This window comes from Cheilinus undulatus, linkage group 22, assembly GCF_018320785.1.
Source record: "Cheilinus undulatus linkage group 22, ASM1832078v1, whole genome shotgun sequence".
NCBI classification, from domain to species: Eukaryota; Metazoa; Chordata; class Actinopteri; order Labriformes; family Labridae; genus Cheilinus; species Cheilinus undulatus.
Genome location: NC_054886.1, coordinates 2748494 through 2892672, shown reverse-complemented (window position 1 = coordinate 2892672; position 144179 = coordinate 2748494). Strand labels below are relative to the sequence as shown.

General features: G+C 39.4%; 7 protein-coding genes and 1 long non-coding RNA gene across 14 annotated transcripts in view; 4 read left to right on the top strand and 4 right to left on the bottom strand.

Annotated features, from left to right (window-relative positions):
* The window catches only part of LOC121504443, an 8563-nt gene extending 6878 nt beyond the window's left edge, over positions 1-1685 (bottom strand). Inside the window, exons 1-2 of the long non-coding RNA XR_005991460.1 lie at positions 1549-1685; positions 909-1078 (exon numbers count right to left, since the gene is read on the bottom strand). This is a non-coding gene — a long non-coding RNA (uncharacterized LOC121504443). The remainder of the gene's footprint in view (positions 1-908; positions 1079-1548) is intronic.
* Positions 1686-14947: 13262 nt separating this feature from the next.
* Positions 14948-20186, bottom strand: LOC121504439 (zinc finger protein 678-like). The gene is made up of 3 exons (XM_041779193.1): positions 20085-20186; positions 17570-17683; positions 14948-17401 (listed from the first exon to the last, which is right to left on the bottom strand). Exons 1-3 carry the CDS (start codon positions 20100-20102, stop codon positions 16868-16870), a joined length of 666 nt encoding a protein of 221 aa, XP_041635127.1. The 5' UTR covers positions 20103-20186; the 3' UTR covers positions 14948-16867.
* A 12182-nt stretch (positions 20187-32368) lies between these two features.
* On the top strand, positions 32369-46339 carry LOC121504434 (zinc finger protein 525-like). Of its 4 annotated transcripts, XM_041779185.1 has the most exons (4): positions 32369-32512; positions 35155-35283; positions 41622-41723; positions 42213-46339. In XM_041779185.1, exons 3-4 carry the CDS (start codon positions 41706-41708, stop codon positions 43155-43157), a joined length of 963 nt encoding a protein of 320 aa, XP_041635119.1. In that variant the 5' UTR covers positions 32369-32512; positions 35155-35283; positions 41622-41705; the 3' UTR covers positions 43158-46339. The 4 variants fall into 4 exon arrangements, with proteins under 4 accessions (XP_041635119.1, XP_041635122.1, XP_041635123.1 ...); XM_041779188.1 differs by lacking the exon at positions 35155-35283; XM_041779189.1 differs by lacking the exon at positions 35155-35283 and having other exon boundaries at positions 32405-32429.
* A 3059-nt stretch (positions 46340-49398) lies between these two features.
* On the bottom strand, positions 49399-59572 carry LOC121504428 (zinc finger protein 226-like). Of its 4 annotated transcripts, none has more exons than XM_041779170.1 (4): positions 59532-59572; positions 59123-59292; positions 53681-53782; positions 49399-51657 (listed from the first exon to the last, which is right to left on the bottom strand). In XM_041779170.1, exons 3-4 carry the CDS (start codon positions 53696-53698, stop codon positions 50209-50211), a joined length of 1467 nt encoding a protein of 488 aa, XP_041635104.1. In that variant the 5' UTR covers positions 53699-53782; positions 59123-59292; positions 59532-59572; the 3' UTR covers positions 49399-50208. The 4 variants fall into 4 exon arrangements, with proteins under 4 accessions (XP_041635104.1, XP_041635106.1, XP_041635105.1 ...); XM_041779172.1 differs by having other exon boundaries at positions 59186-59292; XM_041779171.1 differs by having other exon boundaries at positions 59123-59251.
* A 4727-nt stretch (positions 59573-64299) lies between these two features.
* LOC121504435 (ovarian cancer G-protein coupled receptor 1-like) lies at positions 64300-69175 on the bottom strand. Its single transcript, XM_041779190.1, has 4 exons — positions 69057-69175; positions 66556-66747; positions 65480-65667; positions 64300-65391 (listed from the first exon to the last, which is right to left on the bottom strand). The coding sequence occupies exons 2-4, from the start codon at positions 66730-66732 to the stop codon at positions 64824-64826; spliced, it is 933 nt and encodes a 310-aa protein (XP_041635124.1). The 5' UTR covers positions 66733-66747; positions 69057-69175; the 3' UTR covers positions 64300-64823.
* Positions 69176-75907: 6732 nt separating this feature from the next.
* LOC121504431 (zinc finger protein 239-like) lies at positions 75908-86743 on the top strand. The gene is made up of 3 exons (XM_041779180.1): positions 75908-75950; positions 82262-82363; positions 84700-86743. Exons 2-3 carry the CDS (start codon positions 82346-82348, stop codon positions 85792-85794), a joined length of 1113 nt encoding a protein of 370 aa, XP_041635114.1. The 5' UTR covers positions 75908-75950; positions 82262-82345; the 3' UTR covers positions 85795-86743.
* A 7118-nt stretch (positions 86744-93861) lies between these two features.
* LOC121504933 (zinc finger protein 501-like) lies at positions 93862-101085 on the top strand. The gene is made up of 4 exons (XM_041780044.1): positions 93862-93952; positions 97540-97641; positions 100114-100424; positions 100515-101085. The coding sequence occupies exons 2-4, from the start codon at positions 97624-97626 to the stop codon at positions 101083-101085; spliced, it is 900 nt and encodes a 299-aa protein (XP_041635978.1). The 5' UTR covers positions 93862-93952; positions 97540-97623.
* A 16105-nt stretch (positions 101086-117190) lies between these two features.
* Positions 117191-130037, top strand: LOC121504429 (zinc finger protein 135-like). Its single transcript, XM_041779175.1, has 3 exons — positions 117191-117363; positions 122753-122854; positions 125301-130037. Exons 2-3 carry the CDS (start codon positions 122837-122839, stop codon positions 126579-126581), a joined length of 1299 nt encoding a protein of 432 aa, XP_041635109.1. The 5' UTR covers positions 117191-117363; positions 122753-122836; the 3' UTR covers positions 126582-130037.
* Positions 130038-144179: the final 14142 nt, after the last annotated feature.

Genomic DNA, 144179 nt, shown 5'->3' with positions numbered 1-144179 from the left:
GCCTAGATTTACAGGCAAAACAAGCCTATATTTACAGCCAAAACAAGCCTATATTTACAACCAAAACAAGCCTATATTTACAGCTAAAACAAGCCTATATTTACATCCAAAACAGGCCTATATTTACAGCTAAAACAGGCCTATATTTACAGCTAAAACCGGTTTATATTTTTAGCCAAAACAGGCCTTTATTTACAGCTGAAACAAGCCTTAATTACAGCCCAAACAGGCCTATATTTACAGCCCAAACAGGCCTATAAAACTAGGCCTACACTAGTCTAGTTTTAGTCGATGAAAACTCAAAACATTTTAGTCTAGTTTTAGTCCAGAAAAAGTCCTCACATTTTAGTCTTTACTTTTAGTCCAAGCATTTATTCTCTTGCCTAAATCTGGTACCAAATCATGGTAGTGTGTTCTCTGCCAAACCTGGGGTCCCTGCTTTCTACAGCTGAGAGGCAGAATAGATACAGATGCATTGTTCTTAGATAGATTTACCCACAGTGGAGAAATATCACAGATTTACAATGTCTGACCAAAACTACATTACATTTTAGTCTAGTTTTAGTCATCTTGATGAAAACTAAACTTAGTTTTTGGCAGTTTTAGTCATCACAGATCTATTTTTGTTAGTTTTAGTCTAGTTTTAGTGGATGAAATGAACACTGATTTAACAGACAAACACCGGACTGATGCTCAGAGAGAGAGAGCAATGGACAATATGCTGCGTTACGTTCAGGTGCGACTCCAAAAGGAGGACAAATAAGAGTCCGGCGCCGGACAAGGCATTTAAAATCCGGCCTGTCCGGACACATGTCCACCCTAATCACTACTAAACATAGAAGATGAACAAACAAACAACTGTGACACAGTCAAACCACTAACTTTAGTTTAGCACAGATCAGGTTTACCTTCTTCTTCTTCTTCTCTGGACTTCTTTGGCGGTTAGCAGACCAGCTGAAAATCACTCTAACCTTCAGAGGAGACGAGGGGCCGTGTGGACTCACTCAGCGCTGACCGGAAGTAGGTCAATGGCGGGACTGTTGCAGAATTGTCCGGATGCATTTAATTGTAATGGACGCTGTAGGAGAGAGGAAAAACGTCATGAGAGACAAAAAGTTAGTAAAAAGAGCCTCAGTATGTGTAGAACTACAAATGAACTTTCTTCTTCTGGACAAAAATCAGAGACACTCTGGCAGAGTTACTTCAAATTGGATTCATTGATGTTTTTGACTTTATTATTCTAGTTTTCATCAGTTTGGTTTTCATGAGTTTGGTGTAGTTTTAAACCGTATGATCCACTTAAGAGCCTCCAACAAATCACAGTGAAACATGAAGATTTTCAAGCAGAACTATCACTCCCTCCAGGAAATATACCACACCAAAGTTCTTCTGGAACTGATGGATTTATTCTTTCAGCACATCATCTTCATCTAATCCACCGTCCAACTGTTTGAAATACACTACACTGCATTACAAAGCAGCATGCATTCATATTACACAAGTTGGAGAATAAAGTGTGAAACATCAAAATAAAGATGAAATAAATACCTCGCTGTCTGCACACAACCGAGAGGGAATGAGTCCGGAAGAGAGATGAATCCTCCAACAATAAAACTGGAGAAAATACTCACTTAAAAACCTTCTTCACCTTCTCTCTACTTGTTGCATGCGCTCCTCCAATTCTGTGCGTCAACTAAAGTTTCCCCTGCACAACAAGTAGCAGCTAAATTGTTCCTATCTTACATGAGACATGTCAAATCAGACACTTCAACAAAAATAAACTACCAATCTGCCCATTTTTTATACAGTTTCCAACTTTTGACCCATTTTTGCCTCTTACAACTTTTTTGCCTCGTTTTGTCATATCCTTTTTTTTGTACTAATTTCTACATGATCAATTTGCAACTTTTTTCTACTTCTTCAGCTGCCATTTGCTACTTTTAGACTATTTTCCCCTCTGTTGCTGTCTTTGCCTATTTTTGCCAGTATTTGTCAACTTTTTAGCCACTTATTCACATTCAAGAATAGTCATGTGCAGACATGAGGAGGATGAGGGGAGAGCTTTCTGGGACCCAGCCAAACTGGGGGCCAGCAAAATCCTGGTCCATTGTAAAGTTAAGCTGTGGTATTTTATATTTAACCTGAATAATAACTACTCTTATCAAAGAAACACATTTTAATTCATTTTTGTAGTAAGTAGCCCTCTTTAGAGCTATCATTCTGTTAAAATCAGAATTACGATAAGTTAAAATGAGCTAAAATTGGTTCATAATGGCAAAAAATGGTGGGACAGATGGTGAAATTAAATTGTAAAAGTAGCAGCAAGGGGTTAGAAAAAATAGCAAAAAGAAAAAGACAAAAGATGGTTTAAAGTGTCAAAATGGGCAAAATGGGCATATTAAGTAGTAAAATGGATTCAGAAGTGACTGAAATGGCGTTAAAGTGGCAAAAAATAGGTGGAAATTTGGTGAAATGGGATAAAAATTGGCAACAAAGAGTTAGCTGAGGCAGAAACTGGAAAAAATGGCATATCAAATTGTGACATGTGGCTTATAAAGTGGTAAAAGGGGTTAATAGTGGCAATAATGTGTCAACAGAGCCAATAATACGCTGAGATTTGAGAGATTTGGTTTAAAATGGCAAAAACAGGCAGAAAAAAGTGTTGGAAAGGGTTTAAAATGAACAGAAAATGGGTTTCATGTTGAAAAAATGTGATAAAATTGGTAAAATTGGTGGGAAAAAGTGATGAAAACAGTTTAAAATTGGGGGAAATGGTGAAGGTGGCAACAGTGTCATTCAAAAATGTTCTTAGTTTTTTTTTTTAAGGCATCTGGAGACCCCCTCTCAGTGTCTCACGACCCCCAATGGGGTCCCAGCCCCAAGGTTGAGAACCCCTGCTCTACCTGAACTTCAGAAGACAAAGGCAGTGATTTATTACTGACTTGTGGGGTTTTTAAAGTTCATTTACTGTTTGACATTCAGTTGAATCTCCCTCTGAAGTCCAAGAAGCAGCATTTGCATAGCCATTCCTTATGGTAATGGAGATTAAGAGATGAACTTCATCAGGTGATAACTATGACTCAGCTACCACTCAGGAAAGTCTATCAGGACTAAATATTTACTACAGACATGGACCTTTTCAAAAAGGATTTCAAACCTTTGCCACCTTGAGTGGTACTGATATCTGAAATGTTGGGGTCTGGCCCATGGACTATATGACATCATTTAACTGCACAATATTTACACAGTGGCCATTTTGATTCTTGTAAAATGACAGATTTGGTGGGAGTGAACAGTAACTTATTTAAGTATGTTTTTTAATTGTATAATGCTTCCTGCTAATATGCTAATGATAACTGATGGTTCTGGGCTGGAAACACTTGTAAAAAGAATAATTCGGCTCTAAAATACAGGAAAAGAGCTTCATTTGGTCAGATTCTCTTCCACACATTTTGGTTTTTCCCCTTATAAATCCTCTTTATTTCTCATAACCCAATTATTCAGATTTATTTTTGAGATTGTTTTATTTTCTGTGTCGTGCACTCACATGCGCGTGCGTCACTCACACGCGTCACTCGTTGCCATGGTAACATCCGTGACGTTTGATTCGAAGATGACAGCCAAAGAACTTTTTTGAATTTATCGTTCCATTCAGACTTTACACCCGTTGGCCTGACTGTTGAAACTGTTTGGAGAGCGAAAACTTTGGAGAAAACTTTCTCTACAGCCGGAAATCAAACACCTGGACAAGTGAAATCTTCAACAAATAATCTTAATAAATAATCCAAATCAAAATCATCTAGAAATACCTGGTGAAAATAAAGCTCTACCACCGTGATGGACCGCCTGCTGGCCTGGGTCAGACGATGGCTAACCAGCCTTGCTAGTAAGACATCCTCATATTTTCACCAATAAATGTATTTTTAAAACAATCTTTATTTCTGTCTTCATGTCTTTAGATGTGTTTTATTCCAAATATGCTGTAAAATTAGATGAATTATCTCATGTAAAGATCGACAGCTAATCTAAATGTAATTCACCTGTTAGCAAAACACAAAATGTTCGATTAAGGCTAGTCAAAGTTTTGCTGATTTACAGTGATTATTTTATGCTGAGATGTGCTTATTTATCGTTGCTCAACTCTTCAAATATATTTGTTCAAATAAAAGTGTATTAAAATCGTCTTTAAAATCGTGTATTTCTGGTTAATAGTCTCAGTAAATATCAGCAGCTCGGCTAACAGAAGTGTCATTGACCTGTTAGCAAACACAGACTGTTGGATATATGCTGTTTTCTTGATTTAAAAGGTTAAATAATAATCAATTGTAATTATTTATGACTTCATTATTTAAAAGGATGTAAATAAAATTAGTATATTTCTAACACTAGTATTAGAATTACTATCTTGAGAACATGAATTAGTATTTTGTGGTCATGAATTAGTATTTTGTGGTCATGAATTAGTATTTTGTCTGCACGTTATAGGTATATTGTTGCCACAATACATTATTTTTTTTGACCCTGTCATTTCTGGGGCTCTGTAGTCATTAGAAAACAGATGTGTTCTGTTTGAAAAACACTTTTATTTTGGTTTGATGGCATCAGATTCTACTAAATTAGGTGTTGAGATCTGGCCTTAATGATGGATTCAGATTTTTTCTCAGATCTTATTCTTTTTGTTTGTTTGCCTGTTCACACTGCAGTTGAACTCCAAAGATCAGATACATATCTGAGTTAGAACCACATATGAAAGTGGCCTGAATCTGGTTGGAAAAGGTCAGATTCAGTGTGACTTGTGCTGTTCACACTGTCAGAAAAAATCAGATATAAGTCACATATGAGCAAAAAACTTCATATTCAGGTGACTTTGAACTTTAGTGTGAACGCAGCCTTTGAGAACAAAAAGCATTTTTGGACTTCAGACATATGAAAATAATTTAGGAAGGTTGGTGGCAAATACAAGGATGTTAATGAGCATGTGTATTTAATAGAGCTTGTTCCACTGAGGAGAAGGTTTATTTTTTTAACATGGTTGTTGAAGTTTAGTCAGATATATTGATCCTTTCTTTCATCGATGTTTTCAGAGATGTGTCAGGAATATTTTGGCCTTGTTCATGTATTTTAATATGAAAAGAGGGATCAGGGTTTTTATGATTCCCGACTCCTCAACGTGTTTGATTTACGTGTGATAAATAAATAAAAAATATAAGATCATTTGTGTTTTTAGCTCGTATTTATTGAGCTAGATTTAATAAAGACATTCATGTTCTGGCATGTAATCACTCAAATATGAATATTTCCTTTTTTTATCACAGCTATTTGTTTTATTATTGGGAATATATTCATTATAAATAAAATATGCTTTTATAAGTGAAAACAAGATAGAGATAATTTAAAAAAGTGCCAGTGAAAGTGATTTTTAATCTCCCAAATTCAGTTATTTATAGTCACTGTATTATTATTAAAAAATAACTGTTGAATCTACTTAAGGAGTAGTTTTCAGGATGTATAGCCATTAAAAACAACTGCTGTATCATAGTAAACCTTCTAATTATGTCAATTTACTATCAACTGGACCAAAATATCTCCCCTGGTTGTAATGGTATTTTATTTATCAGGTTGTGATTGTGGATGTTTCTTCTTACATGGACTCAGTTTCATAGCACACTTGTTTGTCCATTAGCAGAGCTGGGTGCCTGTCTGTTAATTGTTACATATCATCATAAAGGTTTTATTTACATTTTATCATAGATTTGAAACTGAAATATGATTAATGAAACCACTGACTTTTGTGAAATTCAGTTTCTTTTAACTTCATTTTCTAACAAATGCGTCCTGGGTTTGCCCCCATTATGTCTGAAATAGAAGAAGGATCCAAACCCTGATCTGACATACAGAGCTGCTGATATGCAAACTGAGTAAAGAGCATTAATGCGCCATAAAATCAGTGATGGATATGACCATAGAGTGCAGTTATTGTAGATAATATAATGTTTAAGTTTTATCATCAAAAAGGTTAATTATGTCTGACAGCCTCTTGTTTCAGTCTATTTTATGGACGTACAAATCTTAACTTTTTAGATATTGTGTCTCCTCTAGGTGGTGCCGTTCATCATGGTGATCCTGCTGCTTCTCCTGCAGCCCACCCTGGACCTGCTGCTCCTCCTGCAGCCCATCCTGGACCTGCTGCTCCTCCCTCTGCTTCATTTGCTCCTGTAGATCCTCCTGCAGCTCCTGCCTATCCTGCATTTCTTCCTGACGCTCCTCTTGCTGCTAATCTTCATGATCCTGCTGCTCCTTCTCCTGCTGAGCCTGCTGCTTTTCCTGTCCATCCTATTGCTCCTGTTGCTGTTCATCCTTTCCCTGGAGCTCATCCTCATGCTGCTCCTGCTTACCCTTTTGTGTATCCGTACTCTTATTCTCCTGCTTATCCTTTGGCATATCCTCCTGCTTATGCTCCTTCTCTGTATGCTTATCCCTATGCTTACTCTCCTGCCTATCCTTATTCTTATTCTTACCCTAATGCTTATCCTTATGCTTTCTCTCACGCTGATCTTCCTTTCCCCCATGTCGGTCCTGAGGTTCATCTTCCTTTTGTTGACCCTTTACCTCCTTTCCAACATGAGGACCCTGAACCTGAGGCTGACCCTATTGCTGCTGCAGTTGATCAGTTTCTTGCTGACCAACGGCAGCAAGTGGACTTGATGCAGCAAGAAGATGATCATCTAGAGGATGATTATGAAGAGCATGATCATCTAGAGGATGATTATGAAGAGCATGATCATCTAGAGGATGATTATGAAGAGCATAATTATCCAGAGGAGTATGATCCAGAGCGTGATGTTTTATGGGAAGAGTCAGAGTCAGAGTCTGGCAGCGAGCATCCTGAGGCAGACCAGGATGGGGATATGATCCATCTCCCGTCCATTGCTGTCGAGAACATCGGACCAGGTGATTCTGACAGCTCTATGCCAGAGGATGAGGACAGCTACGATAACAACCCTGTTCCATCAACATCTGGACTCAGCTCCTCAGGGAGACGACGAGCGAGGGAGGACAGCGATGATGATGAGGAGGGTCCTGCTGCCAAGAGGCTGAGGGGGGCTGATGACAGCGACTCAGACTGATTCTGTAGTCGTCCATCAGAACTCTTTGGCTGGATTGGTGCAGCACCATCCTTCACATCACAGGACCATAGATTCTGGAGGACTCCTTCACCCTGGTTGGATTTTTGACACCCTGAGTGGAATCTTACACCAGGATTTATAATTACCAGGACAGGCAAAACGCCTAAGAACAAGCCTTTGCATCTGGCTGGGCTCAAGACAACGGACCCATTCTCAGGCCATTTATTTCTTAAATTGTAGGGACAATGGACCCTTTCAAATCTTGCCTTTGCGTCTGGCAGGGCTTCTTGTTTTTTTTTTGTTTTGTTTTTTTTTGTAGTGCAGGGATAATGGACCCTTTAAACTCTTAACAAGCCTTTGCGTCTGGCGGGGCTTCTTGTTTTTTTTGTAGTGCAGGGATAACGGACCCTTTAAATTCTTAACAAGCCCTTGCGACTGGCGGGGCTTCTCATTCACAGGGTAGGGATAACGGACCCTTTAGACCCTTAGAACAAGCCTTTGCGACTGGCGGGGCTTGACAACCCGAGTAGCGTCTTGCACCGGGACATTTCCTTTTTTACTTGCACTAGGGAAAACGGACCCTTTTTGACATCTTGCCTTTGCGTCTGGCTGGGCAAGATAGTCCTCAAGGAGCCTCTGCATCCTGCAGGGCTTCAAAGATCCCAGGTAGTGTCTTGCACCGGGATTTTAACAGCCTACCTCTTTTTCTTGAAGCACGAGGAAGTATCGACTTGTCTTGCAACTCGAGGGATCCTGAGGCATCGCTGTCCTTTGCAGGAACAGCAATGCCTCAGGTCACTCTTGCGTCTGGCAGGGCTGTCAACACCTCGTGTATTTAACAGGACAGGAACATAGGAAAGAAGATGGACCAGAAAGCTGCACCATGGGAAACTCCCTAAAGGCTGTTGGACCACAGCTCACACCAGGATCTGGAAGGTACCAGATGTTCTAAAACTTGGGGATGTCTGGACCACATGGACCTGGATCAGTCTGGAGTTTAGTGGAGTTCATGCAGCGAGAAGAACTCGAGGAACAACCCACCAACCTGGATTTAACAGAGGACGTCTAAGGCAAGCTCCTCCCATTCAGGTAACACAAACAACAAAGGTAAGTATGGAGCTCTGGATCAGCTCAGATGGTGGAGCAGGAGCCTCGTAGCCCTATCCATCAATTTCTCAAGACATGGTGCAAATTTCAGGGTAGCTGAAACTCTAGGGCGTAGTTACACAAGACTAAAAAGCAAGAAAAAAAAAATACCAACAAGAAAGAATATCAGAGAAAATGTTTCCTCAAAATCCAATTTTATAGATATGCTAGCAGTAGTTTTCAAAATATATGTTAAAGTAGAGAATAAGTTAAAGTTGTCTGAAATTAAAGACCTAAAAATCCTAAAGTTTTAGATGTAGAATAAGAATTAAAAATAATAATACAAATAATAATAAGAAATGAATTAAAGACGAAAGAGGGAAAATAAGCAGATTTACCATGATACAAACATTGAGCAGAATTCAGTTTATATTTTGGAGTTTTTAGATAAAATTAAAAAAAAAAAGTTTTGGCATCTAATTAAGTGATTTTTTTCAGTAAAGTTGATTTATATGTCGTTGAATGGGGATAGTGGGTTTAAATTCTTACAATAAAGTCATAAAGAAAAAACAGTCATTAGAAGTAAAGTTATTTGTCCTCTGTTGAGGGCTGGTGGTGGCGGGTTTAGAATATTTTGAATATTAATTGTCTAGTTAATTAATTTTCAAATATAATAAAAATATTTTTAAAATATAAGAAAATTAAAATATTGTATTAATTTGGCATAGAATAAAGTTATTTGTCCTCCGCTGAGGGGGGGTGGTGGCGGGTTTAGAATATTTTGAATATTAATTGTCTAGTTAATTAATTTTCAAATATAATAAAAATATTTTTAAAATATAAGAAAATTAAAATATTGTATTAATTTGGCATAGAATAAAGTTATTTGTCCTCCGCTGAGGGGGGGAGGGGGGTTAGAATATTATGAATATTGTCTAGTTAATTAAATTTCAAATATAATACAAATATTTTTAAAATTTAAGAAAAGTAAAATATTGTATTTATTTTGCATAGAATAAAGTTATTTGTCCTCCGCTGAGGGGGGGTGGTGGCGGGTTCAGCATATAAAAGATATAAAAAGTCAAATTAATTATTTTAAAATAGAATAAAAGTAGTCCTAGAATTTAACAAGGTCAATCTGCTCTTTCATTTTCCTGGGAATAAAGTTATTTGTCCTCCGCTGAGGGGTGGTGGTGGTGGGTTTAGCATATAAAAGACATGAATTGTCAAATGTAATCATTTTAAAATAAAATTAAAATAGTTCTAGGATTTAACAAAGTAAAAAGTCATTTATTTGAATAGAATAAAGTTATTTGTCCTCTGCTGAAGGGGGGGTAACTCCGTTACTGTTGAGTGGTCATCAGAGTAACTGTAAGTAGGTGTAAGTAAATGAAAGTGTTCAACCACCTTCAGGAACAGTGGGGGTCCCTGGCCCCTGCACCTTTATTTTGGGGGTCGTGGGCTGAAAAGCTTGAGAACCACTGAGGTAGAGGAAGAACAAGTCCACTAGGTGGCGGTGTTGTGTTGAAAACTAAACCAGCACCTTGTGTCTGCTCTGACTGTTTGCCAGAGTTACACTGCAGGTAAATGAAGAAAAGAAATGTCATTTCTGTGTTGCGTTCTTTATGTCAGTGCTCCACTGGAGACAACAGTTGAGAATAGTCTAGATAAGACTCATTCTCCCACTGAGACAACAGAGGAGAATAGTCTAGATAAGACTCATTCTACCACTGAGACAGAGGAGAATAGTCTAGATAAGACTCATTCTACCACTGGAAACAGCAGAGAATAGTCTAGATAAGACTCATTCTACCACTGAGACAGAGGAGAATAGTCTAGATAAGACTCATTCTACCACTGGAGACAACAGAGGAGAATAGTCTAGATAAGACTCATTCTACCACTGAGACAGAGGAGAATAGTCTAGATAAGACTCATTCTACCACTGGAGACAACAGAGGAGAATAGTCTAGATAAGACTCATTCTACCACTGAGACAACAGAGGAGAATAGTCTAGATAAGACTCATTCTACCACTGGAGACAGCAGAGGAGAATAGTCTAGTTTAGTGCATAGTGTTCCCTAAAGAGCTCTTTAGCTTTCTCTTGAAAGTAGAGAGGAACTCTGCAGATTGAATGGAGTTGGGTAATTCATGCCACCACTTAGGGACAACAGAGGAGAAGATTGGACTTAGTGACTTAGGAGCCTGATGTGCTGGAAGTACCAGGCGCCTTTCGCTGGCTGAGTGTAGTGGGCGAGAAGTAGTGTAGACCTGGATGAGGGACTCCAGGTCAACAGGAGCAGTTTTGGTTACTGCTTTGTAAACAATGATTAGAGTTTTGAATTTAATGCGAGCTGCAACTGGAAGCCAGTGTAGAGAGATTAAAAGAGGAATGACAAGCTCTCTTGGGTTGGTTGAAGACCAGACGTGCTGCAGGGTTCTGGATCATCTGCAGAGGTTTAACTGTGCATGCAGGGAGACCTGCCAGTAATGAGTTGCAGTAGTCAATGCCTGACATTACAAGAGCTGGTACCAGGAGCTGTGTTGTCAGGTAGGGTCTGATCCTCCTGATGTTATAGAGGGAAATTCAGCAGGACTGAGCAATCGAGGCCACATGAACCTTGAAGGTTAGCTGGTCATCAATCATGACACCAAGATTTCAGGCAGACTTAGTGGGCATGAGATATTTGATCCAAGTTGGATACTGATCTGTGGTTCCACAGTGGGACTGGCCGGAATGATAATAAGCTCAGTCTTGGACAGGTCAAAATGGCAGGGTCACTTCATGTGAGGAAGACCGAAGGATTTCACCATTTCATGACCTCCATTGAGAGGTGTCATTCTCCACTGCCTCTTCCTCCTCCTCTTCATTTTCCCCTGTCAAGTTGCAGGGTTCCTCTCTGTCTGGAAGGTACTCCTCCCCTGAATCTTTCTGGCTCCAAGGTGAGTTCACTGCTCATATCCTCCTCAGAAACATGCGCCTCACTCCCCTCAGACAGCTGCACACATGCAGCAACTGCCTGCTCCAAGTTCAGATGGTTTTCCTCTAGAGAAATGACCTGCCAAGTTGTGTTTGAAGATCAGTTTTTTTCTGGATCAAAAGGAAACCTCATTGGATGTGTGGAATGGCATGTTTTTGCAGATATGTAAACATACACTGTTTTTGGGTGTGTGTGTGTGTGTGTGTGTGTGTGTTGCTGCAGTCTTGCAGTCCTCTGAGGAGAATGAGGAGCATGTTTCTGAGGTGGAATCTTACCAGCAGTGAGGATCAGGGCTTGACATTAAGTTTTTTGCTCACCAGCCACAGTGGCTAGTGGTTTTGCAAATTTACTAGCCACTCGGTATTTCCACTAGCAACAATTTTGATGTTGGAAACTATGAGCTATAAGTCAAATTTGGTACAAAGGGTATGATACAGTATGACATGCGTGCTCTACCTCTCCTGTCCTCTGCTCTATTCTTCTCTAAACTTTATGGTGGAAATGTCTTCATATGTGTGTCTAAAATGAATTAAAATATCTGTTTAAATAATAGATGACTTAAATTTGGAACATGAAGCTCACATTTGAAGAACATTAAACAATTGTACTGTCTGTTGTTTAATAATAGAAGCAAAAAAATCACTGTTTAGTTTAATTTTCTTTGACTCCAAAGTGAATGTTTACAGATTTTTATCCTTCTGCCTCAGTTTCTGACTGCCTCAATGAACTGATTTAAAGTTTCAGAGTTTCTCTCATCTTTTATATGGGTGAATGATCGATATATGGCAAATCATTATACAAATGTATCAAAGGTATTAATGACGTTTAAATTATGCGCGCATTTGCGCAGGTTTTATCATTTAGAATGCCCTCAACAAAGAATATAGATGGAGTATTACTCAAATAATATTCAGGCTCACTGCACACCTTGGTTCACAAGAGTGAGAGAGACACAGCTGGAGCGCACACACACACACACACAAACACACAGCGCTGACGCGCTGATCCTCCAGAGGCACTTTAAACAGAAGAACTTTTTCCTTAAACAGAAAGAAACCTTCAGTCTAAATTACCAACACATCAGTATATGTGTGTGAGTGTTGTGTTTATGTGTGTCAAAGCCCTTGGCGCTGTGTAAAAATGCACAAATGGATGAAGAGACCAGACAGTTTCCAGTTATTTTGGGGGAAATTTGAGGCTTGTATGTGCTAATAACGTCTCTCTGTAACAAGCCTAAATAATCATGGCTAACAGACAAGCACTTTCAGAGTGAGGCATAAGTTGTGACACTGATAAATTCAACCCCCCATCGTGGCTAGTTAGAATCACGCTGCTAACCGCCACGGCTGAAATCCACCCACATTTGGCTAGTTGGTGGGTGTTAATGTCAAGCCCCGGTGAGGATTCATCTGAGAGTCAGTCAGAGTCATGTTTGTGTGTGACAATTGAAAAATCCCAGGTCAAATGGGCTCTGTTCATGTTTTTTTTCATACTCACACCACTATTTTATATCAGTGCTAATATACCAAGACCATTTTATGGTCTTCAGATGTTTTATTGCTATGCATTTTGCAAGGTAAGAAATCCAGGCCTTCACTGAAGTTTCCCTGAAACTTTATGTGATGGCCTCTGGTAGTTAAAGGGGGCCATTACACCTAAAACACCTTTTCCCTATATTTTGGAGGGAAAGGCTTAGATTTATTAGGAATTAATGGATAAAGCACTATAATATGTCAGGATTATCGCATATGAAAAATATGTGGTTATAATAGGAGTCAATGTGGCAAATTTGGTCACGAGGTGGAAGAGTGTCGGTGTGATGCAAATCTCCTATTTTATACACTTCTAGTAGACAGGATTTTGGAATTAGGAAATAGAAATGAAAAAAATAAATAAATAGTGGCAAAATTTCATACAGTTAGCCTTTAAACTGACAGGTATACTGAGAGCCAAACAAAAAAAAACAGCCAAAATGTCACTTTTGGTCCCCAAGATGCTACGAGGGTTAAAAATGGAGAAAATTGAAAAAATGAAGAAAACATGATAAAATCTGCTATGCAAACATGAAAAATGGGAACATTTGCCATTGAATACATCTATTGGTCAGGTTCTTTGAAAGAAATCAGATGATAAATCAGGTTATAACTGGCTGTACTGGATGCTGCTAAAATCTGTGATGTGCATCATTTATTTTTGTATAAAAGACTAAATTTATAATAGAAATGTACTAAAAAAGTGCTCATGTTCAGTGCAGCGAATTACATCTTAAATGTTGTATTTCTTTGGATATATAAAGCTTTACTATTTGAGTTTAAAAGTAGAAATGATGGCTTCAGGAGCTCAGTATCCTGTCAAATCTGGTTAGAGAATCAAGTCTCTTAGTAACCATAACTGCCTTTCTCTGGTCTGATATCACCTTCTCTGGTATAATTCCAGCGTTCTTCACATTTTTACCACACAGCACTGAGAAAACTGAATCTGAGCCACAGCAAATGTAGCTGATTTCAATCTGTGATAACAATAAAAACAATCAAATAAGCTTCATAAATACGCCTCATTTTGAAGTCTGTTTATTTTGTTCAGACGTTGTGAAAAGTTGACCTGAACAGAATCATTGATGTAATGTCAGCTGATGTTTCTGAGTTCATCCACACAACTAAACTTCATTTTACTGGCTTCCATTCTTTATTTCAAAACACAAATACTACACTACCCATCAGCCATCAGCACTCCCTGTGGTGCATTGTGGGTATTTCAGTATTAGGGATAAAGAGCTTTGTGAATTTACAGCTGATCTGTTGATTGAGAGAGCTCTTCCTCACTCATCATCTCTGCTATGGAGGAATAAAAGCAGAGTCAAACAGCAGTCAGGGGGATTTATACCAGCCTGCTGGAAGAGGCTTCTAGAAATGAAGTGTGGAAAAACACACAAACTAATGGCTACAAATCTGTGCTCTGATCAATCAACACCATAAAACTGAGTTTGTTTTCAAGCCGGCTTTACTTCAAACTACATTTATTTCAAGAAGAAATACCAAACTAAGCAAAGGCTAGCTTTGTTCAACCTACTAACAGAGTGAGAGAAAGTTACAGAGATTGTTGGTTCTTCAACTAAAATAAATGAGTGGTTTATGTAAAGATTCATCTGACTGGGTACTTTTTTTTTTTTTTAGTGTATGATAAAAACCTCCAGCCAGCTCTACTTAGAAATCTGATTTTTTTAATGTAGATTAAACAAATTCATCTTTTTACACTGAGAAAAATCAATCTGGGCAAAAGTAAATGTAACTTCATTTAATCTGTGATTTCAACAATAAAAATCCAAGTTTCTAGCTTGACAGAAATCATTTTGTAGTCAGTTTCTTTTGTTAAAAATACAAGACACTGTGATTTTTTGTGTGAAGAATAGCTGTCCCCCTGGCCTTATCATTAAAATCTGAATGGAAAATTTATCCAATCCACTTACACCTCAACCTCCCTGACAAGCAATCTTCAAATGTGTCTCTTGTAAGAATCTGATGTCCACATGGAGTGATTTAAGGTGAGTCAGTATTTTGCTTCGTTTCAGCGGATTATTCAATCCTTTAACATTCCTGCTAACAAAGGATATTGCACCTTTTTGATTATTTTCTATTTCAGAAACCATTTGTAGACTGGGGTTGTAATGAAAAGACTTGATATAAATACACACACTGGCTGTGTACTGTATCAGAATAAGTCCTAATGAAACTACAATACTGCATCAGAAAAGAAAAAGAAAACATACCAGATAAAGAAACAAACCTCCTCTTGCCATCCTGGAACCCTGGGCTGGTCTTCCCTGAACATGAGACTGCCCTACAAATAGTCCCCCTACCTTCTAGCATATAACAGGTTAAATCCACTCTTAACTCTCAACAGAACCCTACATGGGTCAACTAGCAATAAATGGGGCCATTTTTGAATTGTTCTTCAAATAGCTACACCTTGATGAGACCATTAAATAGAACCAACATTTAACCATCATTCAGAGTCCACAGCTGCAGACAGCATCACAAAATAAGTGGGTGAGCCCTGAAATAAAATATATTTATATACGCCTTTTTAAGTTAAAATAGAATAAAAGTTCTGGTGGACACAGAAGAGCTCAAAATGAAATAAAATAAAATATCAGGAGGACTAATTCACCAAGGACTGTCATATAACTTAATATTATCAGTGGTCATTAAAAAATAAACACAAAATGTGTCCCCCTCCCTGTTACCATGTTTTAAATCAGATAGCCACCTATTTGAACAGGAATGGCAAATCAGCGTACCTGTAAAGATTCGGCGCAATTAAGTCTTTGGTCCTTGCATCATAATGCATGCTCTGTGTGGGCCTCTGAGAAGCCTCCGCTGCTGATCTCCGGACCTCCGTAAAAGTTGCCCTCTTCTTCCTGACTGCTGCCCAGTAGTCGTGGTAGATGTAGAAGAACTTCCTGTTGTGGAGCATGGGCCCTGCGCCCACAGCCTTGCGAAGAACATCAGCTTTTTCTTGAAAATAGTCAAATTGGATGATTAAAGCCCTCGGGGGATTTCCACCATTTGGTCTAGGCTGCAGGCTCAGGTGCACTCAGTCCAGCGTGGGTGTGTAGGTCAGGTCCAGGGTATCTTTCAGCAGATTAGCCACCGCCGCCTCCGGTCACATGTCTCCAAAACTTTCCTCCACACCGATTATTCTGGAGTTGTCTCTCTGTTGGCGACATTCTAGGTCGTCGGTTTTAGCCGTCAACTGAGTGACTTCTGATGTGAGAGACGTAACTTTATTTTCAAACTACACAACCCTGTTAGCATAGCGGTTAGCTCCTTCCTCCAGGCTATCGATCCGTGTAGCATATGCTTTCATCTCTCCTTGGACTTTGGTAATTTCCGTTCTCATGTCCCTCGAGAGATGGTTTATTTTCTTGTGTAGTTCACCTGATAATGCGGCGATAGACGTAATGATCTTAGCTACCACACTTTGTTCCATTCTCTGCAGCGCCATCATTATCGTGTCCATGTCTGACAAGCTCTCGGGGGTATCGGGGATTCAGGGTCGGAAGAGTCCAAGGCCTCTGGGCCTGCTTTGGCCTTCGAATGTTTTGGCATTTCAAGGCAATTTAACTGACCAGACAGTTAAGGAGACATCTATTTTTGAATTATACGACTACAAACACGTTGTAGTATGTCCTTTTTAACATTTTGACTGAGAGCGAAAAACAATATTTAAATTTTAATCCATGCAGAGCTCGTAAACCCATGTCTTTACATGTCGCTGCTCACGAGCACCCCCTAGTTCTCTTTTTTGACACATTTGTGTGTTTTCAGCCCAGAGCTCCTTGTGAAGCTTTTCTCACAACCAACACACCAGTACGGCCTGTGTCCGGTGTGGATACGCAGATGCTCCTCAAGACTCTGAGCTGAAACAAACCTTTTGTCACAGCGCTCACACTGGTACTCTCTGACTCCAACATGGGTGAGTTTATGTCTGCCAAGTGAAGATGAACTCCCAAAACTCTTCCCACACTCCCCACAGACGTATGGTTTCAGACCGGTGTGGACGCGTTCATGTGTGATGCATTCCTGTTGACTTCTGAAGGCTTTCTCACAGTGTCTACATTTGTGTGGTTTCTCTCCAGTGTGGATCTGCTGGTGGAATGTTAAGTTGATTTTTTACCTGAAGGTTTTCCCACATTGGTCACAGCTGAAGGGTTTCTCTCCAGTGTGGATCTGCTGGTGGAATGTTAAGTGGATTTTTTGCCTGAAGGTTTTCCCACATTGCTCACAGCTGTACGGTTTCTCTCCAGTATGAATGCGGCGGTGTAACCTGAGGTTCCCTAACTTTGAGAAAGCTTTCCCACACTGATCACAACTGAACGGCTTTTCTCCCGTGTGGCAACGCCGATGGATCCCTAGATGACTTACTTGAGAGAAGGCCAAACCACATTGCTCACAGCTGTACGGTTTCTCTCCAGTGTGAATACGCTCATGACGTTTTAAAGCACCTTGATGAGTAAAGACTTTACCACAGTCCTGACAAGGGTAGAGTAATTCTCTGGTGTGGCTGTTTCTGTGAGTCTTGAAGTGACTTGCCTGACTGAAACTGTTACCACAGTCCTCACATTTGTATGGTTTCTCTCCAGTGTGAGTGCGTATATGACGCTTCCATGCAGATGACTGTGTGAAAGCTTTCCCACAGATCTCACAGCTGTACGGTTTCTCTCCAGTGTGAATTCGTTGGTGGATCTTTAACTCCATTTTTTGAGCAAAATTTTTCCCACACTGGTCACAGCTGTATGGTTTCTCTCCAGTGTGGATACGCTGATGGATCCTTTGAGTACTTACTCGAGAGAAGGCCATACCACATTGCTCACAACTGTATGGTTTCTCTCCAGTGTGAACTCGCACATGTGTCTTTAAATCTGATGAAGAAGAGAACTCTTTACCACACTGCTGACAGTCATGACTACGAGGCGTGCCCCTCCGTTTCTAGAACAACAAGAAGCAGAAAAGAAAACAGTCATGGTGGAGATCTTCAGCTGACAGCTTTGCATTACTGTGGAGGAGAGTTGTCACAATAGCAGTGTTTTCAATGTCAAACTGATACACTTTTCAATACCACTGCAACAAAAATGGCCTCCTGGTAGGAGTCAGTGATATGGATAAAAAACTGATTCACAATTTTTTTCCTTCATGACCAAAACATCCACAGATTTCATTTTCCTGAGGTCAGTTGGCATAGTAACATGAAAATGTTTGTTTTTTGGAATTAAAACAACTGTAGAAGACTGGACTACTAGACTACTACAAGACAGGAGCTCAGTTACAGTTAGAGGAAACTACACCAAATAACTATGTCTAACCTTCCAGGACATCCAAACCTTTCTCACTGGAGGCAGAAAATCAGCTGCTCAACTCCATCACATTGTCAGAAAGGAAAAAGTCAAACTTTAAATGTGCTGGGTGTAAATTCATTCCTACAAGAAAAAGAGGTGTCAGCACTCAAAAAAATGTCCTTTTAGGTAGTTTTATTCAAGGCACAATGTGGCACAACAGACACGTTCCGACTCAGTCTTCTTCAGCTTTGTGAAACACTACATGGAAGAGCACTTTAGGTACAGGAAATATAACCTGTTATATACTCCTGATCAAAATCTTAAGACCAGTAGAAAAATTGCAAGAATTTACATTTTGCTCTGTTGGATCTTAATAAGTTTCTTAGTAGAGCTTCATAATGCAAGAAGAAGAAATGGGAGTGAGACAAAAAAATTTGAGTAAGCAATTTATTGAAAACAACAATTAAAGTGAAATAGGCTGTTCATCAGCTGATCAAAAGTTTAAGACCACAGCCTTTTAAAGCCAAAATCTGCACAAAAATGTGGATTCAATGTGATTTTCTGTCAGGTATTCACACTGTCATGACCTCCTGATGGCAAAGGCTATAAAGCTTTCTGTCTTTGAACGTGGTCAGATTGTTGAGGAGCATAAGCAAGGCCTTTAGCAACACGCCATCACTGCTGAGGTTGGACGCAGTAAGACAGTCATTTTGAATTTCTTCAAAGATCCTGAGGGTTATGGAACAAAAAAGTCAAGTGGTAGACCCAAAAAATTTTCACCGGTGCTGAGCCAGAGGATCCGATTGTCTGTCCGTCAAGACAATCCTTGACCCAAATTAAAGCCGTTACTGGTGCCGACTGCAGCCCAATAACCATCAGATGGTGTCTGTGAGGGAAGGGCTTAAAAAACTAAAAACATCTTCAAAGGCCTCGTCTCCTTCAACACCACTAAATTGCCTGTTTGGACTTTGCAAAGGAGCACCAAACATGGGACAATGAAAGGTGGAAGAAAGTTTTATTCTCTGTTGAGGAAAAATATAACCTTGACTGTCCTGATGGCTTCAACGTTACTGGCATGACAAGGAGATCCCGCTGGAGATGTTTTCTACGCGGCACAGTGGAGGGGGCGCGGTCATGATCTGGGCTGCTTTTTCCTTCAATGGAATAATGGACCTTCAGGTTGTACAGGGGCGTCAAACAGCAGCTGGCTATGTAGAGATGTTGAAGCGGGCATCCCTTATGACTGAGGGCCCTCGTCTGTGTGGTAAAGACTGGGTTTTTCAACAGGACAACACTGCAGTTCACAATGCCCGCCTGACAAAGGACTTCTTCCAGGAGAATAACCTCACTCTTTTGGACCATCCTGCTGATCTAAATCCAATTGAGAACATTTGAGGATGGATGGCAAGGGAAGTTTACAAAAATGGACATCAGTTCCAGACAGTGGATGCCCTTCATGAAGCCATCTTCACCACTTGGAGCAACATCCCCACTAGCCTCCAGGAAACACTTGCATCAAGCATGCTTAAACAAAATTTTTGAAGTGATCAACAAGAACGGTGGAGATACTCATTACTGAGTCCTTTTTTCAAACTTTTATTTCTGTTTTGAGGGTGTTTTCAGTTTTTTTGAGGCATGGTCTTAAACTTTTGATCAGCTGATGAACAGCCTATTTCACTTTAATTGTTGTTTTCAATAAATTGCTTACTCAAAATCTTTTTGTCTCACTCCCATTCCTTCTTCTTGCATTTTGAAGCTCTACTAAGAACCTTCTTAAGATCCAACAGAGCAAAATGTAAATTCTTGCAATTTCCAACTGATCTCTAATTTTGATCAGGAGTGTATAACAGGTATAACAGGTTATACTTCCTGTACTTAAGGTGCTCTTCCACGTAGTGTTTCACAACGCTGAAGACGTTGGAACGTTGTGCCTTGAAAAAAACTACGTGAAAGGACATTTTTTGAGTGTTGACACCTCTTTTTCTTTTAAGTCTTTGTTGTCATGCACCTTTAGGAGTGCTCCTTGTTCGCTTTCTCTGTAAATTCATTCCTACCTTGAGAGGGGGAGTCATCTTTCTTCCTCAGACAGCTGCCCTGAAGTCAGATTCAATGATGGACGGCGTTCCTCTCCACAAGTGTCTGGTCTCAGCACTGAGCTGAGGACAAACAGAGACACATTATCAGACAGCAGCTCCTCAAGTGTCCACGGTCTGCAGAAGCCCGCTGCCTCATTCTTACAAACTTCTAGAAAGGCGTCATAGTGGCGGCTCCATTCAGAAAGAAAGGAACAGTAGTTTTTATCTCAGAGAGGAGGTGGGCTCAAAAATAACACCTGGCATGACTCATGCAAACAAGCCTATATTTACAGCCAAAACAAGCCTATATTTACAGCCACAACAGGCCTATATTTACAGCCAAAACAAACCTATATTTTCAGCCACAACAAGCCTATATTGACAGCCCCAACAAGCCAATATTTGCAGCCAAAACAAGCTTATATTTACAGCCACAGCAAGCCTATATTTACAGCCAAAACGTTTGTACACTTGTGCTCCTTCATTTGCTTCGTGCCGTGCCTTGTCCTTTCATGCCGGGGCAGTGAAGCATGCTGTCCCCAAGCATGGAACAAATGCACTCTCAATGCTGGATGTTAGTTCTTCCTGGTCCTAAATTTTGGGTAGCCAGCAGCTTTTTTGTCCCTACTCAGCTCCCATTGTCATCTTGTTCTCCTTCTTTTTGTTTTTGTTTTGTTGGTGGGGGGCAACCAGCATAAAGGTGTATTGCTGCCACCTACTGTGTTGGAGTGTGGACCAGAATTCAACCAATAATAAAACAAAACAATAATCAAATAATTTAAAAATAAATAGAAAATAAATAAATAGAACAAAAACAGTCCTAAATTCTTTGCATTAAACCTGTCTCAATAAGGTTCTTGAACAGACATTTTTTGTCCCACAGTTCAAAGATGTTTAAGTGTCATCTCAACTCCCAGTTTCCTGAGCTCTCTCCTCAATATTTCTTGCTTATCTTCAAATTTCTGACAATGAAATAAAACATGTTCAACTGATTCCACACAGTTCACATAGTCCTGTTCACATAGTCCTGTCAGATGCTTTTTTATCAAGTCAGGTGTCTTGTTTAAACCTGGATGTCCTACTCTTAATCTTCTTCATAGATTTTCTTCATGTGTTCTTCTACTCCTCCTCCTCGCTGTACCCACTTCTTGCTGTATTGCATAAAGGTGCCTTCCAGTATATCCATTATCCCAACTTTGTTGCCATACTTTCATGATGTGACTTTTAACTAATGCTTTAGCCTCATTTTTACTGATAGGGATATTCATTTTATCATCAAGTTTCAGAGACACTTTTAGACTCAATCAGACATTTCATTGTCTTTAATCCTCCTATGAGCTGCTATCCACATAAACATTACAACAATATTCTTAAATCTCTATAAACTTTCATACATTTCATTAACAATGTCTTGTCTCCTCTTTGATTGAAATGACTTTAATGCTAATAAAGCTGAAGCCCAGTCAGTACAAAGAATCACATTTTTAATATGACATTCTTCTATTTTCTGCAGCGCTGTTAGAATTGCTAGAATCTCAACTGTAAACTCTGACAAATGAGGACACTGCACCACTTCATTGATCACGGATAGCATTGATCTCCAAAAACAGATATCTTCAGGGTTCATTTACTAATGTGACGGCCAGGTAAAGTTGTTTATACATTACCTGGATCAGATTTAACACAGTCTTCATTTTGGCAGCTAGTTTTCATTTTAGTCTTAGTTTGACTCTTTAAATATGCATTTTACTTTTGCTCACATTTTAGTCATTTCAACCCTTTTTAGTTTTAGTCCAGAAAAAGTCCTCACATTTTAGTCTTTACTTTTAGTCCAAGCATTTATTCTCTTGTCTAAACGTTCAGGTGCGACTGCAAAAGGAGGACAAATAAATTTAAATTCTGGCCTGTCTGGACCAAGGTTAGAATAGTTTGGGATTTTTCAATAGTTTTTGTTCTTATTTCGTTTTCACGTTCTTCTTTCAATTTCAGTTTAAATTTTATTAGTTTTTACTGCTGGTTTGTTGGTTTAGTTTAGTTTTTACTTTTGCAAAAATGCAAAAACGTGCATTGACGTACATTGCCCAAGCCTACGCTGGGGCGTGCAGCGTGTTAGATAATGTTAAAAGAAAGGCAATATTTATGTTCTGTAGAAGAAGAAAAGCAGATATAATTTTCTTACAAGAAACTCATTCAACTAATAAGGAGGAAAAGTTTTGGAAATCTCAATGGGGGAATCATTGTTTTTTCAGTCAAGTAATACAGCAGGGGTCGCTACTCTGTTAAATTTCAAGGAGTGGTCAAAAAGCATTTTATTTTGGAAGAAGGAAGATGGATAATATTAAATACTGAGGTGGATAAAAAACTTTTTTTATTTGCAATATCTATAACTTTAATAGTGTAACTTTGGCTAAAGCAGTGACAACAGAAATTGTGACCAAACTATCAGAGGAGAGAAACAAAATTCAAGGCACTTATATAATCATAGGAGGAGATTTTAACGATGCGCCAAATGACTCAATTGATAGAATACCACCTAAAACACTGTTGGCCTCCAAATTTAAAAGTACAGGATGGATAACAGAGCAACTTAATCTGATTGATGTATGGCGTTTCCTGAACCCCGACATCAAAGAATATACTTGGTGTAATTCCAGTAGATCCTTGTGTTCAAGAATCGATTTTTGGCTAATATCCCCAGAATGCAATTAATTCGTCAAAGACGTTTTTCACAATCATGCCCCATTCTCGGACCATCAATTAATTTCAATCCATTTTTCTGGTGCAAAAGATAACAACAATAAGATTCGAGGTCACTGGAAATTAAATACCAGTTTACTAAAGGATGACGGTTTTTGTAACAATGTTGAAAACCTATCTCAGCCTATCTCCAAGATGAATGACCTTAGTCATATCCAAAAATGGGAATTTTTCAAGTTTAAGATGCCGGAAATGGCAATTAAACGAAGTAAAGAAATTAAAACAAATAGGATTGCTAAGGAAAACAAAATTATGGATGATCTAAATACTTTGTTGTTGAAACCACAACCCAATGAAGAGGATGAAATAGAAATTAAATGATTAAAAGGAGAGATAGATAAAACCTAGGTAGAAATGGCTAAAAGTGCCTTTGTGAGATCTCAGTGTAAATGGTTAGAACATGGAGAAAAAAACTCAAGTTACGTCTTTGCACTAGAAAAAAGGAACCAAAGAAGAAACAATATCACTGAGATAAAAGTAAATGATAGAGTGTTATCTGAATTTGAAGACATCTCTAAACATGTTGAATCCTTTTATTGCAATATTTATAAGTCAGCTTGTCAACCTGATGTTTGTAATTTATTCATTGATTCAGTAAAACAGTGCATTCCAAAGATTTCTGCAGACTTTAGGTCAGAATGTGAACAACTGATCACAAAAAAAGAACTACAGGATGCAGCTAAATCCTTAAAAAAAAGGTAAATCCCCTGGGTGTGATGGGCTCCCAGTAGATTTTTACCTTAAGTTTTGGGACAGGATTGAAAACCTACTGTTCAACGCACTAAATGAATGTTTAATGATGGAAGAAATGTCATCCTCAATGAAACAAGGCTTAATATGCCTGATTCCTAAACCCGAAAAGGATCCCTTGATCATTGAAAACTGGCGCCCAATCACACTTTTAAACACAGATTATAAAATAATAGCCTCTGTTTTTGCCAAACACCTTAAATTTGGTCTCCCTGATATCGTAAGTGGGTCACAAACAGGTTTCATGAAAAATCGCCATATACAGTTGAAACCAGAAGTTTACATACACTATATAAAAAGGCACAAAAACTTTTTTTTCTCACTGTCTAACATTAAATCAGATTAAACTTTTCCCGTTTTTGGTCAATTAGGATTACCAAAATTATTTTTATTTGCTAAATGCCAGAATAATGAGAGAGATCATTTTATAGACAATTTTTTATTATTTTCTTGAGAGTCAGAAGTTTACATACATTTCATTAGTATTTGGTAGCATTGCCTTTAAACTGTATGACTTGGGGCAAATGTTTTGGATATACTTCCACAAGTTTCTCACAATAGTTTGCAGGAATTTTGGCCCATTCCTCCTGGCAGAACTGGTGTAACTGAGCCAAGTTTGTAGGCCGCCTTGCTCACACATGCCTTTTCAGCTCTGCCCATAAATTTTCAATGGGATTGAGATCAGGGCTTTGTGATGGCCACTCCAAAACATTGACTTTGTTATCCTTAAGCCACTTTGTAACCAGTTTGGCAGTATGCTTAGGGTCATCGTCCATTTGGAAAACCCATTTGCGCCCAAGCTTTAACTTCCTGGCTGATGTCTTGAGATGTTGCTTCAGTATTTCCACATAATGTTCTTTCCTCATGATGCCATCTATTTTGTGAAGTGCACCAGTCCCTCCTGCAGCAAAACAACCCCACAACATGATGCTGCCACCCCCATGTTTCACAGTTGGGATGGTGTTCTCAGGCTTGCAAGCTTCCCCCTTTTTTCTCCAAATGCAACGATGGTCATTATGGCCAAAAAATTCAATTTTAGTTTCCTCAGACCACAGAACATGTCTCCAAAAATTAAGGTCTTTGTCCCTGTGTGCATTTGCAAACTGTAATCTGGCTTTTTGATGTTTCTTTTGGAGTAATGGCTTCTTCCTGGGAGAGTGGCCTTTCAGCCCATGTGGGTACAGGACTCGTTTGACTGTTGATAATGACACACTCTTACCAGCTTCAGCCAGCATCTTCACAAGGTCTTTTGCTTTTGTTCTTGGGTTGAGATGCACTTTTCGGACCAAAGCACATTCATCTCTGGGACACAGAACCCGTCTCCTTCCTGAGCGGTATGATGGCTGGACATTCCCATGGTGTTTATACTTGCATATAATTGTTTGAACAGATGAACGTGGCACCTTCAGGCATCTGGAAATTGCACCCAAGGATGAACCAGACTTGTGCAAGTCCACAATTCTCTTCCTGATATCTTGGCTGATTTCTTTTGATTTTCTCATGATGTTACACAAAGAAGCAGTGTGTTTCAGGTGTGCCTTAAAATACATCCACAGGTGTGCCTCTAATTAACTCAAATGTTGTCAATAAACCTATCAGAGGCTTCCAAAGACATGACATCATCATCTGGGCTTTCCCAAATTGTTTAAAGGCATAGTAATCTTAGTGTATGTAAACTTCTGACTTTGAAGAAAATAATAAAAATTGTCTAAAAAAAATCCTTTTCTCATTATTCTGGCATTTAGCAAATAGAAATAATTTTGGTAATCCTAATTGACCAAAAACAGGAAAAGTTTAATCTGATTTAATGTTAGACAGTGAGAAAAAAACGTTTATGTGCCTTTTTATATAGTGTATGTAAACTTCTGGTTTCAACTGTAAGCTGCAATATAAGATTAATCTTGAATTTAATTGATTATTCCGACAAAATTAACTCCGAAGCCTTAATTTTGTTTTTGGATTTCTATAAGGCATTCGATACCATTGAGCATGACTTTCTGTTTAAATCGCTAAAGATGTTTGATTTTGGGAAAAACTTCATTTCAGCAGTTAAAATGTTGTACAAAGATATTAATAGTTGTGTTATGCTTTACCCTTACACCACTCCTAGGTTCCAGGTCACGCTCTGTGTGGCAAGGCTGTCCCTTTTCACCATTTTTATTTTTGTTAGCCGTGGAAATTTTATCTAGGTACATAAAAATGACAACAATATTCAAGGTATAAACATCTTTCAAAAGGAAATCCGAATAACACAGCTGGCTGATGATACTGCTCTTTTTCTTAGTGACAAACATCAGGTTGAGAAAGCAATCTCTCTTATTGGCAAACTTTCGGCTGCATCCGGTCTAAAATTAAAAACATCTAAATGTGAAATTTTGTGTTTGTACAATTGCCATGACAGCAGCATTTGTGATATTGATGTTAAAGAAAAGGTCAAATACCTGGGGATTCATATTACTAAGGACCGAAAGGAAAGAGAAAAACTAAACTTTGCTTCAAAGCTAAAAAAGACTAAATCAATCTTTAATTTATGGTTACAAAGAGACATTTCCATGTGGGGAAGAACCATCCTGACCAAGGCAGAAGGTGTCTCCATGTTTGTTTACCCTGCCTTGTCACTAGAGGTCAGCAGCGCTACAGTAAAAGACATCAACAAACTCTTCACAGACTTTGTCTGGAAAAACCGTCGCAATCACATCAGAAAAGGATTATTAACTAAACCCAAGGAGGCTGGAGGACTGGAGCTGTCGGACTCTGAAGACCTAAACAACACTTTCAAGATAAAATGGATTCAAGAATGCTAAAGGAGACCGGACTCACTGTGGTACGTTATTCCTACCAACATTTTTAATGAGGTAAGAGGGTTACAATTTGTTTTACAATGTCATTACATTGCCTTCAAACTTCCTGTCAAACTGTCCACCCTCTACCAACAGGCCTTGCTAGCATGGAAATTCTGCCATACTCACAACTTCTCACCCCACAAAACAATAATCTGGAATAATGAATCTATCACCAAACACAACACGTCATTATACCTGAAAAAATGGATGGACAAAAGTGTTATGTATGTACAAGATTTGTTTGAGGAAGGAGAGGAAGTTGTGAACTACGAGCTTTTTATTAACAAATTTAATTTTCCCATAACCTCTCAAGAATTTAACTATGTAATTAAAAGTATTCCAAAAGGTATCAAAGAACTAATGAAAGGTCTAAAAAAAATTACCAAGTTATACATCTGAATATATCTTAATTAGTGGAATGACCTCCTCCACCCACTGCAAGCCAACGATGACTGCCACCACCTCTGCCGTGTATACTGACAACTGATCTGAAAGTCTCTTGGAGATACATATTTCAGACTCAGGAATAAAAACACCAATACCCACACATTCTTGTTCATTTTTAGATCCATCAGTGAATATTTTTAGATAGCTGTAATATTTTTGTCTCAGATATACATTTGTTTTAACTCCAGTTTCAGTCAGGTGCCATTCTCTTCTCTTTTCTGGAATACTGTGTCTACTTTTGGTTCTGGGAACAGCCATGGGGGAACATTACTCAGTGGATCAGTTTTGTGAACTCCAACTTCTCCATGTTGTACTCTTTCACCTTCTCTTCAATCTGCCACCCAAAGCCTCTCCTCTGAAACCTAGAGTACTCCCAACACTTCTGTAATATCTTAGCTGAGGGGTTCTCATCGCCATTTCCTTTAAGTTTAAGCCAGTATGTTAATGAGAGTCTATCTCTCCTAATCCCTAATGGTGTTTCTCCAGCCTCTATTAGGACTGCATTAATCGGTGTTGTCCTAATGAGTCCTGTGCATATTCTTAAAGCCTTGTATTGTAATCTGTCTATTTTTTGTAGCGTGGTCTTTGCTGCTGCTCTATACACTATGCAGCCATAGTCTATTGCTGACCTCATGAGTGCTTTATAGATATCTATTAGAGCTTGTTTATCAGCCCCCCAGTTGCATCCAGCAACAGCACGGAGAAGATTTATGGCTTTTTTACATTTTGTTTCCAAGTGTTTGATATGGCTTTTCCATGTGTATTTATGGTCCAACCATAGACCAAGATATTTGAATTCAGACACTTTCTGCAGAGGTTGACCGTATAATGTCAGATTTTCATTATTAACCTTGGTTTTGTTTGTTATCATCATGTAGCATGATTTACTGACTGATAGTTTGAAACCCCATTCATATGACTATCTCTCCACTTCTTGTATTGCTTTTGTAATATTTCTGATAACATGATTCACATTTCTGCTTCTCATCCATATAGTCCCATCGTCTGCATACAGAGCAGAGTTAATACCTCCATTCAGTTTTGAAAAAATATAATTAATCATAAGATTAAACAAAAGTGGACTGATGGCACTTCCCTGGGGAGTACCATTCTCAACCTCTAACTCTTGAGAGCTCTTGAGACTCTGATTAAGGTTTTAAATGACAGTTTGAGTATTATCTACAGATGACAACAGTGCATGTATTTCATCTGCTTTTAGATCTTTCATTTCAAGGAACTTTCCTGCTGCCTCCACAATAGTTTTGATTTTATCACTTTTCCTCGTCATTTGAGTTGCTACATTAATAGTATGACAGATAAAGGCCACAAAATTCACTTTGTTCACAACTATTGTGTTTTCACCTGTCTTGCATTTGTGTGTGCAGACATTCTGTACAGGGTTCTGCCCCTGATTTTCTTGTGCATGGCTTTTCCCTTGCGGAGCTTTTCTTTGAGCCTGTTCACTTACACTAACTCTGTGTGTTTCCTCCACTCTGACTTTTTTAAGTGCTTCTGCATTCGATACCTTTTCTGTGATCTTTATTCTCTGAGCTTCTCTGGCTTCTTTTTGCACACGCAGCCTTCATATGCTGCACTATGATCACCACCACAATTACAACATTTAATCTTTGCATCTTTTTCACATTTTCCATATTCATGCTGTCCTCCACATCTCGCACATCTGAGTTTACTGTGACATTGTTTGGCAATGTGCCCTATTCTCTGACAAGCATAGCACCTCAGGGGTTTTGGGATATATTCCCTCACATTAAAGTTCATGTAACCTACTTGTACTGCTGTAGAATCACAGACATGGTTTCTTTTAGCACCCATCTCTTTTGCTTTTGATTCTAGTGGCCTCAACAACTTTATCTCCTTCAATGTCATTTTTGATGTCATCCATAGTCATGGTTAATGGTACTCCTGAAATGACACCACCTCATTCTCTCTCCAAGCAAGGTAGACATGCGGAGAATTTTCTCTTGCTGCTGCTTATTGTTTGCTTACTCGTTTATTTATTATAAACTTGGAAAATCTCATTTTCCCAATCTCTTCTTCGATCGCTTTAGTAAGCTTTATCAGGTGGTAATGCCCCCCGTCTTGATTGAACTCAACCACGACCTTCCACTCATTTATTTGATCTTGCTCATGCTGAACCTGCTTCTGTGGACTGTGCCTTACTAACCTCACTGCCATCCGACCAGCTTAACTCCCTTTCTCTCCTGCTTCTCTCTCTCACACTCCTCTTCTGCCTTGCAGATCTGGATATCATCCATTCCATTTCATTCTCACTTAAACCATCTGAGGTAGTAGACACGATGATGCAGTCTAAGTACAGTTTATGCAACCCGCCAAACAACTGCGATCCTACCGCACTCAAACATACTCTCCCCCCCTTCCGCCCCAGCCGGGGGTCAGCCAGGAAAGCACCGAAGTGTGAAACATCAAAATAAAGATGAAATAAATACCTCGCTGTCTGCACACAACCGAGAGGGAATGAGTCCGGAAGAGAAATTAATGTGCGTCAACTAAAGTTTCCCCTGGACAACAAGTAGCAGCTAAATAGTTCCTACCTTACATTAGACATGTCAAATCAGATACTTCAACTCATGGTTTTGAATTTATATCTCATATTTTGACCTTTTAAACTCATGATATTTTGAATTTTAACTCGTATTTTGCCTTTTAACAACATTATTTTGACTTTTAATTTAGTTTTGAACTAATATCACAGTATGAAACTGGACCTTTTGAACTTACAAGTTTGACCTTTTTATCTCAGATTTTTACTCTTTAAACTTTTCATTTTGACTTTTTTAGTCTCAAGCTCAATTATCATCAGTGCTGAGGTTTTTATTGTTCCCATAATTCATTGCTGGTGAAAATGAGGTTGACAGTTTAGGGTTAAATGTTGACCCTCTTAGGCTCTCAGGTTAGAACTAAATTCAGAATCCAGCCCCTGCTGTGATTGAGTTTGACAGCCCTGCTTTATAGAAACAGAGTTTAAGTTAACCCTGACTTCAATCCAGATTTACAGCAAGATAAAAGCTTTAATATCATATATGGTGACCTCTAGTGGAATAAAATTACATCTGCAGGACACAGTCACTAATTTCAGCTTGAAATACCAGCACATTTTTGAGCACACAGAAATGAATTTTGTCACTGATTTCAAATGTGTACCCAAAGGTCAAAGTTCAAGGGCTCGCATCAGGTGGTTGACAGTAGACGTGATGGACAAGACCATATAATAACCAAATAGTAGATGATAAGAAGATTTTCCTTCTTCCATAACCAACAGACTGTGGAACCTAGCCAGCAATCAGGACCAGCCTCTCCTGAGATGAAAACACAGAGACCCTACATTCAGGATCTTCTGATGATGTTGGCACTCGTACTTGTCAGTCAAGAGGATTGCAGGAATATGAAGATGACTGCTGAATTCTTGAGCTGAATCAAGATGCAGACCCATTCTATGATGGGCCAGATTCCTCTGTCTCCCATGCCATCCAGGCATCTGTTGAAGACTCACAAGTTGACTTTGGGCCTGCATCTGTTGGTGATGCTGATCAAGACTCCACTCTTCCCTGGAACCCACCTGAGCTCAATTCTCTGCAGGTATGATGTCAATCTAATGTCATTATAATAGTGCTGTCAAAATAATACTGTCCATCAATCAGTAGAAGATTCAATGATATTTTTAGCTTTCAACATGTCAAAAAGGAGAGAAATGCCATCACATTCCCACAGCCATGCTGAGATGTTTTAGACGACTTTATTTATCCAAGAAAGAGCCCAAAAGCTAAAGACATTTGGTTCATTGTGACATGAAATGAAGAAGTGCAAACCCAGGAGCATTTATCAGGATGAATAACTACAGTTCAATGATTTTTGAAGTTATTTTGTGTCTAAACTAGTATTTACAGAGGAAACAATCTGCCTTTATTAATGCCATGTCAAAGAAGCTCTTTCTTTACAGTCAAAGTTTGTAAGCAGTCATTATTTCAAGTTACCAATTCAGGTATTACAACTGGTAAAGCTTTTCTTTAAAGGTGCAGTCTGTAATATTTAGCCTCGAGCAAACTTGGTCAAAGTTGAAGAGAATATTTATAAGTAGACCTCAGCAAGTAAATCTATAAAATGACTTCATCTTTATTTACTCAGAATAAACATTTGATTCATACACAGGGAGGCTCTCCTCCGTGGACTCCACCATCTTGGATTTTTGCATCTTGCATGTTTCTGCAGTACCAAATAATGATCAAACAATTATATCTATATTCTGGTGATTACACACTCATTTGAGTCGGCCTGCTAATAAAAAAAAAGGGTTAGGACCATTTCCCCAAATGTCCATCTGTTTTCGTCACTTTGATGCCATTTCTGAGTCATTTCATGGTGAGAGGGTTTTGCCATTCTTCAGATCACAGGAGAGCCATTAACCTCAGACTGTTGAAGTTTTCTCTCTAAAGTGGAATCACAGTCTAATGATGTTTATTAGCCTAGATGTTGATTCTTCACAGAGCTCACTCAGCCACTGCTTGGTGCTCCTCATGCTCATGATGTACCTGTCACACACCTGCCTCTCCTCCTCCACATGTAGCTGCAGCAGCATCAGACTTTCTACTGCATGGACTGAAGAGTCTTCACAAGTTTTCAGCTTCTCAACACTTTTTTCTTCTAATTTGACAATTATTTCTGTATCCAGTCATAATCCAACTGTTTTCAGGATTAGTTTGGTTTTCCTCCAGACACTTTAGTTTCACTTTCTAAGCTGGAGCAGAGTGGGGAGGGGAGGGCCTTAAATGGACCTTTAGGACACGTGATTGGTCCAGTAAACTGTCATTATAAAGTCAACAGCCAATGGGCCACTGCCCCTGCTCTATGGGCTCTAATGTTTTCAGATTTGATCTCATATTTTGACCTTTCAAACGTATGAATCTAACTTTCTCCTCATATATTTGCTCTTTAAAACATTATTTTTCTATTTTTAATATCATCTTCTGATCTTTTGAACTAATAAATTGGAATTTTATCTCAGATTTGAGCCTTTAAACTTATCATTTTTACTTTTTTGAATTTCCAAATGATTCATCATCAGTGCTTTCTTTTGTCATATTTTATTACTGAAAATGAGGTTGACAGTTCTGGTTAAATGTTGACCCTGTTAGGATCTCAGCTTAGACCTAAATCCAGAATCCGGCCCCTGCTGGGACTGAGTTTGACACCCTTGATTTAGATTGTTAATGTAGGTTGCACACACACACACACACACACACACACACACACACACACACATACATTTTATTTTAACTGCCACAATAGCATGTCAATTGAGTGATTTATTTGCACATTTAATTTAGTAGTTTATTTTTGTTGAAGTATCTGATTTGACATGTCTAATGTAAGGTAGGAACTATTTAGCTGCTACTTGTTGTCCAGGGGAAACTTTCGTTGACGCACAGAGTTGGAGGACAGCGTGCAGCAAGTAGAGACAATACTGAGAGAAGGTGAAGAAGGTTTTTAAGTGAGTATTTTCTCCAGTTTTATTGTTGGAGGATTCATCTCTCTTCCGGACTCATTCCCTCTCGGTTGTGTGCAGACAGCGAGGTATTTATTTCATCTTTATTTTGATGTTTCACACTTTATTCTCCAACTTGTGTAATATGAATGCATGCTGCTTTGTAATGCAGTGTAGTGTATTTCAAACAGTTGGACGGTGGATTAGATGAAGATGATGTGCTGAAAGAATAAATCCATCAGTTCCAGAAGAACTTTGGTGTGGTATATTTCCTGGAGGGACCGAGCAAACAAGAGGACGTCTTTTTCGGCCGTCTTCAGGACGTCTATATAAGGTGCAAACACAGTTCAAAAATGGTCCGTTTGGACGTTGTTTCAACGTCTTCCATGGACTAATTTTAGACAAAGTTTATGTCCATAATATAGCCTTATTTACGGCTTTATTACAATGCAGTCCTGACTATATATTAAAATACCAAACTTATTCTGACTGCAGTAGCCTGGTGTCATTAAACAAAGGCCATCTCAAACATTTAGTGTAAATGTAGTCCCATACAGCATTCAAAATACATTTTTATTGCAAATAAAAACTTGAAGGAATTTTCTACATTCAGAGTATTTAATATTTAGATTTAGTAAAAAGACTAGTATAAATGCTCTGTCCCAGTTCAGATGTAAAATAGACTCCCTAAAACAGACAGGAAATAAAAAGAAGTAAAGACAAAAACAAACAAACAAGAAAACAGGAAGTGGACATTCAAAAACAAATCAATACTACAACAGGGTATATACAGGAAGTCTGACATTAGATTTGCTTCTTTTAAGACCCTCTTCATGCATTTTTATACCCATCACATCTCTAACTTGTAATCAGTTACTTTAAAAACAGTTACTTGTGTTTAGTGCTGAGAGGAAGGCGAAAATTTGCTGCGCAGTAATGTGATTGTGATTACAGTATAAAACAAATAGTGTCATGAATCTACTTGACAGATTATGAAGGAATAGAAGTGTGTATTTCTCAATTAAAAAAAAAAAAAATCAAGTAGTTAGTAGCATAAAAACCACACATAACAAGTTTACAGTACTACTTTGAAAATAACCTATTTTCCCCCAAATTAGGGTGCTTCCTTCGTTGAAAATATAGGTAGTGGCAATCCTTTGATCAAATATGTAAGTAGACAGCCTGATATTTAAATTGCAGTTAGATTAATTGTGCAGCACTAATTAAAGGGAAAAAAAAATCTAATGAAAGGTATAAATGCCCATTTCAAAATACTTCCGATCACAAACTCTGATTTTAGAGCAGTGATGTGTCAACCATCACCTTACTGTTGCAGCTGATCAGCCATGGCTCACCATTACTGAGTTTAATTTATTTCAGTAGTTTATATTCATAACCATGGGAAGGATTTAAGTTAGATGTGGTGGAGTTTCAAAAAATCTTGTGTGTGATTAAATATAAATATAAAAAGCAGACAAAACAACCTCTTTGCCATAAAAAATAAAAACACATGTTTATATCAATAAAGAAATCTACAAAATTTAAGAAACTTTTAGAGCCTTAATCTTAGCTGAATGGATTTATCATTTTTTTAATACTTTTTAAGACACTGCAGACGGCATTTAAAAACATGACAATGCTGAAGCAGACAGCATGTAAAAACATGACAATGCTGAAGGAGACAGCATGTAAAAACATGACAATGCTGAAGCAGACAGCATGTAAAAACATGACAATGCTGAAGCAGACAGCATGTAAAAACATGACAATGCTGAAGGAGACAGCGTGTAAAAACATGACAATGCTGAAGGAGACAGCGTGTAAAAACATGACAATGCTGAAGCAGACAGCGTGTAAAAACATGACAATGCTGAAGCAGACAGCGTGTAAAAACATGACAATGCTGAAGGAGACAGCGTGTAAAAACATGACAATGCTGAAGGAGACAGCGTGTAAAAACATGACAATGCTGAAGCCGACAGTGTGTAAAAGCATGACAATGCTGAAGCAGCAACATAAATGCTGGGACAGATATGCTGAAGCAGACAGCATGCAATACAATGCTGAAGGAGACAGTGGGTACAATGCTGAAGGAGACAGCGAGTAAGAACACATGAAGAAAATCTATGAAGAAGATTAAGAGTAGGACATCCAGGTTTGTTCAGCTGCATGTGTTCAGGCAGCATCTTCTTTTCCCTCCAAGTGAATTCAGTTCAGCATCTGTAAAAGTTGGAAGACAAAAAGTTTTAGCCACGCAAAGGCAATCTGTAAGCCATGCACTTGTATACACTGTCTGCACTGCATATAGCTATGCTGTTGGAGGTCAGAATGACATGCAGATTGGGTCCTGGACCGACTGACTTGTTTTAGACCAGATCTGCATGTCCTGTGGACATCCAATATTTAGTGGGGAGTGATAGTTATGGCTGAAAATGTTCATGTTTCACTGTGATTTGTTGGAGGCTCTTAAGTGGATCATATGGTTTAAAACTACACCAAACTCATGAAAAACAAACTTATAAAAAAATAGAATAATAAAGTAAAAACCATCAATGAGTACGATTTGAAGTAACTCTGCCAGAGTGTCTCTGATTTTCGTCCAGAAGAAGAAAGTTCATTTGTAGTTCTACACATACTGAGGCTCTTTTTACTAACTTTTTGTCTCATGACGTTTTTCCTCTCTCCTACAGTGTCCATTACAATTAAATGCATCCAGACAGTTCTGCAACAGTCCCGCCATTGACCTACTTCCGGTCAGCGCTGAGTGAGTCCACACGGCCCCTCGTCTCCTCTGAGGGTTAGAGTGATTTTCAGCTGGTCTGCTAACCGCCAAAGAAGTCCAGAGAAGAAGAAGAAGAAGGTAAACCTGATCTGTGCTAAACTAAAGTTAGTGGTTTGACTGTGTCACAGTTGTTTGTTTGTTCATCTTCTATGTTTAGTAGTGATTAGGGTGGACATGTGTCCGGACAGGCCGGAATTTAAATGCCTTGTTCAGCGCTGGACTCTTATTTGTCCTCCTTTTGGAGTCGCACCATTGCTCTCTGTCTCTGAGCATCAGTCCGGTGTTTGTCTGTTAAATCAGTGTTCATTTCATCCACTAAAACTATTAGTCGACAGCCTTTTTCATGACAAAAACTAGACTAAAACTAACAAAAATAGATCTGTGATGACTAAAACCGACAAAAACTAAGTTTAGTTTTCATCAAGATGACTAAAACTAGACCAAAATGTAATGTAGTTTTGGTCAGACATTGTAAATCTGTGATATTTCTCCACTGTGGGTAAATCTATCTAAGAACAATGCATCTGTATCTATTCTGCCTCTCAGCTGTAGAAAGCAGGGACCCCAGGTTTGGCAGAGAACACACTACCATGATTTGGTGCCATATTAACGCCCTGTTTATATGATAACGTTTTGCTTCGTTTTCTGTTTTCATTTCCAAGAAGTTCCACATTCAGATGGCAATGTTTTCAATACGATCTCTGTTCACATGGGACTGTGGGAAACACCAAAAATTTCCTGTTTACACAGAGACGGGGCCGTACGCTGGTCCTCTCTCCAGTAGAGTAGGTGGCGGTAATGCACCTTTACACTGGTTGCCACCCACCAATAAAACAAAAAGATAAAGAAGAATAAGACGACTACGGGAGCTGAGTAGGGTCAAAAAGGCTGCCGGCTACACAAGGTTTAGGGCCAGGAAGAACCAACATCCAGCAGTTAGGGAGGACTTTCTGGAGAGTGATGGTATCAGAGTAATGGAGCAGTTACTGTGCACTCACACTAGTAAGTAAGTAAGTAAAATTTATTTGATACAGCACCTTTCACAGAGGAAGTCAAAAAGTGCTTTACAAAACAAAATAATAAAACAGCAAAATACATACAATGAGCAAGAATAAAAGACAGAATTAGTGCAAGTAAACAAAAATTACAACCAATAATCAAAAGCCAGTTGAAAAAGATGCATTAATAGCTGCTTTTTAAAAATCTTGATTGAAGCAGCAGAGTGTAAGTTAAAAGGGAGAGTTCCAAAGGGTCAGGGCCACAACCTCAAAGGCTCGATCACCTTTGGTTTAAGACTGGCCTGGGGGACAACAAGAAGACCCTGATCTGAGGACCTTAAGGGGTTCTGCTGGGGATGTAGGGATGGAGCAGGTCAGCTATATATTCAGGTGCTTGATTATGGAGGGCTTTATAAACAAAAACAAGGGTCTTAAAGTGAATTCTGAATTTCACTGGAAGCCAGTGTAAAGAATATAAAACAGGTGTCATGTGAGTTGATCTGCTGGACCTGGTAAAAAATCTAGCAGCAGCATTCTGTATCAACTGTAGACTGTCAAGAGAGGATTTATTGAGGCAGGTAAAGAGGGAATTACAGTAATCTAGACATGTAGAGACAAAAGCATGAATTAACATTTCTAACTTGGTGTGTGAGACAACGGATTTTAGTTTAGCTATGTTTCTTAAATGAAAAAAACAAGAACGGGACAGTGATCTGATATGATGATCAAAAAACATTGACTGGTCAAAAATCACACCAAGATTTTTCAGATTTGCTTTGACTGAGGAAGAAAGGGGCCCAGTACACTGATGCAATGGTGTCTGCAGCAGTGATAAAGATCTCTGTTTTTTCTGTGTCGATCTGAAGGAAATTATTATCCATCCAGTCCTTAATAGCAGTTGAGCAGTTCATTAACCTTACACATGTCATCAGGCTTAAAAGAAATTTGCAACTGAATATCATCAGCATAAAGATGATAATATATTCCCTGAAATTTGCTAATTACATGACCTAATGGTAGCATGTACACAGAAAATAAAATGGGGCCCAGGACAGAACCTTGAGGCACACCACAGGACAGACTACAAGATTCAGAAGGGTAGGGGCCAACTGAAAAAGACCTCTCTGAAAGGTAACTGGAGAACCAGTCAAGTGTACATCCATTCACACCTACCCACTGTCTCAGTCTGTCAGTCAGGATGCTGTGATCCACAGTGTCCACAGTGCAGAGCTCAGGTCGAGAAGCACTAAGATGGAACATTCTCCTGCATCAGAGGCCATCATAATGTCATTAGTGACTCTGACCAGAGCTGACTCTGTTGAGTGTTTTCTGATGAAAACCAAAGATGTTGTGTGCACTTTAAAAGGAAGTGATCTGATTAGCAACAGCTTTTTTTTTTTAATTTTAGAAATAAAAGGCAATTTAGAAATCGGGTAGTAGTTTTGAGTGACAGTGCAGGTTAGCTTTCTTAGGGGCTTTACAATGGCAGATTTAAAATACAGTGGCACATAACCAGATTCCAGAGAGCTATTCACAATGGCAACTAGACAAGGACCTATAGGCATTTAAAACATTTTTGAGCAGTGAGGTTGGCAGGATATCCACTGAGCAAGAAGTATTCAGACCGTTCACTATGTCAGATAAGTCTTGTAGGGAGATAGGAGAAAAACTGTCAAGTGATGACGGCTGACATGGAGAATCAGTAAGCGGAGTGAGTGGAGTTGAAGAGGGGGTAATGCTGGCTCTTATATCTCTGATCTTATTCACAAAAAACAAGAAATTATTGCAGTCTTTGTTGGAAAATATGGGTACATCTGGAGAAGCAGGAGTTGTAATTTTGCTGATAGTGTCAAATAGGAGCTTCGGGTTACGTTTACACTTAGCTATCAAATTTGCAAAGTAAGATGTTCTTGCATCTTTTACCATCATGTTGTATTTGGCTATGAGGTCTTTATAGTGGAAACGATGAACATTACATTTGGTAGACTTCTATCGCCTCTCCACTCTCTGACTGGTGTGTCAGAAACATCGAACATTATCATTCATCCAAGGAGATGTTTGTATAGAGGGGCCTAGTCTTGCTCTCATTGGGGCCACTTCATCTAAAATAGAGGCGCAATGTGAGTTAAAATATTTTAAAAGATTTTCAACATCTGTATGAGAGGACAAAACTATATTTGTGTTGAAAGCTGCAGAATTTTTTTTCTGCTGAGAGCAGATTGCAGACACGAGAGCATCTTGAATGTTTAGAGACCAGTGGATCTACCTTAAAGGACAGGTTAAAAAGGACAGAAACATGGTAAGAAACATGCAGCTCCTCTGAGCAAACAGAATCAATATTTAGACCAAATGTAAAAATGAGATCCAAGGTGTGACCTTTTATGTGTGTGTGGGGGCCAGTTACATGTTGGAAAAAGTTAAATGATTCTGTAATATTGATAAAATCAGCAGCAAAGCTGCTAGAATTGTCATCGACATGAATATTAAAATCACCCATCATAATGACCTTATCAAAACCAATAATAGAGGATAAGAAATCACTAAATTCAGGAATGAAACAGGACCCAGAAGGCCAAACCAGGCCTTCTGGGTCATGTCTGGGTTCTTTTGAGCCTAAAGTCCAGAACATTTGACCATTGAGAGTGCATTTGTTCCATGGGGGGGGGGGGGGGGGACATAAATGTAAACATAGGCTTGTTTTGGCTGTAAATATCAGCTCATGTTGTCTGGGGCAGCCTACTGTTCCAGGGGGGCAACTTAGTCAAAGTGGACGGCATCATGAAAAAAGAGCAGGATCTCAAGATTCACAAAGAAAACATCAAGCCGTCAGCTCAGAGTCTGGACCAGGGGGAGAGTTGGACTTATCAACAAGACAACGACCCAAAACATACGGCCAAAGTTTCCAGGAAATGCTTTTTTTTTTTCTTTTTTTGGAACTTTCTTTTTATTTTGCATTTGTATAAATACAACACTGGAGATGCTTTCAAACATACACTTATCAGTCCTTCCATCCTTACATGACATTACTCTTTGAATTAGTTTTTTACACAGGTTCCACTGAGTTGTCCTTAAATCAGTCCTAGGTAGAGGTCAAAATACCTCAACACCTGCTACATATACATAGACCTAAACTTAATTACAACTACTACAACCAGCTATATGGTTGCGAGGACTTAGATAACTCAAGTCTATTCAGTTACTACCAAAACAGTATTTTTCCAAAAATGAAAAAATATTTTAATACATTCCCATCTGTACTGAAAAATAAAAGTTGTTTTGAACTGAACAAGCGTATTCAAATAAAGTACAAATTAGTACACAATGAAAGAGAAAAAAAAAAAAAAAAGGATGAATAAAAATAAAAATATATAAATAAAAACAGAGGCGACTAGAGTCCAGGCATTGCCTGAATTACTGGAGACCATTTTTCAACAAATCTCTCTAATTTCAACTGTAGCCTTGCTGTAATTTTTTCCATAATCAGAACATTCCTTAGCCTTTCTCTCCATTCCGTTATGCTAGGAGGCTGTGGTTTCAGCCAGGATGCTGTTATTGTTTTCTTTGCGATTAAAAGCAAAATTCTCAACAAATAGATCAGATCTTTATTGATAGAGTCTTCTGGAACTATACCCAGCATGACAAGCGAAGGATCCATTGTAAAAGTAATACCCAGAATCTGTCCAATTTCATTTTGAATATTTTTCCAAAAACCTAAAATTCTGGGACAGTCCCAGAATATGTGTGTAAAATCCCCGACCTGACCACAGCCTCTCCAGCACAGATCAGATGTACTGCTGTATCTTGAAGTAATGAATGGAGTATTAAAGTAACGCATTTTTATTTTCCAGTCAAACTCCCTCCACAATGGACTGCCGGTTAATTTATGTCCCTCTCTAAAAGAGTCTTCCCACCTTTCATCCGTTATGATAATGTTTGCCTCTAATTCCCATTTCTCTTTGACCCTTAAGTTATTATCTTCAGATTCATTTTGTAATGCTTTATAAATCCTTGAAATAACACCTTTTTTTGTTTCAGTTTCTGTAAATGCCATAAACACTTCTTCTAGTTTAGATGGTGTTTTACAAATATTACCCCATTCTTCATGTTTCTGAAGATAACTTCTTAGTTGTAAAAATTTGTAAAAATCTTGTGTTGGTAAATTAAATTCCCTTCTGAGCTGTTCAAATGACTTCATGGTTTGTCCCGTGAATACCTGCGCAATATATATTAATCCCCTTTCTGCCCACTTATTGTATCCCACATCCATTGTGGAGGGTATAAAATCCGGATTTACTGCTATTTTAGTAATTCTACATATGGAGTTTGATAGTCTTAATTTCTTCCGAACTATGGACCAAATCTTCTTAGTATTCCTGATGCATTCGTTTGTAATCTTCATTCCCTTTTGTATTTTTTCATTTAAGAATGGAATAGTTTCCAGAGGTATCTTTGGACAAGACTTTTTCTCTATTTCTACCCATATAGACTCAGTTTCATTAGTTATCCACATTACTACTGCTCTGAGTTGAGCGGCCCAGTAGTAGTTTTTTAAGTTGGGTAGATTCAACCAGGAAATGCTTTTAAACCAATGATGTGAAAGTTTTGGAATGGCCTTGTCAAAGTCCTGATCTCAACCCCATTGAGAACTTCTGGGGGAACTTAAGAAAAAGGTAGCAGCAAGGAAGAAGATCAACTTCAAGGATCTTGAAGCTTTTGACAAGGAAGAGTGGTTCAAACTTCCCAAGGACTTTTGTAACAAACTTGTGAGCAATTCCAGGAATCACTTGGAGGCTGTTACTAAAAATAGAGGCTTTGCAGTTGATCACTAAAACAGGGTATGAATCATTTTGACACAGTGATTTTTTTGTGTTGTTAAAAATATGTGTTAGGGTTGTAGTTCCAAAATCAAATGTGTATGGCTGAAGGCTTTCCAACATTTTCTGTCCATGTTTTTTTGAGGGTGAAGAGTCACTGTTTAAATGAGAAAAATCAAAAGTTCTTCAAAGTGACAGGGGTACGAATGATTTCAGGCTTGACTGTATGTTATTTCCTGATGGCTGCTGTTTGTTTAATGGGCTGGTCCTAAGGACTGAAGTTTTAGGTCTGCTCCACATTCTTACAAGGAATAAGCTAAACCTAATTAGTAAATGTCTGATATAAACACAAATCTAATCACGTTCATCCCTATTATTCACAGTTTACATCAACCAATCACAGCCTGTGAAAGCGTGAGTCACGCCAGGTGTTATTTTTGAGCCCACCTCCTCTCTGAGATAAAAACTACTGTTCCTTTCTTTCTGAATGGAGCCGCCACTATGACGCCTTTCTAGAAGTTTGTAAGAATGAGGCAGCGGGCTTCTGCAGACCGTGGACACTTGAGGAGCTGCTGTCTGATAATGTGTCTCTGTTTGTCCTCAGCTCAGTGCTGAGACCAGACACTTGTGGAGAGGAACGCCGTCCATCATTGAATCTGACTTCAGGGCAGCTGTCTGAGGAAGAAAGATGACTCCCCCTCTCAAGGTAGGAATGAATTTACACTCAACACATTTAAAGTTTGACTTTTTCCTTTCTGACAATGTGATGGAGTTGAGCAGCTGATTTTCTGCCTCCAGTGAGAAAGGTTTGGATGTCCTGGAAGGTTAGACATAGTTATTTGGTGTAGTTTCCTCTAACTGTAACTGAGCTCCTGTCTTGTAGTAGTCTAGTAGTCCAGTCTTCTACAGTTGTTTTAATTCCAAAAAACAAACATTTTCATGTTACTATGCCAACTGACCTCAGGAAAATGAAATCTGTGGATGTTTTGGTCATGAAGGGAAAAATGTGAATCAGTTTTTTAGTCAATCACTGACTCCTACCAGGAGGCCATTTTTGTTGCAGTGGTATTGAAAAGTGTATCAGTTTGACATTGAAAACACTGCTATTGTGACAACTCTCCTCCGCAGTAATGCAAAGCTGTCAGCTGAAGATCTCCACCATGACTGTTTTCTTTTCTGCTTCTTGTTGTTCTAGAAACGGAGGGGCACGCCTCGTAGTCATGACTGTCAGCAGTGTGGTAAAGAGTTCTCTTCTTCATCAGGTTTAAAGAAGCATATGCGAGTTCACACTGGAGAGAAACCATACAGCTGTGATCAGTGTGGTATGGCCTTCTCTCGAGTAGATACTCTAAGGATCCATCAGCGTATCCACACTGGAGAGAAACCGTACAGCTGTGAGCAATGTGGTTTGGCCTTCTCTCAAGCAAGTACTCTAAGGATCCATCAGCGTATCCACACTGGAGAGAAACCGTACAGCTGTGAGATCTGTGGGAAAGCTTTCACACGTTCATATGCATTGAAGAATCATAAACGCACTCACACTGGAGAGAAACCATACAAATGTGAGGACTGTGGTAAAAGTTTCAGGCGGTTGGATACCCTCAAGGCTCATAGAAACATCCACACCAGAGAATTACTCTTCCCTTGTCAGGATTGTGGTAAAGTCTTTACCGATCAAAAATCTTTAAAGAGTCATGAGCGTATTCACACTGGAGAGAAACCCTTCAGCTGTGACCAATGTGGGAAAACCTTCAGGCATAAAAGGACCTTAACAGTCCACCAGCAGATCCACAGTGGAGGGAAACCACACAAATGTAGACACTGTGAGAAAGCCTTCACAAGTAAATGGGAATGCAACACACATGAACGCATCCACACCGGTCTGAAACCATACGTCTGTGGGGAGTGTGGGAAGAGTTTTGATTGGTCATCTTCACTTCGTCATCATGAACTCAGCCATGTTGGAGTCAGAGAGTACCAGTGTGAGTGCTGTGACAAAAAGTTTGTTTCAACTCACAATCTTGAGAAGCATCTGCGTATCCACACCGGACACAGGCCGTACTGGTGTGTTGGTTGTGAGAAAAGCTTCACATGGAGCTCTTGGCTGAAAAAACACAAATGTGTAAAAAAAGAGAACTAGGGGGCGCTCGTGAGCAGCGTCATGTTAAGACGTGGGTTAATGAGCTCTGCATGGATTAAAATTTAAATATTGTTTTTCGCTCTCACTCAGTCTAAAAGTCAAAAAAGGACATACTACAACGTGTTTGTAGTCGTATAATTCAAAAAATAGACGTCTCCTGAACCATCCAGTGAGTTAAATTGCCCTGAAATGCCAAAACATTCAAAGGCCAAAGCAGGCCTAGAGGCCTTGGACTCTCCCGACCCTGAATTCCTGAAACCCCCCAGAGCTTGTCAGACGTGGACGCGATAATGATGGCACTGCAGAGAATGGAACAAAGTGTGGTAGCTAAGATCGATACGTCCATCGCTGCATTATCAGGTGAACTACACAAGAAAATAAACCATCTCTCAAGGGACATGAGAATGGAAAATACCAGAGTCCAAGGAGAGATGAAAGCATACGCTACACGGATCGATAGCCTGGAGGAAGGAGCTAACAGCTATGCTAACAGGGTCGTGGAGTTGGAAAATAAAGTTACGTCTCTCACATTGGAAGTCACTCGGCTGACGGCTAAAACTGACGACCTAGAATGTCGTCAGTGGAGAGACAACTGCAGAATAATCGGCGTGGAGGAAGGTTCTGGCTTCTCAGAGGCTCACACAGAGCATGCTTTATGATGTAAAGACCAAAGACTTACTTGAGCCAAATCTTTACAGGTACGCTGATTTGCCATTTCTGTTCAAATAGGTGGCTATCTGATTTAAAATATGGTAACAGGGAGGGGGATACATTTTGTGTTTATTTTTTAATGAGTGGTGATAATATTAAGGTTTTTGACAATCCTTGGTGAATAAGTCCTCCCGATATTTTATTTTATTTCATTTTGAGCTCTTCTGTGTCCACCAGAATTTTCCTTCTATTTTAGCTTAAAAAGGCGTATATAAATATATTTTATTTCAGGGCTCACCCACTTATTTTGTGATTCTGTCTGCAGCTGTGGATTCTGAATGATGGTTAAATTTTGTTTCTATTTAATGGACTCATCAAGGTGTAGCCATTTGAAGAACAGTTCAAAAATCGACTTGACTTGATGAATTAAGCCACAATATTGCTGATTTAGAGAAAAGATATGCTGTCTCACCTACACCTGATTTATATGAGGAAAAGCTATTACTTCAGTCTGAATACAACAAGCTTTCAAACCTGGCAGATAGAAAAGGCTTTAGAGAAATCTAAACTAGTTCATTCTGAGCACAGTGATAGAGCAGGCAGGTTGCTTTCACTTCAGCTCAAACAACATTCAGAGGAACGCACTATACCAGGAATGAATTTAGATCCTAACACAAGCTCTCATAATCCCCAGACCATGAATGATCAGTTTAAACATTTCTATTCTAATCTCTACCAATCTGAGTCAGAAAATGAGCTGACTGAAATATATTTTCACATTGGATATCCCAAAAATAAACCCTGAAGCCCAGGCCTCCCTAGAAACCTCCATAACGGCTGAGGAAATATTGTCTGCTATTAAAGCAACTCAGAGTGGGAAAGCACCGGGTGAGCACTTGGGTGAGACTACAAAATAATCATCAAAAATGATTAGAACGTACTAAAACCCACTTGGATAGATGGTGGAAGCTCCCCATTTCACTGGCTGGCCAGATTAATTCAGTGAAGATGACAATAATGTCTAAGTTTCTTTATTTATTTCAGATGATACCCATTTTCCTCCCTAAGTCCTTTTTCCTTCAACTAGATGCTCTTGTTTCTTCATTTATATGGAATAAATCCACAGCAAGAGTGAAAAAATCTCATTTAGAGAGAGCTAAATCAGAGGGAGGTCTGGGCTTACCCAGTTTTTGACACTACTATTGGGCTGCTAACATTGCCAAACTCAATTATTGGACCACAGTGTTGGCTGGCAAAGAAGGAGCCCTTTGGGTAGACATGGAGTTAAAGTCAACTCTCCCAGTCTCTCCAGTTTCATTTCTGACAGCACCACTGAGTACTAAAAACACTAACCAGAATTTGAATGTTCATTTGGTTGTCAGAAACTCTGTTCAAATATGGGACCAGTTCAGGAGACATTTTGGCCTTAAAGGTATAAATAGACTTTGCCCTATTATGTTTAACCATCTCTTCAGGCCATCTCAACTAGACTCAGCATTTTCATTGTGGCGTACAAACGCTCTTGTTTTCTTTAAGGATTTGTTTCATGAGGAGGGCTTCCTACCATTTATTTCACTTTGCCAGCTTTACAATTTGCCAAACTCCCCAGAAGATATATCATATTTAGTCCTCAACATTGACCCATCCAAGAGAGGTTTGATTTCTAAATGATACAACTTGATCCAAAAAGAGCTCTTCCATAAATGGGAAAAATCTAAAAGTGCCTGGGAGGCTGATATTGGGGAACCCATTCTGGATGAAACTTGGGAAAACATGATCTCTAAAATGCATACTTGGTCCTTCTGTGTTGGTCATGGAGTCATCCAGTTTAAAGTGGTGCACCGTCTTCACTACTCTAATGATAAACTGGCAAAGATTTATCCCAGTGTTGACCCGGCATGCCCTCGGTGTCAGTACTCCCCTGTTTCCCTTTGTCACATGTTTTGGTCTTGTCAATCTCTCTCCAATTTCTGGACCCTGGTTTTTCCTTCTCTTTCAGCAATAGGGAATGAGACTATTAATCCCAACCCTCTGACAGCAGTTTATGGAGTAATAGAAGAAGGTATAAAGCTCCCCCTTTCCTGTAAAAATGCTCTAGCTTTTGCATCTCTGAAATCAGGTATTCTGTACGTGGATCTGCAGAGAAATACAGTAAGACTTGGTCCTTATTTGTAACACATGTCAAAACTTGAACACTGCTTTGAGATATGAGGTCTTCTTGTTACTTGGTCACTGTAGATATGAGATTTCAGTTGTGGGAAATTGTGAGACATGGTGTGTCATTTATTATCTGCTAATACTGAGCAGATAGTACAAATCTGAGCATCAGTTTGTTTTATTTTTTCTTATTTTTATTTTCCTTTAACTTGTTCTATTATTTAAAATGAGTAATGTATTATTATTTTCTTCTTTTCTATTTAGTTTTTGATTTCCAATGTACATACTCATTTATTCAATCATTGTATGTATCTGTGTGTTTTGGTGGACTACATTTTACTCTCATTTTGAGTGTATAACCTGTTATTTGCCTCCTGAAGGGTGAGGGTGGGGGGTGGGGGCGGGGAATCTATGTGTCATGATCTTCATTTCATCAACATGTTTTGTATTTGTTAAAAACAACAATAAATAAAGTTAAAATAAAAAAGAAACAGAATGAAACTGAGTAAAGGTAACAAAGTCAGGCTTAGTTATGTGGATAAACTCTGGAAGATTGGCTTACATGACCTCAATTATTCTTGTTTAGGAGAAAAATCACAGTGTCTTGTATTTTTAACAAAAGAAACTGACAACAAAATGATTTATGTCAAGATAGAAACTTGGATTTTTATTGTTGACTCTGCTTTTATTCCTCCATAGCAGAGATGATGAGTGAGGAAGAGCTCTCTTTAACAACACTAATCTCTCACAAACAGGATCAGAGGAATCTCAGCAGTCATCTCTCCACACATTTCATCAAATCTACATTTACACTCTGCCCCAGGGCATCATGGGAAAATTCTGCCCACATTTGAAATCCCCCCTCAATCAACAGTTCAGCTGTTAATTCACAAAGCTCTTTATCCCTAATACTGATAATACTGGCTGTTATTAGAGCTACACTTACAGCTTGTTCTTCATCACAACACATCATTTTGTTCTAATATCTTCTTTTTCTAAGGTTTGACTAATTTTTGCCAAACAATGAGGAGCCATAAATCACATGTTCAATTGTAAATTGACCTTTGACCTTCATCAGAATGTTCTAGTCAGTAGAAATAGGACAGTCTGCTTGTCTGAAATGAGCTAATATGTGACCGGAGCCAGATAAAGTTCCTGCAAGTCGGCATTCCGGTGGTTGAGAAAAATGAGTACAAAGTCGCTTTCTTCAAAATGATCATTTTTCGTTTTTTCTCATTTTATGCAAGTCCGACATTTAAACTATTCATTTGATGAAAAAAGTAACACAAATGTGATATTTAAGAGCGCTAATTTTGTGTTTAAAAATGCCCTATTCTCGCAGTTGCTGCAAGGATATTGAGGGGAGGGGAAAGCGAAACTGCGGGGTGATAATTGGCCACTCAGTCTGCCAGTGTTCCCAGTTTCGCCCATTGAGATGGACAATAACAAACACTGCATGGCTCAAACGCCACCCCCATCGGCACGTATACAGCTGTTTCTAGTTATCACCTTTAACAACAAGCCTCAAGATGCACCCTGCAGCAAAGAAAAGTAGAAGAGATGATGAGGAAGCAGCAAGAATTATCAACAGACTTCGGACAACTTCAGGATCACTTGACAGTGAAAGTTTGATGAAGGCAGATTTCCTATGGGAATATTTTGATGAGCGTCACCAGTCCGATTCAGAAGCTTGGTTTGGGTGGACTTTATGTAAATGTGGCCCTGTTGTTCACGCCCATCACCCGGCCTGCCTGAGGTTAGGAGAAGTCCTGAAACTTTGAGCCTGGTTTTCTCAGAACAAACAGGAACTAGAAGTTAACATTCAAATGAGCATATCTTTGTAAAATATGCTCAGATTAAGGTGTATGATACACCAGTAGAAAGCTTGGAATCTACGCTTTCATAATGTGTAAAAAACTCAAAAATGACCTCGGACGACTTGCAGGACTTTTTACCAGCTTTGGTCACATATGTACTCGGCATTTCATTACATGATATAAACCTGATAAGATGTGATCAAATGTAAAACACAAGTTTAACTGTGCAGAATGTTCTTTTCATTTCAGAGAAATGTCCAAAAAACAGTATCTGCTATCTAAATGACACTGCTCCTGAAAAGATGAGGAAATGAGTCAGAGATGGAAAATAGAGGTTTCTATGAAATCAAAAGGCTGTGTAAGCAAAGACTGGCAATCCACCAAAGGAAGAAGAATGAAGAAATCTTAACAGCTTAGAGAAAACACAGGATGAGACAGATATGCACCTGTTATACAAGTATTTCTATGTTTTAGCTGCTAAGAATCCATCCACATTTTAAACTAGTTTTCAAGCAAACAGACGACTTATCTACTCTAGTGTTGAAGCTGGAATTGGAATTTTTTGAATATCTGGTAATGTCCTACTGTTTCTCTGTTTTCTTTTTTCTCCAAAAAATGATTTAAAAAAAAAAGAAACTACTGACTGAGATCCAGAGCTCCTGCATTTAAGTATTTGAAGATTTTTTGGGGGGAATAATGTTTCCATGAGGCTGCAAAGCACTGATAACTATGGTGGCCCTGAAGGCCAACAGTATGCAAATAAAGAAAGATAATTGAAAAATATGCTGAAAAATAACAACAATTCTTGTATTATGAGTCAGAAATGTTGAAAACTAGTTAAAATGCTTGAATATTTCTGGTCCTAGCTAGTAGTGTGATCGTCGGTCTGTAAATAGACTTTCAAACATAAGTGTATGCATTCAAGATTAAACTGTTCACTACAATTCTTTAGTTTGGATGAAAACATTTACAACATCAACACTCTCAAGACTCAGCACACGTGTTTTAAAAGTCTCTGTGTTTCATCTTCTTCTATCCTTTTTCTAAAGCTGATTCATTCTTCTATTTATGAACAGTTAGTGTAAAACAATTACACATCTAAAAGTTAGTCAAACAGAGTTCCTACAGTTTGAGGCAAGTTAAATTCAAGACTTTTAAAGACTTTTTAATGCCATTTGAAATTGAATTGAAGACCAAGCCTGGCCAGGCCTGTGTCTTTCAGCAAAACTAACTTTAACCTGAAAAAAGGTCCCAGAAATTGCTTTTCTCATTGCTTTCAATGATCATATTCCTTTTTGCAATAATAAAGACAACATTTTAATGTCTGACTTTTTCAATAGTCATCTTCATCCTAACATTAATCCCACATTTTTAGCTCTGTTTTATTGGGGTTTTCCCCTCAGAATTAAACTAGCATAAACCAGTGATCTTGCTCCCCTCAAACACACCCCTGCACCTTCCCTCACAGACAGCAGCTCATCCGTTTTGCTTCTCTATCTTCCTCACTATGTTTCTGTGTCATTATCAATAGGCTTTATTTTATAAAATCACCTTAAAATATACGTTGTCTTTATCTGTTTTCACTGATTTTAAAACAGCTGATCAGCACGAAGAAATTCTACGATGTCAATTAAAGAGTTTTACCATAAATTCACAAACAAAAGGAGAGTAGGAGCTGACTTTTGACAACAGAGGTTGCAGAATAACAGGTGGATGTACAGGCCATTAGAGTCTCTGATTAGAGTCTCTGTGCTGCAAGAGTCAGAAGAGAGAGAGAGGGAGAGCGAGCAAACACTGCACACACCTCATTGATCACGTATGGCACTGATCTCCAAAAATAGATATTTTGAGGATTGACTTACTACCGTAACGACCAGGTAAAGTTTCTGTTTGGTCAACATTGTATATACATTACCTCGATCATATTAATCATACAAACACCGAAATGACATGCAGAGAGAGAGAAGAAGATGCTCAAAGTGAGCCCCCCACGATGTTGAGGCTATACGCGCTATGTCCAGTTTGCGTCTAGGCAGGGGCGTGCATGCTGGTACCGCTTTCAGCTTTCTTTCCCACGTTGTCCAAAGCTGCTACATGAACGACGTGCATCTGCTCTAACACGCCTGGCTGCAACCACATCACTGTTTTGTTGGTTCTGCTATCGTGATTGCGCAATGTTACCATGAGAGTCATTCGGTAAATTATTTTAAGAAATAAATGTTACCATTTATTGTGAGATTGGAAACTATTTAGAATCATAAAATCCTACTTTTTATGTGTTAACATTTTTTAAGACTTTTGAAAGACTGATTTAAGACATTTTAATGCCAATTAAGGCCTTATTTTTGGATTCATGAATTCAATGCCTTTTAAGACTTTTTAAGGATCTGTGGGAACCCTGAAACAGTTGAAGACTACAAAGAATTTTAGCTCTCTGTTGTGACACATTTGTGTCTTCTCAGCCCAGAGCTCCATGTGAAGCTTTTCTCACAACCAACACACCAGTACGGCCTGTGTCTGGTGTGGATACGCAGATGCTCCTCAAGCTTATGAGCTGAAACAAACCATTTGTCACAGTGCTCACACTGGTACTCTCTGACTCCAGCATGGGTGAGTTCATGTCTGCCAAGTGAAGATGAACTCCCAAAACTCTTCCCACACTCCCCACAGACGTATGGTTTCAGACCAGTGTGGACGCGTTCATGTGTGATGCATTCCCCTTGACTTCTGAAGGCTTTCTCACAGTGTCTACATTTGTGTGGTTTCTCTCCAGTGTGGATCTGCTGGTGGACTGCTAAGTTGATTTTTTGCCTGAAGGTTTTCCCACATTGCTCACAGCTGAAGGGTTTCTCTCCAGTGTGGATCTGCTGGTGGCTTGTTAAGTGGTGTTTTTCCCTGAAGATCTGCCCACACTGGTCACAGCTGTACGGTTTCTCTCCAGTATGAATGCGGCGGTGTAACCTGAGAGTCCCTAAGACTGAGAAAGCTTTCCCACACTGATCACAACTGAACGGCTTTTCTCCAGTGTGGCGACGCTGATGGATCCTTAGATTACTAACTCGAGTGAAGGTCATACCACATTGCTCACAGCTGTATGGTTTCTCTCCAGTGTGAATACGCTCATGACGCTTTAAAGCACCTTGCTGAGCAAAGACTTTACCACAATCCAGACAAGGGTAGAGTAATTCTCTGGTGTGGATGTTTCTGTGAACCTTGAAGTGACCCAACTGACTGAAACTTTTACCACAGTCCTCACATTTATATGGTCTCTCTCCGGTGTGAGTGCGTGTATGACGCTTCAATGCAGATAAATGTGTGAAAGCTTTCCAACAGATCTCACAACTGTACGTTTTCCCTCCTGTGTGTATCTGCTGGTGGAATGTTAAGTTGTATTTTCTCCTGAAGGTTTTCCCACACTGATCACAACTGTACGGTTTCTCTCCAGTATGAATGCGGCAGTGTAAGGTGAGGGTCCCTAAGACTGAGAAAGCTTTCCCACACTGATCACAACTGAACGGCTTTTCTCCAGTGTGGCGACGCTGATGGATCCTTAGAGTACTTACTCGAGAGAAGGTCATACCACACTGATCACAGCTGAAGGGTTTCTCTCCACTGTGAGTGCGTATATGACGCTTCAATGTAGATGACTGTTTGAAAGCTTTCCCACAGATCTCACAGCTGTATGGTTTCTCTCCAGTGTGGAGACGCTGATGCATCCGTAGAGTACTTGCTTGAGAGAAGGCCAAACCACATTGCTCACAGCTGTATGGTTTCTCTCCAGTGTGAACTCGCATATGCGTCTTTAAATCAGATGAAGAAGAGAACTCTTTACCACACTGCTGACAGTCATGACTATGAGGCGTGCCCCTTCGTTTCTAGAAGAACAAAAAGCAGAAAAGAAAACAGTCATAGTGGAGATCTTCAACTGACAGCTTTGCATTACTGCGAAGGAGAGTTGTCACAATAGCAGTGTTTTCAATGTCAAACTGATACACTTTTCAATACTACTGCAACAATAATGGCCTCCTGGTAGGAGTCAGTGATATGGCTGAAAAACTGATTCACATTTTTTTTGCCGTCATGACCAAAACATCCACAGATTTAATTTTCCTGAGGTCAGTTGGCATAGTAACATGAAAATGTTTGTATTTTGGAATTAAAGGTGCAGTGTATAATATTTAGCCTAGTAGCATTTACTAAAACAAACAAACATGGTTAAATGAAACATGATGTCTATAGGTAGGTCTATCCTAATTAGTGATTATCCACCTGAAAAAAAAGTTTTTTGTTTTTTTTTTAATATTAACTCAGAATAAGAAATCCATTCATACATGGGGAGGGTCCCCTCCACGTATGCCGCCATCTTGAATTTTTGCATTTTGCATGTTTTTAAGGCACCGCAGAAGGAACCAAATAACAGATACACCTTTTTTTTCAGTTCCACTGGTTGCTTCTGTGGCGCCATAGAACATGCAAAATGCAAAAATTCAAGATGGAGGTGTCCGTGGAGGGGACCCTCCCCATGTATGAATAGATTGCTTGTTCTGAGTTAATATAAAAATAAAAAAAACAAAACAAAATATTTTTTTCAGGTGGATAATCACTAATTAGGATAGACATACCTATAGACATCATGTTTCATTTAACCAGATTTGTTTGTTTTACTAAATGCTACTAGGCCAAATATTACACACTGCACCTTTAAATCAACTGTAGAAGACTGGACTACTAGACTACTACAAGACAGGAGCTCAGTTACAGTTAGAGGAAACTACACCAAATAACTATGTCTAACCTTCCAGGACATCCAAACCTTTCTCACTGGAGGCAGAAAATCAGCTGCTCAACTCCATCACATTGTCAGAAAGGAAAAAGTCAAACTTTAAATGTGTTGGGTGAAAATTCATTCCTACAAGAAAAAGAGGTGTCAGCACTCAAAAAATGTCCTTTTAAGTAGTTTTATTCAAGGCACAACGTGGCACAATGGACGCGTTTTGACTCGGTCTTCTTCAGCGTTGTCAAACACTATGTGGAAGAGAGTCCTCGTCTGTGTGGTAAAGACTGGGTTTTTCAACAGGACAACGCTGCAGTTCACAATGCCCACCTGACAAAGGACTTCTTCCAGGAGAATAACCTCACTCTTTTGGACCATCTTGCATGTTCCCCTGATCTAAATCCAACTGAGAACATTTGGGGATGGATGGCAAGGGAAGTTTACAAAAATGGACATCAGTTCCAGACAGTGGATGCCCTTCGTGAAGCCATCTTCACCACTTGGAGCAACATTCCCACTAGCCTCCTGGAAACACTCACATCAAGCATGACCAAATGAGTTTTTGAAGTAATCATAAAGAACTGTGGAGCTACTCATCACTGAGTCCTTGTTTGAAACTTTTATTTCTGTTTTGAGGGTGTTTTCGGGTTTTTTGAGCTGTGGTCTTAAACTTTTGATCAGCTGATGAACAGCCCATTTCACTTTAATTGTTGTTTTCAATAAATTGCATACTCAAGATTTTTTTTTGTCTCCCTCCCATTTCTTCTTTTTGCATTTTGAAGCTCTTCTTAAAACCCTCTTAAGATCCAACAGCACAAACTGTAATTTTTTCTGCAATTTTTCAACTGGTCTGGAGATTCTGATCAGGAGTGTATAACAGGTCTAACAGGTTATACTTCCTGTACTTAAGGTGCTCTTCCACAAAGTGTTTCACAACGCTGAAGAAGACTGAGTTGAAATGCGTCCCTTGTGCCATGTGGTGCCTTGAATAAAACTACCTAAAAGGGCATTTTTTGAGTGCTGACACCTCTTTTTCTTGTTAGTCTTTTTTTGTCATGCACCTTTAGGAGTTTATTGTTAGGAGGGTGCTCCTTTTTTTGTTTCCTCTGTAAATTCATTCCTACCTTGAGAGGGGGAGTCATCTTTCTTCCTCAGACAGCTGCCCTGAAGTCAGATTCAATGATGGACGGCGTTCCTCTCCACAAGTGTCTGGTCTCAGCACTGAGCTGAGGACAAACAGAGACACATTATCAGACAGCAGCTCCTCAAGTGTCCACGGTCTGCAGAAGCCCGCTGCCTCATTCTTACAAACTTCTAGAAAGGCGTCATAGTGGCGGCTCCATTCAGAAAGAAAGGAACAGTAGTTTTTATCTCAGAGAGGAGGTGGGCTCAAAAATAACACCTGGCGTGACTCATGCTTTCACGGGCTGTGATTGGTTGATGTAAACTGTGAATAATAGGGATGAACGTGATTAGATCTGTGTTTATATCAGACATTTACTAATTAGGTTTAGCTTATTCCTTGTAAGAATGTGGAGCAGACCTAAAACTTCAGAAAAAATCAGTGTCAAAATTATTCATACCCTGTTTTAGTGATTAACTGCGAAGCCCCCATGGAAAAGTAGGCTGCCCCAGCCATCATGAGCTGATATTTACAGCTAAAACAAGCTGTTATTTACAGAAACATCTAGAAAATATCTGAAAACCATGAAAAAGTTCAATATCTTTTGTCACTCCTGAAAGTAAAACCCATAGAGTGAAATATTTCAAGCCTTTATTTCTTGAAATGTTGATGATCACGGCTTATGGATAATGAAAACCCAAAATTCAGTAGCTGTGGTTACATGAATTCATGCGGATAAGAGATGAAAACGTCTCTGTACACATGGACACTGGAAGATACAATCCAATTCAGGCATGCATGCACAGCCATCTCAGTCTGATCTGAATACAAATGTTCTGACATGTGCCGTATCGTCCCACCTGTTAAATCTACCGACAATTTGCAGTAGAAGAAGAAACTCTTCCTCTGCACCTGTAAACAAACCATCTGACTTACTCTAGTTAACCCCAAATGACGGCCAGCGGGCCAGGTCCAGTGCCAGCAGGTGTTGTCTGGCACCCGAGACGTTTGGGGAAAAAGATGGATATTTTTTAATATTACTTTTCAATATTTACGTATTTCCACTCACTTATCATGATCAGTCTATAATTATAGCAAGGAAAGGTTGTACTATGATGCAATAAATGATTTAAACAGCCTATGGTACATTGAACTGTCTTTAGAGGGAGGAACATCATAAAAAGATGCACGACAGAGCGCACAGCAGCGCATCCTCTCAGTTCTGCAAACATGCTGTTAAAAATAGGCTGATACAGACTGCATGATTTTTAAGACTAAATGACATTCATTTATTTTGTCTACTTTTGATTTTTTTTTTTTTTTTTAATGAAGAATTAACCACCGTGCACAGCTGCAATTCTCTCTCCACAGTCCAGTCCTGTCTGCACCTCTGACTAGTTTTCTACATCTCAGGCCTTAACAAATATCAGAGCCAGAAGTTTTTGCCTTTTAAAACCAAACTTGGATCTGTGGGGGATTAAAACAGCTGCTCTCAGGCAAATACTTTCCCTGCGTAATAGTCCATCAGCCACAAACGCAGACGTGATTCAGTTCAGTGTCAGCCTGATTTAACCCCTTATTATAAAAACCTTTAATGCCAAACTAATATCAACTAAATGTATTTACAGACTATACAATTTAATGTCAACAAGATTTCGTTAAACGGGACATCCTGTGGTGTATTTCACCCCGGGTCTCATCAAATTGTAAAAATTCCTCTTTATAACTCTTTATAACTAAAAATGTAATCCAAATTAGTACACAGGCTGTCCTTTGACTTGGTGCAGAGCTAAAAGGCATCCAAAATGACGCATGCAGGGGTGTAAGGGGGATTCTGATAGAATGCAGAAAAACGACTGCTTGTCAAGTTTTCACTCAGTAGCTGAGGGGTGTAGCTCTATGAGTCTTAAAACGTTTAAAAAATTCTATGTGATACATAGCACATTTATGCCTGTCCTGTTAAGATTATATCTTCGAACATCCAAGACATTTTAACGGTGTAATGGGTGAAAAAAATCCAATGTCTGGCCCTCGGCTTTCTGACTTTGAAATATTTTAGGATAAAAGTTAGAAACCCTGCTTTACACCGTCAGGTCGCTCGCTCGTTTGTATACTCACTCATGTTCGTACTTAATATTATCTTTATTTCTACTTTATTGTACTTAGAAATAGACCTTTATCTTTATCAGACAGTTCTGATGGTCCTGGTGCTTTCCCTGTCAAAGCTCAGCGGTACATAGGCTTCTGCTGTTGGCATTTCAAAAGAGGAGAACGAGGAAGCATGTCACATGGGGCAGACATGCGCAGTAAGACAAAAACGCCCCAAACGGGGAGAGGTGATCAGATCAAGTGTTTTCATGGACGCTGATCCGAATGAGGATCAACATAAACCACCCCTCTCATTTGGGATGAAATTCCATTCCGATGCCCTGGATTGGAAGGTTTCATTCCGAATGGAGTGTGTATATGAAGCATTTTCATTCCGATCAGTCGTTCATTCCGATTACAAGTTGTCCATGTAAACATACCTAGTGTCTCAGAAAATTAGAATATTACATAAGATCAATAAAAAAGGATATTTTAAACAGAAATGTCAGGCTTCTGAAAAGTATGTTCATTTCTATGCCTTCAATACTTGGTTGGGCCTCCTTTTGCATGAATTACTGCATCGATGCGGCGTGGCATGGAGGCGATCAGCCTGTGGCACCGCTCAGGTGTAATGGGAGCCCAGGTTGCTTTGATAGCGGCCTTCAGGTCATCTGCATTGTTGGGTCTGGTGTCTCTCATCTTCCATAGATTCTCTATGGGGTTCAGGTCTGAATCAAGCACAGTAACACCATGGTCATTGAAGCAGCTTTTGGTACCTTTGGCAGTGTGGGCAGGTGCCAAGTCCTGCTGGGAAATGAAATCAGCGTCTCCATAAAGCTTGTCAGCAGAAGGAAGCATGAAGGTCTCTAAAATGTCCTGGTAGATGGCTGCGTTGACTGTGGACTTCAGAAAACACAGTGGACCAACACCAGCAGATGCCATGGCAGCCCAAATCATCACTGACTGTGGAAACTTCACACTGGACTTCAAGCAACGTGGATTCTATGTCTCTCCACTCTTCCTCCAGACTCTGGGACCTGGATTTCCAAATGACATGCAAAATGTACTTTCATCTGAAAAGAGGACTTTGGACCACAGAGACCACAACAGTCCAGTTCTTTTTCTCCACAGCCCAGGTAAGACGTTTCTGATGTTGTCTCTGGTTCAGGAGTGGATTAACACGAGGAATGCCACATTTGTAGTCCAGGTCTAGGATTGGTCTGTGTGTAGTGGCTCTTGATGCGCTGACTCCAGCCTCAGTCCTCTTCTTGTGAAGCTCCCCCAAATTCTTGATTTTTTAATTGCTTGACAATCCTCTCAAGGCTGCGGTTCTCCATTATGCTGGTGCTCCTTTTCCTACCACACTTTTTCCTTCCACTCAACTTTCTCTGAATCTGCTTGGATACAGCACTCTGTGAACAACCAGCTTCTTTAGCAATGACCTTTGACCTTACCCTCCTTGTGGAGGGTGTCAGTGACTGTCTTCTGGACATCTGTCAAGTCTGCAGTCTTCCCCATGATTGTGTAGCCTACTGACCCAGACTGAGAGACCATTTAAAGGCTCAGGAAACCTTTGCAGGTGTTTGGAGTTCATTAGCTGATTAGGGTGTGACTCCATGACTTTCCAGTATTGAACTTTTTCACAATATTCTAATTTTCTGAGACACTGAATTTTAGGTTTTCACTATCTGTAAGCAATAATCATCAACATCTAAGATATAAAGGCTTGAAATATTTCACTCTATGTGTAATGAGTCTGTATAATATATGGGGTTCACTTTCTGAAATGAGTGACAAACAATACTAAACTTTTTCATGATATTATAATTTTTTTTAGCTGTACCTGTACAGCTAAAACAGGCCTATGTTTACAGCTAAAACAAGTCTATCCACCTTATTCCTGGGGCCGCTACTGTAAATCTGAATATGGGTGAAACTTCGTTGCTAAAGTGGAAGAACATTAAATACGTGTATTTTAGTACAGCAGCTAACGATAGATGCTAACTACGAATGACAGCTGTTTTGATAGGAGTTTACCTCGAGTTTGTAAATATTTACATATTTTTGTAATCACTTGTTCACACTGTTAGTATTGTAAGCTGTAAGTAAATAAGGAGGATACCACATTATTCCTGGGGTCCACTGTAGCTATGAATGTGGGTGGAACTTCCCGTACATTAACAATAATAGGTAAACGCGATTCTTCCAAGGGCTTACTAAAGTGATTTAGCATCAGCAGTGGTTGTTCTGAAATAAATATTTGCTGAAATGAATACTGCTTCATTTTTGTTAAATCAATAAAGTTAAATTGGCTGAAACTTTTGAATTATATTTTACTGTAATGTTCATTACCTGTTGCTTCGTTCCTGGTACTAATTACGTGACAAGCCTATATTTACAGCCAAAAAAAGCTTTTATTTGCAGCTAAAACAAGTCTATGTATACAGCTAAAACCAACCAGCATAAAGGTGCATTACCACCACCTACTGTGTTGGAGTGTGGACCAGAATTCGACCAATAATAAAAAAAATAATTAAATTAAAAACAAATAGAACAAAATCAATCCTAAATTCTTTACATTAAACCTGTCTCAATAAGGTTCTTGAACAGACATTTTTGTCCCACAGTTCAAAGATGTTTAAGTGTCATCTCAACTCCCAGTTTCCTGACTTCTCTCCTCAATATTTCTTGCTTATCTTCAAACTTCTGACAATGAAATAAAACATGTTCAACTGATTCCACAAGGCTGCACTGTTCACATAGTCCTGTCAGATGCTTTTTTATCAAGTCAAGTGTCTTGTTTAAACCTGGATGTCCTGCTCTTAATCTTCTTCATAGATTTTCTTCATGTGTTCTTCTACTCCTCCTCCTCGCTGTACCCACTTCTTGCTGTATTGCATAAAGGTGCCTTCCAGTATATCCATTATCCCAACTTTGTTGCCATACTTTCATGATGTGACTTTTAACTAATGCTTTAGCCTCATTTTTACTGATAGGGATATTCATTTTATCATCAAGTTTCAGAGACACTTTTAGACTCAATCAGACATTTCATTGTCTTTAATCCTCCTATGAGCTTTCAGTCTAGTTTTAGTGGATGAAATGAACACTGATTTAACAGACAAACACCGGACTGATGCTCAGAGAGAGAGAGCAATGGACAATATGCTGCGTTACGTTCAGGTGCGACTCCAAAAGGAGGACAAATAAGAGTCCAGCATCGGACAAGGCATTTAAATTCCGGCCTGTCCGGACACATGTCCACCCTAATCACTACTAAACATAGAAGATGAACAAACAAACAACTGTGACACAGTCAAACCACTAACTTTAGTTTAGCACAGATCAGGTTTACCTTCTTCTTCTTCTTCTCTGGACTTCTTTGGCGGTTAGCAGACCAGCTGAAAATCACTCTAACCTTCAGAGGAGACGAGGGGCCGTGTGGACTCACTCAGCGCTGACCGGAAGTAGGTCAATGGCGGGACTGTTGCAGAATTGTCCGGATGCATTTAATTGTAATGGACGCTGTAGGAGAGAGGAAAAACGTCATGAGAGACAACCAGAACTATCACTCCCTCCAGGAAATATACCACACCAAAGTTCTTCTGGAACTGATGGATTTATTCTTTCAGCACATCATCTTCATCTAATCCACCGTCCAACTGTTTGAAATACACTACACTGCATTACAAAGCAGCATGCATTCATATTACACAAGTTGGAGAATAAAGTGTGAAACATCAAAATAAAGATGAAATAAATACCTCGCTGTCTGCACACAACCGAGAGGGAATGAGTCCGGAAGACAAATACATGTGCGTCAACTAACGTTTCCCCTGGACAACAAGTACCAGCTAAATAGTTCCTTACAGTTTAAATATACTACATATATTCTAAATCATTTGAACAATAGGTTTAAGTATATTATATCTGTATTCAGAATTATTTAAACTCTCAGTTTAAAAACATTAAATATAACCAAAGAAACGAGCATTTTTAAGACTGTTTGAGCCATTGTTTCATCAAATGTTTGTAGAATAATGTTTTAGGCGTGTCGTCTTTACCGATAGTTACAGACTTCATTTTCAGCTGATTTAGGCTAAAGGCTACATGAAGCTATGCTAAGTAGAGCCTGCTGCCAGTGATGTCATTTAGAAAGGTCATGTGACTAAACAACAACTAATCTATCCATGTTTAAAGTGACATTTTACTAGAAGACTTCAGATTCTCCTCCACAGAGAAAGGAGATGGACTGTTTTGTAGAATCAGTTTTAGTAGCTGTATTTGTAAAATAGCTGTTGCTCCTTTTCAATCCTCTTTCCTACACATCAGCAAACATCCACTCAATAAGACCACAGCGTCTGATTTATTGATGAGACATTTCAAAGTTCATCAGGTCAGTGTAACTGGAGTGTTTTAAATGAACAAGACATGTTGATTGAGTATTTTAGTTAAAGGTAAGCCTGGAGTTTACTACAACACCATTTTGATTCTAAGCTGACATTTATTAAATGATCCTGGTCTATGAGAGTAATCAGCTGAATGTGAAGATCCTAAATCAAACTTTAAATCTAACTGGATGGCATGGTGTTTGGTCATTTATAGACCATTTCTTCTTTCTTTATTCAATCATGTTGAAATGTGGGGCTACCTATTTCCCCACACTCCTGTTTCCCCTTGATTCTGCAGTAAAGTCATTCTGCCACTAGATGGAGACAAAGAACAGCTGCTTGGTGAAGTCAGAGCAGATTCTGCAGGCCATTTCACACACAGAGAAACAAATGAGATCAATATGTGTGTGAATCTGTGTTGTTGAATGCACAGACATATGCCAGACTGATGCATATAAAGACAGAATCATGAAAACCCCTCCCATAGGCTTTAAGCTAACAGGATATTTGGCGTTGGCTATCAGAACTTTGAAGGATGACATATCCATCAACTAAACAAAGGTTCACTCAGTCATGTCTCTTTGTCACTTTTAACCTTTAAAGGTGCATTGTGTAGAATTTGGAATTTTAGCGACATCTAGCGTCCAGATTTTAGAATGAGCCGATCTTTTACCAAAACATCACATCACTAAGCGACGAGAGCCTGTGAAGACCAAAAAGGATCGTGAGTCGGACATCATTTACAGCAGTGACGAGGTGAGGGTTTATTCATTCATTTTTGTAACCATTATTTTTATAGATTATAGGTCAGTCTTCTTCTCCACCTGCCTTCCAGGTAGCTTTCAGGACCAGCGGGCAGGTTCGTATTTAAAAATCGCGTTTCCCTCTTTCTGTCCCCAAAACATTGCCGTAGACAACATGGCGGTTTATGTCAGCCTCCGTGAGGGCGACCCGCGGTAATGTAAATTTAAAAAGCTTTTTTCTAATTTTGTAAAAAGAAAACTAAAGTTTAAAGGGATGATTGTGCACTTATTTTAACATGCTTCACACAAATATATAAACATTATATCCCATTTACACCGTTCTGTTCTGCGAAATGCAGCCAAATTCTACACACTGTACCTTTAACTTTTGAACTGCATTTTGCTATCCTATCTGGCACCAGCAAAACTATCTCTATGTTGTTTTCTTACTTGATCATTACATAATAAATAAACATTTTTCATCATCTGCCCCTTTAAATCAAGAAACTTCTGAGTCTATTCCCTGCTGTGGTCATTCATTCGTGGCAGCGCTGCACTGAAATAAGGCCCAGAATTATATTATACCTGAATTTATCAGTGAGTTGCTGTTTGTTCTGTGGGTATAACAACGTATTTCCTGATTGTCTGTTTTTTATGTATTTTTGCTTGATTTTCTCTGATTCAACATGTTGTGCAACACTTAAGATAAGATAAGATAAAATAAGATTAGATAAGATAAGACAAGACAAGACTAGACTGGACTGGACTGGATTGGATTGGATTGGATAGGATAGGATAGGATAGGATAAGATTAGATAAGACAAGACAAGACAAGACAAGACAAGACAGGACAGGACTAGACTAGACTAGACTAGACTAGACTAGACAAGATAAGACAAGATAAGATAAATTTAGATTAGATTAGATTAGATAAGATAAGATAAGATAAGATAAGATAAGATAAGATAAGATTAGATAAGATAAGATGACCAAACTCTCCAACTGCCATAGGCTGAATCTGGACTCATGGCTGAACAGGAACCAGTCAGGAACCTGAATGTCAGCACCTGGTGGTACCAGAAGCTCAAAACAAGAGTCAGTAGCAACAGCAACATGAGCTGGTTAGCTCTGGCAGAGAAGATCTGGCTAATTTTTCACAAGTGTGGCCCACACACTCAGCTCTGCTGCTCATCCCACAAACACATGTTCCTTACAAATGTGGCTCGATTTAAAAGGAGAATAAACAGACTGTCCAACAGAATAAGATTCATTACCATGGAGCATTTTTACAACAAAGAATATTTTTCAGTTGTCTGTTTCTTAACTATGTCATGTACTTCTCTTTAGAATTATGAATTCATTCAACCCTGTAGCTCTTGTTTCAACCATGTTACCATGTCATTTTAACAAAATAATGTTAAATTATATTCTTTCACTGTAAGAGCTTTAAACTGTTGTCATCTAAAGAAGTTTGAAAGATTTGGGCCTGATGTATCTGAGTAAATATCTGAAATAAATACTGAAATAAAGAAAAAGAAATGCTTGAATTTTAAAATGTTGTCCAAGACTGATTTCTAAAGCTCCTTAAATTCTTAAAAAGTCAAATCCAAGCAGATTTTTGAGAATTCAATTTAAATGTGACTTACTCTTTTTTAATGAGAAAGGATTTTATTAAACTGTCATGATTCAGGTTTTGGTTTATTATGTTCCTTAGTTTTTCTAGTGTTTTCCTTTGTTAATTTCATGGATTTCAATGTTTCTAGTTTGACTTTGTATTTAGGTTTTCAGTTTATGAGGAGTTTTTCTGTAGCCCTTGTGTTTCTGTGTATTTTGTGCTTTAAGTTGTATCATGTTCTAGTGTTTAGTTGACTACCCTTTGTGATTCTTCATTTCTTGTATTGTTCTAGTGTTTATATATCATTGGGCCTCCCTGTATTTGAGTTTACTGTCATGATCCTGATTTTGGTTAGTTATTAGGTGTTTTATGTGGCCTTTGTGTTTCTATGTATAGTTCTAGTGGTTTTGTAATCCTTTTCCCTCCGTGTCTGAGTTTCCTCCTTGTGTTGTGTTCTTTGAATTTCCTTTGGGTGTTAGTTAGCTGTCTTTGTATCCTCCTGTGTTTTCAGTGTTTCCTTATTTAAGCTTCTAGTGTACTGTTTAGTTGTCTTTGAGTCTGCTTCTTGTGTAGTGTTCCATGTTTCCTGTTTTATTTTGTAGTTGCTTTCCCTTGTGTGTAATTCCAGTCTACTTCCTGCCTGAGTTTCCCTCTGCCTTGATTACACTCACCAGATTCACCTGTGTCTCATTGTCCTCACCTGTTTCCCTTTGTCTAATCACTCCTTGTGTATTTAGTCTCTCTGTCTCTCTGTGTCTGGGTCAGTTCATTGTTTGATGTTTAGCTGCATGTGAAGTCTCCCTCATGTCTAGATTTTGTAAACTAGTTTTTTATTTTTGTAAAGTAAGTTTAGCTGGAGGTTTTCCCTTAGGATTTTTGTTTATTAAAAGTATTTTATTTTATCTGCATTTTGGGTCCACCATTTTGAGTTTTTTTAAACACAGCTATGACATAAACAGTATTTTAAATACTTGTGTTTCAGGCTGGAGTTCAGGATTCACCAAGCAAAGGAGACAAAAAATGAAAAATGGAATTATAAAATGGTTTTGATGCCAAACACGTTATGATGATGTCCATGATGTCTTAGTGTAGTGTGGTTTGATGTCAGTGTGCTGTCTCCATCCTGATGATGGAAAGAAAAAGTGATGGACCAAGGTGGTAAACATGTTCCTGTCCCAACTTTTTAGAACTTGTTTCAAACATTGATTTCCATCATTTCTTTTTTCCAAAAACCACCAATGTTTATCAGTGTGAACATTACATATCTTTCATTTGTGCTGTTCTCAGCTGAATCTAGGTTGAAATGATTTTAAATCTCTATATTGTGTTTCTATTCTCATATTTCAGAATGTCCATCTTTGTGTAAATGGTGATTGTAGTAGTGAATGAAAACCATGTAGTGTGTTCCTGATCAGATTGTTGTTAGGACCATGGTGGTAATGTGCTTTTGTTGTTAACATGATATTTTGTTGTTGTGGAGAATGTGGCTGTGTCTGCTGTGTGTATGTGGCCGTCTTTTCTCTATCTGCTGAATTAGGCGTGACATCATCTGACGCTGACCGGCTGCTCCAGTCCCCGGTCCGACAGGTGATGTTACATTTGTCAGAAATTAATTTTGTATCTTCATATTTATTGACAAGAAAAGGAATTTAATGAATTTGAAATATTTTTATTAGAGTAACAAAACAATGAAATTTCTCTGAATCACATCCTGAAGATATGGTACTAAAACTGTACAGGAAAACTTCTACTGATAAAACAATGTAGAGAGTAGATAAGCACAGCTGTTTTAATATTCATTTCTATGTATTAAATGCACAGCTTAACAAATAATGTTTAGGGAGAACATTTGTGGCGTGTTTCCTCTTTTTTTAATCCTCAGGACACTCCCCTACCCTCTCCATGAGAATCCTGGTCCACATTTAGACAAATGTTCAACCACTCAAATGTACTAAATAAAAAGATGTTGAAGTTTAGGAGGAACAAAACACAACAGAACAGCAAGACAGCACAAAACAAAGATGTTTGAAAGAATGGTTGTAGCAGAGGACAAGCATGCATTCAAGTCACTTTACTCCACTTTCACATGAAAAGGGAAGTTTGGGATATTTCTGGGGGAATGAACTTGTTATCTTGGGAAACTCAGGTTTGTCATCCTGACAAAGGGAGAGAAATAGTTGAGATCTTTGGGAAACGACCTAAATTTACTCCTTATTATGGGAAAATGGAGTCAATCAAATAGAAACATGGGCTCACTCAGACATCCAGAACTTCTGACCCCCATATTTGTGACCTTCTGAAATCAGCTCAGTCAGCTACTTTCTGGCTCCGTCCCCCTAACTGATAACCACTGGTCTCTGTGTGGTCTAGATTGATTGTGTTGGTGTTGTTGGTGTCATTGTTCTCCTTTCTGCAACAGCACACAGAGGACCAAAGCTTCCCAAAGGTCTCTTTTTTGATGAAAACATACAGAAGTAAGTCTGCAAGTGGACTCAGCTTTAGAAACATGAGGGAGAGGACATTTAGAGTGAAATCATGTGTTTCTGCAGTGAAAAGAATAAGACGGGGCAGGAACAGCAGAGTATAAATCAGCAGCACCAGGACTAAGATTGCCACGATTCTCCGTTTTTCATCAGAGGGGACTGAGACAGAAGTAGAGAGAGCTCTGAGGGTCCCAACCAGGAAGAATATGAACAGTGGGAAGGGAATGATGAGGAAGATGGCGAAGATGATGTCTTTGACAACCACAGAAACCCAGGGCAACACAGCAAAACTCAAGACAAGAGGTATGATCCAGACTACAACACAGACCGCCACAGAGATCCTGATGGTTCGTCTGAAGCGGTACCACAGTGGGTGGGCGATGAGCAAATATCTGCAAAACAAGATGGACGTATTATCTCTGAAAAGATGCACAATACTACAGAAATATTATATTTAATACTATTTAAATAGATAGTTACCTTTCCAGTGAAATACACACCATGAAGCCAACACTAGTCATTAGACCACATCTGTAAGTATGTCTCACAATGTTCTCTGTCATCTCTCTCTCAGGTTTGGACTCCCAAACAATCAGACAGCAGAGCTGAATGAGGTCTGATATTAAAAGGTTGATGATGTAGATTGGAGCCACCTGACCATTCTTTACCTGAGGAAAATATAGAAACAGAAACAGAAGAGAAGAAGTTCTAAACACGTTCTGTAGTCCTCCATCCAGAATGGACATCAACCTCTGCACAGCTACTGCAGTAACAGCCTGGTCTACATTTTCAGTCAAATCTCATTCTCTATGTCTTGAGTTTATTTACACAAGCTGTCAGCTTCTCCTCCCTGTATCTACTGAGCATCACTGATGGGATCTACATGAACTACAAAAGAAATAAAGATTAGTTCAGTAGTAGTATGACTTTAAAAGTCAGCTGAAGTTTATGGGACCAGCATCACCTTTTATGGTAGTCAGTAAAAAAGCTAATCAGATAGATAGACCCAGTAGTGTGTAGAAATAAAAAAACAGGGGATCAGGGAGCCCATGGACCAGTGGATAGGTTTCTCTATGAGATTTTCTATTGTATTACCAGTAGTAATACCAGTAGTACACTGTGCACTTTTCTCCTGATTCATACACCAGGTTTGAGTAACACCACTCACTTTGAAGTCAGGCCAACTTTCAGCTCCATGGTACGCTGTTTCTGGTGTAGTGTAGGGGACACCATGGCCCACCACGGCCCAATCAGCTGTCCCAAACCTTGGAGCATATTTGACTTTGTAAAGTGTCCATCATGATCTTAAACCACCATGTAAACAGTAGGAATGCCTAGACCATGATCCTTCTCTGGCCATAATAATGAAATAAACAAGCAAGAATTAGTCCTACCTGCATACAGGTAGACAGTGCCTTCAAATGGATTTGACCCCTTCCTGATTTCTGCTTTTTTTTTGGTTGTGCATATTTGTTACACTGAAATGTTTCAGATCAAAGACATTTTTATATAATTTACATTTTATAAACAAATAAATAAAGACATAATACACATACCAGAGAGTAGAGAGCATAGATGGCCATGAGTAACAAAGGGAGACCGATACAAATGATGATGCATGTCACTACATGCATGATGAATTCGAGGTCTCCATAATCCTCATGCAGGGAGCCATTATGGTTGAAGTTAATGCTTTCATTCAGGAGGGTGGTGTTAACAGAGATGTTTGCCATTCTTCAGAGTGAAACCTGAAATCACAGAGATCAAGATTTAGACAAAAAACATTGCATGACTACAACCATTTTTAAAATTAAAGTTCCTGTAAAGTGATAAAAAATCTTTATTTAGGTTTGTTGTATGACAGGCCACTGTGTTATGGACCACCAGGCCAAATTTCAGTCATGAGAAACATCTCTAAAGTTATAAAATTAAGGTTGAAAATCATTAATGTTCCTCCAATCATCTTTTCCAGAATTCTTGGAAAAGTCCTGCCCTTTCCAAACTCTTTCTATGGGAGCTTTCCCAGTTAAATGTGAAGTATAGTCATGCTATGGATCCATGAAACAGTCTATCTGGCAGGTAAGGTCAGTTGTTTAAGAAGGAATGATATTCTAGCCTTGTAGTCAGTGACCCACAGTTTTGGCTAAATCTTAGGGTGAATCCCATTTCTACCCCTTAGCCCTTATCTTAGCCCTACCTCTTGGTTTTGCACGCTCACATCAGGTGAATCAGTGCCCCAATTCTCTTTTGAATCGAGGGGTAGGGCTAAGGGCTGAGGGCTACATAGCCCTTGAAATGAAGATTTTTCAGGACCACACTAGAAAACGAGGGGTATGATGAATTTCCCCTCCATGCGCATGCGTTCAGTTGCGAAATGGCACAACAGACACCAAGGAGGCGCATAAATGAAAAAAATATTTTCGGCATAATGATTATAGAGAACACAACAGTTGTATTTTCTCATATATTCAATCTTTAGCCACTGAGGATTGAAGTTTATTGTATTTTTGGTATCCACACGTGTAAATGAGGGTTATTAATTGTATAAATAAATGGAGAAGATCAATGCAGTATGAACGAGATGGTCGAAGCTTTATAGTCACCTCCGATGACGCAGCTGTTTATCAGCAATGTGTGATGATGAACTGCAATCAAGTGGCATCTAATTTTTGAAGGGAAGGTTTTCACTCCTTCACTTACCACTCTGTTTCAAGGGGCAAGGGGAAGGGGTAGACGAAGGGGAAGGGTTCAGGGGTAGAAATGGCATTCACCCTTAATCTGAGACTTAAAACTCAGCCACTTGCTGACAGATTGTCTTTAGATGTGAGAGTCTCAGATGTCAGTCTTTTTAGAGTCTTTTAAGAGTTTTATCAGAGTCCTCTGGTGTAAGGCTGGTCTAAGTTTGCCCTCCAACGTTACATTTTCATAAAACTGACATCCTGTCTGAACGTTTCGTGTGTGTGTGAGCCGTGCTGTGAGCACAGAGTGAGGCATGGACGAATACTCTGCACTGTGACTGAGCTTCAGACTCTCAGGCTACAGGAGATGACACCTCCAAGCATCTCATACAGGCAAGGCAAGTTTATTTGTGTAGCAGGTTTCAGCAACAAGGCAATTTAAAGTGCTTCACACAGGTCATTAAAATATATTGGCAAAGGGAAAAAGAAACATAGAAATATAGATTAGAATCTGCTAACCATACCAAACTGCACACTCCTGACGTGTCTCAGGTGTGTGCAGGCTACATGGTGTGCTACCTTAATGTCTAAATGGATAAATATTCTGGTAATATTCTCATATTAATTAATGAAACATCAGCGTATGAGCCTGTAATTGATAAGACTGAGCTTCAGTCAGACGAATGACTTACAGGAAATAATAACAGTATTAATAGTGCATATAAAACATGTTAAAAACTCTTTGTACCCACATATAAGGCAGAGAGAGAGTAGCACTCAGGTAAATGATTTTCATTTCATCACCTTCCTAAAATAATGGTCTAACTTACTTTAAGTTATTATTTTAGTCATCAAAGATCTTTTTTAGCAGGTCTTATGTCCTATTCATATGGGACTAGTATTAGCCATGGACCTCTGGTCATCTGTAATAATCATGCAGGACGTCTGTGATCTTACTCCACTATGAAATCAACCATGTCTGTAATTTGTGGAGTAAAATTTCCAGAGCAAATGACCGACTATATTTCAGCACACAGAGGTCCACAGGTCAAACTTACCCTGTATGAATGATCATCTCTGTGATTTAGGGGGAATTATTGTTTTTTTACAGTCCATGCAGCTTTTTCTGCTCCTTTAATGATTGAAAACAATCATAGAGACTGTGCAGGAGATTGTTAAAGTTTGAACAGCATTTGAATCATGGAGGAGGATGCTGATACTGAGAGATACTCAAACAATCCTGCAGGCTATCACAGAGACACGCTTGGATTTATATTCATAATATTTACAAGTTATCAAAAAGTGTCTAACATCTAAATCCTTAAATAGTATTTGTAATAAGATGACAGTTCAGAGATGTTTCAGTGAGCAGATCTTACCTGGATGAAGTCTCTTCACTGATGTCTGATGTTTCTCTGCATCCAAACTGTCTTTGCTGATTATGGTCAGTGATCACATTCACTCATGATATAGCCCTGCTCTTTCAAGGAAGTCAGAAAATAATGAGTCATGAATGATTATGCAACAACTGTGAAAGGCAGAAACTAACATCGTCACAAACCGTGAGAAATAAGGGAGCAGAGACGTCCATGAATATAGCTGATGTCATTGTGGTTTCCTCTTTAATATTTATCATCATAGCAGAGAAGCAGACGGATAGATACACTATATTGCCAAAAGTATTCACTCACCCATCCAAATAATGTAAATCAGGTGTTCCAGTCTCTTCCATGTCCACAGGTGTATAAAATCATCACCTAGGCATGCAGACTGTTTCTACAAACATTTGTGAAAGAATGGTTCGCTCTCAGGAGCTCAGTGAATTCCAGCGTGGTACTGTGATAGGATGCCACCTGTGCAACAAGTCCAGTGGTGAAATTTCCTCACTCCTAAATATTCCACAACCAACTGTCAGTGGTATTTTAACAAAGTGGAAGCCATTGGGAACGACAACAACTCAGCCACCAAGTGGTAGGACATGTAAAAATGACGGAGCGGGGTCAGCGGATGCTGAGGAGCATAGCGCACAGAGGTCACCAACTTTCTGCAGAGTCAATCGTTACAGACCTCCAAACTTCATGTGGCCTTCAGATTAGCTCAAGAACAGTAGAGAGCTTCATGGAATGAGTTTCCATGTTCGGTTGAGACCATGATTTCAACATGGCTTCAAGAGCTGTTTGAGTCCGCCTATTGTTAGCAGACGGCTGACGTCACACAGGGTTTGTCAAATTCTTTCTACGGTCTATGGTCACAGCACTAAGATGGTCCGGTCTATAGTCTGGTTTTAGAGCAGGTCTCAGCACTGAGATGGTCCGGTCTATAGTCTGGTTTTAGACCAGGTCTCAGCACTGAGACGGTCCTCCTCAAGGTGACCAATGATTTATTTTCAGCAGCAGGTAGAGGGGAGGGAGCCATTTTAATTCTCTTAGATCTCAGTGCAGCTTTTGATATCATTGATCAGCATTTTAATAGATCATATCTTTCATTTGTGCTGTTCTCAGCTGAATCTAGGTTGAAATGATTTTAAATCTCTATATTGTGTTTCTATTCTCATATTTCAGAATGTCCATCTTTGTGTAAATGGTGATTGTAGTAGTGAATGAAAACCATGTAGTGTGTTCCTGATCAGATTGTTGTTAGGACCATGGTGGTAATGTGCTTTTGTTGTTAACATGATATTTTGTTGTTGTGGAGAATGTGGCTGTGTCTGCTGTGTGTATGTGGCCGTCTTTTCTCTATCTGCTGAATTAGGCGTGACATCATCTGACGCTGACCGGCTGCTCCAGTCCCAGGTCCGACAGGTGATAGGCTGCAGCAGAGGTGATGATGTCATCAGGGGGAACCTGGTCTCATTCAGCTCCCAACCAGCCACAGCACACTTCTTTGTTAGTGAACTCACATTCTTTCATTGTTTCTTTGGCTCTAGTTTGGCTGAATCTTTGCTTTACTTAAACTCAGTTTGGAGCGTTGCTGATACTCAGGGAGACTAGTTCACTGTTATTTGACTTAGTAGATTAGTTTGGATTCTCCCTCCATTTGAATCCCTTTGTTTTTTACAAACTTATTCACCCTGAGTTAAAGTCTTATTGTTCCAGGGTTCATGACATCCTGATTAAAAAAGTGGATTGTGACTCACTGAGTAAGAGGCTCCATCAGAAATGAGAACATGCAGAATATGACAAACATTTCCTGCTGTACAGATTGAACTGATATTTATTTCAACACCTTCCTCTCTTCCCCTGAAATAAGAAGTAAAAACGTTGCAAAACCTTTTTATCTGTAATCTGAACATAGAGTTCATGAGGTGAAAGTTACCAGAACTCATTAGGACATTTACAAAGTTATCAACTGAAAGTCTGACTTTTCTTGTTTTATCTCTCATTCTGAGCCAAAGTTCAACATGAGCCTCACAGGATGTTACATTTTTCAGATTTTATTTTGTTTCTTCATTTTTATTGACAAGAAAAAGAATTTAATTAAATTGTAAATTGTCAAACAAGAGACTTTTCTGAATCACACATCAGAGATGATATCTGACTGGATAATCTCCAATCTAAAACTCTCATTATTACATTACTAGTAATCACTAATGACCATGTTCTGAAAACCGTATCTTAGTCCCTCTTAGTCCTGGTCCCCAGGACCCTTTTTCGCTGCTTCTTGCTTGATTTATTTGATCAACAGATTAACAACAAGCTGGTCATTTGGTTCAGATGTAATGAAGCAGACAAGCATCTAAACCTGCAGGGTGGGATGTCTCCAGGACCAGAGCTGAGAACCACTGCTTCAGCTAAATGACTCTAATAGTAGTGGCCTAACTGAATCATGTTGCCCTGAGGCAACCAACCAAAAAACTGATTTAAATATCAAAATATGTCTTTAAACAATAAAAGATACTTCCTAACAAATTCATTTATAATGTTTTTTAATTTAATCATGTGAAATAACAGTATTCAACTTGCTGATCTCTGGAGCCATGTCCTACACAGTTCTGGCCCCAAAAAGGAGACGCTGCACCCCCCTATAAAATATGACAACAACTGCTAACCCTTTCATTATTGCTAACAATTAGTTCCTGTGATATTATATTTAAAAAAGAGCACCAAGAAACTACAGGGGGAAGTGTAATGACAAAAAAACTGGTTTGTTGCCTAATGGCAACACCATGCAGTAGAGGGTTAATGAGAATCCTGGTCCACATTTAGAAAATCTTTCAACCACTCAAATGTATTTAATAAAAAGTTGTTGCAGTTTAACAAAACATGACTGAACAGCAAGACAGCACAAAACAAACATGTTTGAAAGAATGGTTGTAGCAGAGGACAAGCATGCATTCAAGTCACTTTACTTTGGGATATTTCTGGAGGAATGACCTTGTTATCTTGGGGAAACTCAGGTTTGTCATCCTGACAAAGGAGAGAAATAGTTGAGATCTTTGGGAAACAACCTAAATTTACTCCTTATTATGGGAAAATGGAGTCAATCAAATATAAACATGGGCTCACTCAGACATCCAGAACTTCTGGCCTCCATATTTGTGACCTTCTGAAAACAGTTCAATCAGCTACTTTTTGGCTCCGCCCCCCTAACTGATAACCACTGGTCTACATGTGGTCTAGACTGATTGTGTTGGTGTTGTTGGTGTCATTGTTCTCCTTTCTGCAACAGCACACAGAGGTCCAAAGCTTCCCAAAGGTCTCTTTATTGATGAAAACATACAGAAGTAAGTCTGCAAGTGGACCTTAGAAACATGGAGGACAGGACAAATAGATTGTGATCATATGTTTCTGCAGTGAGAAAAATAATGTAAGGCAGGAACAGCAGAGTATAAATCAGCAGCACCAGGACTAAGATTGCCACAATTCTCCGTTTCTCATCAGAGGGGACTGAGACAGAAGTAGAGAGAGCTCTGAGGGTCCCAACCAGGAAGAATATGAACAGTGGGAAGGGAATGATGAGGAAGATGGAGATGACAATGTTTTCAAACCCAGAAACCCAGGGGAACACAACGAGGTAACAGATGGGAGGTTTGATCCAGACTACAACACAGACCGCCACGAAGGTCCTGATGGTTCGTCTGAAGCGGTACCACAGTGGGTGGGCGATGAGCAAATATCTGCAAAACAGGATGGACGTATTATCTCTGAAATGTAATATTAGTATAATATTGAATACTGTTTAGACAGATAGTTACCTTTCCATTGAAATGCACACCATGAAGTAAACACTAGTAAATAGGCCACAACTGTATACAAAGCACAATTAGATTCTCACTTGGTTCCTCAGGTTTGGCCTCCCTAACAGTCAGACAGCAGATTTCAGCGTCTGTGTGGATAGGTCTCAATCAGGCTTGCACATCAGGACACCGACATTTTATTCCATTCTTCTTTCCAAAACTTCTAAAGCACTTTCAGTTTGCATGGGGATCAGGTGTGAACAGCCCTTTTCTAGTCCAGTCACAAAGTCTCTGTTGGGTTGAAGTCTATGCTTTGACTCAGCCACTCCAGAACATCCACCTTGTTGCTGAGATGCCGAGAAGCATCCCCACAGCACGATGCTGCTGAGAAGCATCCCCACGGCATGATGCTGCTGAGAAGCATCCCCACATCATGATGCTGCCACCAGCATGCGTGTTTGTGGTGATGTCAGTGTTTGGCGTCTTGTCTGATGGTCTAAAAGCTCCATTCTGGTCTCATCAGACCAAAGAACTTTCTTCCTCTTGACCATGGAGTCTCCCACATGCCTTCTGGTGAACTCTAGTCCAGATTAAATCTGAGTCTTCTTCAACAGTGTCTTTCTCTTTGCCACTCTCCCATAAAGCTCTGACTGGTGAAGAACCCGGCCATCAGTTGTTGTCTGCAGAGTCTCTCCATCTCAGCTGCTGAAGCTGGAACTCCTTCAGTTACAGAGTCAGCACTAAGGATGTGCACGACCATCAGACCTACTGTGAGCACACTCTGGGGTATTTATTGTCTGCTGTTCTGTGCAATGGATTTGTATTTTCTCAGTGATTCTAATGCCTTTTCTCTGTGTTCGGATCCTGGAACTACTGCCATCACTACAACACTTCAAGTAAAACTATTCAGCCTACGGCAGACCAACAGCACCAGAATTCATCGTCTCCTCAGCTCTACCCTAACCAATCAGCCAGCCATCAATCCTGCCACTTCCAAGTCTCTGCAATAAACCGGCTCAAAACTGTTAACTCTGTCTGTGTCTGCTTCTGGGTCCAACTAGAAAAACACTCCAAGCCTTAACAGAATAAAGTGGCCACATGGATCCAGCAGGCTCAGATGCACGCCTGGCACTAAACAAACATGGCAGTGATAAATTCAAGCTTGGAAAAATGTGTTTACACATGAGTGCAGACCTTCCTGACTCAAAGTGAGAGCAACAGAAGTGTCATGTGAACAAATGTACAAGCTGTGTATCCCAATAAACAAATAAACAGATAGAAAAAAGTCTCAACATGACTGTAAAACTTATTTCACCTTTAGTTGTCTAACAAAGAAATCAGCTCTATGATTCACTCATGTTTACTTTCAACTCCTTTAAAGTTCAGTCTGTAATATTTAGCCTAGTAGCATTTGGAGGAACAAACTTGGCAAAAACTGAAGATAATTTTTTATAAGTAGGCCGACTCAAATGAGTGTGTAATCACCAGAATATAGATATAATTGTTTGATCATTATTTGGTACTGCAGAAACATGCAAGATGCAAAAATCCAAGATGGTGGAGTCCACGGAGGAGAGCCTCCCTATGTATGAATCAAATGTTTATTCTGAGTAAATAAAGATGAAGTCATTTTATAGATTTACTTGCTGAGGTCTACTTATAAATATTCTCTTCAACTTCGACCAAGTTTGCTCGAGGCTAAATATTACAGACTGCACCTTTAAAGTTCTTCATTTCATGTCACAATGAACCAAATGTCTTTAGCTTTTGGGCTCTTTCTTGGATAAATAAAGTCGTCTAAAACATCTCAGCATGGCTGTGGGAATGTGATGGCATTTCTCTCCTTTTTGACATGTTAAAGCTAAAAATATCATTGAATCTTCTACTGATTGATGGACAGTATTATTTTGACAGCACTATTATAATGACATTAGATTGACATCATACCTGCAGAGAATTGAGCTCAGGTGGGTTCCAGGGAAGAGTGGAGTCTTGATCAGCATCACCAACAGATGCAGGCCCAAAGTCAACTTGTGAGTCTTCAACAGATGCCTGGATGGCATGGGAGACAGAGGAATCTGGCCCATCATAGAATGGGTCTGCATCTTGATTCAGCTCAAGAATTCAGCAGTCATCTTCATATTCCTGCAATCCTCTTGACTGACAAGTACGAGTGCCAACATCATCAGAAGATCCTGAATGTAGGGTCTCTGTGTTTTCATCTCAGGAGAGGCTGGTCCTGATTGCTGGCTAGGTTCCACAGTCTGTTGGTTATGGAAGAAGGAAAATCTTCTTATCATCTACTATTTGGTTATCATATGGTCTTGTCCATCACGTCTACTGTCAACCACCTGATGCAAGCCCTTGAACTTTGACCTTTTGTCTACACATTTGAAGTCAATGACAAAATTCATTTCTGTGTGCTCAAAAATGTGCTGGTATTTCAAGCTGAAATTAGTGACTGTGTCCTGCAGATGTAATTTGATTCCACTAGAGGTCACCATATATGATATTAAAGCTTTTATCTTGCTGTAAATCTGGATTGAAGTCAGGGTTAACTTAAACTCTGTTTCTATAAAGCAGGGCTGTCAAACTCAATCACAGCAGGGGCTGGATTCTGAATTTAGTTCTAACCTGAGAGCCTAAGAGGGTCAACATTTAACCCTAAACTGTCAACCTCATTTTCACCAGCAATGAATTATGGGAACAATAAAAACCTCAGCACTGATGATAATTGAGCTTGAGACTAAAAAAGTCAAAATGAAAAGTTTAAAGAGTAAAAATCTGAGATAAAAGGTCAAACTTGTGAGTTCAAAAGGTCCAGTTTCATACTGTGATATTAGTTCAAAACTAAATTAAAAGTCAAAATAATGTTGTTAAAAGGCAAAATATGAGTTACAATTCAAAATATGATGAGTTTAAAAGGTCAAAATACGAGAGATAAATTCAAAATCATGAATTGAAGTATCTGATTTGACATGTCTAATGTAAGGTAGGAACTATTTAGCTGGTACTTGTTGTCCAGGGGAAACTTTAGCTAATGCACATTCATTTCTCTTCCGGACTCATTCCCTCTCGGTTGTGTGCAGACAGCGAGGTATTTATTTCATCTTTATTTTGATGTTTCACTCTTTAATTGAAGATTCACTGTCTTTTAAGCTTCACATTCAGCAGCTTGTCAAGAATCTGAAGCTGCGTCTGGGTTTTTACTTCAGAAATTAGTCCTGTTTCTCATTTGCTGTAAAAAAGGAGACTTGTAGCTGCCACTTTGTTTATCACTGATGTTTTGTACATGCATGCATCTTCACAATGCCTTCGCTCTCTGGATACTGTGAATCATGGAGCACTGAGGGTTATTACCTGTATTCTGGAGTTGGTTGGCCTGCGTTGTCTGTTCGAAGACAAAATCATCGGTATGTCCTCATTTCTAAGGCCATTCTTAATTTGCTTCCCTCTTATGTGATTATATCAAGTTGAGAAATGCTGGGACTTACAGTCTTCGCTCGGTCTCCCATTCTCAGACCTGTTCTTGCTGTCTGTTCCTAAAGTACGACTTGAAATGGGGAAAAGGAGTTTTAGATATGCGGCTCCTGCTGCGTGGACCTCTTGCAGGTGGAGTTGGGCCTGAGGGAGCAGGTCTCTTTGAATCTTTTTAAAAGTAGACTGAAGTTGTTGGAGGATGATGCATCAGTTTGTAAATGCTTTGACGATTGATTTATTTCTCCTCTGATGTTAAACTGGATATGGGGATCTGCTTGTCATTGTTTTGTATCTTTGTCTGTAATTGTGTTCTTTGACTTGCTTCTGTCTTGGCCAGGACACTCTGGTAAAGGAGATTTTTAGTCTCAGTGAGGCTTTCCTGGTTAAATAACTTTAAATACATAAATAAATAATTCTCCAAATTGTGTAATATGAATGCATGCTGCTTTGTAATGCAGTGTAGTGTATTTCAAACAGTTGGACGGTGGATTAGATGAAGATGATGTGCTGAAAGAATAAATCCATCAGTTCCAGAAGAACTTGTAAAGATAGAAAGATTTTCACAGATTCGGACTTTCCGCTTTAATAACTCAGTAAAGGATCATCACATTTACAAAACTTTCACCTCTTTTCAATCACCATACATTTGACTGCGAGCTACAACACGATTTTTCTCACAATGAACCGTCTTTGGGGCTTGACAGATTGACTTGTTCTCTATGCGCGACCGGGGAAGGATTGGAGGTGAAGGGACCGTCTACAAATTACCATACGGGTATAAAAATATTCAATAACTCTAATATGAACATTGTATTGACTTTAAACTGACACCAAACATCAACCATGTAATAAATAAACCAATAAATACTTGCTTTCTTATCAGTTTCAAGGAATGACTTCTGCTCCTTTTGTGGAAACGAGGACCTGCCACAAACTGCTGTTGCTGCCTTTTGGGTCAGATAAAGGCTTATAATGGTTGAACAATATCAACTGTCTTAAATTCTGTTTCTATGTAAGCTGTTTTCTACATGTTGAACATGTTTACTCCCATGTTGATACGCTGTGAAACCTGCCAAAGGTGGTATCACAATAAATGCCTTAGAATGACCCCAGCACAGATGCCTAACAGAGACACTCCTTGGTTTGTGCTTTGTGTGACGACATGAACTAGGGCTGAAAACAGCACTGAATGGGCCCTTGCACATTATGCATGAACCTGTGTTCAAGTTTGTATTTGTGATGTGTTGAATGTTTGCTACCTTGTTTAAAGTGCCTCTAGTTGTTTATTTTAATATATTTAAAAAAAAAATCATAAAAAATTATACTAAACATGTTTTTTTTTTGCCAAAATAAGCCATGCAGTGTAAAATAGAGGACATGATTGATGTGTGATGTAAGTTTCATGTCACTAAAGGGTATAATAATGGAGTTATTAAAGACTTTTTACCTAATTTAATATATAAAAAAATCATAAAAATTACAGTAAACACTTTTTTTGCCAAAATAAGTCTTGTAGTATAGAATCCAGGACATGATTGATGTGTGATGTAAGTTTCATGTCACTAAAATGTAGGCTATACTATTGGAGTTATAAGATAAGATAAGATATTCCTTTATTAGTCCCACAAGGGGAAATTTCAATTTACAGCAGCAAAACTTCTCTTAGACAAAGCAGGCCATTGGCAACAGAAACACAATAGAAATAGAGTACAAATAAAAGTAGTATTGCAAGAATACTGATAAATACAAAAATATAGAATATAAAAACGTCTTACAAATTATAAATAGTATTTACAAACAGTTATGTACAGGTTGTATATATTACAGATTGGGTGTGGTGGAGATATTAATATGTACACCTATATACACACATATATATATATATCTATATACACAAATATATACAAACATGTGTACAGATTATACATATAAATTAGTTATTGCACAGATTATTTTGAGCAGTTTCTGTTGTGGAGTCTAACAGCTGCAGGAAGGAAAGACCTGTGATACCTCTCCTTCACACACTTCAGGTGTAGCATCCTGTCACTAATGGAGCTCCTTGGTGCAGTGAGTGTGTGTTGGAGGGGGTGGGAGTCTTTGTCCATCATGGAGGACAGCTTGGCTGTCATCCTCCTCTCCTCCACCTCCTCCACAGGTTCTAGAGGGCATCCCAGGACTGAGCTGGCCTTTTTTATCAGTTTGTCCGGCCTCTTCCTGTCAGCTGCTGTGGTGCTGCTCCCACAGCAGACCACGCTGTAGAAGATGGCCGAGGCCACAACAGAGTCATAGAAGGTCTTCAGGAGTGCCCCCCCGCACCCCAAAAGACCTCAGTCTCCTGAGCAGATAGAGTCTGCTCTGACCTTTTTGTAAAGTGCAGTGGTGTTATCAGTCCAGTCCAGTTTATGGTTCAGATGAACACCCAGGTACTTATAAGATGTCACCATCTCAGTGTCCCTTTCCTGGATGTTCACTGGTGATGGGGGGAGTGGGGGCGCCGATGGAAGTCCACAATCAGCTCCTTGGTCTTACCAGCATTAATCTGGAGGTGGTGCCACTGGCACCAGTCCACAAAGTCCTGGATGAGTCCTCTGTACGGCTGGTCGTCCCCATCAGTGATGAGGCCGGCAATGGCAGAGTGGTCAGAGAACTTCTGCAGGTGGGTGACAGGTGGGACAAGTCAGCAGTGTAGAGGGTGAAGAGGAACGGCGCTGGCTGGGGGGACCCTACACTGCAGAAGATGGCCTCCGACACACAGTCCCGGGTCCTCACATACTGTGGGCGGTTGGTGAGGTAGTCCACAATCCAGCATGTGAGGTGTTGGTCCACTCCAGACAGCTCCAGCTTGTCCCTCAGGATGTCCAGCCTGATGTTTTGAAAGCACTGCTGAGGTCCAGGAAGAGGACCCGAACAGAGCTCCCAGGTGACTCCAGGTGAGAAAGAGCTCGATGGAGGAGAAAGATGATGGCGTCGTCCACTCCGATGCCAGGCTGGTACACGACTTGGGCAGAGTGCTGGGAGATCAGAGGAGGGGGGGCTGCTGCAGGTCTGACACAGCTGGGGGAGGGGCAGATATCTCCTCAAAGCTACAGAAGTAGGAGTTTAGTTCATGTCAAGTTCTGCCTTAGTTTGTGCGGTTCCCCCACTTGAAAGGGATGGATAAGTCAGATGCAGATTTTAAACTGGATTCCACTCAAAGACCATACAGGTTCTTTCTTCTTTCTATCTTCATTTATTTGCAGTTGCAAATGACAGACTTGGTTATGAGGTAGGTCCTGAGATAGGTGAAAACCTTTAAATAACAGATTCACAAAAAGAAGAAAAGAAAAACATTATAAATAATGTGCATGTACTGTAACTGCAAAATCATATCTTTACTCTAGCAGCAGAAAACCAACAAAAATAAACATCTAAATAACCCACTGTGCATCCCTCCCCTCAGGGTGCTAAAATAAGCATTTAAGTGCAAATGAAGTGACCATTTATGTTTCTGCTTCAATTCAGACTACATAACCAGTAAATATTTGCATTAATCATGCTTTAACTACTGTTTTTACACTTACTGTTTACAGTTTTTTAATGTCTGCATCTTAAATTTTTACATTGATACTTAAAACTTAGTTAAATCAGTTTAGGTACATGAAATCCTGAAGTGTTTTAACTTAAATTTTTTTAACTCATGTATTTTTAAGCTGTAGGATGTTTTTAATCCTGGTTTTTAAACTTTTACATCTGCAAATAACAACGCAATTATGTCTGAGCTTAATGAGACTTAAGGGAAAATTAAGGCCATTTAATTGCACTTAATAGTCAAATGAAATTACACAGAAAAACACCATAAGCACAGCACGTGTAAACCATGTAAGCCACATGTAACTGGGCGACTGACCGGTGGCTAAGCTAGCGTTACAGGCTTGCCACGGGCAGGTTGTTGGTATAGTTCTCTTCTTCAAACTTTGTTTCCGTGTCTCATTCATTCATTCATTATTGTTGATTGCTCAGCTGATGCTGCGGGACGCTGTGCGTCACTTTCTATGGTCCGTGCTGCACATACCATTGATGGTTCCTTCCGGCCGGGCAGATCTGTGGCTTTGCTTTGATTTTCCCAGTTTGACTTCACAGTTCATCTGCCCACTTTTGATCCCCAGCTGCCTGGGAGTTTGGTCCTGGTGGCCTGAGATGGTTTTCAGGCCTCTCCAAACGTTCCTGGTGTTGTTCTCCTGCAGCTGTTCCTCCATCTTCTTCCTGTGTCTGTCCTTCCCCTCCCTGATTTTTCTCCTCAGCTCCCTCTGGACAGTCTTCAGCTCCTCTTTGTCCCCTGACTTAAAGGCCCTCTTCTTCCCCTTTAAAAGAGCTTTAATGTCAGGATTAATCCTGGGTTTGTTGTTGGAGAAACACCGTACAGTCCTGGTGGGTACGGTGTTCTCCACACAGAAGTTAATGTAGTCTGTGATGCTGTCTGTTAAACTGTCAATGTCGTCCTCATGATAGTCACTGAATACACAGCCACAACAATGGCGTGTGAAAACTCCCATGGCAGATAGTATGGCCTCAAACTAACCGCCAACAGCTCAGTGTCCGGGCAGCAATGCTGCTCTTTGATAGTGATGTGCCTGGAGTTACACCACCTATCATTCACAAACACTGCAAGCCCCCCTCCTTTCTTCTTACTGCTCCTCTCTGTCCGGTCCGCCCGTAATAGGGAAAAACCATCCAGCATTACGGTCGTATCTGTGTGCTGCGTGCTCAGCCGTGTCTCCATGAACAACAGCATGCTGCACCGGCGGAACTCCTGATCATGCCAGGTCAACGCCGCCAGCTCATCCATCCTATTAATATTGGAGTTATTAAAGACTTATTACCCAATTTAATATATAAAAAAAACATAAAAATTACAGTGAACATTTTTTTTTGCCAAAATAGGTCGTATGTATAGAGTATAAAGTAGAAGAGATGATTGATGTTTGGTGTCAGTTTAACTGTAAATATAGGCTTGTTTTAACTGTAAATATAGGCTTGTTTTAACTGTAAATATAGGCTTGTTTTAACTGTAAATATAGGCTTGTTTTAACTGTAGATATAGGCTTGTTTTAACTGTGAATATAGGCTTGTTTTAACTGTAGATATAGGCTTGTTTTAACTGTAAATATAGGCTTGTTTTAACTGTAAATATAGGCTTGTTTTAACTGTAAATATAGGCTTGTTTTAACTGTAAATATAGGCTTGTTTTAACTGTAAATATAGGCTTGTTTTAACTGTAAATATAGGCTTGTTTTAACTGTAAATATAGGCTTGTTTTAACTGTGAATATAGGCTTGTTTTAACTGTAAATGTAAGCTTGTTTTAACTGTAAATATAGGCTTGTTTTAACAGTCAAAATATATGCTTGTTTTAACTGTCAATATATAGGCTTGTTTTAACTGTGAATATAGACTTGTTTTAACTGTAAATATAGGCTTGTTTTAACTGTAAATATAGGCTTGTTTTAACTGTAAATATAGGCTTGTTTTAACTGTGAATATAGGCTTGTTTTAACTGTGAATATAGGCTTGTTTTAACTGTAAATATAGGCTTGTTTTAACTGTGAATATAGGCTTGTTTTAACTGTGAATATAGGCTTGTTTTAACTGTAAATATAGGCTTGTTTTAACTGTAAATATAGGCTTGTTTTAACTGTGAATATAGGCTTGTTTTAACTGTGAATATAGGCTTGTTTTAACTGTAAATATAGGCTTGTTTGCACGAGTCATGCCAGGTGTTATTTTTGAGCCCACCTCCTCTCTGAGATAAAAACTACTGTTCCTTTCTTTCTGAATGGAGCCGCCACTATGACGCCTTTCTAGAAGTTTTTAAGAATGAGGCAGCGGGCTTCTGCAGACCGTGGACACTTGAGGAGCTGCTGTCTGATAATGTGTCTCTGTTTGTCCTCAGCTCAGTGCTGAGACCAGACACTTGTGGAGAGGAACGCCGTCCATCATTGAATCTGACTTCAGGGCAGCTGTCTGAGGAAGAAAGATGACTCCCCCTCTCAAGGTAGGAATGAATTTACAGAGAACGCGAAAAAAGGAGCACTCCTAAAGGTGCATGACAAAAACGACCTACAAGAAAAAGAGGTGTCAGCACTCAAAAAATGTCCTTTTAGGTAGTTTTATTCAAGGCACAACATGGCACAAGGGACGCGTTTCGACTCAGTCTCCGTCAGTCGTTGTGAAACACTACGTGGAAGAGCACCTTAGGTACAGGAAGTATAACCTGTTATACCTGTTATACACGCTTGAAAATGCAAGAAGAAGAAATGGGAGTGAGACAAAAAGATTTTGAGTAAGCAATTTATTGAAACGACAAAGTGAAATAATAATAATAATAATAGGCTGTTCATCAGCTGATCAAAAGTTTAAGACCATGCCACAAAAAAAACTGAAAACACCCTCAAAACAGAAATAAAAGTTTGAAAAAAGGCCTCAGTGATGAGAAGCTCCACCGTTCTTGTTGATCACTTCAAAAATTTGTTTAAGCATGCTTGATGCGAGTGTTTCCAGGAGGCTAGTGGGAACGTTGCTCCAAGTGGTGAAGATGGCTTCATGAAGGGCATCCACTGTCTGGAACTGATGTCCATTTTTGTAAACTTCCCTTGCCATCCATCCCCAAATGTTCTCAGATGGATTTAGATCAACAGGATGGTCCAAAAGAGTGAGGTTATTCTCCTGGAAGAAGTCCTTTGTCAGACGGGCATTGTGAACTGCAGCGTTGTCCTGTTGAAAAACCCAGTCTTTACCACACAGACGAGGGCCCTCAGTCATGAGGGATGCCCGCTGCAACATCTCCACATAGCCAGCCGCCGTTTGACGCCCCTGCACAACCTGAAGCTCCATTGTTCCATTGAAGGAAAAAGCAGCCCAGATCATGATGGCGCCCCCTCCGCTGTGCCGCGTAGAAAACATCTTCAAGTGCGATCTCCTTGTCATGTCATTAATGTTGAAGCCATCAGGACCATCAAGGTTACATTTTTCCTCATCAGAGAATAAAACTTTCTTCCTCCTTTCATTGTCCCATGTTTGGTGCTCCTTTGCAAAGTCCAAACGGGCAATTTAGTGGCGTTGAAGGAGACGAGGCCTTTGAAGATGTTTTTAGTTTTTTTAAGCCCTTCCCTCACACACGCCGTCTGACGGTTACTGGGCTGCAGTCGGCACCAGTAACGGCTTTAATTTCGAGGATCATCCCGTATCTTGACGGACAGAGAATCAGATCCACCGGCTCAGCGCCGGTGAAATTCTTTTGGGTCTACCACTTGAGTTTTTAGTTCCAGGATCTTTGAAGAAATTCAAAATGACTGTCTTACTGCGTCCAACCTCAGCAGCGATGGTGTGTTGCTAAAGGCCTTGCTTATGCCCCTCAACAGTCTGACCACGTTCAAAGACAGAAAGCTTTATAGTCTTTGCCATCAGGAGGTCATGACAGTGTGAATGCCTGACAGAAAATCACATTGAATCCACATTTTTGCACAGATTTTGGCTTTTAAAGGCCATGGTCTTAAACTTTTGATCAGCTGATGAACAGCCTATTTCACTTTAATTGTTGTTTTCAATAAATTGCTTACTCAAATTTTTGTTGTCTCACTCCCATTTCTTCTTTTTGCATTACGAAGCTCTACTAAGAACCTTCTTCAGATCCAACAGTGCAAAATGCAAATTCTTGCAGTTTTTCTACTGATCTTAAGATTTTGATCAGGAGTGTATAACAGGTGATACTTCCTGTACTTAAGGTGCTCTTCCACATAGTGTTTCACAACACTGAAGAAGACTGAGTCGAAACACGCCCGTTGTGCCTTGAATAAAACTACCTTAAAGGAAATTTTCTGAGTGCTGACACCTCTTTTTCTTGTAGGAATGAATTTACACTCAACACATTTAAAGTTTGACTTTTTCCTCTCTGACAATGTGATGGAGTTGAGCAGCTGATTTTCTGCCTCCAGTGAGAAAGGTTTGGATGTCCTGGAAGGTTAGACATAGTTATTTGGGGTAGTTTCCTCTAACTGTAACTGAGCTCCTGTCTTGTAGTAGTCTAGTAGTCCAGTCTTCTACAGTTGTTTTAATTCTAAAATACAAACATTTTCATGTTACTATGCCAACTGACCTCAGGACAATGAAATCTGTGGATGTTTTGGTCATGAAGGAAAAAATGTGAATCAGATTTTTAGTCAATCACTGACTCCTACCAGGAGGCCATTTTTGTTGCAGTGGTATTGAAAAGTGTATCAGTTTGACATTGAAAACGCTGCTATTGTGACAACTCTCCTCCGCAGTAATGCAAAGCTGTCAGCTGAAGATCTCCACCATGACTGTTTTCTTTTCTGCTTCTTGTTGTTCTAGAAATGGAGGGGCACGCCTCGTAGTCATGACTGTCAGCAGTGTGGTAAAGAGTTCCCTTATTCATCAGATTTAAAGACGCATATGCGAGTGCACACTGGAGAGAAACCATACAGCTGTGAGATCTGTGGGAAAGATTTCACAAGGTTATCTTCATTAAAGAATCATATACGCACTCACACTGGAGAGAAACCATACAAATGTGATCAGTGTGGTATGGCCTTCTCTCGAGTAACTACTCTAAGGATCCATCAGCGTATCCACACTGGAGAGAAACCGTACAGCTGTGAGCAATGTGATTTGGCCTTCTCTCAAGCAATTACTCTGAGGATCCATCAGTGTAGCCACACTGGAGAGAAACGGTACAGCTGTGAGTTCTGTGGGAAAGCTTTCACACATTCATCTGCATTGAAGAATCATATACGCACTCACACCGGAGAGAAACCATACAAATGTGAGGACTGTGGTAAAAGTTTCAGTCAGCTGTCTAACTTCAAGACTCACAGAAACATCCACACCAGAGAATTACTCTACCCTTGTCAGGATTGTGGGGAAGTCTTTACTGATCAAGGTGCTTTTAAGTATCATGAGCGTATTCACACTGGTGTGCAATGTGGGAAAACCTTCAGGCTTAAAAATAGCTTTACACGCCACCAGCTGATCCACACTGGAGAGAAGCCTTTCAGCTGTGACCAATGTGGGAAAACTTTCAGGCATAACAACAACTTTACACTTCACCAGCAGATCCACACTGGAGAGAAACCACACAAATGTAGACACTGTGAGAAAGCCTTCAGAAGTCAACAGGAATGCATCATACATGAACGTGTCCACACCGGTCTGAAACCATACGTCTGTGGGGAGTGTGGGAAGAGTTTTGGTAGGTCATTTTCACTTAGCAGACATAAACTCACCCATGCTGGAGTCAGAGAGTACCAGTGTGAGCACTGTGACAAAAGGTTTGCTTCAGCTCACAATCTTAAGGAGCATCTGCGTATCCACACCGGACACAGGCCGTACTGGTGTGTTGGTTGTGAGAAAAGCTTCACATGGAGCTCTGAGGTGAAAACACACAAATGTGTCAAAAAAGAGAGCTAGGGGGTGCTCATGAGCAGTGACATGTAGAGACATGGGTTTACTAGCTCTGCATGGATTAAAGTTAAATATTGTTTTTTGCTCTCACACAGTTTAAAAGTTAAAAAAATAGATATCCCATTGTGTTTGTAGCTGTATAATTCAAAAAATAGACGTCTCCTGAACCATCCAGTGAGTTAAATTGCCTTGAAACGCCAAAACATGCGAAGGCCAAAGCAGGCCCAGAGGCTTTGGACTCTCCTGACTCTGAATCCCCGAAATCCCCGAGAGCTTGTCGGACGTGGATGCAATAATGCTGGCGCTGCAGAGAATGGGACAAAGTGTGGTAGCTAAGATCGATACGTCCATCGCCGCATTATCAGGTGAACTACACAAGAAAATAAACCATCTCTCAAGGGACATGAGAACGGAAATTACCAAAGTCCAAAAAGAGATAAAAGCATATGCTCCACGGATCCATAGCCTGGAGGAAGGAGCTAACAGCTATGTTAACAGGGTCGTGGAGTTGGAAAATAAAGTTAGGTGTCTCACGTTAGAGGTCACTTGGTTGACGGCTAAAACTGACGACCTAGAATGTCGCCAACAGAGAGACAACTGCAGAATAATTGGCGGGGAGGAAGGTTTTGAAGACACACGACTGGAGGCGGCGGTGGCTAATTTGCTGAAAGATACCCTGGACCTGACCTACACACCCACACTGGACAGAGTGCACCAGAGCCTGCAGCCTAGACCACACACTAACCTGTTATATGCTAGAAGGTAGGGGGACTATTTGTAGGGCAGTCTCATGTTCAGGGAAGACCAGCCCAGGGTTCCAGGATGGCAAGGGGAGGTTTGTTTCTTTATCTGGTATGTTTTCTTTTTTGTTTTTTTCTGATGCAGTATTGTAGTTTCATTATGACTTATTCTGGTACAGTACACAGCCAGTGTGTGTATTTATATCAAGTCTTTTTTTGTCCAGCCCATTTTTTGAGTTTTGTATAAAATTGTGTCAATTTTTTCTTCAGATTTTTTCTATTGCTCTAATGCACATAAAGGAAATAAATGTGTATACCAAAAACATTTGTAACTACAACAATTTCCTGGAGGAATGGGTTTTTTTCTTTAAAAAATCCAAGGGTTCCAATACTTTCGTCCATGACTCCCCAGCGTATCTGTCGTTTGGATCCCCACTGGCTCTCATGTAACCAGTTTAAAACATTCCTCAGTGAACAAATAGATCTATTCCTTGAAGTTAACAATACTCCAGATGTTTCAAGGGGGATTCTTTGGGAATCCTTGAAATGTTACTTAAGGGGACGGATCATTTCTTTTATTACTCACAGAAGCAGGCAACGCAGTAAACGACTTTAGGAATTAAGCCATAATATTGCTGATTTAGACAAAAGATATGCTGTCTCACCTACACCTGTTTATATCAGGAAAAGCTACTGCTTCAGTCTGAATACAACAACCTTTCAACCTGGCAGACAGAAAAGGTTTTAGAGAAATGTAAACAAGTTCATTCTGAGCACAGTGATAGAGCAGGCAGGTTGCTTTCACTTCAGCTCAAACAACATTCAGAGGAACGCACTATACCAGGAATGAATTTAGATCCTAACACAAGCTCTCATAATCCCCAGACCATGAATGATCAGTTTAAACATTTCTATTCTAATCTCTACCAATCTGAGTCAGAAAATGAGCTGACTAAAATATATGCATTTCTTGATACATTGGATATCCCAAAAATAAGCCCTGAAGCCCAGGCCTCCCTGGAAACCTCCATAACGGCTGAGGAAATATTGTCTGCTATTAAATCAACTCCGAGTGGGAAAGCACCGGGACCGGATGGGTTTCCCTTTGAATTTTATCAACAGTTTGCACCAAAACTTGTACTTATCCTTACATCACAAGAATGGCTTAAAGTGGAATAAAGCAGCTAGAAATGGCTGAAAAATAACAACTAAAGGGTTAAAAGTAGCAAAAAATGGTTACAGGTGGCAGAAAAGTAGCAAAAATGGGCAAAGTGCTGTGAAATGGCAACAAGTGGCAAAAATGGGTTAAAGGAGCAAAAATCAGCAACAAAGAAGCAAGAATGGGCAAAAGCAGCAACAATGGGTCAAAGTGGCATAAAAGGGGCAAAAATGGATGAATAATAAACGTGTTGAAAGTGGCAAAAGCTGTAAAAACAGGCACCAAGGGGTTAAAGTAACAAAAATGTGGCAACAAGTGTCTCTGATGACCACGGTTCACTTCTACCCCACCATCACGGAGTCCATCCTCACATGATCAGCAACCCTCTTGGGAAATGGGATCATCTGCTCTGCAGACATGGGTACTGGCTACAGTCTTCCATCTCCATGACCTGCATGCTTTCAGGACTCTGAGGTGTGCAGGTAGAACTGCAGCTGACCCCTCTCACCTGGGGCAGACTTTGTGAGGCTCTATAAAAACCTCTTTCCACAAGAACAGTCTCTTCCCCTCTGCTGTCAGACTCATGAGCGTTACTCCAGCAGTCATTAACCCACATTATTCCACACCAGACTTTTCCACTTCTGTTTAGAACTGCCCGCTGTGTGTGTTGGTTTTAGAGAAAATGCACTATTCTCCAGTCAACCTGGACATATGTACGCTTTCTCCTTTGCACCTTTTAACATACTTCTGCCATGTTTATATTCTATTAAATCATCTTATTGTTCTACTTCTTTTCTACAACATTCCATTTCAGTGCCTAGCCCATTCAAATTTTTATTAACCCCTTGTTATCTTTATTCTTTCTCTGGGTTGTTTATTTTGCACCAAACAGCTAGTCTGATTCCTTGTATGTGAATATTTACTCAGCAGTCAAACCCCAGTATCATGCCTCCCCTACTAAGATGTGTGGTCAGGGTGGATTTAAAACAAGAAGGGCTTTATTTGATGCTCACACATTGGGGTATTTCAACAACCTCTGCAGGAAGACAGTAAAAACAACAACTCAGTCATGAATGCAGGGGACAAACATTTTAGTGAGGACCCCTTCAGTTTCAGCCAGATCCACTGAAGTCATCACAGGTCCCAAAGACCAAACCCGTCTATGTCATCACCATCATGGAGGATCAGCGCCATACCTGGGTCAGGTTCACATGTGGGCACACTGCAGTACTCCCAGCGAGTGCCGGGGTCGGTGGTGTAACACCGGGGCTTCTTGGCATTGTCAGGATTACCACAGAAGTTTTCACCTAGACCACTGATGAGAAAACACAGAACCAGCCATGAATTCAATGCAAAACAATGAGAAATGCAACCTTTTAGGATTTCAGCTTATTCAGTTTCAATCAGTGCTGCCAGTCAGTTAGAAAATAATCTAGTAGATTCTAGGCTTGATGAAGCACAAACATTAGAGATATGAGAAGGATTACATTACTGCTAGATTTAATAATAGTAGTAAGGAAATGATAAACTCTGTGTCCACAGGAGGAAGTTCTGTTTCTGGAACAGGAAGTGAGATGGACTCAGAAAAAACAAGTAAAGAAGAGTCAGAATTAATGTCAACACATTTGTTCCAGTTTATTCATGTGCCTGATCATCATACACTGAAAAAAAACAATGTTTCTTTGGTAAAATTGATGTAATTTGTTACAACTAAATTTATTAGTTTATCCCAATATATATATATATATATATATATATATATATATATATATATATATATATATATATATATATATATGATTTGGTTGAAAGCTTGCATTTTGATTTAATATTAATCAAAAATATTCTTTTAGCCAAAGGAAAAAAAAATTCTATGGAGGAGTTAGTCAGGAGAAGAAACCCTTAAAGTGATCATCCGCTAACTTGATATTAATTCCTATTATTATTAATATTAATCCTGTAGCATCTCTGCTATTTAGGGGGAAATTATGTTTTAACTGTCCAAGCAGCTTTTTCTCCTATTTATGATCAAAATCATCAAGGCTGTGTAGGAGACTGTTACCAAAGTAGTGACACATAAAGGCGGTTCTCTTCAGTGAACGGTAACAGGGGAGGTTCATATTTAACATCGATCATCTCCTTTTCTCACACATTCAGGGAGGGATGCTGGACTTTCTCTCTTCTTCTCTGTCTGATCAGCTGCAGATAAAGACAGGTGACTTACACCACCTCAGTGGAAGTTAGGGCAGATCTTTCACTAGTTTATCAGTCATGGACAGCTTTCTACACATCTAAAATAGATTAAATATACACACAGACAGGGAAAAAGCCCTTTTTGTTGTCTATGATAAACTCTGGTTAACAGTCTGTAGAGGACACATGAAGGAAACGTCTCCTGGTGAGCACAACTGAGCATTTTAGTTTGAACTTTATCAATCAAAGTCACTGTGTATTTTCATTGCTGCAGCTCCTTCATGTGTTCCTTCAGAAATGTCTGTAAATGAGAGAACATTCCTGACTTCAGGTATCCTGTATGAATGCACCACACTAAACACTGACATCTGGACTCATTCACACGTTTCAGAGCATTTTTAGTTTGAGTTGATTAAATGAACAATGATACGGTCCACATGTGTGGTACTTCTGAAAAACATTCATTGGAGCCCATCGGTGGAGTTGGGGGGGGCTACATGGACTGAAGCCCCAGATCAGGGTCGGCCAAAGCTTACCTGGAGCTCTAAGCAAAGTTTGATTGGGGCTCCACAACCACCTGATTACTGTAACTGGTGCAGTCAATGCTAGATAATCTGCACATAAACAACTAATCTAAACCCCAGTGGAAAAAGATGAGGGAACAGCACTTGAGATAACCCTAACACGAACCTGAAGTGATCTGTCTCAGTTGATTGTTTAAATGAGTTAAACTAGACTCATGTATCTGACCAGTGTGTATGAACTGTCTATTTAGTCCACTGATGATCATCCCTGTACTTAATGGTAGTGACTATTAGATCCACACTCTGGGCCCACTGGCATGCATGCAGTAAACTGAGCTGTGAGCTGGACTGTTGTGGATCTGGAGAGGACTGTGATTGTCTCTGGGAGATCAGGAAGTCCTCCACTCCTCTGTCTCTGCTGGGATGTTCTGGGTTTTACCTTTCTGCACACACATGAAGAAAGTTTCCTGTCTCCCCTCTCTTTTCTGGACTGTCTGTTAGGAGACGGCTGTGTTGGAGCCCCTTAAGGTCCTGAAGTCTGTAGGAGTGGACACTTGTGAAGGAGATGGACTTCTTCCTCTTTTTCTCCTCTGTCAGTCATTCTTCTGGAGACCCTCCTCATCAGCATGCATCCAAACTAAAAAATAAAATCAATCTTTTTAATGTGTTAATGGTAAAAACTTACATTTATGTACAAAACACAGAAATCAGGGCTGGAAAGTAACTAATTACATTTACTCTAGTTATTGTAATAGAGTAGCTTTTTGTGTACTTGTACTTTTACTGAAGTATATTTTTAAGGAAATATTGTACTTCACTACATTTTAAAAAGCATTAAGTAAAAAATAACACTAAAAGCCAAAATGAGAAGATTCTAGTCTTTAGCCAACAAGAAAATGTCCTGAAGTTTGACTTTCACAGCACATGATGGTCAGCAGAGAGAGAATGATTCCACATTTCATCCTCAAACAGCTGCTGCATTTGACTTTAGGTTAAGTCTCACCTTATAAAACAACCTGGTTAGAGATTCATATTCTCTTGTAGTTATTTCACATTAAGAAAAGATCAGATTTTACTGTCAAACCTCCTCAGGTATCAAAAATAGATACTCAGTACTTTGAGTACATTTTAAATGACTTACTTTGACTTTTACTTGAGTAGATTTACAGATGACTACTTTGACTTCTACTGAAGTATATTTTATCCAGAGTAACTTTACTTTTACTTGAGTACAATAGTCTAGTACTTTCTCCACCTCTGTCAGAAATAAACCTGCTGATGTCCTACACCCTCCCTTTAAAACACATCCTCCTCTTTCTGAAACAACATCACATTTTAGAAGGATTTAGAGCCAGAAAACACAACACAGAAGGCTAGAGTTCATTTATTTGACATGCTTTTAACCTCAACCATAAACCCTATTACAGTACCAGTCAGCTAGTTTGATATAATAAGCATTTACTTTACAGCTCTTTAATGATCAGTATTAACATGAAATCCCCTCCTATAGTCAGATATTACACACAGACTTGATGCAAGCTTGGTTTTCTTCATTAAACGCTAAAATAACAGGCTACAGATCTACAAAGTCCCGTCATTCCTCTATAATCATGTTAATCTGGATAAATTGATGAAACCGTGTCTTACCTGTGATCGTATTTATCTATCCCTGTGGTCTGCAGATGCTGTCTGTGTGCAGGAGGGCATGACGACCAGTCTGCTAACTTTGATCCTCTTTATGTCCTTTCTCCCGGTCCGTACTAAAACAGTTAGACCCTACACAGCTCAGCTTCCTGCTAAGAAGAGACTAAACTGTGTGTGGAGTCATTTGGTAACAGAAACTTCAGAAAACCACGAGTTTAACGGGACTCTAGTTAGTGTTTAGCATGTCTGTGCAGCTCCGGTGCAGAGACGCTGTTTGACTGTTGTGTGGTGCGTTCAAGAACATTACATTAAATTCATTTTAATGAACAGACATAAACAGCCTAAAACAGCGTTATACGAATCCCCCGATGTAAAACATCAACTAAAACTATTAAATCTGAGGTGGGGCTCTGTTTCTGCCTGACTTTTACTCTCAGCACCTCATTCCCTTCACAGCCTGGCTGATCTCACTATAGTTTACTTCTGAACTGCTTGTGAACATTAACTTTCTCTCTCTTGGGGGCCTCCTGGTTGAAGGGGCCCTAAGCAGCCGCTTATGTCACTTATGTCTTTCCTCTCAGAAATGTTGGCTCATTTCCATGTCATTTTAGGGAATTGTGTGGATTTAAGGAGGAAATTTTTGAGTTGAAATTGTGTTGATGCTGGGCCTTTTCTGGTCCTTGTCCCCCAACAACACTCAGACTAAACATCTGCTCTAAAACCCATCCAGGTCTGGATTTTCGGCAGGAACAAGACTTTCATGACATATGTGGACATCATTTCTGGTCTAGACTACTTCCTGGGCTGAGCTTTTAGACTGATCTGGTCTTTTTAATCACAAACACGTTTGAGAAACTAAAGATGAATTCCGAACAAAAGCTCAGCTCTCAGGAGGTTAACGCATGAAAACATAAATGTAGATGAAAAGAGAATTGTGTTCAAATGAGAGGCTCCTTTCAAAAACAACTCCTGATAAACACTGCCCTCTAGTGTTCACATATTTTCTCATATTTTTACATTTTAAATTAATTTTTACTTTTTATGTCATATTTTGACCTTTCAAACTACCAGTTTTAAATTTGAGTCATATTTTTGACTTTTTAAGTCATCACTTTTGATTATAGCTCGTATTTTGACATTTTCAACTCCTAATTTTGGCTTTTTAATCCCATATTTTGACTAATAAGGTCACAATTTAAAATTTGAAGTCATATTTTGACTTTTAATCTAATGTTTTAATGTTTTCTCTCCTGTATTTACCCTTTAAAACACTGTTTTTCTATTTTTAATATCATCTTCTGATCTTTTGAACTAATAAATTGGAATTTTATCTCAGATTTGAGCCTTTAAACTTAAAATTTTTACTTTTTTGAATTTCCAAATTATTCATTATCAGTGCTGTTTTTTGGTTTGTTTTTTGTTTTTCATATTTTATTACTGGTGAAAATGAAGTTGACAGTTCTGGTTAAATGTTGACCCTGTTAGGATCTCAGGTTAGACCTAAATCTAGAATCTGGCCCCTGCTGGGACTGAGTTTGACACCCCTGATTTAGATTGTTAATGTAGGTTGCACACACACACACACACACACACATATAAATGTTATTTTAACTGCCACAATAGCACGTCAATTGAGTTATTTATTTGCACATTTAATTTAGTAGTTTATTTTTGTTGAAGTATCTGATTTGACATGTTTAATGTAAGGTAGGAACTATTTAGCTGGTACTTGTTGTCCAGGGGGAAACTTTAGTTGACGCACCGAATTGAAGGAGCGCGTGCTACAAGGAGAGACTCAAAGAAGACTAAGAAGGTTTTTAAGTGAGTATTTTCTCCAGTTTTATTGTTGGAGGATTCATCTCTCTTCCGGACTCATTCCCTCTCGGTTGTGTGCAGACAGCGAGGTATTTATTTCATCTTTATTTTGATGTTTCACACTTTATTCTCCAACTTGTGTAATATGAATGCATGCTGCTTTGTAATGCAGTGTAGTGTATTTCAAACATTTGGACGGTGGATTAGATGAAGATGATGTGCTGAAAGAATAAATCCATCAGTTCCAGAAGAACTTTGGTGTGGTATATTTCCTGGAGGGAGTGATAGTTCTGCTTGAAAATCTTCATGTTTCACTGTGATTTGTTGGAGGCTCTTAAGTGGAACTGTTTATCTTCTTCTCTCTTGCTTCTCTCGCCGCTGATATAAAAACCCGGCCGCATGTTCAGAGTTTTCTGGATGAGCGGAGGAGAAAAAGACAGCTCTCTGCTGTGAGAGATGCATTCAGGGACAATGGGAGAAGCGAAACTCCAGAGAGAAATGCACCCTGGCGGCTCAAAACTTCCACATAATTTCTACTCGGATATTCGCGATATAGTCATTTTAACGACACGCTACATTCACAGAGCGAGGGCGAACAGGTAGAGCCAGAATCTATTTGAGGCGGTCCGCCACAAATAAATGAATGTATGGGAAACACTGGAGTAGCCTGTTTGAATCTGTTTTTAAAAAGGGATGATGTTCCCTCAGGCCCGACATGGATCCAAAACGGGCAGTTCTGGCTGTAAATATCAGCTCATGATGTCTGGGGCAGCCTACTGGTCCAGGGGGATAACTTTGTCAAAGTGGAAGGCATCATGAAAAAAGAGCAGGATCTCAACATTCACAAAAGCCGAGTTTCCATCAGGGGGTCTGGTTTGTTTCAGTTCGGGTTGGTTCGCTAATCCCCAAAATAGTTAGCGTTTCCACCCATGCCCTCACTTGGTGGGCGGTCGGGCTGGGCGATATCATTAAAAAATTGAATCAGATTTTTAAAAAAAAACCTCGATTTCTGATTTTGATTTTTTGTTTGTTTGTTTTCAAATGAAAAAGAAAAATCCTCGAACGGGTTTCTTCTATTTTTCATCAACAACAACAGCAACAACAATAATAATAATGTTTTTCTAATGTTTATTTGTAACAAAATTGAACTGAATGCTCCTTTAAAGGTCAAAGTGTGAGCTGTATACTTGTCTTTAAAAGTGCCCTATAGAGGGCTATTTACATGAACATCCAGACTCTGAAAGTTTTTATCTGCTTAAGAAGCAGACAGGAAGTCATGCTAAAGTCTCTCCGTGCAAGTAAACCAGAGCACCAGAGGAATAGTGATTATTTCTGTATTCTTATCATCTCTGCTACAGAACCAGTGTCAGATAAAAATGTTGGCAAGCAGACCAAAACTACTTTTAATTTTTAATTTCTACTAAAGGAATTCAGAATTAATATGATTATTAAAACTGAGCAGGATGTTTTTCTTGACTTAAGAACACTGTGGTTACACATTAGCAATATGTAAGAAAAAAAAAAGATCATTTTGTTTACAGGGTTGCCAGAACTAACATAAAATTAAAGCGTCTTACAGTAGCTTTTCCTTTGGTATAACACCAGTTAAGTTTAACAGAAAATCTCCATTTTCAAGTTTCACAATCTTGATTTTCTGAAAACCTGATTTATCGAATTAACCGATTTATTGCCCAGCCCTAGTGGGCGGGGCTGTAAAAGCATGCATGTGAAGACAGAGACAGTGCGAGTCTGCTGGTCCAGCTGCAGAGTTATAGAAAGGATGAGTGACAGAAATCAGGAGGAGTAAACAGCTTTATTTCAGCTAGAAGTGCTTTTTAAAAAATAACTACATCTTAATGATGTTAACCGCTGTCAGTACAGATCCTCAGCTAGAAATATGTGTACAGAGACGGTTTGAGTCGTAACACTACATTAACATGTGAATATATCTAGTCTAGAACAGTTTATACGACAAAGTATGAAAGTTTAGAGCTGAACTGTGAGATTTCACCGAATTAAAAATAAGGGAAAAGTTCAGCTGGTGTTAAAATCAAGCTAGATTAAGTCAGAAATCCGTGGTGCGCTGATCTCGGTTTAAAACAGTCTGCAGCCTGAAGTTTTACAAACACGTTCAGCAACCACAGAGCGATGTTTTTACAGGTTATCTAACGTAAAAAATAGATTAATAACTAGTTACAGATGAAAATGAACTGTTCTAAGGATTTGTATTCACTAAACTTCAGCATTAATTTAGTTTCTTATCCATCGCAGATGGATCAGGCTGATGTGAGCCTTCAGGTTCTGCTTTGTGTTCTTAAAATCATCCATCTAAACATCAGGAAACTTGATTTGTTGCCAGATACCAATATCCATAGACTAGGAAACAGTTTGGATGTCTGTCGAGTCCAAATATTTCCCATTTAGGCAGATATTAGTCCGCTTTTCTCCCGTTTTCACCCACTTCTCACAGCGCAGACTTCTGTGTTTGAAGCCCCGAGGCGAGCAGCTGAGTCGCGCGCTGACGTGACGTCAGTGCAGCCCCTATTGTTGTGTGTAGCTCCACCTTTTTGGTACGGTTAGGTAAGCTTGGCACCCTACGGAAGGGTGCCGGACAGTGGGACGGTACGGGTCAGCTTTTTGGGACCCTTATCAACTTTTGCTCTATGGAAATGCAAAAAAATGCGTACTGTACTGCATCGAACTGAGCTGGACCGCTTGGAGGAAATGACCTGAAAGAAAACATCAAGCTGTCAGCTGAGAGTCTGGACCTGGGGGAGTGTTGGACTTATCAACAAGACCACGACCCAAAACATACGGCCAACGTTTCCAGGAAATGCTTTCAAGGCACTGATATGGAAGTCTTGGAATGGCCTTGTCAAAGTCCTGATCTCAACCCCATTGAGAACTTCTGGGGGAACTTAAGAAAAGGGTAGCAGCAAGGAAGAATATCAACTTCAAGGATCTTGAAGCTTTTGCCAAGGAAGAGTGGTTCAAACTTCCCAAGGACTTTTGTAACAAACTTGTGAGCAATTCCAGGAATCACTTGGAGGCTGTTACTAAAAATAGAGGCTTTGCAGTTGATCACTAAAACAGGGTATGAATCATTTTGACACAGTGATTTTTTTGTGTTGTTAAAAATATGTGTTACGGTTTAACTCCAAAATCAAATGTGTATGGCTGAAGGCTTTCCAACATTTTCTGTCCATGTTGTTTTGAGGGTGAAGAGTCACTGTTTAAATGAGAAAAATCAAAAGTACTTCAAAGTGACAGGGGTACGAATGATTTCAGGCTTGACTGTATGTTATTTCCTGATGGCTGCTGTTTGTTTAATGGGCTGGTCCTAAGGACTGAAGTTTTAGGTCTGCTCCACATTCTTACAAGGAATAAGCTAAACCTAATTAGTAAATGTCTGATATAAACACAAATCTAATCACGTTTATCCCTATTATTCACAGTTTACATCAACCAATCACAGCCTGTGAAAGCGTGAGTCACACCAGGTGTTATTTTTGAGCCCACCTCCTCTCTGAGATAAAAACTACTGTTCCTTTCTTTCTGAATGGAGCTGCCACTATGACGCCTTTCGAGAAGTTTGTAAGAATGAGGCAGTGGGCTTCTGCAGACCGTGGACACTTGAGGAGCTGCTGTCTGATAATGTGTCTCTGTTTGTCCTCAGCTCAGTGCTGAGACCAGACACTTGTGGAGAGGAACGCCGTCCATCATTGAATCTGACTTCAGGGCAGCTGTCTGAGGAAGAAAGATGACTCCCCCTCTCAAGGTAGGAATGAATTTACAGAGAAAGCGATAAAAGGAGCACCCTCCTAACAATAAACTCCTGACGGTGCACAACAAAACAAAACGTACAAGAAAAAGAGGTGTCAGCACTCAAAAATGTCTTTTTAGGTAGTTTTATCCAAGGTAAAACGTGGCACAACAGACGTGTTTCGACTCAGTCTTCTTCAGCATTGTGAAACACTACGTTGAAGAGCACCTTAAGTACTGTAAGTATAACCTGTTATACCTGTTATACACTCCTGATCAAAATCTTAAGACCAGCTGAAAAATTGCAAGATTTCACATTATGCACTGTCGGATCTTAAGAAGATTCTTAGTAGAGCTTCAAAATGCAAGAAGAAGAAATGGGAGTGAGACAAAAAGATGTTGAGTAAGCAATTTATTGAAAACAACAAAGTGAAATAGGCTGTTCATCAGCTGATCAAAAGTTTAAGACCACAGCTAAAAAAAACAACAACCTGAAAACACCCTCAAAACAGACATAAAAGTTTGAAAAAATGACTCAGTGATGAGTAGCTCCATCGTTCTTTTTGATCACTTCAAAAACTCATTTGGGCATGCTTGATGCGAGTGTTTCCAGGAGGCTAGTGGGAACGTTGCTCCAAGTGGTGAAGATGGCTTCACGAAGGGCATCCACTGTCTGGAACTGATGTCCATTTTTGTAAACTTCCCTTGCCATCCATCCCCAAATGTTCTCAGTTGGATTTAGATCAGGGGAACACGCAGGATGGTCCAAAAGAGTGAGGTTATTCTCCTGGAAGAAGTCCTTTGTCAGGCGGGCATTGTGAACTGCAGCGTTGTCCTGTTGAAAAACCCAGTCTTTACCACACAGACGAGGGCCCTCAGTCATGAGGGATGCCCGCTGCAACATCTCCACATAGCCAGCCGCCATTTGACGCCCCTGTACAACCTGAAGCTCCATTGTTCCATTGAAGGAAAAAGCAGCCCAGATCATGATGGCGCCCCCTCCACTGTGCCGCATAGAAAACATCTCCAGTGGGATCTCCTTGTCATGCCAGTAACATTGAAGCCATCAGGACCATCAAGGTTACATTTTTCCTCATCAGAGAATAAAACTTTCTTCCACCTTTCATTGTCCCATGTTTGGTGCTCCCTTGCAAAGTCCAAACGGGCAATTTAGTGGCGTTGAAGGAGACGAGGCCTTTGAAGATGTTTTTAGTTTTGTAAGCCCTTCCCTCACAGACGCCATCTGATGGTTATTGGGCTGCAGTCAGCACCAGTAACAGCCTTAATTTAGGACGAAGATCGTCCCGTATCTTCACGGATAGACTGCTAATCAGGTCCTCTGGCTCAGCACCGGTGAATTTTTTTGGGGTCTTCCACTTGACTTTTTTGTTCCATAACCCTCAGGATCTTTGAAGAAATCCAAAATGACTGTCTTACTGCGTCCAACCTCAGCAGCAACGGCGTGTTGCTAAAGGCCTTGCTTATGCTCCTCAACAACTGACCACGTTAAAAGACAGAAAGCTTTATAGCCTTTGCCATCAGGAGGTCATGACAGTGTGAATACCTGACAGAAAATCACAGTGCATCTACATTTTTTCACAGATTTTGGCTTTAAAAGGCTGTGGTCTTAAACTTTTGATCAGCTGATGAACAGCCTATTTCACTTTAGTTGTTTTTTTCAATAAATTGCTTACTCAAATTTTTGTCGTCTCACTCCCATTTTTTATTCTTGCATTTTGAAGCTCTACTTAGAACCTTCTTCAGATCCAACAGTGCAAAATGCGAAATCTTGCAATTTTTTAAACTGGTCTGAAGATTTTGATCAGGAGTGTATAACAGGTATAACAGGTTATACTTCCTGTACTTAAGGTGCTCTTCCACGTAGTGTTTCACAACGCTGAAGAAGACTGAGTTGATAGGCGTCCGTTGTGCCACGTTGTGCCTTGAATAAAACTACCTAAAAGGACATTTTTTGAGTGCTGACACCTCTTTTTCTTGTAGGAATGAATTTACACTCAACACATTTAAAGTTTGACTTTTTCCTTTCTGACAATGTGATGGAGTTGAGCAGCTGATTTTCTGCCTCCAGTGAGAAAGGTTTGGATGTCCTGGAAGGTTAGACATAGTTATTTGGTGTAGTTTCCTCTAACTGTAACTGAGCTCCTGTCTTGTAGTAGTCTAGTAGTCCAGTCTTCTACAGTTGTTTTAATTCCAACAAACAAACATTTTCATGTTACTATGCCAACTGACCTCAGGAAAATGAAATCTGTGGATGTTTTGGTCATGAAGGAAAAAAATGTAAATCAGTTTTTTAGCCATATCACTGACTCCTACCAGGAGGCCATTTTTGTTGCAGTGGTATTGAAAAGTGTATCAGTTTGACATTGAAAACACTGCTATTGTGACAACTCTCCTCCACAGTAATGCAAAGCTGTCAGCTGCAGATCTCCACCATGACTGTTTTCTTTTCTGCTTTTTGTTGTTCTAGAAACGGAGGGACACGCCTCGTAGTCGTGACTGTCAGCAGTGTGGTAAAGCGTTCTCTTCTTCATCAGGTTTAAAAAAGCATATGCGAGTTCACACTGGAGAGAAACCGTACAGCTGTGATCAGTGTGGGAAAAATTTTGCTCGAAAAGTGGATTGTAAGATCCACCAACGAACTCACACAGGAGAGAAACCATACAGCTGTGAGATCTGTGGGAAAGCTTTCACACATTCATCAGCATTGAAGAATCATATACGCATGCACACTGGAGAGAAACCATACAAATGTGAGAACTGCGGTAAAAGTTTCAGTCGGTTGGGTAACTTTAAGACTCACAGAAACATCCACACCAGAGAATTACTCTACCCTTGTCAGGATTGTGAGAAAGTCTGTACTAATCAAAGTGCTTTAAAGCATCATGAGCGTATTCATACTGGAGAGAAACCATACAAGTGCAGATATTGTGAAAAGAAATTCACAGCAATAGCATCACGTATAACCCATGAGCGCACCCACACTGGAGAGAAACCCTTCAGCTGTGACCAATGTGGAAAAACCTTCAGGTATCAAAGCAACTTAACACTCCACCAGCAGATCCACACTGGAGATAAACCGCACAAATGTAGACACTGTGAGAAAACCTTCAGACATCAATGGAACTGCATCAGACATGAACGTGTCCACGTTGGTCTGAAACCATACGTCTGTGGGGAGTGTGGGAAGAGTTTTGGTAGTTCATTTTCAATTGGCAGACATAAACTCACCCATGCTGGAGTCAGAAAGTACCACTGTGAGCACTGTGACAAAAGGTTTGTTTCAGCTCACCATCTTGAGGAGCATCTGCGTATCCACACCGGACACAGGCCGTACTGGTGTGTTGGTTGTGAGAAAAGCTTCACAAGGAGCTCTGGGCTGAGAAGACACAAATGTGTCAAAAAAGAGAGCAAGAGGGTGCTCATGAGCAGCGACATGTAAAGACATGGGTTTATGAGCTCTGCGTGGATCAGTCTAAAAGTCAAAAAAGGACATACTACAATGTGTTTGTAGTCGTTTAATTCAAAAAATGGATGTCTCCTGAACTGTCCGGTGAGTTAAATTGCCCTGAAATGCCAAAACATTCAAAGGTCAAAGCAGGCCCAGAGGCCTTGGACACTCTCGACCCTGAATCCCTGAAAACCCCCCAGAGCTTGTTGGACGTGGACACGATAATGATGGCGCTGCAGAGAATGGAACAAAGTGTGGTAGCTAAGATCGATACGTCCATCGCCGCATTATCAGGTGAACTACACAAGAAAATAAACCATCTCTCAAGGGACATGAGAACGTAAATTACCGGAGTCCAAAAAGAGATAAAAGCATATGCTACACGGATCGATAGCCTGGAGGAAGGAGCTAACAGCTATGCTAACAGGGTCGTGGAGTTGGAAAATAAAGTTACGTCTCTCACATCGGAAGTCACTCGGTTGACGGCTAAAACCGACGACCTAGAATGTCGCCAACGGAGAGACAACTGCAGAATAATCGGCATGGAGGAAGGTTTTGGAGACATGCGACCGGAGGCGGTGGTGGCTAATCTGCTGAAAGATACCCTGGACCTGACCTACACACCCACGCTGGACAGAGTGCACCGGAGCCTGCAGCCTAGACCACACACTAACCTGTTATATGCTAGAAGGTAGGGGGACTATTTGTAGGGCAGTCTCATGTTCAGGGAAGACCAGCCCAGGGTTCCAGGATGGCAAGGGGAGGTTTGTATCTTTATCTGGTATGTTTTCTTTTTCTTTTTTGTTTTTTTCTGATGCAGTATTGTAGTTTCATTATGACTTATTCTGATACAGTACACAGCCAGTGTGTGTATTTATATCAAGTCTTTTCATTACAACCTCAGTCTACAAATGGTTTCTGAAATAAAAATAATCAAAAAGGTGCAATATCCTTTGTTAGCAGGAATTTTAAAGGATTGAATAATCCGCTGAAACGAAGCAAAATACTGACTCACCTTAAATCACTCCATGTGGACATCAGATTCTTACAAGAGACACATTTGAAGATTGCTTGTCAGGGAGGTTGAGGTGTAAGTGGATTGGACAAATTTTCCATTCAAATTTTAATGATAAGGCCAGGGGGACAGCTATTCTTATCAGGAGAGGGATTCCTTTTGAACTTACCGATACTATTTCAGATGTTAATGGACGTTATGTCATAGTTGTGGGCAAATTACTTAATACCCCCCTCATTTTATTTCATGTTTATGGCCCAAACTGGGATAATCCTCAGTTCTTTAAAAATGCCATGTTGCATCTACCTGATTTGAACTGCCATCAGCTAATTTGGGGAGGGGATTTCAATTGTGTCCTTCATACACATCTTGACAGATGAATCCCAATCCAAATAGCTCCCTGTCAGCTTCAGCAACTGTTGTGAATTCTTTTCTGCATTCCTACAGCCTGTGTGATCCATGGAGGAAAATAAATCCCACTACCAAACAATTTTCTTTTTTCTGCCCGGTTCATCACAGTTATTCAAGGATTGACCATTTCACTGGCTGGCTGGATTAATTCAGTGAAGATGACAGTGATGCCCAAGTTTATTTATTTATTTCAGATGATACCCATTTTCCTCCCCAAGTACTTTTTCCTTCAACTAGATGCTCTTGTTTCTTCATTTATATGGAATAAATCCACAGCAAGAGTGAAAAAATCTCATTTAGAGAGAGCTAAATCAGAGGGAGGTCTGGGCTTACCCAGTTTTTGACACTACTATTGGGCTGCTAACATTGCCAAACTCAATTATTGGACCACAGTGTTGGTTGGCAAAGAAGGAGCCCTTTGGGTAGACATGGAGTTAAAGTCAACTCTCCCAGTCTCTCCAGTTTCATTTCTGACAGCACCACTGAGTACTAAAAACACTAACCAGAATTTGAATGTTCATTTGGTTGTCAGAAACTCTGTTCAAATATGGGACCAGTTCAGGAGACATTTTGGCCTAATAGGTATAAATAGACTTTGCCCTATTGTGTTTAACCATCTAGATTTTTAATATCCAATGTACATATTCATTTATTCAATCATTGTATGTATCTGTGTGTTTTGGTGGACTACATTTTACTCTCATTTTGAGTGTATAACCTGTTATTTGCCTCCTGAAGGGTGAGGGTGGGGGGTGGGGGCGGGGAATCTATGTGTCATGATCTTCATTTCATCAACATGTTTTGTATTTGTTAAAAACAACAATAAATAAAGTTTTTTTTTTTTTTTTTTAAAGAAACAGAATGAAACTGAGTAAAGGTAACAAAGTCAGGCTTAGTTATGTGGATAAACTCTGGAAGATTGGCTTACATGACCTCAATTATTCTTGTTTAGGAGAAAAATCACAGTGTCTTGTATTTTTAACAAAAGAAACTGACAACAAAATGATTTATGTCAAGATAGAAACTTGGATTTTTATTGTTGAAATCACAGATTAAATGAAGTTACATTTACTTTTTAATTAATTCACAAAGCTCTTTATCCCTAATACTGAAATACCCACAATGCACCACAGGGAGTGCTGATGGCTGATGGGTAATGTAGTATTTGTGTTTTGAAATAAAGAATGGAAGCCAGTAAAATGAAGTTTAGTTGTGTGGATGAACTCAGAAACATCAGCTGACATTACATCAATGATTCTGTTCAGGTCAACTTTTCACAACGTCTGAACAAAATAAACAGACTTCAAAATGAGGCGTATTTATGAAGCTTATTTGATTGTTTTTATTGTTATCACAGATTGAAATCAGCTACATTTGCTGTGGCTCAGATTCAGTTTTCTCAGTGCTGTGTGGTAAAAATGTGAAGAACGCTGGAATTATACCAGAGAAGGTGATATCAGACCAGAGAAAGGCAGTTATGGTTACTAAGAAACTTGATTCTCTAACCAGATTTGACAGGATACTGAGTTCCTGAAGCCATCATTTCTACTTTTAAACTCAAATAGTAAAGTTTTATTTATCCAAATAAATACAACATTTAAGATGTTATTCACTGCACTGAATATGAGCACTTTTTTAGTACATTTCTATTATAAATTTAGTCTTTTATACAAAAATAAATGATGCACATCACAGATTTGAGCAGCAACAGTACAGCCAGTTATAATCTGATTTATCATCTGATTTCTTTCAAAGAACCTGACATAGATGTATTCAATGGCAAATGTTCCCATTTTACATGTTTGCATAGCAGGTTTTATCATGTTTTCTTCATTTTTAACCCTCGTAGCATCTTGGGGACCAAAAGTGACATTTTGGCTGTTTTTTTGTTTGTTTGGCTCTCAGTATACCTGTCAGTTTAAAGGCTAACTGTATGAAATTTTGCCACTATTTATTTATTTATTTTTTTTCATTTCTATTTCCTAATTCCAAAATCCTGTCTACTAGAAGTGTATAGAATAGGAGATTTGCATCACACCGACACTCTTCCACCTCGTGACCAAATTTGCCACATTGACTCCCATTATAACCACATATTTTTCATATATGATAATCCTGACATATTATAGTGCTTTTTCCATTAATTCCTAATAAATCTAAGCCTCTCCCTCCAAAATATAGGGAAAAGGTGTTTTAGGTGTAATAGCCCCCTTTAACTACCAGAGGCCATCACATAAAGTTTCAGGGAAACTTCAGTGAAGGCCTGGATTTCTTACCTTGCAAAATGCATAGCAATAAAACATCTGAAGACCATAAAATGGTCTTGGTATATTAGCACTGATATAAAATAGTGGTGTGAATATGAAAAAAAACATGAACAGAGCCCATTTGACCTGGGATTTTTCAATCGTCACACACAAACACGACTCTGACTGACTCTCAGATGAATCCTCACTGCTGGTAAGATTCCACCTCAGAAACATGCTCCTCATTCTCCTCAGAGGACTGCAAGACTGCAGCAACACACACACACACACACACACACACACACACAAAAACGGTGTATGTTTACATATCTGCAAAAACATGCCATTCCACACATCCAATGAGGTTTCCTTTTGATCCAGAAAAAAACTGAACTTCAAACACAACTTGGCAGGTCATTTCTCTAGAGGAAAACCATCTGAACTTGGAGCAGGCAGTTGCTGCATGTGTGCAGCTGTCTGAGGGGAGTGAGGCGCATGTTTCTGAGGAGGATATGAGCAGTGAACTCACCTGGGAGCCAGAAAGATTCAGGGGAGGAGTACCTTCCAGACAGAGAGGAACCCTGCAACTTGACAGGGGAAAATGAAGAGGAGGAGGAAGAGGCAGTGGAGAATGACACCTCTCAATGGAGGTCACGAAATGATGAAATCCTCTGGTCTCCCTCACATGAAGTGACCCTGCCATTTTGACCTGTCCAAGACTGAGCTTATTATCATTCTAGCCAGTCCCACTGTGGAACCACAGATCAGTATCCAACTTGGATCAAATAATCTCATGCCCACTAAGTCTGCCTGAAATCTGGGTGTCATGATTGATGACCAGCTAACCTTCAAGGTTCATGTGGCCTCGATTGCTCAGTCCTGCTGATTTTCCCTCTATAACATCAAGAGGATCAGACCCTACCTGACAGAACATGCAACACAGCTCCTGGTGCTGGCTCTTGTAATGTCAGGCATTGACTACTGCAACTCATTACTGGCAGGTCTCCCTGCATGCACAGTTAAACCTCTGCAGATGATCCAGAACCCTGCAGCACGTCTGGTCTTCAACCAACCCAAGAGAGCTTGTCATTCCTCTTTTAATCTCTCTACACTGGCTTCCAGTTGCAGCTCGCATTAAATTCAAAACTCTAATCATTGTTTACAAAGCAGTAACCAAAACTGCTCCTGTTGACCTGGAGTCCCTCATCCAGGTCTACACTACTTCTCGCCCACTACACTCAGCCAGCGAAAGGCGCCTGGTACATCCAGCACATCAGGCTCCTAAGTCACTAAGTCCAATCTTCTCCTCTGTTGTCCCTAAGTGGTGGCATGAATTACCCAACTCCATTCAATCTGCAGAGTTCCTCTCTACTTTCAAGAGAAAGCTAAAGAGCTCTTTAGGGAACACTATGCACTAAACTAGACTATTCTCCTCTGCTGTCTCCAGTGGTAGATTCAACCTTATCTAGACTATTCTCCTCTGTTGTCTCCAGTGGTAGAATGAGTATCCCAGCTACAGCTGGCTCGCACTGTCCTGCTCTAATCCTGGGATTTTTATGCCCAGCTCTTTGTGAGTGACCCAGCACTCGGTACTTTGGTCATTAGTTGTTGTGAAGACAATTCAATGGAGGGTGATGACGAGAGATTTGTGTGTGTTTTTCACATTGAAAAATATCAGGGTTTCTAATCACAGAAAGACCATAAAAACATAAAAAATATTTAAAAATTATAATAAATTTTATATCTGTGGATAGGTCTGAAGTTGTTGAAGAGATCTGATGAAGTTAAAGTAAAAAAAAATATTTATATATTACATTTTTTTGCACTTTAATGAGACGGACGATTTGTGTACATGAGGTGAACAGGTGTAATTGTATTTTAAAACTCTCATTGTGCCAAAAATAATTATGCATGAAAATCAATATTCTTACCAATTATTGACATGGTCAAGGCTGTAAAATATTCATCACAAATGTTTCACTTTGCACCCTATTTTTGGAAATATTGCACATTTTGTGTTTTTCCCACTGAAAAAATCAGGGGTTCTAATGACAAAAGACCATAAAAACATAAACAATATCGAACAATTATAATACACTGTCATGACCCGTGTTCTGATTTCTTGTGTTTTACTGTTGTATTCCTTGTTTCTAGTTTTATATTGTAATTAGCTTTTTCCCTGTATTCCATGTTTAGTTTATTCCCTGTGTTTTCTGTCTAGTTCATTCCGTGTTTCATGTTTAGTATTCTCTGTATTTCTTGTTTAGGTTTACATTTCCCGTTTCATGTTTAGTTAATTCCTTGTGCTTTATGTTTAGTTACTCCTTGTATTTCATGTCTAGTTTTACTCCTCATGTTTCTTGTTTAGTAATCCCCAATTTAGTTTTACTCTTCCTGTGTTTCATGTTTAGTTTTACATTCCCTGTGTTTCAAGTTTAGTTTTACTCTTCCTGTGTTTCAAGTTTAGTTTTACTCTTCCTGTGTTTCATGTTTAGTTTTACTCTTCCTGTGTTTCATGTTTAGTTTTACATTTCCTGTGTTTCATGCTTAGTTTTATTCCCTGTTTGTATTTTGCTTCCTCGCTCCCTCCTAGTGTCTCATGTTTGATTCTCCTCCTGGTCCAGTGTTATGTATTGTGAAGTGCTCCATGTTTCCTGTTTTATTCTGTAGTTTGCCTTCCCTTGTGTGTGATTCTAGTTTTGCTTCCTGCCTCAGTTTCCCTCCACTGTGATTACCTTCACCAGTTCCACCTGTGTCTGATTGTCCAAACCTGTCCTCCGTTGTTAATGCATTTAAGCTGTTTAATTAAATCCTTTTAATCTGCATTTGGGTCCTCCGTTTTGAGTTTTTCCTGCAACCTGACATAAACTTTATATCTGTGGATATGTCTGAAGTTGTTGAAGAGATCTGATGCAGTGAAAGTAAAAAAAATATATATGTATTTTTATAGCACTTTAATGAGACGGACCGTTTGTGTGCTAGAGGTTAACAAGTGTATGTCAATTTTAAGGTATGTACGAGGGGTAAGTGGAGCAACATTGGACAGAAATGATGCTTCCTCTGCTGGTCAGTGCTCTCTTTCTCTCAGTGCCATAGTGCCAGCACTCTGTCCAGTTTTGCCGTGATCTTTACATGGAAAGTTTGGAAACCCCTGCTTGAGTGATGCTCACTACTGATACAAAAATGTTTTATTACACAGCGTTGTACAGTTCTTGACCGTGCTTGGTTGATTATGCTTACAAACAGTTTAATATTCTCCACTTTGTGTGAGGGTGCTTAGCCTTTTCTGGGTTTCCTTCCACAATAAAGACCTGCTCAAAAAGAACACTATCACCTTATTCTTCATATGCCTTGTAGAAATTGGTATTGCTTGGAGCACTGAAATAAAGAATGCAACACAGAAATGACATTTCTTTTCTTCATTTACCTGCAGTGTAACTCTGGCAAACAGTCAGAGCAGACACAAGGTGCTGGTTTAGTTTTCAACACAACACCGCCACCTAGTGGACTTGTTCTTCCTCTACCTCAGTGGTTCTCAACCTTTTCAGCCCACGACCCCCAAAATAAAGGTGCAGGGGCCAGGGACCCCCACTCTACCTGAAGGTGGTTGAACACTTACATTTACTTACACCTACTTACTTACAGTTACTCTGATGACCACTCAACAGTAACGGAGTTACCCCCCCTTCAGCGCAGGACAAATAACTTTATTCTATTCAAATAAATATGCAGTTTTACTTTGTTAAATCCTAGAACTACTTTTATTCTATTTTCAAATAATTAATTTGACTATTTATATCTTAAAAATGCTAAACCCACCACCACCCCCCCTCAGTGGAGGACAAATAACTTTATTCTATTCAAATAAATGGGCAATTTTACTTTGTTAGATCCTAGAACTACATTTATACTATTTTCAAATAATTAATTTGACTATTTATATCTTAAAAATGCTAAACCCACCACCACCCCCCCTCAGTGGAGGACAAATAACTTTATTCTATTCAAATAAAGGAGCAATTTTACTTTGTTAAATCCTAGAACTTTTTAAATTTTATTTTAAAATGATTACATTTGACAATTCACATCTTTTATATGCTAAACCCACCACCACCACCATCCCTCAGCGGAGGACAAATAACTTTATTCCCAGGAAAATAAAAGAGCAGATTGACTTTGTAAATCCTAGAACTACTTTTATTCTATTTTTAAATAATTAAATTTGACTATTTATATCTTTTATATGCTAAACCCGCCACCACCCCCCCTCAGCGGAGGACAAATAACTTTATTCTATGCAAAATAAATACAATATTTTACTTTTCTTAAATTTTAAAAATTATCTTTATTATATTTGAAAATTAATTAACTAGACAATTAATATTCAGAATATTCTAAACTCGCCACTACCAGCCCTCAATGGAGGACAAATAACTTTACTTTTAATAACTGTTTTTTCTTTATGACTTTATTGTAAGAATTTAAACCCACTATCCCCATTTGATGACATATAAATCAACTTTACTGAAAAAAATCACTTAATTAGATGCCAAAACTTTTTTTTTTTTAATCTAGTTTTAAACTCCAAAATATAAACTGAATTCTGCTCAATGTTTGTATCATGGTAAATCTGCTGATTTTCCCTCTTTTGTCTTTAATTCATTTCTTATTATTATTTTAATTATTATTTTTAATTATTATTCTACATCTAATACTTTAGTATTTTTAGGTCTTTAATTTCAGACAACTTTAACTTATTCTCTACTTTAACATATGTTTTGAAAACTACTGCTAGCATATCTATCTATCTATCTATATATATATATATATATATTTTTTTTTTTCTTCTTGCTTTTTAGTCTTGTGTAACTACGCCCTAGAGTTTCAGCTACCCTGAAATTTGCACCCTGTCTTGAGAAATTGATGGATAGGGCTATGAGGCGCCTGCTCCACTGTCTGAGCTGATCCAGAGCTCCATACTTACCTTTGTTGTTTGTGTTACCTGAATGGGAGGAGCTTGCCTGAGACGTCCTTCGTTAAATCCAGGTTAGTGGGTTGTTCCTCGAGTTCTTCTCGCTGCATGAACTCCACTAAACTCCAGACTGATCCAGGTCCATGTGGTCCAGGCATCCCCAAGCTTTAGAACATCTGGTACCTTCCAGATCCTGGTGTGAGCTGTGGTCCAACAGCCTTTAGGGAGTTTCCCATGGTGCAGCTTTCTGGTCCGTCTTCTTTCCTATGTTCCTGTCCTGTTAAATACACGAGGTGTCGACAGCCCTGCCAGACGCAAGAGTGACCTGAGGCATCGCTGTTCCTGCAAAGGACAGCGATGCCTCAGGATCCCTCGAGTTGCAAGACAAGTCGATACTTCCTCGTGCTTCAAGAAAAAGAGGTAGGCTGTTAAAATCCCGGTGCAAGACGCTACCTGGGATCTTTGAAGCCCTGCAGGATGCAGAGGCTCCTTGAGGACTATCTTGCCCAGCCAGACGCAAAGGCAAGATGTCAAAAAGGGTCCGTTTTCCCTAGTGCAAGTAAAAAAGGAAATGTCCCGGTGCAAGACGCTACTCGGGTTGTCAAGCCCCGCCAGTCGCAAAGGCTTGTTCTAAGGGTCTAAAGGGTCTGTTATCCCTACCCTGTGAATGAGAAGCCCCGCCAGTCGCAAAGGCTTGTTAAGAGTTTAAAGGGTCCGTTATCCCTGCACTACAAAAAAAACAAGAAGCCCCGCCAGACGCAAAGGCAAGATTTGAAAGGGTCCATTGTCCCTACAATTAAAGAAATAAATGGCTCGAGAATGGGTCCGTTGTCTTGAGCCCAGCCAGATGCAGAGGCTTGTTCTCAGGCATTTTGCCTGTCCTGGTAATTATAAATCCTGGTGTAAGATTCCACTCAGGGTGTCAAAAATCCAACCAGGGTGAAGGAGTCCTCCAGAATCTATGGTCATGTGATGTGAAGGATGGTGCTGCACCAATCCAGCCAAAGAGTTCTGATGGACGACTACAGAATCAGTCTGAGTCGCTGTCATCAGCCCCCCTCAGCCTCTTGGCAGCAGGACCCTCCTCATCATCATCGCTGTCCTCCCTCGCTCGTCGTCTCCCTGAGGAGCTGAGTCCAGAAGTCGATGGAACAGGGTTGTTATTGTAGCTGTCCTCATCCTCTGGCATAGAGCTGTCGGAATCACCTGGTCCGATGTTCTCGACAGCAATGGACGGGAGATGGATCATATCCCCATCCTGGTCTGCCTCAGGATGCTCGCTGCCAGACTGTGACTCTGACTCTGACTCTTCCCATAAAACATCATGCTCTGGATCATACTCCTCTGGATGATCATGCTCTTCATAATCATCCTCTAGATGATCATGCTCTTCATAATCATCCTCTAGATGACCATCTTCTTGCTGCATCAAGTCCACTTGCTGCCGTTGGTCAGCAAGAAACTGATCAACTGCAGCAGCAATAGGGTCAGCCTCAGGTTCAGGGTCCTCATGTTGGAAAGGAGGTAAAGGGTCAACAAAAGGAAGATGAACCTCAGGACCGACATGGGGGAAAGGAAGATCAGCATGAGGGAAAGCATAAGGATAAGCATTAGGGTAAGAATAAGAATAAGGATAGGCAGGAGAGTAAGCATAGGGATAAGCATACAGAGAAGGAGCATAAGCAGGAGGATATGCCAAAGGATAAGCAGGAGAATAAGAGTACGGATACACAAAAGGATAAGCAGGAGCAGCATGAGGATGAGCTCCAGGGAAAGGATGAACAGCAACAGGATGGACAGGAAAAGCAGCAGGCTCAGCAGGAGAAGGAGCAGCAGGATCATGAAGATTAGCAGCAAGAGGAGCGTCAGGAAGAAATGCAGGATAGGCAGGAGCTGCAGGAGGATCTACAGGAGCAAATGAAGCAGAGGGAGGAGCAGCAGGTCCAGGGTGGGCTACAGGAGGAGCAGCAGGTCCAGGGTGGGCTACAGGAGGAGCAGCAGGTCCAGGGTGGGCTGCAGGAGGAGCAGCAGGTCCAGGGTGGGCTGCAGAAGGAGCAGCAGGATCACCATGATGAATGGCACCACCTAGAGGAGACACAATATCTAAAAAGTTAAGATTTGTACGTCCATAAAATAGACTGAAACAAGAGGCTGTCAGACATAATTAACCTTTTTGATGATAAAACTTAAACATTATATTATCTACAATAACTGCACTCTATGTTCATATACATCACTGATTTTATGGCGCATTAATGCTCTTTACTCAGTTTGCATATCAGCAGCTCTGTATGTCAGATCAGGGTTTGGATCCTTCTTCTATTTCAAACATAATGGGGGCAAACCCAGGACGCATTTGTTAGAAAATGAAGTTAAAAGAAACTGAATTTCACAAAAGTCAGTGGTTTCATTAATCATATTTCAGTTTCAAATCTATGATAAAATGTAAATAAAACCTTTATGATGATATGTAACAATTAACAGACAGGCACCCAGCTCTGCTAATGGACAAACAAGTGTGCTATGAAACTGAGTCCATGTAAGAAGAAACATCCACAATCACAACCTGATAAATAAAATACCATTACAACCAGGGGAGATATTTTGGTCCAGCTGATAGTAAACTGACATAATTAGAAGGTTTACTATGATACAGCAGTTGTTTTAACGGATATACGTCCTGAAAACTACTCCTTAAGTAGATTCAACAGTTATTTTTTAATAATAATACAATGACTATAAATAACTGAATTTTGGAGATTAAAAATCACTTTCACTGGCACTTTTTAAATTATCTCTATCTTGTTTTCACTAATAAAAACATATTTTCTTTTTAATGAATATATTCCCAATAATAAAACATGAATATATTCCCAATAATAAAACAAATAGCTGTGATAAATATCTTCTGTCTGATCTGAAACATGGAGAGGAAATATTCATATTTGAGTGATTACATGCCAAAACGTGAATGTCTTTATTAAATCTAGCTCAATAAATATGAGCTAAAAACACAAATGATCTTATATTTTTAATTTATTTATCACACGTAAATCAAACACGTGGAGGAGTCGGGAATCATAAAAACCCTGATCCCTCTTTTCATATTAAAATATATGAACAAGGCCAAAATATTCCTAACAAATCTCTTAAAATATTGATGAAAGAAAGGATCAATATATCTGACTAAACTTCAACAACCATGTTAAAAAAATAAACCTTCTCCTCAGTGGAACAAGCTCTATTAAATACACATGCTCATTAACATCCTTGTATTTGCCACCAACCTTCCTAAATTATTTTCATATGTCTGAAGTCCAAAAATGCTTTTTGTTAGTTAAAAGTCACCTGAATATGAAGTTTTTTGCTCATATGTGACTTATATCTGATTTTTTCTGACAGTGTGAACAGCACAAGTCACACTGAATCTGACCTTTTCCAACCAGATTCAGGCCACTTTCATATGTGGTTCTAACTCAGATATGTATCTGATCTTTGGAGTTCAACTGCAGTGTGAACAGGCAAACAAAAAGAATAAGATCTGAGAAAAAATCTGAATCCATCAATAAGGCCAGATCTCAACACCTAATTTAGTAGAATCTGATGCCATCAAACCAAAATAAAAGTGTTTTTCGAACAGAACACATCTGTTTTCTAATGACTACAGAGCCCCAGAGATGACGTGGTCAAAAAATATATTGTATTGTGGCCCCAATATACCTATAACGTGCAGACAAAGTATTAATTCATGTCCACAAAATGCAAATTCATGGCCACAAAATACTAATTAGTGGACACAAAATACCAATTCATTGCCAAAAAATACTAATTAATGACCACAAATACTAATTCATGACCACAAAATACTAATTCATGACCACAAAATACCAATTCATGACCACAAAATACCAATTCATGACCACAAAATACCAATTTATGGACACAAAATACTAATTCATGACCACAAAATACTAATTCATGACCACAAAATACTAATTCATGACCACAAAATACCAATTCATGACCACAAAATACTAAATTGTGACCTCAAAATGCTAATTCATGACTACAAGATACCAATTCATGTTCACAAAATGCTAATTCCAATACTAGTGTTAGAATTATACTAATTTTATTTACATCAGTCTAAATAATGAAGTCATGATAAATAATTACAATTGATTATTATTTAACCTTTTAAATCAAGAAAACAGCATATATCCAACAGTCTGTGTTTGCTAACAGGTCAATGACACTTCTGTTAGCCGAGCTGCTGATATTTACTGAGACTATTAACCAGAAATACACGATTTTAAAGACGATTTTAATACACTTTTATTTGAACAAATATATTTGAAGAGTTGAGCAACGATAAATAAGCACATCTCAGCATAAAATAATCACTGTAAATCAGCAAAACTTTGACTAGCCTTAATCGAACATTTTGTGTTTTGCTAACAGGTGAATTACATTTAGATTAGCTGTCGATCTTTACATGAGATAATTCATCTAATTTTACAGCATATTTGGAATAAAACACATCTAAAGACATGAAGACAGAAATAAAGATTGTTTTAAAAATACATTTATTGGTGAAAATATGAGGATGTCTTACTAGCAAGGCTGGTTAGCCATCGTCTGACCCAGGCCAGCAGGCGGTCCATCACGGTGGTAGAGCTTTATTTTCACCAGGTATTTCTAGATGATTTTGATTTTGATTATTTATTAAGATTATTTGTTGAAGATTTCACTTGTCCAGGTGTTTGATTTCCGGCTGTAGAGAAAGTTTTCTCCAAAGTTTTCGCTCTCCAAACAGTTTCAACAGTCAGGCCAACGGGTGTAAAGTCTGAATGGAACGATAAATTCAAAAAAGTTCTTTGGCTGTCATCTTCGAATCAAACGTCACGGATGTTACCATGGCAACGAGTGACGCGTGTGAGTGACGCACGCGCATGTGAGTGCACGACACAGAAAATAAAACAATCTCAAAAATAAATCTGAATAATTGGGTTATGAGAAATAAAGAGGATTTATAAAGTTTAAGGGGAAAAACCAAAATGTGTGGAAGAGAATCTGACCAAATGAAGCTCTTTTCCTGTATTTTAGAGCCGAATTATTCTTTTTACAAGTGTTTCCAGCCCAGAACCATCAGTTATCATTAGCATATTAGCAGGAAACATTATACAATTAAAAAAACATATTTAAATAAGTTACCCTTCACTCCCACCAAATCTGTCATTTTACAAGAATCAAAATGGCCACTGTGTAAATATTGTGCAGTTAAATGATGTCATATAGTCCATGGGCCAGACCCCAACATTTCAGATATCAGTACCACTCAAGGTGGCAAAGGTTTGAAATCCTTTTTGAAAAGGTCCATGTCTGTAGTAAATATTTAGTCCTGATAGACTTTCCTGAGTGGTAGCTGAGTCATAGTTATCACCTGATGAAGTTCATCTCTTAATCTCCATTACCATAAGGAATGGCTATGCAAATGCTGCTTCTTGGACTTCAGAGGGAGATTCAACTGAATGTCAAACAGTAAATGAACTTTAAAAACCCCACAAGTCAGTAATAAATCACTGCCTTTGTCTTCTGAAGTTCAGGTAGAGCAGGGGTTCTCAACCTTGGGGCTGGGACCCCATTGGGGGTAGTGAGACACTGAGAGGGGGTCTCCAGATGCCTTAAAAAAAACTAAGAACATTTTTGAATTACACTGTTGCCACCTACACCATTTTTTCCCAATTCTAAACTGTTTTCATCACTTTTTCCCACCAATTTAACCGATTTTATCATATTTTTTCAACTTAAAACCCATTTTCTGTTCATTTTAAACCCTTTCCAACACTTTTTTCTGCCTGTTTTTGCCACTTTAAACCAAATCTCTCAAATCTCAGCGTATTATTGGCTCTGTTGACACATTATTGCCACTATTAACCCCTTTTACCACTTTATAAGCCACATTTCACAGTATGATATGCCCATTTTTTCCAGTTTCTGCCTCAGCTAACTCTTTGTTGCCAATTTTTATCCCATTTCACCAAATTTCCACCTATTTTTTGCCACTTTAACGCCATTTCAGCCACTTTTGAATCCATTTTACTACTTAATATGCCCATTTTGCCCATTTTGCCACTTTAAACCATCTTTTGTCTATTTTTTTAGCTAATTTTTCTAACCCCTTGCTGCTACTTTTACATGTAATTTCACCATTTTTCCCACCATTTTTTGCCATTATGAACCCGTTTTAGCTCATTTTAACTTATCATAATTCTGATTTTAACAAAATGATAGCTGTAAAGAGGGCTACTTACTAAAAAAAAGAATTAAGATGTGTTTCTTTGATAAGAGTAGTTATTATTCAGGTTAAATATAAAATACCACAGCTTAACTTTACAATAGACCAGGATTTTGCTGGCCCCCAGTTTGGCTGGGTCCCAGAAAGCTCTCCCCTCATCCTCCTCATGTCTGCACATGACTATTCTTGAATGTGAATAAGTGGCTAAAAAGTTGGCAAATACTGGCAAAAATAGGCAAGGACAGCAAAAGAGGGGAAAATAGTCTAAAAATAGCAAATGGCAGCTGAAGAAGTAGGCAAAAAGTCGCAAATTGATCATGTAGAAATTAGCAAAAAAGAATATGACAAAACGAGGCAAAAAAAGTCGTAAGAGGCAAAAAATCAATGCAAAAATGGGTCAATAGTAGTAAATTGTATAAAAAATGGGCAGATTGGTAGTTTATTTTTGTTGAAGTATCTGATTTGACATGTCTAATGTAAGGTAGGAACTATTTAACTGGTACTTGTTGTATAGGGGAAACTTTAGTGGATGCACATTCATCTCTCTTCCGGACTCATTCCCTCTCGGTTGTGTGCAGACAGCGAGGTATTTATTTCATCTTTATTTTGATGTTTCACACTTTATTCTCCAACTTGAAGAGGAGTGAGGAAGCTGGTTTAGCAGGAAGTTAGCTCAGTTGTTTTGCATTAGACAGTCTGTAAAGAAGCTCTAGACGCCGGTTCTCAATCAAGACTGTCTTTCTGTTCTGTTTGCAGGTGAGAGAGAAGTGCACAAGCGCCATACACATTTATATAACGTTTATCTATATTTGAGAAGTAAGTTTACGTGGTAGAACTGTTGTTTTTGTCATAAAACAAGGATGCAAACTAGCGCTAGCATCCGAAGCTAATGTTAGCATGCGTAGCTCGCTAGCTGTGTTTAGCATTTGTTCACTGACATGTCTGTTAAGGTTGTTAATATTTACAACGTTTGCAAGATGTCATGTGCATTACTGGTGAACAGAAACGTATTTTGTCAAGAATAAGCTGTACATTTCATGTCCTGTATTTGCACTGTGTTCAGTTTGGATATATTTAGTCAAGGTTTATTGTTATCTGAGTTACCTGTTACTGTAAACTCAGGCTTAGCAGGAAGTTAGCTCAGTTGTTTTGCATTAGACAGTCTGTAAAGAAGCTCTAGACGCCGGTTCTCAATCAAGACTGTCTTTCTGTTCTGTTTGCAGATACCAAGGCTGTAAATAAAGACCACCTTTTCTAATGGAACCACATTGCCATCATTCAGTGTAACACTGGGACTGAGTTTGAGCCCCTGATTTAGATTGTTAATGTAGGTTGAACACACATAAATGTTATTTTAACAGCCACAATAGCATGTCAACTGAGTTATTTATTCGCACATTTAATTTAGTAGTTCAATTTTGTTGAAGTATCTGATGTGACATGTCTAATGTAGGGTAGGAACTATTTAGCTGGTACTTGTTGTCCAGGGGGAAACTTTAGTTGATGCACTTTCATCTCTCTTCCGGACTCATTCCCTCTCGGTTGTGTGCAGACAGCGAGGTATTTATTTCATCTTTATTTTGATGTTTCACACTTTATTCTCCAACTTGTGTAATATGAATGCATGCTGCTTTGTAATGCAGTGTAGTGTATTTCAAACAGTTGGACGGTGGATTAGATGAAGATGATGTGCTGAAAGAATAAATCCATCAGTTCCAGAAGAACTTTGGTGTGGTATATTTCCTGGAGGGAGTGATAGTTCTGCTTGAAAATCTTCATGTTTCTCTGTGATTTGTTGGAGGCTCTTAAGTGGAACTGTTTACCTTCTTCTCTCTTGCTTCTCTCGCCGCTGATATAAAAACCCGGCCGCATGTTCAGAGTTTTCTGGATGAGCGGAGGAGAAAAAGACAGCTCTCTGCTGTGAGAGATGCATTCAGGGACAATGGGAGAAGCGAAACTCCAGAGAGAAATGCACCCTGGCGGCTCAAAACTTCCACATAATTTCTACTCGGATATTCGCGATATAGTCATTTTAACGACACGCTACATTCACAGAGCGAGGGCGAACAGGTAGAGCCAGAATCTATTTGAGGCGGTCCGCCACAAATAAATGAATGTATGGGAAACACTGGAGTAGCCTGTTTGAATCTGTTTTTAAAAAGGGATGATGTTCCCTCAGCCCTGATACGAAAACGGGCAGTTTTGGCTGTAAATAAAGGCCTGTCTTGTCTGTAAATATCAGCTCATGCAAAGATAAAAATTTTCTACTAGATCTACTTAAAAAAAATCCAGGCAACTTTTTGCATCATTTATTTATGTTGACGAAGCAAGATTGCTTTTTGTTTAAACTACGTAGTTATTTTTTACATGAAAAATAAAATCCAAGTAAAGTGAACTAGATTTTATTATGTAGATCAAACAAAACTAGTCTTTGTATATCTTACTTAATGTTTTTCAATGTGGAGAGTTGTATGCACACAGTGGAGACTACTGGGCTCATCACCCCGTTCACAGACACAGGCTGGGAAAATTGTATTAATTCTGTTCTTCTTTGACATGGCTTGACATCAGGGAAGAGGCAGTAGCACATTTCAAACTGTGTGGGGATATGCAGACCCCTCCTGCTATACCAGCTATCACTGGTTATCACTTTCTTTAGAACAGAAATACCAACGCCTACAGACAGCTAAGTCTGCAGCATTAACCCCCTCACTCATGGTGTCATACTTGGAAAAACATCTTCCCCTAAAAACATGAACCAATGAACAAAACATGCATAACTATAACTTTGCAATGACACATGAACATTATAGAACGGTAGATGAGTGAATTCTTTTGCACAAAACAATCCCAGAAGTCCCTGCTCCAGGTGAATGCTTCCTGGATCACCACAATATGATTATGAGTTTTACCTTTTTATTATATGAAAAGGAAATTAATAGTAATTAATTCAGAAAATAAGATGTTTTTGACACAGTATTTATATAATTCAGCAGTTTAATGAACTCTAATAAAACACTCAGTGGTGAAAAAAATCATCCAAAATGCAGAAGAAGACAACAACTAACTGTTGATAACATTTCGGCACCCTTATTGTTTCCTGTTCGATGGATGATAAAGGATTAAGCTTAACTTGTTCCACACGTGATGTTTCATCTCAAGATGAATGCCCCTCCACTTTGCCAGGGAGGGGGAGGGACACACCTTTTACCATGGCCATGTAACAGACACCTATGTTGGTTTTTTTCAGTGCAGCAGCACAACTTTTAGGTCACTGATTCTGCAGGTAAAGGTGTACCGACACCATCCTCCAGTGTTGAACACCAGTTCTCAATGTAACACGCTCTCTGATTGGCCAATAGTGCCCATGCCGTATGAATTGTAGCCTGCTATTGGCCAAACGTTATAGTAGGCAGCTGTGCTTGCCTGAGAAAATAAAAAGCTTTATGTTACGATTAGGGATGTTCCGATACCATTTTTTCCCTACTGATACGATACCGATACCAAGGTGTTGGGTATCGGCCGATACCGATACTGACCCGATACCAGTCTGAACTATCTGAAATGACTGTTCAGACTCACAAATTATTTTAGACCTGTATTTGACTCAGAACATGGCTCAACTATTAGAACTGTAAATGTACAGCATCTCTTTGACCCTAAAGTTGTTTTCCTGCTGATTATTGAGTTTTGTTGCTAAATATTAAAATAATAATACAGGAGGCTGCATCACAGGTTCTCTCTTTCTCTCTCTCTCTTTTAAATACAAAATTTAGTGCACTTTTCCAAATATAATATAAAACTTACAACTTGCAGATTAATAATTGTTAACAGATATGTACTAAATGTATACAGATGTATAAATCATCAAGTGCGTTGAACTCTCTCTCTCCTTTCTGTTATTTTGTGCAGCATCACATGATTACGGAACAGCCTGCTATTGGCTGTTTAGCATTCGAGCTAGCTGTAATAAATGATCGTAATTCAATTAAAATGGATAAAAGGTCGTTCAGTATCGGGTTTACTGGAGTGGATTGAATCATTAAAGTCCCCAAAATACACACGAGTTCCAGGCATGCTGAAAACGCTGCCGCACGGGATTCAAAGGCATCAATAACATGAATGGGAAAACACAACGGCTAGATTCAAGGGGAAAACAACAGGTAACGATTCCTTGTTCATAAGTTAATTAACTTTTTATACACTGTGTCACTTCTTTTCTTGTACCACAGCGCCAGTCTGAAAGGTGTTTTAACAATCACATTCTGAGAAAAACTGTCATGTAGCCTCCATTCTTTGCAGCGGCAGCCGGTCCCGTTGTTGTTCTTCTCTGCCGTTGCGCTAAAAACAAAAGCCATATGGTATCGGATTGGTGCATAAACTCGTGTACTCGCCGATACCTGCATTTTAAGCAGTATTGGACATATTTCCGATACTGATATCGGTATCGGAACAACCCTAGTTACGATAGTAAAAAAAATGTGCAAGTGTTTCAAGTGACAACAAACAGAATCTGATTAATAGTAAAATAATCTTTATAATTTGAGAAATCTGGCTCCTCCCTCAGTGCAGATCATTATTTTCAAAAACTAAAGCAGACAGGTGGCCTTGGCCCACCGCCTATTGGTGTTTTGAAATACCTGAAGGAAACACACTAAAGATAACAAGATTGTTTTTTGTTGTGTGGGTGAACTTAAAAAGACTGGCTCACATTACTTAAATTATGTTCAGAAAAAAAAATTCAAAATGTCTTGTATTTTGAACAAAGATTTTTGACTTCAATACTAGATATTCTTTGTGTAAAGATACAAACTTGATTTTTTATTGTTGATTTTACAGATTAAATTAAATTAAATTTACTTCTCCTCAAGTTCATTTTTTTCAGTGTGATGTCTGGGGCAGCCTACTGTTCCAGGGGACAACTTTGTCAAAGTGGAAGACATCATGAAAAAAGAGCAGGATCTCAACATTCACAAAAGCTGTGTTTCCATCAGGGGGTCCGGTTTGATTCAGTTCGGTTTGGTATGGTTTGGTACGCTAAACCCCAAAATAGTTAGCATGTCCACAGACACCCGTGCTCTCACTTGGGTGGGCGGGGCTGTAAAAGCATGAAAGTGAAGTCAAAGACAGCACGAGTCTGCCGGTCCAGCCGCAGAATCTAGAAAGAATGAGTGACAGAAATCAGGGGGGAATACACAGCTTTATGTCAACTGAAAGTGCTTTTTAAAAAATAACTACATCTTAATGATGTTAATCGCTGTCAGTAAAGATCCTCAGCTGATGGAATACGTGTACAAAGATGGTTTGAATTGTAATGATACATTTATATGTGAATATATCTAGTCTAGAACAGTTTATATGACAAAGTATGAAAGTTTAGAGCTGTACTGTGAGAATTCACCACATTAAAAATAAAGTAAAAGTTCAGCTAGTGTTAAAATCAAGCTAGATTAAGTCAGAAATCCGGGGTGCGCTGATCTTGTTTTAAGATAGCCTGCCATCTGAAGTTTTACGAGCCCGTTCAACAACCACAGAGCGATGATTTCACAGGTTATCTAACGTAAGAAGTAGATCAATAGCTAGTTACAGATGAGAATGAACTGTTCAAAGGCTTCGTATTCACTAAACTTCAGCATTAATTTAGTTTCTCATCCATCGCAGATGGATCAGGCTGATGTGAGCCTTTGGGCTCTACTTTGTGTTCTTAAAATCAGGTCCGGATAAACGTCAGGAAACTTGATTTGTGGCCAGATAACAATATCCATAGACTAGGAAACAGTTTGGATGTCTGTCGAGTCCAAATATTTCCCATTTAGGCAGATATTAGTCCGCTTTTCTCCCGTTTTCACCCACTTCTCACAGTGCAGACTTCTGTGTTTGAAGCCCCGAGGCGAGCAGCTGAGTGACGTGACGTCAGTGCAGCTCCTATTGTTGTGTGTAGCTCCACCTTTTTGGTACGGTTAGGTAAGATTGGCACCCCTACAGAAGGGTGCCGAAAAGTGGGACGGTACAGGTCAGCTTTTTGGGACCCTTATCAACTTTTGCTCTATGGAAACGCAAAAAAATGCGTACTGTACTGCATCGTACTGAGCTGTTACTAAAAATCGAGGCTTTGCGGTTGATCACTAAAACAGGGTATGAATAATTTTGACACTGATTTTTTTGTGTTGTTAAAAATATGTGCTACGGTTGTAATTCTAAAATCAAATGTGTATGGCTGAAGGCTTTCCAACATTTTCTATCCATGTTGTTTTGAGGGTGAAGAGTTACTGTTTACATGAGAAAAATCAAAAGTACTTCAAAGTGACAGGGGTACGAATGATTTCAGGCTTGACTGTATGTTATTTCCTGATGGCTGCTGTTTGTTTAATGGGCTGGTCCTAAGGACTGAAGTTTTAGGTCTGCTCCACATTCTTACAAGGAATAAGCTAAACCTAATTAGTAAATGTCTGATGTAAACACAAATCTAATCACGTTCATCCCTATTATTCACAGTTTACATCAACCAATCACAGCCTGTAAAAGCGTGAGTCACACCAGGTGTTATTTTTGAGCCCACCTCCTCTCTGAGATAAAAACTACTGTTCCTTTCTTTCTGAATGGAGCCGCCACTATGACGCCTTTCTAGAAGTTTGTAAGAATGAGGCAGCGGGCTTCTGCAGACCGTGGACACTTGAGGAGCTGCTGTCTGATAATGTATCTCTGTTTGTCCTCAGCTCAGTGCTGAGACCAGACGTTTGTGGAGAGGAACGCCGTCCATCACTGAATCTGACTTCAGGGCAGCTGTCTGAGGAAGAAAGATGACTCCCCCTCTCAAGGTAGGAATGAATTTACAGAGAAAGCGATAAAAGGAGCACCCTCCTAACAATAAACTCCTGACGGTGCACAACAAAACAAAACGTACAAGAAAAAGAGGTGTCAGCACTCAAAAATGTCTTTTTAGGTAGTTTTATCCAAGGTAAAACGTGGCACAACAGATGTGTTTCGACTCAGTCTTCTTCAGCATTGTGAAACACTACGTTGAAGAGCCCCTTAAGTACAGGACATATAACTTGTTATACCTGTTATACACTCCTGATCAAAATCTTCAGACCAATTGTAAAATTGCAAGAATTCGCATTCTGCACTGTTGGATCTTAAGAAGGTTCTAAGTAGAGCTTCAAAATGCAAGAAGAAGAAATGGGAGTGAGACAAAAAGATTATGAGTAAGCAATTTATTGAAAACAACAATTAAAGTGAAATAGGCTGTTCATCAGCTGATCAAAAGTTTAAGACCACAGCTAAAAGAAAACCCGAAATCACCCTCAAAACAGAAATAAAAGTTTGAATAAAGGACTTCATGATGAGTAGCTCCACAGTTCTTGTTGATCACTTCAAAAATTTGTTTAAGCATGCTTGATGCGAGTGTTTCCAGGAGGCTAGTGGGAATGTTGCTCCAAGTGGTGAAGATGGCTTCACAACGAGCAACCACTGTCTGGAACTGATGTCCATTTTTGTAAACTTCCCTTGCCATCCATCCCCAAATGTTCTCAGTTGGATTTAGATCAGGGGATGGTCCAAAAGAGTGAGGTTATTCTCCTGGAAGAAGTCCTTTGTCAGGTGGGCATTGTGAACTGCAGCGTTGTCCTGTTGAAAAACCCAGTCTTTACCACACAGACGAGAGCCCTCAGTCATGAGGGATGCCCACTGCAACATCTCCACATAGTCAGCCGCCGTTTGACGCCCCTGCACAACCTGAAGCTCCATTGTTCCACTGAAGGAAAAAGCAGCCCAGATCATGATGGCGCCCCCTCCACTGTGCCGCGTAGAAAACATCTCCAGTGGGATCTCCTTGTCATGCTAGTAACATTGAAGCCATCAGGACCATCAAGGTTACATTTTTTCTCATCAGAGAATGAAACTTTCTTCTTCCTTTCATTGTCCCATGTTTGGTGCTCCCTAGCAAAGTCCAAACGGGCAATTTAGTGATGTTGAGGGAGACGAGGCCTTTAAAGATTTTTTTAGTTTTTTAAAGCCCTTCCCTCACAGACGCCGTCTGATGGTTACTGGGCTGCAGTCAGCACCAGTAACGGCCTTAATTTGGGTCGAGGATCGTCCTGTGTCTTGACGGACAGACAATCGGATCCTCTGGCTCAGCGCTGGTGAAATTTTTTTGGGTCTACCACTTGACTTTTTTGTACCCATAACCCTCAGGATCGTAGAAGAAATTCAAAATGACTGTCTTACTGCGTCCAACCTCAGCAGCGATGGCGTGCTGATGAAGGCCTTGCTTATGCTCCTCAACAATCCGACCACGTTCAAAGACAGAAAGCTTTATAGCCTTTGCCATCAGGAGGTCATGACAGTGTGAATACCTGACAGAAAATCACAGTGCATCTACATTTTTTCACAGATTTTGGCTTTAAAAAGCTGTGGTCTTAAACTTTTGATCAGCTGATGAACAGCCTATTTCACTTTAATTGTTGTTTTCAATAAATTGCTTACTCAAATTTTATTTTTTGTCTCACTCCCATTTCTTCTTCTTGCATTTTGAAGCTCTACTTAGAACCTTCTTAAGATCCAACAGTGCAAAATGCGAATTGTTTCAATTTTTCAACTGGTCTGAAGATTTTGATCAGGAGTGTATAACAGGTTATACTTCCTGTACTTAAAGTGCTCTTCCACGTAGTGTTTCACAACGACTGACGGAGACTGAGTCGAAACGCGTCCCTTGTGCCACATTGTGCCTTGAATAAAATTACCTAAAAGTGCTTTGAGTGCTGGCATCTCTTGTTCTTGTAGTAATGAATTTACACTCAACACATTTAAAGTTTGACTTTTTCCTTTCTGACAATGTGATGGAGTTGAGCAGCTGATTTTCTGCCTCCAGTGAGAAAGGTTTGGATGTCCTGGAAGGTTAGACATAGTTATTTGGTGTAGTTTCCTCTAACTGTAACTGAGCTCCTGTCTTGTAGTAGTCTAGTAGTCCAGTCTTCTACAGTTGTTTTAATTCCAAAAAACAAACATTTTCATGTTACTATGCCAACTGAAAATGAAATCTGTGAATGTTTTGGTCATGAGGGAAAAAAAAAAAACATGAATCAGATTTTTAGTCAATCACTGACTCCTACCAGGAGGCCATTTTTGTTGCAGTGGTATTGAAAAGTGTATCAGTTTGACATTGAAAACACTGCTATTGTGACAACTCTCCTCTGCAGTAATGCAAAGCTGTCAGCTGAAGATCTCCACCATGACTGTTTTCTTTTCTGCTTCTTGTTGTTCTAGAAACGGAGGGGCACGCCTCGTAGTCATGACTGTCAGCAGTGTGGTAAAGAGTTCTCTTGTTCATCAAATTTAAAGAAGCATATGCGAGTTCACACTGGAGAGAAACCATACAGCTGTGATCAGTGTGGTATGGCCTTCTCTCAAGCAAGTCATCTAAGGATGCATCAGCGTATCCACACTGGAGAGAAACCATACAGCTGTGAGATCTGTGGGAAAGCTTTCAGAAGTTCAACTGCATTGAAGAATCATATACGCACTCTCACCGAAGTAAAACCATACAAATGTGAGGACTGTGGTAAAAGTTTCAGTCAGGTGGGTAGCTTCAAGACTCACAGAAACATCCACACCAGAGAATTACTCTACCCTTGTCAGGATTGTGGTAAAGTCTATACTAGTCAAAGTGCTTTAAACTATCATGAGCGTATTCACACTGAAGAGAAACCATACAGCTGTGAGCAATGTGGTATGGCCTTCTCTCAAGCAAGTATTCTAAGGATCCATCAACGCCGCCACACTGGAGAAAAGCCGTTCAGTTGTGATCAGTGTGGGAAAGCTTTCTCAAACTTAGCAAACCTCAGCGTACACCGCCGCATTCATACTGGAGAGAAACCGTACAGCTGTGAGCAATGTGGGAAAACCTTCAGGCAACAAAGCAACTTAACAGTCCACCAGCAGATCCACACTGGAGAGAAACCCTTCAGCTGTGAGCAATGTGGGAAAACCTTCAGGCAAAAAAGCAACTTAACAGTCCACCAGCAGATCCACACTGGAGAGAAACCCTTCAGCTGTGACCAATGTGGGAAAATCTTCAGAAATAAAAACAACTTAACAGTCCACCAGCAGAGCCATACTGGAGAGAAACCCTTCAGCTGTGACCAATGTGGGAAAACCTTCAGAAATAAAAACAACTTAACAGTCCACCAGCAGATCCACACTGGAGAGAAACCGCACAAATGTAGACACTGTGAGAAAGCCTTCAAAAGTCAATGGGAATGCATCACACATGAACGCGTCCACACCGGTCTGAAACCATACGTCTGTGGGGAGTGTGGGAAGAGTTTTGGTAGGTTATTTTCACTTCGCCAACATAAACTCATCCATTTTGGAGTCAGAGAGTACCAGTGTGAGCACTGTGACAAAAAGTTTGTTTCAGCTCATAGTTTTGAGGAGCATCTGCGTATCCACACCGGACACAGGCCGTACTGGTGTGTTGGTTGTGAGAAAAGCTTCACAAAGAGCTCTGAGGTGAAAACACACAAATGTGTCAAAAAAGAGAGCTAGGGGGCGCTCGTGAGCAGCGACATGTAAAGACGTGGGTTTACGAGCTCTGCATGGATTAAAATTTAAATATTGTTTTTCGCTCTCACTCAGTCTAAAAGTCAAAAAAGGACATACTACAACGTGTTTGTAGTCGTATAATTCAAAAATAGATGTCTCCTGAACCGTCCGGTGAGTTAAATTGCCTTGAAATGCCAAAACATTCGAAGGCCAAAGCAGGCCCAGAGGCCTTGGACTCTCCCGACCCTGAATCCCCGAAAACCCCGAGAGCTTGTCGGACGTGGACGCGATAATGATGGCGCTGCAGAGAATGGAACAAAGTGTGGTAGCTAAGATTGATACGTCCATCGCCGCATTATCAGGTGAACTACACAAGAAAATAAACCATCTCTCAAGGGACATGAGAACGGAAATTGCCGGAGTTCAAAAAAGGATAAAAGCATAAACTACACGGATCGTTAGCCTGGAGGAAGGAGCTAGCAGCTATGCTAACAGGGTCGTGGAGTTGGAAAATAAAGTTACGTCTCTCACATCGGAAGTCACGGCTAAAACCGACGACCTGGAATGTTGCTAAAGGAGGAAGGCTTTTGAGACACGCGACCGGAGGCGGCTGTGGTTAATATGCTGAAAGATACCTTGGACCTGACCTACACACCCACGCTGGACAGAGTGCACCGGAGCCTGCAGCCTAGACCAAATGGTGTAAATCCCCAGAGAGCTTTAAGCATCAAATTTCACTATTTTCAAGAAAAAGCTGATGCTCTTCGCAAGGCTGTGGGCGCAGGGCCCATGCTCCACAACGGGGCGTGCTTCTACATCTACCCCGACTACTCGGCAGCAGTCAGGAAGAAGAGGGCGGCTTTTACGGAGGTCCGGGGAATACTCCGCCAGTGCCCAGGAGTGAAGTGTGGTGTTTTGTTCCCTGCTATGGTTAAGATTACCACGGCAACAGGTGAGCAGAAAACCTTTGATGATCCAAACAAGGCAAAGCAATACATCGAAGCTAATCTTCAGCCTCAGGAGACAGAGGGAGAGCGAGAGTTAAATTGATTGGTTAATGGGGAGACTTGGACAATGCTACATGTTGATAGAGACTCAGTGAACTGTTTGTAAATATACTGGAACACCTCACCCCCAGTGCACCTTCTCCGCTTCCTTGACATTGTCCTATCAAAATCCTTAAAGGATGTTTTTAACTGCATAGGAATGGACCTATTACAAATTGTAAATAGTTCTCTACAGTCTGGCCTTTTCCCAACTGCTCTGAAGACAGCAGTCATCAAACCTCACTTAAAAAAAGTCAAACCTGGATCCCTCTATATTACAAAATTATAGACCCATCTCAAATCTACCATTTTTAGGCAAGATCATTGAAAAGGTTGTTTATCAACAACTAGAGACCTTTCTTATACACAACAACCTCTGCGATGTCTCTCGGTCTGGATTTCGACTGCATCATAGCACAGAGACTGCCCTTACGAAGGTACTCAATGATATCCACCAAAACTGTGATGCTTCACAAATTACAATCTTGGTTCTATTGGACCTAACAGCAGCATTTGATACAGTAGACCATAAGATACTGCTGAACAGACTTGAAAAGTGGGTAGGACTGTCTGGCACAGCACTGTCATAGGTTGAATCCTATCTCCAGGGCAGAGAATATTTTGTTTCTATCGGCAACCACACTTCTGAACCAGATAAAATCTTGTGTGGGGTTCCCCAAGGGTCCATTCTCGGACCTCTTCTTTTTAATATTTACATGCTTCCCCTGGCCCAGATCATACAATTTTATAACATATCTCATCACTCATATGCAGATGACACACAACTTTATATTACAGTATCACCACAAGATCTCAGCCGCATCGATACCCTGGTCAACTGCATTGAGCATATCAGAAAGTGGATGTGTCAAACGGGGAGGGCAGCAGCGGAGGCTTCTCAGAGGCTCACACAGAGCATGCATTATGATGTAAGGACCAAAGACTTCATTGTGCTGAATTAGACAAAAGACATGCTGTCTCACCTACACCTGATTTATATAAGGAAAAGCTACTGCTTCAGTCTGAATACAACAACCTTTCAACCTGGCAGACAGAAAAGGCTTTAGAGAAATCTAAACAAGTTCATTCTGAGCACAGTGATAGAGCAGGCAGGTTGCTTTCACTTCAGCTCAAACAACATTCAGAGGAACGCACTATACCAGGAATGAATTTAGATCCTAACACAAGCTCTCATAATCCCCAGACCATGAATGATCAGTTTAAACATTTCTATTCTAATCTCTACCAATCTGAGTCAGAAAATGAGCTGACTGAAATATATGCATTCCTTGATACATTGGATATCCCAAAAATAAGCCCTGAAGCCCAGGCCTCCCTGGAAACCTCCATAACGGCTGAGGAAATATTGTCTGCTATTAAAGCAACTCAGAGTGGGAAAGCACCGGGACCGGATGGGTTTCCCATTGAATTTTATAAGGAGTTTGCACCAAAACTTGCACCTGTTCTTAAGTCTGTATATGAGGAATCTCTTTCCTGTGTGAAATTGCCACAGACCCTATCTCAGGTGATAATATGTGTACTGCTGAAGAAGGGTAAAGATCCCCTAGAATGTAGTTGGTATAGACCAATTAGTTTACTTGGGTGCGACTACAAAATATGAACTAAAGTTCTTGCACGTGGTTTAGAGACAGTAGTGCCTTCAATGATTGATGAGGACCAAACAGACTTTATCCCTGGACGTCACTCCTTTTTCAGTATGCGGAGGTTACTTAATGTGCTATTATCTTCCCACTCAACCCTACAGCCAGAAGTCATCCTATCTCTAGATGCCCAGAAGGCGTTTGATAGGGTTGAGTGGGATTATCTTTTGGCAGTGTTGGAGAAGTTTGGGATGGGGCCAGTTTTCTGCAAGTGGATCAAAATGTTATACTCTAAGTCCTTTTTTCTTCAACTAGATGCTCTTGTTTCTTTATTTATATGGAATAAATCCACAGCAAGAGTGAAAAAAAATCTCATTTAGAGAGAGCTAAATCAGAGGGAAGTCTGGGCTTACCCAGTTTTTGACACTACTATTGGGCTGCTAACATTGCCAAACTCAATTATTGGACCACAGTGTTGGCTGGCAAAGAAGGAGCCCTTTGGGTAGACATGGAGTTAAAGTCAACTCTCCCAGTCTCTCCAGTTTCATTTCTGACAGCACCACTGAGTACTAAAAACACTAACCAGAATTTGAATGTTCATTTGGTTGTCAGAAACTCTGTTCAAATATGGGACCAGTTCAGGAGACATTTTGGCCTTAAAGGTATAAATAGACTTTGCCCTATTATGTTTAACCATCTAGATGTTTAATATCCAACGTACATACTCATTTATTCAATCATTGTATGTATCTGTGTGTTTTGGTGGACTACATTTTACTCTCATTTTGAGTGTATAACCTGTTATTTGCCTCCTGAAGGGTGAGGGTGGGGGGTGGGGGCGGGGAATCTATGTGTCATGATCTTCATTTCATCAACATGTTTTGTATTTGTTAAAAACAACAATAAATAAAGTTTTTAAAAAAAGAAACAGAATGAACCTGAGTAAAGGTAACAAAGTCAGGCTTAGTGATGTGGATAAACTCTGGAAGATTGGCTTACATGACCTCAATTATTCTAGTTTAGGAGAAAAATCACAGTGTCTTGTATTTTTAACAAGAAACTGACTACAAAATGATTTATGTCAAGATAGAAACTTGGATTTTTATTGTTGAAATCACAGATTAAATGAAGTTACATTTACTTTTGCCCAGATTGATTTTTCTCAGTGTAAAAAGATGAATTTGGTTAATCTACATTAAAAAATCAGATTTCTAAGTAGAGCTGGCTGGAGGTTTTTATCAGACACTGAAAAATAGCCAGTCAGATGAATCTTTACATAAACCACTCATTTATTTTAGTTGAAGAACCAAAAATCTCTGTAACTTTCTCTCACTCTGTTAGTAGGTTGAACAAAGCTAGCCTTTGCTTAGTTTGGTATTTCTTCTTGAAATAAATGTAGTTTGAAGTAAAGCCGGCTTTAAAACAAACTCAGTTTTATGGTGTTGATTGATCAGAGCACAGATTTGTAGCCATTAGTTTGTGTATTTTTCCACACTTCATTTCTAGAAGCCTCTTCCAGCAGGCCGGTATAAATCCACCTGACTGCTGTTTGACTCTGCTTTTATTCCTCCATAGCAGAGATGATGAGTGAGGAAGAGCTCTCTTTAACAACACTAATCTCTCACAAACAGGATCAGAGGAATCTCAGCAGTCATCTCTCCACACATTTCATCAAATCTACATTTACACTCTGCCCCAGGGCATCATGGGAAAATTCCACCCACATTTGAAATCCCCCCTCAATCAACAGTTCAGCTGTTCATTCACAAAGCTCTTTATCCCTAATACTGAAATACCCACAATGCACCACAGGGAGTGCTGATGGCTGATGGGTAGTGTAGTATTTGTGTTTTGAAATAAAGAATGGAAGCCAGTAAAATGAAGTTTAGTTGTGTGGATGAACTCAGAAACATCCGCTGACATTACATCAATGATTCTGTTCAGGTCAACTTTTCACAACGTCTGAACAAAATAAACAGACTTCAAAATGAGGCGTATTTATGAAGCTTATTTGATTGTTTTTATTGTTATCACAGATTGAAATCAGCTACATTTGCTGTGGCTCAGATTCAGTTTTCTCAGTGCTGTGTGGTAAAAATGTGAAGAACGCTGGAATTATACCAGAGAAGGTGATATCAGACCAGAGAAAGGCAGTTATGGTTACTAAGAAACTTGATTCTCTAACCAGATTTGACAGGATACTGAGTTCCTGAAGCCATCATTTCTACTTTTAAACTCAAATAGTAAAGCTTTATTTATCCAAATAAATACAACATTTAAGATGTTATTCACTGCACTGAACATGAGCACTTTTTTAGTACATTTCTATTATAAATTTAGTCTTTTATACAAAAATAAATGATGCACATCACAGATTTTAGCAGCATCCAGTACAGCCAGTTATAATCTGATTTATTATCTGATTCCTTTCAAAGAACCTGACATATAGATGTATTCAATGGCAAATGTTACCATTTTTCATGTTTGCATAGCAGGTTTTATCATGTTTTCTTCATTTTTTCAATTTTCTTCATTTTTAACCCTCGTAGCATCTTGGGGACCAAAAGTGACATTTTGGCTGTTTTTTTTGTTCGGCTCTCAGTATATATATATATATACCTGTCAGTTTAAAGGCTAACTGTATGAAATTTTGCCACTATTTATTTATTTTTTTTTCATTTCTATTTCCTAATTCCAAAATCCTGTCTACTAGAAGTGTATAGAATAGGAGATTTGCATCACACCGACACTCTTCCACCTCGTGACCAAATTTGCCACATTGACTCCCATTATAACCACATATTTTTCATATACAATAATCCTGACATATTATAGTGCTTTTTCCATTAATTCCTAATAAATCTAAGCCTCTCCCTCCAACATATAGGGAAAAGGTGTTTTAGGTGTAATGGCCCCCTTTAACTACCAGAGGCCATCACATAAAGTTTCAGGGAAACTTCAGTGAAGGCCTGGATTTCTTACCTTGCAAAATGCATAGCAGTAAAACATCTGAAGACCATAAAATGGTCTTGGTATATTAGCACTGATATAAAATAGTGGTGTGAATATGAAAAAAAAAACATGAACAGAGCCCATTTGACCTGGGATTTTTCAGTTGTCACACACAAACACGACTCTGACTGACTCTCAGATGAATCCTCACCAAGGCCTGACATTAACACCCACCAACTAGCCAAATGTGGGTGGATTTCAGCAGTGGCGGTTAGCAGCGTGACTCTAACTAGCCACGATGGGGGGTTGAATTTATCAGTGTCACAACTTATGCCTCACTCTGAAAGTGCTTGTCTGTTAGCCATGATTATTTAGGCTTGTTACAGAGAGGCGTTATTAGCACATACGAGCCTCAAATTTCCCCCAAAATAACTGAAAACTGTCTGGTCTCTTCATCCATTCGTGCATTTTTACGCAGCACCAAGGGCTTTGACACACATAAACACGACACTCACACACATATACGGACACACACTGATGTGTTGGTACTTTACACTGAAGATTTCTTTCTGTTTAAGGAAAAGTTACAGAATGTTGGAGGATAAACTCAGACCTGAACTGTCTTCTGTTTAAAGTGCCTCTGGAGGATCAGCGCGTCAGCGCTGTGTGTTTGCGTGTGTGTGTGTGTGTGCGCTCCAGCTGTGTCTCTCTCGCTCTTGTGAACCAAGGTGTGCAGTGAGCCTGAATATTATTTGAGTAATACTCCATCTATATTCTTTGTTGAGGGCGTTCTAAATGATAAAACCTGCGTAAATGCGCGCATAATTTAAACGTCATTAATACCTTTGATACGTTTGTATAATGATTTGCCATATATCAATCATTCACCCATATAAAAGATGAGAGAAATTCTGAAACACACCCACACACACACACACACACACAAACGGTGTATGTTTACATATCTGCAAAAACATGCCATTCCACACATCCAATGAGGTTTCCTTTTGATCCAGAAAAAAACTGAACTTCAAACACAACTTGGCAGGTCATTTCTCTAGAGGAAAACCATCTGAACTTGGAGCAGGCAGTTGCTGCATGTGTGCAGCTGTCTGAGGGGAGTGAGGCGCATGTTTCTGAGGAGGATATGAGCAGTGAACTCACCTTGGAGCCAGAAAGATTCAGGGGAGGAGTACCTTCCAGACAGAGAGGAACCCTGCAACTTGACAGGGGAAAATGAAGAGGAGGAGGAAGAGGCAGTGGAGAATGACACCTCTCAATGGAGGTCACGAAATGGTGAAATCCTTCGGTCTTCCTCACATGAAGTGACCCTGCCATTTTGACCTGTCCAAGACTGAGCTTATTATCATTCTAGCCAGTCCCACTGTGGAACCACAGATCAGTATCCAACTTGGATCAAATAATCTCATGCCCACTAAGTCTGCCTGAAATCTGGGTGTCATGATTGATGACCAGCTAACCTTCAAGGTTCATGTGGCCTCGATTGCTCAGTCCTGCTGATTTTCCCTCTATAACATCAAGAGGATCAGACCCTACCTGACAACACAGCTCCTGGTACCAGCTCTTGTAATATTGGGCATTGACTACTGCAACTCATTACTGGCAGGTCTCCCTGCATGCACAGTTAAACCTCTGCAGATGATCCAGAACCCTGCAGCATGTCTGGTCTTCAACCAACCCAAGAGAGCTTGTCATTCCTCTTTTAATCTCTCTACACTGGCTTCCAGTTGCAGCTCGCATTAAATTCAAAACTCTAATCATTGTTTACAAAGCAGTAACCAAAACTGCTCCTGTTGATCTGGAGTCCCTCATCCAGGTCTACACTACTTCTCGCCCACTACACTCAGCCAGCGAAAGGCGCCTGGTACTTCCAGCACATCAGGCTCCTAAGTCACTAAGTCCAATCTTCTCCTCTGTTGTCCCTAAGTGGTGGCATGAATTACCCAACTCCATTCAATCTGCAGAGTTCCTCTCTACTTTCAAGAGAAAGCTAAAGAGCTCTTTAGGGAACACTATGCACTAAACTAGACTATTCTCCTCTGTTGTCTCAGTGGTAGAATGAGTCTTATCTAGACTATTCTCCTCTGTTGTCTCCAGTGGTAGAATGAGTCTTATCTAGACTATTCTCCTCTGTTGTCTCCAGTGGTAGAATGAGTCTTATCTAGACTATTCTCCTCTGTTGTCTCCAGTGGTAGAATGAGTATCCCAGCTACAGCTGGCTCGCACTGTCCTGCTCTAATCCTGGGATTTTTATGCCCAGCTCTTTGTGAGTGACACAGCACTCGGTACTTTGGTCATTAGTTGTTGTGAAGACAATTCAATGGAGGGCGATGATGAGAGATTTGTGTGTTTTTCACATTGAAAAAATCATAATGACAGAAAGACCATAAAACATAAAAAATATTGAACAATTACAATAAACTTTATATCTATGGATAGGTCTGAAGTTGTTGAAGAGATCTGATGCAGTGAAAGTTTAAAAAAATATTCATGTATTACATTTTTATAGCACTTTAATGAGACGGACTGTTTGTGTACACGAGGTGAACAGGTGTAATTGTTTTTTAAAACTCTCATTGTGCCAAAAATAATAATGCATTAAAATCAATATTCTTATCAATTATTGACATGGTCAAGGCTGTAAAATATTCATCAAAAATGTTTCACTTTGCACCCATTTTTTGGAAATGTTGCACATTTTGTGTTTTTCCCGTTGAAAAAATTAGGGGTTCTAATGAAAAAAGACCATAAAAACATAAACAATATTTAAAAATATAATAAACTTTATATCTGTGGATATGTCTGAAGTTGTTGAAGAGATCTGATGCAGTGAAAGTAAAAAAAAAATATATTTTTTTTTATAGCACTTTAATGAGACGGACCGTTTGTGTGCTAGAGGTTAACAAGTGTATGTCAATTTTAAGGTATGTACCGAGGGTTAAGTGGAGCAACATTGGACAGAAATGATGCTTCCTCTGCTGGTCAGTGCTCTCTTTCTCTCAGTGCCATAGTGCCAGCACTCTGTCCAGTTTTGCCGTGATCTTTATATGGAAAGTTTGGAAACCCCTGCCTGAGTGATGCTCACTACTGATACAAAAATGTTTTATTACACAGCGTTGTACAGTTCTTGACTGTGCTTGGTTGATTATGCTTACAAACAGTTTAATATTCTCCACTTTGTGTGAGGGTGCTTAGCCTTTTCTGGGTTTCTTTCCACAATAAAAACCTGCTCAAAAACAGCACTATCACCTTATTCTTCATATGCCTTGTAGAAATTGGTATTGCTTGGAAGCACTGAAATAAAGAACGCAACACAGAAATGACATTTCTTTTCTTTATTTACCTGCAGTGTAACTCTGGCAAACAGTCAGAGCAGACACAAGGTGTTGGTTTAGTTTTCAACACAACACCGCCACCTAGTGGACTTGTTCTTCCTCTACCTCAGTGGTTCTCCACCTTTTCAGCCCATGACCCCCAAAATAAAGGTGCCAGAGACCGGGGACCCCCACTGTCCCTGAAGGTGGTTGAACACTTACATTTACTTACACCTACTTACTTACAGTTACTCTGATGACCCCCCCCCCAAGCAGAGGACAAATAACTTTATTCTATTCAAATAAATATGCAATTTTACTTTGTTAAATCCTAGAACTATTTTTACTCTATTTTCAAATAATGAATTTGACTATTTATATCTTAAAAACGCTAAACCCACCACCACCACCCCCTCAGTGGAGGACAAATAACTTTATTCCCAGGAAAATACAAGAGCAGTTTGACTTTGTTAAATACTAGAACTACTTTCATTCTATTTTTAAATAACTAAATTTGACTTTTTATATCTTTTATTTGCTGAACCCACCACCACCACCCCTCAGTGGAGAACAAATAACTTTTTTCCCAGGAAAATAAAAGAGCAGATTGACTTTGTTAAATACTAGAACTAATTTTATTCTATTTTTAAATAATTAAAGTTGACTTTTTATATCTTTTATATGCTAAACCCACCACCACCACCCCTCAGTGGAGGACAAATAACTTTATTCCCAGGAAAATAAAAGAGCAGATTAACTTTGTTAAATACTAGAACTACTTTTATTCTATTTTTAAATAACTAAATTTGACTTTTTATATCTTTTATTTGCTGAACCCACCACCACCCCCCCTCAGCGGAGGACAAATAACTTTATTCCCAGGAAAATACAAGAGCAGTTTGACTTTGTTAAATACTAGAACTACTTTCATTCTATTTTTAAATAACTAAATTTGACTTTTTATATCTTTTATTTGCTGAACCCACCACCACCACCCCTCAGTGGAGGACAAATAACTTTATTCCCAGGAAAATACAAGAGCAGTTTGACTTTGTTAAATACTAGAACTACTTTCATTCTATTTTTAAATAACTAAATTTGACTTTTTATATCTTTTATTTGCTGAACCCACCACCACCCCCCCTCAGCGGAGGACAAATAACTTTATTCTATGCAAAATAAATACAATACTTTACTTTTCTTAAATTTTAGAAATATTTTTTATTATAATTGAAAATTAATTAACTAGACAATTAATATTCAGAATATTCTAAACCCGCCACCACCAGCCCTCAACGGAGGACAAATAACTTTAGTTTTAATAACTGTTTTTTCTTTATGACTTTATTGTAAGAATTTAAACCCACTATCCCAATTTGATGACATAAAAATAAACTTTACTGAAAAAAATCCCTTAATTAGATGCCACAACTTTTTTTAAAAATTATTTTATCTAAAAACTCCAAAATATAAACTGAATTCTGCTCAATGTTTGTATCATGGTAAATCTGCTTATTTTCCCTCTTTTGTTTTTAATTCATTTCTTATTATTATTCTAATTATTATTTCTAATTCTTATTCTACATCTAATACTTTAGGAGTTGTATGTCTTTAATTTCAGACAACTTTAACTTATTCTCTACTTTAACATATATATTGAAAACTACTGCTAGCATATCTATAAAATTGGATTTTGAGGAAACATTTTCTCTGATATTCTTTGTTGTTGGTAGCTGCATGAACTCCACTAAACTCCAGACTGATCCAGGTCCATGAGTTCCAGGCATCCCCAAGCTTTAGAACATCTGGTACCTTCCAGATCCTGGTGTGAGCTGTGGTCCAACAGCCTTTAGGGAGTTTCCCATGGTGCAGCTTTCTGGTCCGTCTTCTTTCCTATGTTCCTGTCCTGTTAAATACACGAGGTGTCGACAGCCCTGCCAGACGCAAGTGTGACCTGAGGCATCGCTGTTCCTGCAAAGGACAGCGATGCCTCAGGATCCCTTGAGTTGCAAGACAAGTCGATACTTCCTCGTGCTTCAAGAAAAAGAGGTAGGCTGTTAAAATCCCGGTGCAAGACGCTACCTGGGATCTTTGAAGCCCTGCAGGATGCAGAGGCTCCTTGAGGACTATCTTGCCCAGCCAGACGCAAAGGCAAGATGTCAAAAAGGGTCCGTTTTCCCTGGTGCAAGTAAAAAAGGAAATGTCCCGGTGCAAGACGCTACTCGGGTTGTCAAGCCCCGCCAGTCGCAAAGGCTTGTTCTAAGGGTCTAAAGGGTCCGTTATCCCTACCCTGTGAGATGAGAAGCCCTGCCAGTCGCAAAGGCTTGTTAAGAGTTTAAAGGGTCCGTTATCCCTGCACTACAAAAAAACAAGAAGCCCTGCCAGACGCAAAGGCAAGATTTGAAAGGTCCCATTGTCCCTACAATTAAAGAAATAAATGGCCCAAGAATGGGTCCATTGTCTTGAGCCCAGCCAGATGCAAAGGCTTGTTCTCAGGCGTTTTGCCTGTCCTGGTAATTATAAATCCTGGTGTAAGATTCCACTCAGGGTGTCAAAAATCCAACCAGGGTGAAGGAGTCCTCCAGAATCTATGGTCCTGTGATGTGAAGGATGGTGCTGCACCAATCCAGCCAAAGAGTTCTGATGGACAACTACAGAATCAGTCTGAGTCGCTGTCATCAGCCCCCCTCAGCCTCTTGGCAGCAGGACCCTCCTCATCATCATCGCTGTCCTCCCTCACTCGTCGTCTCCCTGAAGAGCAGAGTCCAGAAGTCGATGGAACAGGGTTGTTATTGTAGCTGTCCTCATCCTCTGGCATAGAGCTGTCGGAATCACCTGGTCCGATGTTCTCGACAGCAATGGACGGGAGATGGATCATATCCCCATCCTGGTCTGCCTCAGGATGCTCGCTGCCAGACTCTGACTCTGACTCTTCCCATAAAACATCACGCTCTGGATCATACTCCTCTAGATGATTATGCTCTTCATAATCATCCACTAGATGATCACGCTCTTCATAATCATCCACTAGATGATCATGCTCTTCATAATCATCCTCTGGATGATCATCTTCTTGCTGCATCAAGTCCACTTGCTGCCGTTGGTCAGCAAGAAACTGATCAACTGCAGCAGCAATAGGGTCAGCCTCAGGTTCAGGGTCCTCATGTTGGAAAGGAGGTAAAGGGTCAACAAAAGGAAGATGAACCTCAGGACCGACATGGGGGAAAGGAAGATCAGCGTGAGGGAAAGCATAAGGATAAGCATTAGGGTAAGAATAAGAATAAGGATAGGCAGGAGAGTAAGCATAGGGATAAGCATACAGAGAAGGAGCATAAGCTGGAGGATATGCCAAAGGATAAGCAGGAGAATAAGAGTACGGATACACAAAAGGATAAGCAGGAGCAGCATGAGGATGAGCTCCAGGGAAAGGATGAACAGCAACAGGAACAACAGGATGGACAGGAAAAGCAGCAGGCTCAGCAGGAGAAGGAGCAGCAGGATCATGAAGATTAGCAGCAAGAGGAGTGTCAGGAAGAAATGCAGGACAGGCAGGAGCTGCAGGAGGATCTACAGGAGCAAATGAAGCAGAGGGAGGAGCAGCAGGTCCAGGGTGGGCTACAGGAGGAGCAGCAGGTCCAGGGTGGGCAACAGGAGGAGCAGCAGGTCCAGGGTGGGCTGCAGGAAGAGCAGCAGGTCCAGGGTGGGCTACAGGAGGAGCAGCAGGTCCAGGGTGGGCTGCAGGAGGAGCAGCAGGTCCAGGGTGGGCTGCAGGAGCAGCAGGATCACCATGATGAATGGCACCACCTAGAGGAGACACAATATCTAAAAGTTAAGATTTGTACGTCCATAAAATAGACTGAAACAAGAGGCTGTCAGACATAATTAACCTTTTTGATGATAAAACTTAAACATTATATTATCTACAATAACTGCACTCTATGTTTATATACATCACTGATTTTATGGCGCATTAATGCTCTTTACTCAGTTTGCATATCAGCAGCTCTGTATGTCAGATCAGGGTTTGGATCCTTCTTCTATTTCAAACATAATGGGGGCAAACCCAGGACGCATTTGTTAGAAAATGAAGTTAACAGAAACTGAATTTCACAAAAGTCAGTGGTTTCATTAATCATATTTCAGTTTCAAATCTATGATAAAATGTAAATAAAACCTTTATGATGATATGTAACAATTAACAGACAGGCACCCAGCTCTGCTAATGGACAAACAAGTGTGCTATGAAACTGAGTCCATGTAAGAAGAAACATCCACAATCACAATCTGATAAATAAAATACCATTACAACCAGGGGAGATATTTTGGTCCAGCTGATAGTAAACTGACATAATTAGAAGGTTTACTATGATACAGCAGTTGTTTTTAATGGCTATACGTCCTGAAAACTACTCCTTAAGTAGATTCAACAGTTATTTTTTAATAATAATACAGTGACTATAAATAACTGAATTTGGGAGATTAAACATCACTTTCACTGGCACTTTTTTAATTATCTCTATCTTGTTTTCACTTATAAAAGCATATTTTCTTTTTAATGAATATATTCCCAATAATAAAACATGAATATATTCCCAATAATAAAACAGGAATATATTCCCAATAATAAAACAAATAGCTGTGATAAATATCTTCTGTCTGATCTGAAACATGGAGAGGAAATATTCATATTTGAGTGATTACATGCCAAAACGTGAATGTCTTTATTAAATCTAGCTCAATAAATATGAGCTAAAAACACAAATGATCTTATATTTTTTATTTATTTATCACACGTAAATCAGACACGTGGAGGAGACGGGAATCATAAAAACCCTGATCCCTCTTTTCATATTAAAATACATGAACAAGGCCAAAATATTCCTGACACATCTCTGAAAACATCGATGAAAGAAAGGATCAATATATCTGACTAAACTTCAACAACCATGTTAAAAAAATAAACCTTCTCCTCAGTGGAACAAGCTCTATTAAATACACATGCTCATTAACATCCTTGTATTTGCCACCAACCTTCCTAAATTATTTTCATATGTCTGAAGTCCAAAAATGCTTTTTGTTCTCAAAGGCTGCGTTCACACTAAAGTTCAAAGTCACCTGAATATGAAGTTTTTTGCTCATATGTGACTTATATCTGATTTTTTCTGACAGTGTGAACAGCACAAGTCCCACTGAATCTGACCTTTTCCAACCAGATTCAGGCCACTTTCATATGTGGTTCTAACTCAGATATGTATCTGATCTTTGGAGTTCAACTGCAGTGTGAACAGGCAAACAAACAAAAAGAATAAGATCTGAGAAAAAATCTGAATCCATCATTAAGGCCAGATCTCAACACCTAATTTAGTAGAATCTGATGCCATCAAACCAAAAAAAAAGTGTTTTTCAAACAGAACACATCTGTTTTCTAATGACTACGGAGCCCCAGAAATGACGTGGTCAAAAAATATATTGTATTGTGGCCACAATATACCTATAAACGTGCAGACAAAGTACTAATTCATGTCCACAAAATACCAATTCACAAAATACAGTATTAAATAAATATTTAATTTCACACAAATAATGCTAATTCATGTTCTCAAGATAGTAATTCTAATACTAGTTTAAGAATTATACTAATTATATTTACATCCTTTTAAATAATGAAGTCATAAATAATTACAATTGATTATTATTTAACCTTTTAAATCAAGAAAACAGCATATATCCAACAGTCTGTGTTTGCTAACAGGTCAATGACACTTCTGTTAGCCGAGCTGCTGATATTTACTGAGACTATTAACCAGAAATACACGATTTTAAAGACGATTTTAATACACTTTTATTTGAACAAATATATTTGAAGAGTTGAGCAACGATAAATAAGCACATCTCAGCATAAAATAATCACTGTAAATCAGCAAAACTTTGACTAGCCTTAATCGAACATTTTGTGTTTTGCTAACAGGTGAATTACATTTAGATTAGCTGTCGATCTTTACATGAGATAATTCATCTAATTTTACAGCATATTTGGAATAAAACACATCTAAAGACATGAAGACAGAAATAAAGATTGTTTTAAAAATACATTTATTGGTGAAAATATGAGGATGTCTTACTAGCAAGGCTGGTTAGCCATCGTCTGACCCAGGCCAGCAGGCGGTCCATCACGGTGGTAGAGCTTTATTTTCACCAGGTATTTCTAGATGATTTTGATTTGGATTATTTATTAAGATTATTTGTTGAAGATTTCACTTGTCCAGGTGTTTGATTTCCGGCTGTAGAGAAAGTTTTCTCCAAAGTTTTCGCTCTCCAAACAGTTTCAACAGTCAGGCCAACGGGTGTAAAGTCTGAATGGAACGATAAATTCAAAAAAGTTCTTTGGCTGTCATCTTCGAATCAAACGTCACGGATGTTACCATGGCAACGAGTGACGCGTGTGAGTGACGCACGCGCATGTGAGTGCACGACACAGAAAATAAAACAATCTCAAAAATAAATCTGAATAATTGGGTTATGAGAAATAAAGAGGATTTATAAAGTTTAAGGGGAAAAACCAAAATGTGTGGAAGAGAATCTGACCAAATGAAGCTCTTTTCCTGTATTTTAGAGCCGAATTATTCTTTTTACAAGTGTTTCCAGCCCAGAACCATCAGTTATCATTAGCATATTAGCAGGAAGCATTATACAATTAAAAAACATACTTAAATAAGTTACCCTTCACTCCCACCAAATCTGTCATTTTACAAGAATCAAAATGGCCACTGTGTAAATATTGTGCAGTTAAATGATGTCATATAGTCCATGGGCCAGACCCCAACATTTCAGATATCAGTACCACTCAAGGTGGCAAAGGTTTGAAATCCTTTTTGAAAAGGTCCATGTCTGTAGTAAATATTTAGTCCTGATAGACTTTCCTGAGTGGTAGCTGAGTCATAGTTATCACCTGATGAAGTTCATCTCTTAATCTCCATTACCATAAGGAATGGCTATGCAAATGCTGCTTCTTGGACTTCAGAGGGAGATTCAACTGAATGTCAAACAGTAAATGAACTTTAAAAACCCCACAAGTCAGTAATAAATCACTGCCTTTGTCTTCTGAAGTTCAGGTAGAGCAGGGGTTCTCAACCTTGGGGCTGGGACCCCATTGGGGGTCGTGAGACACTGAGAGGGGGTCTCCAGATGCCTTAAAAAAACTAAGAACATTTTTGATTTACACTGTTGCCACCTACACCATTCTTTTCCCAATTTTAAACTGTTTTCATCACTTTTTCCCACCAATTTTACCAATTTTATCATATTTTTTCAACTTAAAACCCATTTTCTGTCCATTTTAAACCCTTTCCAACACTTTTTTTCTGCCTGTTTTTGCCACTTTAAACCAAATCTCTCAAATCTCAGCGTATTATTGGCTCTGTTGACACATTATTGCCACTATTAACCCCTTTTACCACTTTTTAAGCCACATTTCACAGTATGATATGCCCATTTTTTCCAGTTTCTGCCTCAGCTAACCCTTTGTTGCCAATTTTTATCTCATTTCACCAAATTTCCACCTATTTTTTGCTACTTCAACACCATTTCAGCCACTTTTGAATCCATTTTACTACTTAATATGCCCATTTTGCCACGTTGCTTTTTTTTTTGGTTCATAGTCCAGTATGAACCATCCAGACCGCTCAGGTCGTCTGGTGCAGGTCTGCTCTGTGTCCCTAAAGTCAGAACTAAACATGGAGAATCAGCGTTCAGTTACTATGCTCCTTATATCTGGAACAAACTCCCAGAAAACATCAGGTCTGCTGAGAGTTTGAGTTCTTTTAAATCAAGGTTGAAGACTCACCTGTTCACTGCTGCCTTTGACTAAAAAACTTTTTACCTTTCAAATTTTCCATTTTTGCTCCAACTCTGCACTGTAGCTTTTTTTTGTTTGTTTGTTTGTTTTTTGCTGTTTTAAAAACTTTTTTATGTGTGTTTTTATCTTTTTTGGATTTTATACATATAAAGTTCAGACAAATGACACTAGGGATGTGTCTATCTTGTGTGGGTCTTATTTACTGTTTTAATCACTTTTTACATGCTTTGTTTAAAATATTTTTATTGTGTTTCTTTTTCCCTTTGTCAATGTATTTTAATGACCTGTGTGAAGCACTTTGAATTGCCTTGTTGCTGAAATGTCCTATACAAATAAACTTGCCTTGCCTTGCTAATTTTTCTAACCCCTTGCTGCTACTTTTACATCTAACTTCACCATCTGTCCCACCATTTTTTGCCATTATGAACCCATTTTAGCTCATTTTAACTTATCGTAATTCTGATTTTGACAAAATGATAGCTGTAAAGAGGGCTAGTTACTACAAAAATGAATTAAGATGTGTTTCTTTGATAAGAGTAGTTATTATTCAGGTTAAATATAAAATACCACAGCTTAACTTTACAATGGACCAGGATTTTGCTGGCCCCCAGTTTGGCTGGGTCCCAGAAAGCTCTCCCCTCATCCTCCTCATGTCTGCACATGACTATTCTTGAATGTGAATAAGTGGCTAAAAAGTTGACAAATACTGGCAAAAATAGGCAAAGACAGCAAAAGGGGGGAAAAATAGCCTAAAAATAGCAAATGGCAGCTGAAGAAGTAGGCAAAAAGTTGCAAATTGATCATGTAGAAAT

Coding starts and splice junctions, on each gene's coding strand:
- LOC121504439 (XM_041779193.1), bottom strand. Junction 17,402..17,569: donor CTGGAGAGAAACCATACAGT/TGTGAGCAATGT, acceptor AAACCGTACAGC/TGTGAGATCTGTGGGAAAGC.
- LOC121504435 (XM_041779190.1), bottom strand. CDS start 66,732: ATGGCAAACATCTCTGTTAACACCACCCTCCTGAATGAAAGCATTAAC. Junction 65,668..66,555: donor TCTATGCTCTCTACTCTCTG/GTATGTGTATTA, acceptor TATTTTCCTCAG/GTAAAGAATGGTCAGGTGGC. Junction 65,392..65,479: donor GTGTGTATTTCACTGGAAAG/GTAACTATCTAT, acceptor CTTGTTTTGCAG/ATATTTGCTCATCGCCCACC.
- LOC121504933 (XM_041780044.1), top strand. Junction 100,425..100,514: donor TGCGGTAAAAGTTTCAGTCG/GTTGGGTAACTT, acceptor TACTAATCAAAG/TGCTTTAAAGCATCATGAGC.